This window comes from Rousettus aegyptiacus, unplaced genomic scaffold (assembly GCF_014176215.1).
Source record: "Rousettus aegyptiacus isolate mRouAeg1 unplaced genomic scaffold, mRouAeg1.p scaffold_m13_p_15, whole genome shotgun sequence".
Classification (NCBI taxonomy): Eukaryota; Metazoa; Chordata; class Mammalia; order Chiroptera; family Pteropodidae; genus Rousettus; species Rousettus aegyptiacus.
In genome coordinates, this window is record NW_023416290.1 from 2,722,490 (window position 1) to 2,844,385 (window position 121,896).

General features: G+C 53.5%; 2 protein-coding genes and 1 pseudogene across 4 annotated transcripts; 2 read left to right on the top strand and 1 right to left on the bottom strand.

Annotated features, from left to right (window-relative positions):
- Positions 1-21,189: 21,189 nt before the first annotated feature.
- Positions 21,190-25,104, bottom strand: LOC107514096 (DNA translocase FtsK 1-like). Its single transcript, XM_016151465.2, is given in 3 exon segments — positions 21,190-21,654; positions 24,453-24,639; positions 24,642-25,104. Coding segments are annotated over 3 exon segments (726 nt in total). The 5' UTR covers positions 24,982-25,104; the 3' UTR covers positions 21,190-21,455.
- A 14,705-nt stretch (positions 25,105-39,809) lies between these two features.
- Positions 39,810-118,475, top strand: PAG1 (phosphoprotein membrane anchor with glycosphingolipid microdomains 1). Of its 3 annotated transcripts, none has more exons than XM_036233257.1 (9): positions 39,810-39,961; positions 82,831-82,923; positions 83,754-83,949; positions 99,707-99,906; positions 101,034-101,085; positions 102,842-102,938; positions 104,463-105,055; positions 106,838-106,897; positions 110,257-118,475. In XM_036233257.1, exons 4-9 carry the CDS (start codon positions 99,782-99,784, stop codon positions 110,623-110,625), a joined length of 1,296 nt encoding a protein of 431 aa, XP_036089150.1. In that variant the 5' UTR covers positions 39,810-39,961; positions 82,831-82,923; positions 83,754-83,949; positions 99,707-99,781; the 3' UTR covers positions 110,626-118,475. The 3 variants fall into 3 exon arrangements, with proteins under 3 accessions (XP_036089150.1, XP_036089149.1, XP_016006978.2); XM_036233256.1 differs by lacking the exon at positions 83,754-83,949 and adding an exon at positions 91,892-92,099; XM_016151492.2 differs by lacking the exon at positions 83,754-83,949.
- LOC118612123 lies at positions 84,192-84,310 on the top strand (annotated as a pseudogene).
- Positions 118,476-121,896: the final 3,421 nt, after the last annotated feature.

A 121,896-nucleotide genomic window follows, 5' to 3' on the forward strand; every position in this document is an offset into this window, starting at 1 on the left:
TGTAAGGAGAAGCATTGGAAAGAAAAGGAAGTATCGAATAAGAACGAGGAACAATGTCATTTAAAAAAAGAACAAAATAATTACAGTGAAGCAGAATGCTTTTCTTGTCACGTGGAAAGAAACGTTTAAATGCTTGCCTCAAATTAAGAAACCTGGTGGCTAAAATCAGTACAACATTCTCGAGAGAAAGTTACCACCTCCAAAATGACACTGGCAATTTAGTGTTATTTTACATGCAGATCACGGCGACCTAGAAAAAGAATTCAGGGCTAGGAAGGGAGTTTTTAAAAAGCGATTAATATAAGTCCCCAACTTCATGGATGTGGAAACCGAGGCACAGAGAACTCAAGGGACTTGCTCAAGATCAATCGGTCACGGAACTGTCAAGTGCATCAAGAGCCCCGACTCCAAACTCTTGCCTATTACCCAGTAGACAAGACATACCAAGTGATCCCTTTTGATGGGAGACCACTGTGATTCGACGGCGGCGACTCCTTATTATCGGTAACCATTATCTATTCCCTCCTCACACACTTCCACCGCAAAATAATACAGCCTCACGTAACCAACGACTGGCTTAAGCCTTCTAATAAAATGCTATTTTCATAAAATAACTGCTGTGGAAATGTTGGGATTTGCATCCATATTTTTCCTTTTCTTGAAGTCATAGCTCGTCGGAAACTTTAATTTTCCTGACCAGATAAGGTCCTCTGGTACCTCCACAATATTAGGAACTGGACCGAAGAGAAGTCTTTGATGAAACGCAAGAAAGATGGAGGGAAGTAACCTGGTTACAAGATCAACCTCCGTAAGGTCAGCTGGGTAGCAGAGCAGAGAAGGTGGAGGCCTCGGCTGGGACACAGACGTCCACCGTGATGGAACCCCTCGGGAGGGGCCGCGCGCCCAGGTGCCACAGAGCAGGCAGGAGGGGAGGTCGGCACGAGGCAGGCAGAGTCCCTGCGGGCGGGGCCGAGCGTGGCTGGACGAGCCCTGGTAGGTTATGCCCTTCGGGTGGCGGAGGCGGGTCGGACGCGAGGCCGCCGGTGTTCCCACGTGACACCCATTCCTTGCAATAATCACACCTGCAGGGGGGTCAACTCTAACCCCCATTCCTCTTCTCGCAGAGACCGCCGAGGCCGTGAACACGTTTTCTGCTTTTCGGGGCTGATTCAGGAAGTGAAAGGAGACACGGAAAAGGCAAAACCGGCTTTCGCAGCGGGCCGTCCCTTTCGGAAACGGAGGCTGCTTCCAGGTCCCTGTCATTCTGAGCCGCGAGCATCGCAGCCCCCGGGGACACCAGGAGCCTTAACAAAGGATTTTAACGGCAAATCTCGTGCGAGAAAGAGAACAAGCTTGTTTTAAGTGGGTATTCTTAAAAACTCGGGTATCAGTTTAGCCCCTCTGCTGAACAGACCATTTCCATCAGCAGAAATCAGCCCAACTATGCCAAACCGAGCAAGGGCCGAGGCTGACAAATTTATCTGGCTGTCTTTGTTTTCTGTATGTCTACACTTCCCATTTTCCACACTTCCATTATCGTAACTCTAAAAACACATTAGAATTAATGTCTGATGCGATGTAGCTCGTGACATGGTTATAGAGTCCTCTGGGGACAGAATTAAAGCATCAAGGCTATTTTCTGAGTCTAGGGTGAAAGGTTAATGGATTTACTGAAACACTAAACAAATTCGAAGTGGTACTCCTCGGACAAAGAGATAAGAAAAGCGTCGAATGCTTGTCTGGACGAAGCTTTTCTCATTCCGAAAATATTCCGAACAGCGTCAGAGGAACTGCAGAACACCTACGGAGGCTGAACAGGAAAATAATGATGGGTCCTCTGTTGGTCTCCAGCAGGCTCGTTTCACCTTGTTCCTTGGAAGACGGAGTATTAACAGAAAACGCCCTCCACGTTTAGCAGATGGTCAGGAGCCGCGGCTGCAGGAACTCTGACGTCCTGCCTCCCACGCCAGCGGTAGAGGCGGAATGACGTTCAGAACCTGGGGCCCCAACTGCAGGACTCATTATCGCAGGCCACGCCTTCTCTACAGGAAGAAAAATACGATACTGCAGCAAAGCACATAAACGTTACATTTTTTTCCGGAAAATCTGGGTGCAATTGTAGATGGCGTAGAATGCCGCATTAACGTTTATAGAAATAGCCATCCACTTCCCGACTCCGTAGGAATGCTCGTCCCCGCCTTCGGCTCAGCTTGCCCACACGACGTGCTTTGACCCGTGGGCTGCTGGCAGATACGTCACCAGCAGGTGCCTCTCTCGTGAAAAGAGATTCCATTGCCTATCTGTCTGCCCCCAAATAATGCCGAGTGGAGCCCACCAGAGCCAAGCCTGCAGCTCACGGCAGAGCCGCCCAGCGGGCGAGATCAGCCAATGCCCGCCAACGAGCCCGTGGAAAGGAAGGACGCTGACCTTTCACGGCTGCACGGTGGTGACCGCCCAAACCTGAGCATTACGTGATCCACCGTCCAAGGTCCAAAGGTGGTTGATTTCCTCTCAGTTCTGTTTCCTGGGCCGCTTTTCTGGATTTTAACCTGAGAGCCCTAATTCCCCCAGGCTGAGCCGACTTGCTCCAACTTCCCCCCCCTCCGCACCCCGTTCTCTAATGTCCCCCTGGTTTACTTGGTGTGGTTGTCCTCACTACTGCTCCAATCTCTACAACGAAATTACCACGACCTCCGTGTCCCGCCTTGGGTGGCTTTTTCTTCTCCTGCCCGGGGCAATCCATAGAATCCGCAGGACTATAAATGGGTGTAAGGTATTTATGGATTTGGAGTCTGCGCATCTTCCTCTTCTGCTGTATTTAGAGAAAGACGGTTCTGAAGTCAGGTCAGATTTATCACGGCGAAAACCTTATTTTCCCGTAACGGTCAAAAAGCAACTATTTTTTAAACTGTGCGATCCGAATAGAATCCCGCGTGAATGAAGCTTATGGGACAGCAAAGCCGCTGTGACATTCTGCAAGCCCGACTCGTAGGGATGCATCCACTGACGGAACGAACGTTCACAGGCGCTCCGGACCTCCAGGCCGAAGAGCTCCCCTCCTCGGCACGGCCGACGTTCGGGGGCGGATGCTCCTCCGTTTTGAGGGGCCGCCCTGTGCTGCGTAGGGTAGCTAGCGGCACCCCGACTTCTGCCCACTCGACGCCAACACCACCTCTCCCACAGCTGTGCCAACCAAAAACACCTCCAGACATTCCCAGACACCCCGGGAAAGTCGCTGAGACTTTCGGTAAAAATAACGATCAACTGAAGATCCCTCATTCAGAAACCACACACGTACGGTCCACGAACCTTGCCTTACGACAGAGCCATCTGTTTGCAATCTTCGTTTGGAGGCAGCGTGTCGATATTTCATGCACAGAGTGACATCACAAATATGGTAGAAACTAAACGTTCTTTGAAGGGCCAGCTACCCCAGCAGATGGCGAATGCCTCTGTCTCCAGCAACAGTCCCCAGGCAGAGGCTGCAGAGCCAGGGACGTTTACCTGGAGAGGGCATGGGCCTTCTAATCCCTGCTGCTCACTCCAAGGCTAAGTTTCTATTCTTCTTATTTTTAAGCACTCTAATTTCATTCGATTAATCTTTCAACTTAGCCTTGGAAGTGAGCGCTACAGAGAGGTAATGCCAAACAGTTACCCAATGCTTTATCTCGTCTTAGAGCAGGTTCCCATCATCTCCATTCATCGGGTGGAGAAACTGAGGCCTGGAGAGGTAAAGTAGCTCCTCCAACAAAGAGTCAAAGCAGAGAGGTACGTCTGGGTCCAACCCGACTACACGTTCACCGAAGGGGTAGACTAGAGGGCCGAGTCCTGACACTGTGCCGAGTTTGTAGCCGAATCGTGATATTCGAGCCGCAGGTGCTGCCACAAACAACGACCGCTCCATCCTCCCTGAAGCTGTGTGCACAGTGTGGCCTGCGACAGCGTTCTGCCTGAGATGAAACGCTGGTGAGCAGGGAGAAGAACCGTATCGCCTCGCTGCGAACGACGCCTTGTTCTCCAGTTCTTGAGTCACCGCACTGGCCCGAAACGTAATTAAGTTTTTGCATAAAATAACTCAGCTGCAGGGAAGAATAAAGCCTTATTTTAATGTTTTTATTAAAAAAAAAAAAAAACAACTCACATACTGATCAGTGAAATGGTTTGTGGGTATGTAATTTGTAAAGAGTAAATTTCGAGTCTTGGCTTTCATATCTGTGCCATTCCTCTTCCCACATCCAGAAAGGTTCGCAGAGAAACACAACGGAAAACAGATCAATAACTTTGCTTACAGTATAACTATTTTCCCGATGAAAGTCGGAAAACTAAAACCAAGATGGTTCATTGCTATATATGTACTATTTCAGAGCAAGATGAGGAGACATAATGCTGAAAGCATGCACTAGAATTGCTATTTCTGTATAAAAATAATGAAATGTCAGGATCCAGAGGAATTCCCATAAATCACTATCATTCACTCCTGTTTCTTGGTTTATTAAATGAAACGCACACAGCTATGGATCTGAGACCTTTTCTCCTATTAAACCTACAATCGACTAAATTGACACAGGTCCACACTCTCGTAAAAAAAAAAAAAAAAGTCAACCAATCCAAATGATGTGATTTAGTGTTATCCATTATTTGACCTTTCCGTAGCTCATACTCCTTGTTTATAGTTTCCAGCGTTTGCAGGCTGGCTTGACTCACGATGGTATTCTCCTTATGGCAAACGCGCAAAGCAGGCCAAAGCCCTCGAGGTACTTTATCATATTTAAATCTCGTCATGTTCCGAAGAGATTTGGGACGGCTCACGAAATGACGTGCGGTGATATGACAACGTTTAAGGGGGATTAAAAAGTCAGAGACAGAAGAGCAAGAGGGAAACTTGATAACGTGACTCACATACAAAGGGGAGGTGACGGACCGCTTAGTCCCTATGGTTCGAGATGATCAGCAAAAGAACCAACTGCAGACACACGTGCCCTACTGGTGGCACTTACGTCTCCCCGCTTAGAGCTCACGCTTACTTGTTTCATGTGAAACGGGCCCCGGGGGGCTGCAAAGCATCGGCGGAGCCCCTTGCCCGAGCTGCACGGCAGCGTCACGCAGGTGCGTGTGGCCACACCTGAGCCGACTTCCGCCACCAGACACTTCTGCAGGGGCACTTGGTTTCCCCTCCCCCACCCGTTTGCTTCTTGTGCGCCCTGGGAGCGCGGACCCCTCCCTCCCCCCCGGGGCAGAGGAGATGCTTCGCTTCTCCACGTGGCTCACGACACCAACTCCACTGCCCCGGCCGCTCAGAAAAAGAAAAGAAAAGCTCATCCCCAAAGCGTGCCGTGGGAAGAGCGGTCTTCGGCCCTCTTTGTCGTGCGTGCGTGTGTGTGTGTGTGTGTGTGTTCACGCCCTATTCTAAACCTACTCATTAGAAACCCGCCATTCCAGTCCCAAAGTCTGTCTGTAAATAAAACGAAACACCGATTCACAGGGGGCAACTTCTAACCAGTGTTTCCAAGAGAACAACGCACGTTCTGGTCCCATGAGGGTAAAAGTTATGGTTCCATCATCAGCAACAGCGTTTTCCTGGGGCTTTGCTCTGTGACTGTTCTCAGCACCTCACGCTCAACCATTTAACGCTCACGCTCGAACTCGGAGGGAAAGGGTGCTCCCTCCACACCCCATGGGGGCCATCGCTTCCTCCTTCAGCCCTTCACCGGCAACCACAGAAAGTTCCAGTCTTCCTTACGGGTTTGCCTACAGCACATTCTGATGCTGGGCAGCTGCTTTTCTCAGAAGCCTGCCATGCTCTCCGATTTCATTCTGCGAAATGCCGATGTGGACACCATTAAGTTAATGATAGTTCTTCATGAGACCACAGGTCTACATCATTCTATGAGTTGCCTATTTCAGAATCACTTTTATTACTCACTTAAAACTGATTCCGGGACCTTATTCTAGGCCTCGCGAGGTGGTGTCTGCTGGCAGGGCCCTGGAATCTGCATTTGTAAGCAAACTCCTACACATGGCCTATTTCGAAAATGCCATCTGTGATTTCTCTAAATATTAATATAATTGATTCATTAGTTAATTAATGGAGACCTTGCCTATTTTCCATACTGGAAGAGACTTTTTAAATGATAAGAAGGTAAACAAAATTACAATACAAATTTAAAAATCAAACCAGCTTTGAAGATTACATGCACACTGTTAGGAAGACAAGAAAAACAAGCATTAAGACTCAACAGACGAGCCCGAAAACATCCCTAATCCATCTGCTTTACATTAAATGTCTCGTTAAGGAGGATATTTTGGCTTATGATTACTGACCTTGCGGAGCCCATCGATTATTTCATAATACTGCAGTCCAAGTTACAAGTTCAGAGCATGTATTGATGATGAACTCTAACGGACCAGAAAGAAGAAAAGAATTCATTGTAAAAGACAGGTTATTCTTACTATTTTAGAAATTTTTCCATCAGCTTGATTTTGGGAAGTCGGCAGTTTTACAGAAGAGGCTAAATACTTCTAGAGTCCTGACCAGAAGAGGCGTGTGGTGGGGACCTGCCTCTAAGGTGGCCCCCCCCCCCGCCCCCAGCCTGGTGGTCACACCTTGGCCTCGGCCCCTCGCACACCGAACGGGCTGCCATGTCTGACCAGTCAGAGCCCGCGAAGGTGCTGGGGTGGCACTTCCGAGCCCACGGCCCCCGCGGGACGCAGCCAGCGTTTACTGCCGTCCGGGGACGTTTTGTTACACTGAGTCGGGCGATAAATACGATGTAAATGCAAAACGCCCCGGGACGTTTGCGAGAGGCCGCAGCAGCACGCGGCGCTCTCCGTCCGCGCTGGCTGAGCCCTCCACGTCCACGGCTCGTTTTCACTTCTCCACCTGTTTTTCAGGGACCGCCTTCTCAGGCCCCCTTTGCTCGCTTCGTCCGGACCCCTTCCCCGGTTACTGAATGACGTCCACACTCTTCAGCTGAGATGGGATTTTGCTACCAGCCCAAGATGACCCGCACGGTTCCTCTCCCACACACCTCGCCCGGGCCATCCTCCGCTCACTTAGCGCCCTCCTCAGCCTCTCTGCATCCTCATAATGCCTAAATCTGTGTCAGATGCCGCAACCCAGCTCACGTCTCCCGCTTCTAACAGATTTCCCCTAATCAATCTGCCAGCACACATATTTAAAGGCGGTGTGAACAGAAAGGTAATATTTGTCTGAAATTAAAAGGGAATCGTACTACCTAGAACTATCTCTGAACAATGGTTATACTTGCTACTTGGTACATTCACTTGGCAATAAGTAATACATACTTTTGTCTTTTCCACCAATGAAGAGCTAGCTCGGCAGTAATCAGCCGAAATAGAATGTCATTACTAGAAACCTCGGGACATCCCATAATTCTCTCTGGATTTATGAATGAGAGCTGGCCATTACTAAATGGGTTCTAAGTAAATCACGCCAAGACGATTGGGTCGGAGTAAATCTGTTATAATTTGAAATGGAAAGACAGCGACAGATGTTTGCTTTTCTCGCATTGTGTGATAATGTGATGCTTAATTGATTCAACTATACTTCTCGTATAACATTTTATTAATGAGAAAGAGCTCTGCTCCCTTTCTCTTAAAATTAAAGTAACTTAACATGCTCCTGAAATCTCTTAAATGCTGGCTCCAAGAGCCAAACCCACATCACGGTATTTCTCTAACGGCACCGACCGTAGCCCAAAGAGCACCTCGTAAAGTCATTTATAATTTATCCCACCCCAAAATACTGACAACCATGTCACGGAACTTTTTCACATTTTACGAGTCTCTTCTCCCTTCATGGATTGCTTGCCTCTGGAAGTCAGAAACCGGGTTCAATAATTCATTCAATAAATGTTTACTCCACATGAGTTCATGAATGATTCATCGAAAGACGTGAGGTGAAAATGTATGAAGCGGACAGAGTTCTGAGTCGCAAGCAACAGTAATCAACCCTGACCAGTTTCAGGAAAGAAGGAAAACCATGCATTGAAAAGCTGATGTTTAAAAGTGTTCTTTATATAGTTCTCATGCTCATTCCTAAACATTTCATCTTTCCTGTAGAATAGAGTTTTTCCCCTCCCTTTTATCAAATATATAAAATTGATTTCTGTAGACTGTTTACTCAAAACCCTATTGCGTCATCTTATTTTGGTTGGTCTCTGAATTTTTGTCCTGGAATCTGACCTTTGTCTCTGCTGAATCTTAACTTCAATAAATGTAACGTTTCTTGAAATCAACAGCTGCAGCAATTCTTTGCATTTGGAAAATGATGTTATCCGAAGCCAGATCACACCGTCGTGAAACCAGCATTTCACCCTAGTTTAGGCATTTGAAGTAATGTTATCGTTGCTATTGATTCGTTTGTTCTTCTTCAAAATTAAAGACAATATTTAGCTGCGATTTCTTTTTTTGTTCTCACTAAGTAATCCAAGGATATCCTGGGAGAAGATTTACTATAATTTAGCCCTTTATCAAAAGAGGAAATACTTACGTGACTTTTATTTTTAAAACAGTTTCCGTTATCCTGGGATACGATTCTCCACGCACGCTTCAGGCTCTAGCAAGTGCCTGAGCAGCGGGGGTCAGCAGCATCAGCTTCCGAGTGGGACACAAATATTGGAGAAAAGCTGGGGGGATCGAGCAACTTATCACACATCAGAGCTACGGCAGGTAAGTAAATTGCCTCTAGCACACGTTTGTCAATCGCAACAGTCAGAAACCAAGCAGACAGTAATCCAAGAGGGGCTGGGGCCCGTATCTGACAGAGGACGAAATATTCCACGGCAGAAAGACTAGGCAGAAACGTATATAACTATATGTAACTCATGAACAACAAGAAACAATTCGTCCGGCAGAAACAGAAGGGACCGTCAGTAAAGGAGAAGGGCCATTTCGCAGCTGTCAAAATGATGGCTGAAAATCAGGTAGAAATATTGAAACATATTTACAAAGGGATTCCAAGTGGATAAAATATACGACAGTGACTACCTAGCCAGTATTATTATTTCTAGTAAAACATCGACAACACATGGACGAGTTTGTAGGAGAACATGAAGAAAAAAATTACTAGCGCGTTTGGATTACACTAAGAAAATAAACTTTTCACTTACTCGACGATCTATTTTTTAAGTTAAATTATTAGGACACGAGTTTGGGAGGACGGCCGAAGTGAGGGCTACATCACTAAAGGCAGGTGTTCGCTTCGGTCACGTGCCTCTTGCGGTTTTCATTGATGAGAGCTACTCCCTATTTACCATCTACTGTATGCGAAGTCCTTAGGGCAAAAATCAGCCCTTAACTATGGTTCGTAGCAGATTCGCACGTGTCGATCATTCTCTGCACTCCAGTGAGAAATGGATAAAATGAGAGTGCGTTCTGTATACGGAGAGGGAGAGAAAGAGAGGAAGATAAAGGCATTTATGCCGTTCTCTCTAGGAAGATATGAAAGGAATATGACATGACATCGGCCCTCGCGGCACTGAGATCCCCTCTCGGGGCAAGCTGAAAGAAGAAAACGTTTCGGGAAGGAGTCAGACGTCACGAAGAAATCGTGGAGCGAGAGGGCGGGCAAAGCCGGGCTCAGGGCTGCAAAGGAACGAGAAGGAAGTGAGAAGGTCACCCAGCGATGTGCGACTGGTCCCCCACAGACAGCACAGAGGCCAAGGGGAAGCTCTCGGCGTAATGTGCACCAGGTCATGCCAACCGGGTCCCGTCCGCAGCCACGTGACCTCTGCACAGCCGTCCACGAAAGCGTGGTTCCCCCGCTGGGGATACGTGACTGGATTTGGGAAAAGATAAAGTGGCGGTAGAGTGTAGAGTCCCGATAAAGCGATTTCGAGTAGCTGCCTGCGGAATTCAAAGCGAGGAGGAGGCTGTGATCCACGGGGCACGAACACGGGGACCGTCCTCTCACGGCGACAGGGCGGCTTTCGGCTCTGCCCAACTGGATTTGCGGCATAACGTTGCGGAGTTCCCAGCTCGTGTCCTTTGAAAGCAGAGCCTAAAAGAAGGACTTGGGCACAGACGGTTTACCTGGGAGTCTAAAAGGAAGGGGGTGTGTGTACGTGGAGCACCTGCTGTGCCCGTCGGTCGCCACCGTGGTGGACAGAGACCCAGTCCCTCCGGGGACACACAGAGGAACTGCAGACGATGCCCTTCGAATGGCCCCAGAAGTGCCCTGGCGGAGGGCTGCCCCCAGCTGTCGGGGGGTCTGAAGACGGCTCTGCAGGACGGCACAGCCACGACCTCACGGCAGGGAGCGGTGGCCACCGCAGCCCACTGTCCGCCGTAGCTGCCCTGAGGCCGGGTCGCCCGAGACGCCGTGACATGGGCGTCACCAGCAGCTGCTGCACTGGGCACCTCAGCCGCTGCACCGGTGACGTCCTGGGCCAGACAGTTTCGGTTGTGGGGCCGCCTGTGTATGGCGGGGTGTTCGGCGGCCTTTCTCCACTAGGTGCCCATTGCCGTCTGCCCAGCCACGACGATGAAAAGCTGCCACCGAACACTGCCGAGTGTTCCCAGGGAGGCAGAGCCACTGTGGAACGCTGTGTGAACCTGGGCGAGCGGCTTCGCTCCACACCTTCGAGCCTCCGTGCCTCACCTGTCACAGGAGGACGACGCCCAGGGAGCAACGGGGTCTGGTCGGGGCCCACGAGCAGCGGTCGGTCGGCCGGAGCGGAGTCACAAACATGCAGTAATAATGGCACCGATGTCAAGAATCACGTGGAAAACTTCTGTACCTTCTAGGGCTGTGTCTTCCTGGCTAGAATTCAAGGTTTATTTCCCCTTCTTTGATTCAAACTAATGACGAGAAAGTACTTGTTCCTAATATCTGTTTCGGCACACAGCTCAGAGGCCGCATCTCAACGTGAATGAATCAAAGCGGAAAAAGTCGACATAATCACCTTTGATCTTCTCCCGTTACCAAACACCAATTAATGCTCTTAAGGTAAACATGACAACGTGTCGTTCTGCTGTGGCTAAGTGAACATGGGGTGTGAAGGGAATAAAAGAACTCTACCTACAAAGTGAATGGAAAATTAGAATACTGTATTCAAGAACAATCTTGCAGAGTTCACACTTCAGTGTTCTACAAAATGCAGATTTAAAATGCACAGTTACTAAAACAAATTTTTTGAGAGCGAAATCTCGCTCTCAAAGGCATGAATATTTCAGGTTTATTAGCATATGCTGAATACCGGCATGCAAACAAACATTGAAATGAGTTTAAGGAAATTGGTAATGATTCATTACATAGAGTAATTAGATTTTTGTATGATCAGAGCACATGCATTAGCGGAAGGAATTACGCACCGATACAATGAAAAACCACTCTCAGGGAAAATGCTGTTATTGTACTGAAAAGGACATTTTGCAGGGATCCTTCCTGCACTTCCTTGCACTCAGCGGAGACAGCTGCTGCCATCCGCCAGGGACAGCCCTTGGCAGAGCCCCTTGGCAAACCTCTGCCAAATTCTCATCTGTGGACGTCTTCGCTGGAACTCTCAGAGTTTGCATATCTTTGAGAGGTAGCACATGAATCTCCAGCAAGACTAGTTTATCACTTCCTTAAGGGACTGTAGGACAAAAAAAAGAAAAACAAAAAAACAACAACAACGAAAAACAAACAAACAAAAAAAACCAAGATAAGCCTGAAAAGATTCGTGGCAAATTGCTTTTGTGGCCTCTGCTTCCGTGGGCTTGAACTCTACGGAGGGCGTGAGCTCTCGCCCCCCGTGGGATCGCTGTCGAGTCACGGTGCTGTGTCGTGATGACTTCTTAACGTGTCTCCGCGTGCTGCACGCGCTAATGCCAAGACATCGTCATGTTTGTGCTTTCGGAACCCAGCGCAGAGCGAGCACTCGAGAAATAATGAATGAGCAAATGAGTGAATGAAAATGTCATCCGGTCCAGCACCCCACGACTCGAATACCAGGCTCCCAAACCAGTCGAGAACATAAAATGTCAGTCTAAGTGTGACAGGGGAGTCGAGGCCAGCCCCGCGGACCCCAGCGCCGCTGAACCTGCCTACCACGGGCGCGGTCCGAGGCCCCAGGAAACGAGGTGATCGTGTGTACACAATGCTCAGAGCCATGAGACATGGGCCGGGTCTACACCTCCCAAAAAAGCAGCTGGGCGATCTTCCAGATCCCTGAAACAGAAAAAGACGTCTGCCAGATAACTCAGGAGAAGTGTTGGGGGTTTTTCTGCTTGAATTAATAGTGTAATCGCCTCGGTTCTCATTTCGTGTATTCATATTCAGACGTCGCTGCAGATAAAACAGTTTGAGGCGCAGTCCTGTGGGGATAAAGAGAAGAAGCCCAGATACACAGGGGGAGCCTTCGGCACTGGCTCACCTGTGTCTCAGAGCAGCCTGAACGCACCCAGGCGGTGGTCTTGAAACTACGAAGTGAGACGGGAGCTTCATGAACGATCACAGACGCTTGCCTGAATTTGACAAACAAGACGCTGGCTATTTTTTGCGATGCGAAGCATCTGGTTTTACCTTCATTTATCAATATTCCAAAAGCAAAAACACGTCGATCGACTGTTTCTGATTCGTTTCTGGGGTCCCTGACCGCAAAGAGGCTTTTCTGGAAGAACTCAGTCCGGAAAGCTTTAAAGGAACAGTGGTGAAGATGAAATGGTTTAAACAACTAAGCTCAAAGAAGACTACCGCCCCCCCCCCCAGGAAATGATTTTGCATAATAAAAAAAAATCCAATTAGGGACAGTAGAGGCGCTCAGGGATGTCGTTTCCGCCCGAGATTATGCCAGAGATGGACCGGCCTTCTGGGGCTTGCGTTCCCAGGCTCTGTGATGCATCGTCGAGGATGCCTCAACCCACCGCCATCGCCTGCTCCTGTTTCTAGCCAGCCACACGTCCCCGATCGCGACGGGTCACAGCAGAGTTCCAAAACCTGCCCGAAAAGGCAGCAGCCGCCATATACATTAAGGTGCAACGACCCGTGAGAAAGCCTTGTAAACTGGAGCGCGCCATGCAAATCTGCAGGCACAGAGGCTCATGGGAGTCCTGGCTGGTGGAGGATGAAACCTCATTAAAACCTTTAGCCTGATTTCCTCTGTAATTACGGGCAGCGTATCTATTTTCTGAGAGTGGATATATTTCTTTTCTGAAACCAGATCTCCCCCTCCTGTGAAGGGAGTTCAGGCACGCAGGGAGGTGCATCACCTGTGGAAGGGTCTGAGGCAAAGGAAGATGGGGTCAGTCTCCCTGCGTCAGAATTCACCATGGAAACCACAGAGCAGGAGGAGAAGGAGTGTGAGGAAAACAAGTCAAAGCCAGTGTGGACCCCTGAACACAAGGAGTTAGTCACAGCTGTGGTCCGCCAGCTGACCCGGGACCCCGCTCCGCAGCCTGGACGGAATTTGCAGACCCAGCGGCAGATTTGGGGCAAAAAATACGACGACTGTTATATTAGCTAAATGCCCTGCCAATTAATTTGTTTTCCTGCAATGTAACCGTTTTTCCCCCCAGACCTAAGGGTTTAAAAATGCTTTGTCAAGTTGGTTTACGTTTTAAAATACAACACGTAAATACTCATGCATTTAAAAAGTAGGCTCTGGGAGACGTATAGATGGGTCTGTTGCGAATGGCATTATACACCACATCGTCAAGATATCCTTTTGTATTAAGATTCTTTTTCTCTGTCCAGGAATTTTTTTTTTTTTTTTTTTGCCTTCAAGTTTTATTGCTCTGAGAGAGGAAAAGATGCACTTTCAGATGTCTCACCAGATGAAATAATTTTAATATTAAATTCTTTTTTAAAAAATGCTTTTGGAACTCTGTAATGGTGCCTCTCATCAGTTAAAAAAAGTTTGAGCATGTCCCACTAGATCTGTATGAAAACATGTATAAAAGATGTTATAAAAGACATTTTAATGCAGGCAGCATTTCATCGGGAGAAGAGGTGACCAGTCCCATATCTAGGATGCTTTTTATGGTTACCTACGAAGAGCACGTCCTGCTCAGCCTGCTCAGCCGTCTTTTCTCTCCCATCCCCTGGGGCTTTCCTCACTGCTTCGACTGCCTCTGGAGGCCTGTGTTGCTACCCAGAGCCTCATCTGGGAGATTCTCATACTTTGAAGACATTATGATGCATTTACTGCAATTTTGTCTCAGTAGAGATCAGCTTTTCCCACTAGGCCCCACTCGCATTCAATGTGAATGAAATTTAGCAGGTTAATCTCATTTTCTTGACTGAAACTTTGTAGAACTGAGTATTTTATGAAATGGTCTGTTTTCACACACTTACATCTCTTTATTCGGGAATTCGGGTCACAACGTAGCCCTAGTATCTTGGGGATACCCATTTTCATTCTTCCCAGTTTCACTGTCTTTCAGATTTTTTAAATAAACGAGAAGATCAAAGAACTCACCGTTGTGGTGATGCTGGTGCTACAGCTCCCCAAATATTCTTAAGATGGGAGGATTTAAGGAGGACCAGAATCAAAAACCCGTTATCTTTTTTGCTATTGTCACTGTCATTTAAAATGCTTTAAACCATACTTAATAGAATAAATTCACTCAAAAATGTTTAAGCATGTAGATGTCCTGTTACTATAATAGGAACTAGTATGGGGAAAATTATATTTCAAAATCACACGCACGCGCGCACACACACACACACACGCACACACACGCCGTGACTTCTTTCCAGAGCCTTTGTGCCCACAGTAGGCTGGCCTCCCTCAATGAAGAGTTATCTTAAGTGCAAAGGGCTAGAATAAGACCTTCCGGCCACCCCTGATCTAACCCCAAGCATGGTCCGGCACGTTCTCTATTTCTGTGGTGAAAATTGACGTAACATTTAAAAGACCAAATGAAAGCGACTTACATAACCACGTCGTGCTTACAATGTGATCCGCACTCCTTATTGCTTTCCTTTCCACGGATAACCGAGAGTAGGAGGCCTCTTCTATTTTTAACCACAGTTCTGATTAAGTTTGTTTGGTCCTCTGAGAGCGTGAGCAGCTCATGCTTCCCTTTAAAGTGTCAGTAACAGCTGGATGAGGAGGGGAGCTTCGCTGCTCTTCTCATAACGACAGGAGGAAAATACATTCTATCAAGCGTTCCAAGGCGCCTATTCTTAGGTCTTATTCTAATTTAATACCATGAAAAATTAAGCGTCTCCACTCTTCAGAGAAGTGAAGATTTCAGACGAGGGACTGGAGGAGAGATTTACGTGCCTTTTTACCCATTCGTGCTCTGGGAGTGGTGGCCAGGGCAGGGAGGGCTTGCGGCCTGTGACGATGGCCGGGCGTCTGGCAGTCTGTGATGGGCGGAGGTCTTACCCAACGTCTGCATCGTAGCCGTTTCCCAGGGCACTGGGAAACCACCTCCGCCAGGGTGGGTGGTGGATTTCGCAGGCCTTTCTCTCCAGCCAGTTTCATCATTTTTTACACCAGCTTTGTTCCTGAAACAGCAACTATTTCCCTCCCTGGTCACTAGCCAACGACCTCTGCTGACTTAAGAAACAATCGAGGGTGATCTCTCTCTTCCTCCATTTGCAGCTGCTGCTCGCCCTCCCGTCCCCAGCCCGCCCCCTTTTCGAGGACAACTTGCTTCTGACACCCCGCTGCTGGCGTCCTCAGCCAACTTCAGAAAGCCGCCCGTGACCTAATCCTCTCAGAGCCTACGGCTCAGGCAATATGCTCTCCTTAATTAAACACTGCCAGAGGTGGCCTCGGATGTGACCTTCACCAACCAAGCTCCAAAAACACCCTCGAACACACAGTGGTCACCAGCTGAGCTACCAGGATGACCCGCGGGAGCGTCTTCTCCCTTGGAAAGTCCCTTTAGGGCTTAAGCAGATTTCTCAGCCGTCTGGATTGGCTGAGAAATCTGACGGCTGGGGATCAGAACCCAGAAGGAGGTCTGGGCTGGGAAGGTTTTAGCCACTGACAGCAGCAGGACCCTGAATTCCGGAGTCGGGAAGAGAAAGGTCGTAAAGATGAATCGCTGCTGACCATAAAGTGGGCACTGTTTACTGGCAGCCAGACCCTCGTAAAGCCCTTTCCCTCCTCCCCTCCTCCCCGCCTCCCCTCCTCCCCTCCTCCACGCTCCTGCTCAAGAGCAAAGACATTGGGGGGCAAGAAGGAGCTGGGACTCCCCTGAAAATGTGCCGTAGTCCACGGTCTCGTCTCCAGCTGCCGGCTGCCGGCTTCTGTCACCTTCTACCCAACGCTCCCCTGTTTTTACAGTAAGGCCGAGCGAACCGGAACGTTCTCTGAGGGGCCTTTGCCTGTGTCAGAGGATCTCTGTATTAATAGAAAACTATATCATCTTAAAAACTAAAAAGCAGTAAAATGATCCGGCTTTCTCACACCTCCTCCGGTTGCCTCCCCAGATTTCACCTGATTTTTGCAGTAGTTGCTGTTCACCAAAAACAGGGGAAGATCATTGTCCAGGTTCATGATTCAGAGGGGAAAACATAACCTGCGGCCTGTTTGTAGCTGGAAATTGTCGCCTGGCAGAGGAGGGCCCGGTGCGCCCACGCAGAGGATGGCGGGGCGCCCCAGGGCTGCGCGCGGGCTCACCGTGCGGTCTCCCCTCACTCACGCGGCGGCCCTTAGTTCCGTCAGGGATTTCTGACAGGACCCAAAAGTGTCAGGGCAAAGCGGAGAGCATGGACTCTGGTCCTTTAAGCCTAACACACAGGGCAGCCCACCGATGCCATGAGTTTGGGGGGCGGGGGCGTCTCTCCCCCCCTCCAAGGACTCTGGAGCTTATTTCGGAAATGGGCGACTATTAGCAGCCCATTTCATGCCCTTTTTAAAGCTGTTAAGTTCCTTTTTATTCTAGGAGATCTCCACTAAGATATCTCATTTGTATTCAAAACCAGACCTCAAAAGTTGAGTTACAAACGCTCCAGTTCAGTTCCTACCAGAGCCAAGATGGCTGCTACCTGGAGGTTTCTGCATTTCCCTCTGCCTGGAGCATCAGCCGCCGTGACCGCTCCCTTCCCCCGCCAAGGCCTCTGCTCCAGGCCGGCAGGCCGGCTGCTGCTCACCCAGACTCAGTATCATCCCTCGGAAAGGATTTCCCTGAGCCCCCGGACCCACCGATCCCTCATTATTTTCTATCAGAACACTGTGCATTTTTTTTTCTCTTTTCACATAATGTTATATTCATTTCAGGCGCACGACATAATGATTTGATACATGTGTATACTGTGAAACGATCACCACGGAACGTCTAGTTGACATCTGTCACCACACATCGTTACAAATTTTTGTTAAAAAAGGTACACACTTCCAGTTATAAATTAGTAAGTCCTGGGGATGTAATGTCTACAGCGTGACGACTATAGTTCATAATACAATATTGTATATTTGAAAGTTGCTAAGAGCACAGATCTTAAAAGTTCTCATCACAAGAAGAATAATTGGATTTCTTTTGTGTTTTTGTTTTTCAATTCCATTGTCTATTTTTCTAATCTGGCCCCTCTACTGAACTCTAAATTTCATTAGGGCAGAGACTATAAATATTTTACTTGGTAATGCATGCTTAGGGTATAGCATAATGCCTAGAACTAAAAGAATGGATGGATGGATGGATGGATGGTTTAAGTCGGTCCATATTTGGATTAGGAGGCAAATCTCACTCTCAAATTTATTAATGGCTATGACTCTTTTTAATTTCTAGATAAACTAAGGACAAGTTAAAATTCCACTCTGCCCATGAGGCTTCTCTACACACTCCAGCCACGGTCACCTTTCCCAGACTCATCCATTTAATTCACCAACCAGTGCTACATGTCACGGGAGACAGAAAGATGCCTCCAAAATGGCCCCTGACCTCGGAGTCACACATTCCTGGAGCTCGAATGTAATTCGTACGTGTCAAATGAATGGATGAACGAGCCTCCTCGGAGCTTTGCTGACCTCTCAATTCCTTATTTTTCATGACACGAACACAAACTTCCCGGGAAGGCTCAAGAAAGATCACCTTCCCCGAAGAACGGAGGGGGCCATCTGCTCCCAGTGCAGAACCAATGTAGTCTGGCAGCCAGTCCTACGTCCCATCTGCACGCTGCAAATGCACTGTATTTAAATGAACTTCCTGAAAGCCACACCCTCTTGCGTTTGAATGCAAACATGAGAACGTTTTCTAAGCCCAAGGTAGAGGCTTCTAATTAGCTATCAGACGAAATGACATCCTTCCACGGGTTCAAATCACTGTGTCTCTCTAGTCCCCTTCCTCCCCCGGTTCTGAGCCCCTGGTCTCGGGTGACCGCACTGTATTTGTGTCTCCACTAATTGGAAACCAAGTTTGAAATCGAATCCAGATTTTCCCTCTTGCTTCACCCATTCCATCCAACCCTTAAAAAAGGAAGATTTTTATCTGTGTTTTGCAAGATTCGGTAAGACCAGGCAGCCACAGGGTGGGAGGGGCGCCGAGCCGTGGGTGGCTTTGCCTGCGAGACGCTCCGCCCGCGTCCGCGGGATTTTCCCTGCGTTAGGCGAGCGCGGGCAGAGGTTTGCGCCGCCGACTTCCTGCGCCGTCTCCCAGCTTTCTTCTCCCCAGCGCCATTTTTATCACCCCCAGCTGCAGGCTCCCGCATGGCCCTGCCCAGCTCCCACCCAAAGCCGCATTCCGGGGGCCTTCGTGTGTGGGACCCCCAGATCGGTCCTCCTCGGTGACCCAGGCCTCCAGGGACCAGACTTGAGGAAGCTTCCCAAGGGTCCTCATCTCCCACCACGTTCCGGTGATTGAGTCCCCTTAACACCAATCCACCCGCCGCCGCCTCTGCTGGCCGCCCACGAACCGAGCTGCTGCGTCTCCTCGCCTCGGCCTCCGTCCAGGCCGGCCCCGCCCGGGCCACCTCCTAACGGCTCCCAGCTCACGGCCACAGCCTTGGGCAAGCTGCGCCCTCACCTCGCCCCCTCCCCCCACCTCCCCCCTCCCCCTACCTCTCCCCCTCCCCCCACCTCCCCCTCCCCCCACCTCCGCCCTCCCCCCACTCCGCTACACACGCCCCCGCACGGTCACGCAAACCGCTCTGCAGAGGGACTTTCTGAAACGAAATGGGATCGCATCGCTCCCCGGCCTTGAGTGTTCTGGTGGCTGCCCCGGGAGACCACAGAAAAGCCCCGACTCCCCACCGTGGCTCCGAGGGCCAGGGGCCTCGCCAGCCCCGCCGGTCAGAGCTGGGGCTTGCTCCTCCTGCACGTGCAGGCCCGCGCCCCTGCATCTCCTCGCGCCCCCAGAGCGGCGCGGAAGCCACACCTTTCCTCGCCCCCATGACATGTCCACTGTTGTCGCCTCGTAGCTCTGCGTTTATCTGTCCCCGCGCAGGATGCACACTGCCCGTGGTCAGGCCCCCCGAACCCCACTCGCCCCTGTCTGGGTCCCTAGCGTCGCAGGCGGCAGCCGGCACCCGGGGGCTCCCCTCTCGCTCCCGCGACAGATACTTACACAGCGACCGCTCCACGCCAGCGCCAGCCCCGGGCCTGGGGAGATGGCCGCGAAAGCCACCGGGAAGTCCCTGTCCACGCTCCCTGTGTGACGTGCGGGGTGGGGCTGCGGCGCAGTGTAAAAAAGGGTGTAAATAAACAAGTAAATATGTACAATATCAAGGGATAATAGGTGCTCTGAAAAATAATAAAGCAAGACAGGGGACTAGGAGATGCCAGTGGGGACACCTCTCCCCCCCCCCCAAAAAAAGTGGATTTCTCCTGCCTTTGCTTCTGCAGCACGTTAGATGACACTGTGCTCACTCTCGCCGCAGGATCGTGGATGTTTGTCCACGTGGCTTTCCTCGTGGGAGCTCGCCAGACTCCGAGGCCTGAGCCGGGGACGGTGGGAGACTCGAAATGCACGGAAATTAAGAAGGAGCCGTTCATGCTTCCGCGCTCGTCTCGCCCTCGGGGACGCGCTCCGGGTGGGACGCGCTCCGGGTGGGACGCCCCGGGCGAGCGTCCCGGGAGACCCGGGGAAAGCGCGCGTCACGCCCCCCGCCGACGCAGCCTGCGGGCTCTGCCGTGTCACCGGGAGGGCCGCCGTGCCCGCCGCCCCCGCGGGCCTCGACCGGCCGAAGCCTTCGCCGCCGGCCAGCGCCCGGGTCCTGCGCGCTTGCCTCGCCTGCGCCACACGCGGCCCTGCGCAACGCCGGGCGTGCGCTCGCGTGGGGTCCTTTGGCGCACGGGGAAGTCGCGGAGCAGGACCCGCGTAGTTCGCGCCTCTCACTCGGGCCTTGGCTCCCCCGGCCCTGCGGGGGGCTAAGCCCCGCTGCCCTGCGGAACTCCGCCGACGCGTTCGAGGCCCTTCTCCGCAAAGGCTGCGTCCCGGAGGAGCAAAGCGAACCTCCCTCTCTGCGTTCCTCGCGTGTTCTCATATGAGGAGCAATGAGAGGCCTTGAGCCCCTTTTGTACTTTAAAAGAGCTGGTTCCAGGTTGCAAGTTCGATCTGGCTAAGGAACCTATCAAGAAAAGAGTAAAGTCTGGCCATGGCCATGTGAGGGACACTGAAAGAGAAAGTCGGTGTTTCTCCGAGGACCCGAACGTGGCCAAGCGCACGGGGAGAGCAGACGCTTCGGCGCCAGGCGCAGGCTCAGGCCTCGGGAGCCCCGACGAGGCCCCGGGCTGGTTCCCGCCGCCGGAGCGCGCGCGGCCCTCGCCGCAGGGCGGAGGAGAGGAAGGGGCGCCGGGCCGCAGGGCGGGGGAGAGGAAGGGGCGCCGGGCCGCGGGGCGGGGGAGAGGAAGGGGCGCCGGGCCGCCCGGCGGGCCGGGTCTCGAGGCGCCTGTGGTTTCCTGCCGGGCGTTCCGCTTCCCGCGGGCTCCCGGAGGCCGGGCTGGGCCTCGCGGGCTTCCTGTGCCCTTCTGACCGCAGGTGTGTCACGGCGGAAGGCCAGAGGCAGGCAGGCACTTCTCAGTCAACGCAGTGTGTGGCGTTTGGGGCGCCGGGTGAGGGGACGGCAGACCGCCACCGTTCAGCTCTGGGGTGCGGGTCGTCCCCGCGCCCCTCGGAGCGTCGTCGCCCTGACAGCTGAGGGCGCCGCGCGCCAGAGACGCTTTGCTCTGAGCACCCGTAGAAGCTCTGCCTCTTGCACAAGAGCGGGGGTGGGGGGGGTGGGGTTGGGGGGTTGGGGGGGGTCAGTGCTCGGGCACTGTGAGGACAGCCCTTCCTTACGTCTGGGAGATGTGAGTCGTTCATGCCACCGGCGTGGGCGTCACAGGTGGATCCGATGATCCGCGGGTCGTTCGTTGGATTGCAGACAGGGCCCCCTGGAAAGCTGAGCGCACAAAACGCCCACTGCGGTCAGTCTTGGCCCAGCTGTCGCACACAGTCCTGCTGCGCCACTGGAAAGGAGTTCTTGAGGATGAGCACTGCCGTCGAGAATCTTCCATCGATTTGAAGTTTTGATTATCACAGGTGTTTGGAGAAAAAAAAACAACACTTCTCAGATGTGGTCAGTGATTGCTGCTGTTCTGTAGGCTGCACAGAGGCGCACACACGTAGAATAAACCTGCATCCGAGTGAATTGCAACGTTTTGACAGCGGAACGCCGCCAAAGCTGACGCCCGCATGTCAGGAAGCAAGGGACCACAACAAGCGATGTTCGAGGACAGCAGAGGCGCGGCCTTGCATTGCAACGACTGGACCTGTTGGCTATTAAAAAGGTGTAGCGGTTAATAAAACTGCGTTTGATTAGGTGCAGATTCGGGGGATCATTTCTGATGGATCATGGGCACCGGTTCTCACACGGCCAAGTAGATTTTCAGACTTTGATGTATAATAGTCTCTCTCCAGGCATGTGAATGGCAGCCCCACAGAACTCAAACAGGTCAGCTTGTCAAGGGACTGAGCCCACTTCGATTTTCATCAGGAAAATCCTGGTTTAACAGATGTGCTTTGTGTGTTGCCCCGAAGGACAACAGGTTTAGATTTTTCCGAATCAAAGGAAGACAACATTCCCGAGCTCTGCATTTCTACAGAAGACTCTGTACCCGCAGCCCTCAGCTAAAACACAATGCTCGTAACTCTCAGTCTTGACTTGAGAATAAGACGCCCTTCCCCAAGCCTCAAAGACAGTTAAGCGGCAATCCAAGAGGATGGCAAAGATGTGCGATCTTCGCTATTTAAAAAAGTGAGTGTTTTTATAAGAGGGATAGGCAAAGAATGGGTGGGCGGATTTGAAAGGGGTTGGATCAGATCTGAGCGTGACGTTTTCATCTCTGTTTTCTGACGTTCAAGACACACTTTGAAAAGGAGAGGAACATTTATCCCGACTCTACGAATTAGAAGTCAGATATCTAGATGTGAAAAAGCCTCATCGGAGAGCATAAACGATCGAAGGTTAGAAATAGCACTTTGAAACGTTCTTTTGTTACCATTCGAATGTTCGCATTTGCTTCCACAGCCCCGGATCATAAATGTCTCTGGGACAGCCTACAAAATGACCGAGCACGGTCCCAACGCCCCCTTCCCCCTGCGCCAATCCACACCCAATCCCTACTGCCCATGTTACACGTTAGGCACATGTGAGAACTACATGGAACAGAAAGCAAGGTAGTGATCAAGAGAAAAGATGTATTTACGCTGACATATTTATGTTAAAGTCATTCAGTATGTGAGAAATGTTCGCCACCAATAATAACCCCCAAAATGCAAACGAATGAGATAGAGCCCCACTATCAGAATCACAAAAAATCTATAAATTAGTAACAACTGGTTGTTGCAAAGATGTGAGTAAAGGGGACGTCTTATAATAGTATAAGATCTGGTAAAAATAGAGAATGATGCGGCCTCCTATGGGCAGTATCTATCGTATACACACATGGTGTGTGTAAGTGTGTATACACATAACTACATATAACACTCACACACATGTGATGTACGCATGCATGCATATATATTTCGTAGCACTGTTTTCCTCAGGGGGGGAAAGATGTACAAATATGGAAAGGTATCACTTTCTCAAAGAATTTGCTATAATGTATTTTTAATATAAAAAGTTACAGAACACTATAGGATGATCTACATTAAGAAATGTATATGCTAAACAAACAACTGAATATACATAGAAACTCTACACACTAAAATGTTAACAGCAGGGATGTTAACATCTTAGCTTTAGGGATGATGGTTATCTGAAAGATTACATTGTAGTAGTTTCACATGGTAAAATCGAGGTTAACTTCTCTGTATGTGCTTCCGTGTACCTCTCAAGTTGAATATATCTCACAGACCACATGACGCCTTCGAGAAATGTGTATGCTGTGGGTGTTGGAGCCAGACAGGCACGGTTCGGGTCCTGGCTCTATCACTTGAGCATCTTAGATGTCCTAAATCTTTCTTTGCTCAGCTATGAAATAACGATGAGCCTAGTTCCTATGTCATGAAGTGTAAGGATTAAGATTAATGAGAGAATGCAAGGTCACGCATGAAAATGCCTAGTGTAGGCACCGCTGCCCAGGCGGCTGGAGAGGGGCTGTTGGTCAGTGCTGTTATTACGTTGCACTCAAAATCCAGGTTTGCCTGGCCCGTCGGATACGTTCTGACCCCAGTCCGTTCTTAAACCCGGTGGGATCCTTGTTCTCTGAGAAGTCCGCATTTGCTCCTACATTGCACTGACGTCCCCACGCAAAGAGCTACACTTTCGTCACCTTCTCTCATCACCAAAGGATTGTGTGGGTCTCGATTTTTCTAAATGTATTCAGACAGAGCGCCGCCTCCCCACCCCCACCCACCCTGCGCCGCGAAGGGCTCTGGGGGGTATGACGAGGGGATCGGTAGCTCAGAGTGGGGGTGCCTGGGAGGGCTCCCCCGAGGAGATCATATCTGAGCTGAGACCTGAATGGAGACAAGGAGCCCTCCAGGCACACAGACGGGCCGGTGACTCAGCTCTGAAACTGAGCGCCTCCAGAAGGCGTGGAGGGGTCCAGGCAGGAGCCGACAAGACACGGTTCGTGTTTTCTGAAATCTCTCTCTGGTAGACAAAGGACCGCGAGGATACGGAATTAAAGTGAGAAGGAGCAGTTGGGAGCTGCCATAGGCCCGGGGCACAGGTGAGGTTTAGACGAAGGTTGTGCAACGAAGACAAAGAAAAGTTGACAGGTTTGGGAGATACGCCGCAAGTGAAGCCGTCAGGACTTAGGGGCAAATTAAATGCAAAAGAGAAAAACTCGAATGCACATCCTACCGCCTCATAATTAAACTCTTTAATACGTGTCTGTACATGTGTTCCCAGGTAGATATCATTACTTTGCAGCCAGAAATTAGTTATGTCCTCCTTTTTTGTGTGTGGCTCAACTACAAAAATGAGGATGGCCCTTTGCAAAAAAAAAAAAAAAAAAATGAGCACACAAGGAAAGACTTGGTGACTCGAATCCAGTTCGTGTTTTGACTTCTATCGTGGGGTCCACGGCTGCACATGGAGGAGGCTCCTGCCCTGCCCTGCCCTTTACCTGTCGGCTTCTGTAGGCGCCGTGCTCTGCCGTCCCAGGAAGGGACTCCCTGGTCTCTCCGGACGGCCTGAGGAGGACGCTTCGGAGCGGGAGGAGCCTGCGTGGATGGGAAAGGCGGGTGGCTCTTCGAGAGGCCGAGAAGGGAGGAAGGAGGTGCGGACCGGCGGGGGCGGGACCAGGGGCAGCTGCAGCCGTCCGGCTGGGGCGCGGAGAGCCAGCAGCAGACAGGCTGCGACCCCAGCGCTGAGGCTGCAGAAGCCTCAGCGCGGGTCGGACAGCGTTCGGTGGCCCACGGGAGCCACCGCAGACTTTCAGATGGGGGAGTGGCACAAGCTGGTCCCGAGTACGGACGATGACGCCGCTGGCGTGGTGGCCACGGGGGGCTGTCTTGAGGGCGCGGAGGTGACTGACGGTCTCCAGCAGTCACTCCTCTGGGCTCGCCCCAGTGGTTGGCACCCCAAAGCCACTCACTGTCCCCGACCGGCAGGGAAGCTCGTCCACGGGGAACTCTGTCCTGGCTGTGCGCCATCGGCCTGGGGGAGACTGTCTCAGCCCTGTGCTGCTACCCGAGGCCCTGCCTTCTCCTCCTTCGCAGGGGTCAGGTCCCCAGGGCGCCCGGAACGCCCCGTCTCCTCCCGCCCCCTCCCCCGCATGCCGCACAGACAGTGCCGACCACGACCGCCCGCGGGCGTGCCCTCTGACCCGAGCGGCTCAGGGGTAAGAGCCGCATGAGCTCACACGGGCCGCACCATCGGGGCGGAAGGCGGAAGTGAAAGGGACGACTTTGTGACAGAAAAAGAGCAGGACTCGCTTGACTCCGGCGCCGCCCTGGCAGAGGAGGGGCCGCGCTTATTCGCGGCTCCCAGGTCGCCTGGCCCTCGGCCCTCGGTGCATCGTCCGTCTGCGGCCGGACGCACGGACGCCGGTGTTTGTCACTGCTGAGCCTCCCCTGTGTGCGTTTCTGTCCCCGGAGCCGCGTTCACAGCAATTGAGTGCCGGGCTGATCTAGTGACTCAGGTCAAGTAATCATTGCTGAACGTTGGAAACATATATGCCCTTTTGTTGAAGCTAATAATGAAACGAAATAGCATTTCCCATGATCGAAATATCCCAATTAAAGAACACTGAAGCCATTTGTTCCTATGCCGTGGGCGTAACCCGAAACAGTGTCCGAGGAGAATACAGTTAGACTTGCAATCTTTCTATTAGCATTTTCACGTAAGAAGTCATAGCTTTGGAATAGTGTGTTTAGTTTTTTTAAAAGCAGGAGTTTATTTAAGAAAACAATCCTGTTAATGTTTAACAAGAGAATAGTAATTACGATACATAAAGCCAGCTCGATAATTTCCAAAACTCTCTTTAAGTTTTTAACAGATTACTTTTAATATCTGGCTTGTGTCAGGGTCACAGTGGACTTCCTAGTTTGATTTTCTATGTTCCCGTTTGTTTCTCTGCTGAATATAAAGATATCAGCAATCGCAGTGAAAAAAAAACATGAATTCACAGATAAACGTGCAGTGTTTGGCAGTAATTCTCAGCTACTCCGATTGGATGAGAACAAAGGTTATTTTATATTTAAGAAAAACTATTGTGGAACCACAAAAACTGTGGCACATTTGAGCTGACTAAATAACAACCTAACTAAATACATTTCAAGACCCACAATGGCTCAAGAGTAATTACATATCTGTGTGCAGACAGGGCTTTCTTCTTCAAGTTTAAAAAAGGCTTGTTTGTTTATTCCCCGCGATTCTTCCTAAACCGTGGCGTATAAAGTGGTTCCATAACTTGTTTTCATCTCCACATCCTGTGAAGACCTTTTGTTTATGATATTCCTTTTGAAGCCAGGGAGAGCCTTGCAGATGAAAGAGATAGCACTGTCGCGCTAGAGTAAATAAAGGGAGTTGTCCGTCTGACCAGCAGCTGTCACTCGAAACTAATGCCCCGCTAAGTCCGGAATCTTGGGGCTATGTGGGGAGGAACAGCCACTCCCGGCGACCGCGGAGGGCCGAGCGGCGGGCTGCTCTGGCGAAGGGCGCAGGCCCTGCGAGCTCTGGCCCGCGAGGATGCTCTCACGACCCCCCAGTGCCCAGGCCCCCTCGCCTCGGTCACCAGAGCCTTAGTTTTGTTTGGGGATCAGTTCGCCCATCCCCCAGCAATGGTCGCAGTTAAACCAAGCTAACGATTCCGTTCTGTTCTGCTCGCTTCGGCTTCTCCCCTCGCAAGGAAGAGCTTTCGCTTTCCTGAGACAGGGGACAGATGTACCGATGCCACCCCGTCCTCCCTCGCGGCGACCCGGAAGCAGATGTGAGACCGGAGACCAGGCAGCCACGTGCCACCACGGGCCCCGACACCGTGTAGCCACCGAGCCCAGTCCCTCGGCCGCCTGCGTGGAGACCTCACGTGAGAAAAAGAGGCGTTCCTACCTATTCAAGGCATGGCTACTCCGTGCTTGTCACCGGCAGTAAGACGCATCCCGCAGTGGAGCAGACCGAGGTCGCCTGCCTTCCCAGCCCCGGTTCCTCGCATTACAACATCTGCTGCCCGTCCTGCAAGGCGGACACGAAGACTCTGACCCTGCAGAAGCCTGCTGACCGAAACGACTCGGCTCAAAGGAGGACCTCTCCCCGAGCCGCTCACGTCCCCCCTCCCCCACCCCCACCGGGCCCCTCGCATCCCCCCTCCCCACCCCCACCGGGCCCCTCGCGTCCCCCCAGTCCCGTGACCATCTTTTGGTTCAACACGATCCAGGGAACCTTGGTTTTTCTGATGAAAATAGCCGCCCGAACTGATACATCACTTCGCCGCAAACATACGTTATGTCCAGTGTGATGAATACTTCGCTCGTGATGAACACGTGTGAGATGCTGCACTACACGTCCCAAGCGACACAGACGGACCCTCGGTTGCTAACACACCAATGTGCGTAGGAACTCCACACTTTATAAAATATACTCGTGCGTACGTGATCTCCTCCAATGCCCACGATAACCTTGTCAAGCCCTCGTGTGTTTTCTGTGGCTTTTTTCGATTTGGCACGGATCGAGTCCGAAACTCGCAGCTCAGAGGCTAAGCTAACTCCCACGTCCCCGTTTGAAAACCTTGAAAGTGACATAACTCCACCTCAGGTCTTCCTGCTCCACATCCAGTTTTTGTCAGCGGAGCCGCTCCGGGCAGGAACCCGGCCGTGCCCGTCCCTGCATGCTGCCCTTCTCTCCACGCCCCACCCCTTGGCGCCCAGCCCAGTGCCTCACAGTCGTCTAGGCAACCATCAGCCCCACTCTGCGCAACTTCTATTTATGTCTGCCGCCGCTGGACCGGAAGACGAGAAGATGAAGCGCGGTGGGCGATCAATAACATTTGCCGAAGGGGTCATCTACGCTGCCCTCACATCTCACACCCCTGCAAATAAGCAGTTATTCACGCGTTAAGCCCCTCAGATTTGAGACTATAAATTCCTACATAAGAAGGATTCCATTTATTATTTTGGGGTTAGCTTTGGAGTATGCCTCTTTTTAAACAGTTAACAGCTAGAGGGGAAAGTCTTATAGAATTTCTAAGACAAGTGCTTTTTTTTTTTCCTGTGAATTTACACCATGATGCCGCCAGTAAGCATGGAGCGGGCCTTGCCCACAACGACCAGGTGGTGGGTTAGCACGTCGAGATGAGCTCGGAGATGAGCTTTGCTTCATTGCAGTGGATGATATTCTGCTGGAGGCACTGGAAAATCCAAAAGAGGTGCCGAAGGCAGTTTTAAATAATCGTGTCTGGAATAAGGTCACAGCCTTTCCTTACAATTACTTTTAAAGGCATTATTTCATTTGGATTCCTCTGGTATGTTCTATCTTTAAAAAGACACTTAAGAGTGGAATTAGTAAGTCAAAGGGCACGAACATCTTCTCGATAGGCTTCGTTTTTTCCCTGATTTTTACATTAATGCATGCTTCCGCAGAAAATACAGAAAGTACATAAAAGTGACCAGAGGGAGAGAAATAATTTACTTATAATGATCATAAGTAATGGTATTATATATACTATTTAAATATGTAAATGCATATTGTACGTACTTAAATAATGGCACCTTTATTTTTAGAAAACGTTTCTTCGCTAGCAATCACGAATCTCACTAACCAGCGCGATCGGGGGCTTTCCTTGGCCCCCCAGGAGGGCAGGTCCATATTTGCCGGACTCATTGTCCTTTGGCTCACACCAAACACGGAACGGGGTGCACGGAGAGCTGGAGTCAAACACGCACTTGCTGACCTGAGCCGAGCAGGTGGTGACTGGGGGGGAGGGGGCTTAGTTTGGAGGTGGCGGCAGGAGGTGCAGGGGGGTCGCCGGGGTCAGGGCGTGACCGGCACATCCGCACCCTCGCCGCCTGCACCCAGCTTGGCCACCAGGGTCTTCGAACTCAGACGCCGTCCGCCCCACTCCTCCTCATCCGTGAGTCGGTTAAACGGCGTGTTCTCGTGTTGCCCGGGCACGTCCCGTCTTAACACGCGTTTTATTCCGATCAAGTGCTGACTGCAACGTCGTATAGTAAGTACCTCTAGCAGCACCGTAAATGCATTAAAATTACCCGTTTGCAGCCAGGAGCGTGGTCACCGACATCTCTTTATAGTGCATTTCACACGCTGAGGACGAGATGATAAGCAACTTCTTCCCACTCGTCGACTCTGCTCTCGAGTACTCGAGGTCAGTGTGAGGATTCGTTCTGAGTCCACGGTCGTCCCGAGAAACACATAGCACCGTCGGAGGGGTGATGGGTGCAGGCGATGCCAGCGAATGAGCATAAACCCGTCGGCGAGCAGGCAACGCAGAGGCCCCCGGCGCAGGGCAGCGGCTCCTTCGAAGTCTGAGTTCAAGGGCACTCGACCCACTCCCCCCGCCAAACTGAATTCCAAGTGAACTCAGGCCTAGAGATGTAGACAAGGCCACACTAGGGCACTCGCGGCCTGGAGGGGTGACCTTGGAGAGGGTGACCGGGCACACGCAGGGACTAGCAGGCACCTCAGGAGGCCGGCTCCCTGGCTCTGCTGCAGGGCTGCTGGGCCTGGAGCGCCTCCCCCCTTGGGAGCAGACGCGTCTGTGTAGCCCAGACCGGAGAGGAGCAGAAGAAAGAGGAAGGAAACCTCAGAAATAGGACAGAAGAGCCCCGCATCCCCCCACCACCACCCCAAGAAGCATGCTTTGCTGCTCACTCACACGTTGCTGCCTTTTACAGGGGTTTGGGTTTTGAGATCGCAGGCGACCTATGCATCAGCTGGCGGCCTCCACAAAGGACACACACCCACGCACACACGCACGCACACACACAACCCAACGCCGCCAAAGCCCATGGCGAGGGTGTCTCTGCAGACCGTGAGCTGGAAGAGACCCTCCCTGTAAAGCCGTCACGTTTGGCGCTCGTGGTGCGTTCGGGAATGCGACCTCCGACTTAGTTTGTTCTGAAAACAGAGCACGGAAGTTAATTGAGTCCACGATTCCACGCGCGCTTTTTAAATCGTCACAGGATTGCACGTGCTTCCCGCCGACACCGCTATATCCTCCGCCTCGTAACACATGTATTCAGAGCATTTGCTGAATTCCTTTAATAACACCTGTCGGTACCGGCAATGATCCAACTCTTATGCGGAAAGTATTATCGGGCCCATGTCACGAATGAGAAAATTAAAGCTCAGACAGAGCGTTTGTTCACGGCGATACGCAGAGGGGAAAGGCAAGCGGAATTTGAACCTAGGTCATCCCAAGTCGCAGGCTCTCTCCAACCCGGTTACCTCTACACATGTCTGTCCTGCCGGATCGAAGCCGGTTGTGATCGGAATCGTCACCTTCGTGCATTCAATTTTTTTTTCTGTCCACAGCAAAGAACACAAAATAGGTATTTGAGAAATATGTAAGTTGAGGTAAATAGACTGTCGTGAAATTTTAGATGTGGGGAATGCATAGAAATACCCCGGTGTGAACGCGCCATTTTATAATTCAGGAAACGAAGGCCCAGAGACGCTCTTCAGGTTCACATGGGGAAGAGAGTGTTTGCCGAAAGGAAACAACAGTAACAAAAGGTCGCGTTAATTTACGAGAGGAGCCGCAGAAATCGCGTGCGCGCTGGAGCCACGGGGTCCGGGGTCAAGGCAATCCGCCGCTTACTCGCTGGGTGACCTCGGACAAGTTGCTTGGCCTGCGTGTGCCTCTGTTTCTTCACCTGCAAAATGGGAATGCAGGACCGGCCCCACCCCCACCCCCGTCTTTGTGACCGGTATAGGACTCAGTCACTTGAAAGGTGTGGACATCACCTGACCCAGAGCAAGCGCTGCTGGCTGTTCTGTGAACAGTGTCTGGATTCCAGAGACTGTGCCAAATGTTTGAAAACCATTAGCTTGATTTACCTTCTTGTTAAATATTAACGAAGATAACCTGTTCCTCCATTTCCCAAACAAGGACCCTTGAGACGGAGAGAGAATCCACAACGTGGCTGAGATTCTGGCTGGCAGTGGAGGAATAAAGAGCTTGACCATTGTGCTGGGGCTGGATCTCATTATCGGCTCTGTCTCCTACAAAAAAGGAAGAGTGCTTTGGGGTCCCCGTTGTAGCAGGTACAGACTCTCTGGCCAAGGCCACCTTTGTCTGATCCAGCCCCATCGATTCTCCCATGGCCCCAGGAGGCTGGCCTGCAGCAGACCAGAAAAGTCTAGTTTAGCTCAGACATGCTCTGAAATTCTGAAAGTTTGCAGTTGTTATAACTGGATCTCAAAAGAGAACTGACCTAGCCTCTCCTGGAATTAAATACTGTTGAAACAACCGATATTGGGCCAACTCCCAAGTCTTCTCTTGACAAGTCCAGTCGCCCACATGGCTCCCATTCTAGGGCACACGGGTAGGTACAGAAGCGCGTACAGAACTCACACTCAGCGTCACGAGCACGTCGCTGCTTACCCGGGGGTCTTCGAGAAGGGAATGGTTTTTCTCTTGACTGAAAAATGGCCACTGAAATCAGCTGCTTTGTCTCTGAGAAAGTGTCAGGGGGACTGCCTAGACTTCAGTCCCCAGAAAATAATCATCCGTGTCAGCGTTTGCAGATAAAGCCCCCAGGACAATGCGCTGAGCATCAGCTTATCGACGCAAGTTTCGCTGGGTTTGTTACCTGCTCAGCACTGAGTTAAGCGAACCTAGATGTGTCCTCCCACACGTTTGAGGGGAATTTAAAGGCCTTAATGGACAGGACGGCATGTTGTCAAATAGGACGTCACAGGAACGGCTGTCCCCTAACTCCAGCTGCTGCCGTTTCAGCATCTCTATTCGTAACAAAGTAAAAGTTTGGTGTGTCGGAAAGGCGAGTAATGGCATCTGAAGAGTAACATTACAGCAGATAAAATCAAAAGACTTCTCTCTCTGTTCTCCCATCTGAAACAAAGGTTGACTGGTATCCTCCGTCATTGTCAGAGCCTCCTCTGGCCACAAAGTTACTGTTTCAATTGATTTATAACATGAAGACTCAAGGATTGAGACCAGCTACAGCTGAAGAGGGATAATTACATTTTAAGCTGCTAGGCAAACAATACAATTGCTTTTATACTCTTGAGGTTTCTTTTTTTTCTTTAATGTTTCTTGTTTCAATTTTTATCAATACTTGAGGTCCATTTCCTATCCTTTCTAAGAGTGTATACTTTAAGTTAGAGTCCTAACCTTCCCAATCAGTATAAATGATTGTCTCATGTAATCCGGCGAGAAGCTGTTGGGTTTAACTGCTAGTATGAACATAAGGCTAAACGAACAGTTCTAGGATGAATGACAAGCGTATCACACATCACAGAATGTGATTCTGAGCCTTGATTCCTGCATCGGTATCTGTCATCATCTATATAATGGCTGGAACTGGAAATAGCCAGCAGCTCTTAATACTTAAGCAGGGTGTGATAACTTAAGCAACGGGCATGGAAACCCAAATAAAATGGACTGTTCATTTCAGGGCCGGTCCTGACTTAGTCTGAGATTCTAGCAAAGGTGCTTATCGGTGGCTTAGCTTTTCTCATTTGTGAAATACGGAGAGGAAAAGAAAGAGTATTAAAATAACGTTCGGAGAGACAAGACTTAAGCAGGCATGAGATGCAAGGCGAGTGTTAACATTAACAAGTAAATATTTGTACGTCCACATAGCAACCGTCGAGCAGGTCGTTCACAGTTGGGGTTTTTAAGACAATTCGCTGGGCATTGTTTGAAATCCAGAGATGAAGAACATGCGGTCTTGGCTCCCTGCAGCCCCCGGGCAGCTGGGGAGATGGGCCGCACGCGCTCTCATTCGTCGACTGCTTCACCGACCATCAGTGGACATTGCGGCTTGACCGATACGGATGGAATCGCCTGACGTAATTCTTCTCTTCTTCATCCTGATGTCGTGATGCCCATTCTGCTTGATGTTACTCGACGGTCTAACGGAGACGCCCTAAAAACACGGCGCGGCTCTAAACGAGCTACGCGCTACTGCGTTCTGACGCCCCCTTGTTGACATGGTCCAGATGTCCTGCAATTGATTCCATTCAATCCTGATGCTAACGGCCGTAGTTCGGGTCAGATCCCACAAGTCAAAGGGCAAGGTTCCCAGAGACTGCCCTGGCTGCAGGCACGAGCTGCAGGCGGGGTCCCCAGGCTGCCTGCACGTCTGCCTGACGCGGCTCCAGATTCAGAGGGTCCCACAACCTTCCTTCAGAGTTGGTAATTCGCTAGCATGACGGAGAGGACTCGGCAAAGCTCTCTCCTCGTGTCTACTGCTTTGTTAGAAAGGACACAAACGACCAGCCGGGGGAGGAGGGACAGGGGGCGAGGTCTGGGAAAGGGCCGCGCGCGGGAGCTTCCGACCTGTGCGGTGAAGGCGCGCCACCCTTCCGGGACAGAGACCTACTCAGCAACCAGAAAGCCCCCCGGGCCGCGGCTCGCATAGGCGTGGCCGACTCGACCACTGGCCACATGACCGATCTTAGTCTCCGGCCCCCCCGACTTCCACGGAGGTCAGGCGGCGAGGCTGAGAGCTCCGACTTCTACCCGCAAGGCTGCTTCCTCTCCACACCGCATCAGCGTACACTCACGCACGGGCCAATGGCATTCGTCACAAACATCACGAGACGCTGCTGTCACTCAAGAAGTCCCAAGGGTGTTCGAAGGTCTGCGCCAGAGTCGGGGACAGTTTAGGACCCGTGCCACGTGAACGACATGAGCAGTGGGTGTTTAAGAAGGCCACAGGGGAGACCCCTCCGGGACGGGAGTGAGGACGAGCAGGACCCGCTTCCTGGGCGTGCTGAGGCGCGAATTAGGCCTTGGTGTACAGCTCGTACCAGAAGCACAGAGATAAGAGAGGGGCCCTTGAGTCAAATAAAATAATAAAATAAAATATAAAATAAAATAAAACAAAATAAGATATAAAATAAAACAATAAAATAAAATATAAAATATAAAATAAAATAACTGTGAAACACAGAATTTAGAAAGTACAAAGGGTAATGATGAGTCGATGAAGAACAAACCAATCTGACCGCAGTAGGAGATTCAGGGTGGGCAATGGCAAAAGCTAAAGACAGTCCTCACTCTGTGCAGCTAGGCCTCTTTTAACCAAAAAGTCCAATCATGTGTTTTCAGAAAAAAAATTCTAATTATTAATATGGGCAAAGCAAACTCCTATCAGATTGCCTATAATGAGATTCGCAATGTTATTGTTTAGTGTTTTCTTAAAATATAAAACAAAGCGAAACCCTCTAGAATGGCACTGTAGTTGGTTGGATACTGATCATTCCTTGAATAAGCGATTCGAAAAAAATGTCTCAAAGGATTATAAATAACATCCTAAGTCGCTGTTACGGGCTCTGCAAACTGAAGCAGTGTCCCTTGGGCTCGGCTGTCCCCTTATGTATGTAAACAAAGACGGCCTCTACACTTTGTTTCTTTTCTCGCCAAGAGAAGTTAGGTTCCCACAGCTTCTGAGAGCCGCCCTGCAGGCCCCCGACCGCCACCGCGTGAGTGGAGGGGCTGCGGGTCGCTACCAGCACCGGGCTCTGCCCGCTCTCTTCCAAACAGAGCTTAATTTTCCTTTGACTTTCCAGAAACAGGAAATACCATGTGTCCGTACTCCGGTGGAATCTGGGATTAAATATTTCTAAAACCGACTGCCGTTTTTACAAGACATCTTGGAGCGGCGGGTTGCTTTATGGCCTTCGCCTCTGGGAATTCTCTATAGGAAGTGCTGTGAAATCGCCAAGGCCCCCCCTCTTGCCCCCCACTTTTCCATCAGGAAACGGGACTGTGCTTTTAGTCACCCCCTGAAAAATATATTTGAGACCCCCTGAGGGTCTGGCCACCAGCCGCACCAGTAACAGCTCAAATTCCAGGAGTTTCTGTCGCTCGGAACAGTAGGTCTAAGCGCTGCCAAGAGTCTGGAAACGTTCGCTCTCACCAGGCCTGACTGGTACGGGCCATCGTCCCTCTCAAGAGAGCATTCCTCTCTGCAGGGAGCAGGGAAGGGCTCGGCAGAAACAGAATGCTGGTCGGGCCTGGTTAGTACTTGGATGGGAGACCTCCTGGGAAGACCAGGTGCTGTAGGCGTAAAAAATATACATAAATAAATATAAATTAAAAATAAAAAATAAAGGAACGCGTAAGGCCAGGAGGATGAAGGGGATGCACGTACCCATTCTTCAATCCGTACAGACATTCCTTGAGGAACTAACTCTCCGTTTCCACTGTTGTGAGTACGATCTCTCTTCCCACCATAATTTCTTTCTCCCCGTAGAAAGATCTGGAAGTGTCAAATCCTAAGCCCTTGCCTTTTCCTCTGCAGTACAGTGTAAGGCCAAAGATTAACGTTAACAGGCTTTGCCTTGATCTCCCCCAAGAGCCTTTTCTTCAGGACCCGTTCCCAGAGGGGCTCTGGAGTCATTTTTAAGTCTTCTGTCTGGAAAGGCAAGCTCTCTCTTAAAGACTGCAGGGAACTCTGAGCCCACGACGATCACGGGGGCAGCAGGAGACGTCTGGCCGCAGACCTCCACTCTGGGAGGGAGACAAGAAAAAGCTACACTAACAACTGGCGTTTGTTAGGCACCTACTGTGTGCGTAAAGCTCCTGTCGCCCCCTGGTAGGTGATCGGAGAGGGGGGCCATGCGATCACGGCCGGCAGATGGGCATGCTGGGAGCCGAAGGGGGCGGTGCCGTGTGGGTGCCCCCCCCCCCCCCCCCCCCCCCCCCCCCCCCCCCCCCGCCACCGCACGCGGCTGGGAGGGAGGGGTTGGTCATTCTTAGCGAGTGGAAGTGAATTCACACTCCCGTAGCAGTGTTTAAGCGTTTACCTATTTATAAGGGATTTGTGATCTATTTATTCATCTCTGATCATTCTCTCCTACAGACTGAGTCCCACATGACCCTCCCTCTAAGCACCGGCGAGCACTGAGCCGCAGGGACAGGTCCCACTGCTGTTTCTCTTCGTGGCCCCAGGCCCTCGGCTCTCCCAGCTTCCTCTCAGAGGTTGCTGATACCCGTCCTTCACCAGCCTCTGCTCCTCAGCCAGCAAAGGCCACAGCTAGCCTTCGCCTTTGGTCCCTAAAATCCGTCCTCCCCAGCCCCAGACCCCAGTCTCAACCATTGGGCCGGAATCCTCACCAAGCACCTGCTTCCTTCCAGGCTCAGAGTCACGACAATATTTGCTTATTTGTAGGTTGAAAACACATTTTGGAGCTGGCCTGAAAATCTGGGTCATGTATTATATTGACTGCTCTAAGCTCTAAGCAAATTACTCAGAACAAACAATTTAGACGTGAACATTTGAAATCCAGGCACTTCATGAGTGTCCTGCGTGAAGGCGAGAGGAACTGGGCTTTCTAATCATTTTCAAAAGTTTTCCCAGGGACAAGACAGCATGCTATTCCCCCCACCCCCTTTCCCGTGCCCCCCACATCCTGCCATGGGTCCGGTTATGGTTTCCAGTTAAGTTCCTAGCAGCTGCACGTGCTCAAACAAGGCAAACGTCCTAAGCAACCATGTCCGAAAACCAGGCATGACCTGACCTAATTTTTAAGGCAAGCTTCCCTTTTTCCCTAGTGAAATCTAATGCTACGTTCCCACTTGTCCCAGACTCGCCAGTCGCCTCGGACTATAACTGTGATATGGGCAGAGGGTAAAAGATTTGCACGTCAGAGAATCCCTCTGAGTGAAATGTAATGAACAAATATGGGGAATTCGGGGCCGAAACTTCTGAGCTCAGTGAGAAGCCTGTGATTCTCAGCAGAGAGAGTCTAATAAAAAAAAATCTGTTCTATTTACAGCTTCCGGGATGAGCAGAGAATAGATAGGTTCAATGGACTCGCTAGCGTCTGTACAATGGAAACCCTCACTCAGGTCTTTCAGAGGCATCGAATGAAGAACTCAGCCAAAGAGCTGGTTTTTCTGACCCATGAGGAATACAGACCTCAGAAAAAAAAACAAATGCCTCAGCCATTCTTGCCAGACGATGAGAGCAGCTAAGGAGAAACAAATTCTAACTCGGACGCAGTCAATATTGACACAGTGAATATGAATGCAATATTACACATTTCATGTGCTTAATTCCAACATTTCCTGTGCTTAATTCCAATAACAGTGGCTCAAAATACAATGGCAGTGAGACGTACTAATTAACTTTTTATGTAATTCAACCCTGGATCTCCTAAAATCAATAAGCAAATGGATCCGCATCCAATACAGATAAATTTTTTCATTGGAGTTCCTAACACTTAAGAAAACAGGATGGTTTCTTCTCCTGAAAGTCCTAATGTGACTGTCATACTACCTTTGTTTTTTAAAAAAATATTTTCATATTAAAAACTGAACTAACACAAGTCCATGACCAGCTCCCTCCTCTACAAGGGATTCTCTTTTAGTTAGGCGTTCATTCGTTTGTTTATTTTTATTTCATAATCACACGGAAGAGCAGCTCTAATGTGTGACGTGGGACATCAAGATAAAGGCGGGCGGGACACAGGGGGCAGGAACGTGTCCCCAGGCGGACCTCTTCATTGGGAGCCTGCATCTGTTACCCACACTCTCTCCCCGAACCTTGCCTGGACTGTAGATATGGTCCACAGCGTTTACCACGAGCACAAGACTCGTGCTTGACATTCTGGTTCTGCATCAAGGAGTGACTTTGAAATGCACTTGGTTCCCATTTCCTGATGTCTAATCTTGGTCTGAAAAACAGTCTTCGGTATGTCACGTGGGGAGAGAAGACTGGGGGAGGGGAGTGGAGGCTTGATACTGGGTCCGGCTGGATTTTTGTCTACATCCTTGAGCTTCTTTGGGCCTGGGTCAGATGGAAATGGTGGTCAATCCTGACACCGAAAACCCTGAGCGCTGCCCTCTGAGCCCCTCGGGGAAGCCTGCATCAGGACGGGGGTGCTCTTAGAATGACATCTTGTGTCCGGATTCACGGAGCTGCAGAACCGGGGTGAAGGCACAAAACGCATTTCCTCCCGATAAAAATCGAAGCCTTTTCCCCTCGATATTTAGGCGCAACCTTTCAAGGATGGGAGCGGTAGGCACAGAAACCATTTTCTCTGTGAGATCTCAGCCACTGTCTTCCCTCGTTACAGAAGCCGCATCCGACATCCGGATCTGTGCTCACTTTCGCATGCCACTGTCTGTGCAAGTTAACCGATGTCCAGAGCATCCTTTCTTAATCCGCGAAACGGATGTGTCTTTTTTGTCCAATTTTCAAGACTGCTGCGCGATTTCAGTGAGGTCATGGGCGCGATGTGCCCGACCTTCGTAAGCTCTCGGACACCCGAGTTTCACTCTGTGCTACCAAGAGGAGACCCAGCCTGGTCCCTACATCTCCTCCAAGGAGACTCCTCAGGCCCTGGGTGGAAGCCCGGCTTCGTTTGCCCCCCACACCCCGCCCTCCACAAGGCACTGTGAACGGGCTAACACCCCCACTCCGCCCTCCACTCCGATTGAGCCTTCCTCCCCCGGCAGCTTTAAGCCTCCTTTAATGATATGTGTAAGGAATATATATGTATGTTTAATGTAACTTGGATATTTTCCTATGAAGCAAAGTAATGCAGAAGAGTTGCAGGAGATTTTGACAAGCCAGATAAAGCGCCAGGCCTTGGACTTGGTCAAATGTCCCGTGTTCTAGATCCGGCTCGGAGGTCCTTCCTGGCCAAGTCTATTCCCAGCTCCAGGTGACTGGGCTGATGCCCTGCAGCCTGGTCTTGACGACGCCCACGTCAGACCCCCCTCCATGGGTATTCCAGAGTCTCACCTGTGCCCGGGTCTGAACCGCAGCCCCAGTGGGTGGGGCCTGGGCACCAGCTCTGCATTTCTGAAGAGCCACTAGGGTGATTCTCAGCTCACCCGGCATCCAGGAGCTCTGCTCCAGGCTCTAGAGCACACTTTGCGAGGCAAGGCCTGGGCGGACCGCAGCGCTGGGGTCATCTGAGAGATCGTTAGACATGAGGCTCCGCCCCTACACCCCGACCTGCTGAATCAGAAAGAACCTGCAGGTTCGTCAAAGGCCAGAAGATGCTGTCACGCGTCAAAGGTTCAGCTGCGGGGCTGTTAACCACCTGGGGCACCTTAAGGCTGACACCTGGGCCCCACCTCAGTGTCATGGGGTGCGGCCAGGGCAAAGGGCTCGCACAAGCCTCCCAGGTCATTTTAATGTGCAGCCAAGACAGAGGACCGTTGAGCACTAAAGTCTAGCTAGGCCTTTATGGTCACGCTATCACCTCCATTCACTTGGCTTTGGTGGGCTCGCCCAGGCCCTAAGCACCGCTCAGAGTAAACAGTGGTTTTTAAGGGACAGGGACTCCGGGGACCAACGAGTTCAGCCCCTCAGCCTCGGGCTCACCAAATCGGAGGCGGGAGGCTTCCGGCGCCCGGTGGCGCGCGGGCGGGGCGCGCGGGGCGCGCGGGGCGCCCGGAGCCCCCGCCCCGTTCCCGGATCGCGCCGCCCCGCCGGGTGACGCGCGGCCGCCGCCGGGCCCATGCGCACTGGCGCCCCGCGCCGCCGGCCGCTCCTCCCCGGCGCTGTCACTCTCCGCGGCGCGGCGGCCGGTGCGGACTGCGGCGCCCGCGCGCTCCTCGCCCGCGCGCGACGGGACCGAGCGCGAGCGCGAGCGCCGGCGGCGGCCGTGCGGGCAGCAGCGCGCGGGCCCCTGGGGCCGCCACCCCCGGGCAGCCGCGGGTCCCGCGGCGCGGGGCGCGCGCGCCAGGCGCTCCGAGCGCGCTCTCCGGGGTCCCCGGGGTCCGCGGCGGCGCCGTCCCCGGGCGGCGCGGCCCGGCGCAGCCTCCGCCGCCGTCGCCGCCGCGCGCCCTGGCCGGTGCGCCACCTCGCGCTCGGCCGCGCCGAGGCGGCTGGAGCCGGGCGGCCCCGGGCAGCGCGGGGCCACCGGCTGCGCTCGGCGGAGCGCGCTCCCCGCGAAGGCGCCGTGTCTCCCGCGTCCCGGCGAGTTGACTGCAGTTTCTGAAGTTGGAGGGAGCCCTGCGAAGGGGAGGTGGGTTTTTACCATCTTCACGCGGTGGGGAGCGGGGGGCGGCACCTCTGGTTAGCGGGGCACCAGCCGGGGAGGTCGGGGTGCAGGAGGCGGGCACGGCACGCGGGGCGAGGCTGGCTCCAGCCCCGGGCGAACGCGCCAGGTGGACCTGGCGGGGGGAACGCAGGTGCGCCGAGGGCACGTCGCCCGCGGGGCGCATCCCCGGCTTCTGGGCTCGGGGGGTGCGTCGCGCGGCGGGAGGCGGCAGCGGGTGCGCGCAGGGTCTCCTCAGCTGTCTTCTAAGTCCTCAGGGGTGGGGTGACTCCTGCGACATTCCTGGATGCGACAGATCTTTGTGGCTGGGAGCCGAGCCAGGCCCCCAGGCTCCCGCGCACCCCGCCGGGTTATTCATCCCCCGGGCAGAAGTTGCCCGCGTTTCTGTGATTGGAGCCCAGCCCTGTAGCGTAAATAATAATAATAATAATAATAATAATAATAATAACAACAACAACAACAACAACCGATATGCCATCCCAGCGTTTCGTGCTATAAGGCAAATGGAAGGAGAGCGCCGCCCCGTCTGCGCGACTCCGTGCACCCTAAGAACGCGGGCCGCTCTCAGGGAAATAGGATACAGATTGCACTTGAGTTTCGCCCCGTCCGGCGGCCTGCGCCTCTTACGTAAGCCTCGCGCCCGCCGAGCGGCTCCGTGTGCAGGGCCGGCAGCTGCGGCTCCCCGGCCCGTTTGTCGAAGGTCCCGCCCGAGCAACATTTAATGAAAATGCGGACATGTTAGAGCGGCCTGTAGTCTGAGGCAGAGCGCGCTCCTCGCATCCGAGTGTCTTGTAACGGGGAGCATGCAAGGAAAAACCCAGTGTATTTGTCAAGGCAGCTCCAGGAATTAGACTCATAAATCATGTTTTAAAATAGAGCGCATTGTGCAGAGAGCTCGCAGAAGCTCCCTCTTTGAACACATCCCCTTTGTCTTAGCAAAAGTGGGAATTGTTCATGCCAGACAATTGTTGAGTCTGAAAGTTAAATGTACTGATGGGCTTAATTATCTTAATAAACAAAGAGCATGATTTATAGGTAGCTGTCTGGTCTGCTTTGAAGGACAGAATTTTTTAACCTTTCTTTCTCATTTCCCCCCTAGAGATTCCTTTTAAACAGAGCATTAGATTATCACTGTTGATGGTTAGTATTTGAGTTGATTAAATTTGTAAAAGGAATACGTTGCAATACCACATAGCACTTGGTAACTAAGACAGTGAATGTTAGAAATGGGGAGAATATTCAGATTCTTTGCTACAGAAATCATCAGTTTAACTAAACTGATAACATTAAGACTGCCCGAATGCATTTCTTTCTTTCTTTTTTTTTAAATCTGGACTCGTAATCATTGTTTAACCCAAAACTCAGAGGGTATATTTTAGCGTAAGATTTATTTAGGCAATCTTTAGAGAAAGAAGCACATTTATTTATGGTAGCCCTGTGTATAGAACAAGATGAACTAGTTATGGGCACCTCGTTTAAAAACCTATCATAGTTTTTTTTTTAAGAATTATAAGAAAATATGCAAAATGTCGTTTCCAAAGTTGAGACGTGAGTCCAGTCAACACATGGCCCTTGGTGAGAGCAGCTGGCCATGTTTTAGCGCTAAGAGGTTCCATCCAGGCATCTCAAACAGGTCCCCCCCACTCCCCTAAAGCATGGTCGTTTTGGCATAGGAGGACAGACCTGGGCTGGCTGCCAGGTACCGTCCGAATCTGGGCAGGTCCCCTAAGCTGCGCCTCAGGGTCCCCGCCTGTGAGGCGGGGTGACAGGAGCACCCCGTCATCGGGTCATGCTGAGGGTTAAACGCGTCCTTCGATGCGAGTCTGTGGAACCGGGCCCGGCGCATCATGCCGGGTACGGTGCTCATTGTGAGGGAATGAAATGCGTCTCCGGGCCCCGTGGACAGCAGGGAATGACCACTGACGATGGCCAAGGAAGCAGTTCACACGTCAGATAAGGGAGAGGGTGCACGCATTTATTGAGGTCTCCCAGTGATGCAGACGCCGGCTGGCGTTTGACCCCTGTTCCAGCGACTCCCCGCCAGGGCGGGTGGCTCTGTGTCCACTGTGGAGAGGAGGAAATGGAAGCCCAGAAAGTAGAAATCAGCGTTGGGCTCTTAACCGCGGCGGACTGCTGCGGGCCTGTCCTCGGCCCTGCTGCCTGAGCTCGCCAGCGCGTTCTCCACCTCTTCTCTGTTCATCCTCGTAATTTCCTAATGCAGTAGGCGCATTATCATCCTCGGGTTACAGGTGAGGCCGTTTAAGTCACGCAGGAAAGGGTGCCCAGTGCTCGGCAGCCCTCGCGACCCCGGTCTGTGGGGTGCGGAGCTGGTGTCAGGGACGTCGTGACTGTTGAGTAAGTAGCTCCCCGCCCCGGCGCGGCGTCAGGTGCCCGCAGGTGAAGTGAGTGCTCTCCTGCAGCTCGATGTGAACTCTGTTGCCTTCTACTTCCTTATTCATATATTCAGTGAGTCAAGAAAAAAAAAAAAATCGGCTCGCTGTTAGGGCCCATGTGGGCGGGTGGCACGCCCAGCTGTTTCCTGCCTGCAGACGGGGCTGTGGTCCCCGCAGCCAAAACCACCGCGGCGGCCGGAACCGCGCACGAGCAGCACCCTGCCGGCCCTCGGCCTGGCTGCAGTCGCAGCTGGGGAACGCCCGGGCGCAGCGGGGATTTGTGCCTCGCCTCCGATGGGCGCGCCTCCGGTGGCCCCCGAGCCCGTGCGGTGAGGGGCGGCGCTGTGTGCGAACCCGGTCCACAGCCTGCTGGGTGTCTCGCCTGGCCACCGGAGGCTGGGAATGGCTGAGAGGCCACAGTTTTCCTGGGGCTTCCTCAGGCGATCACGCCGATTGCACAGTGTTCTGGCCCTTGGTAAATATTGACTCTCTTTTCTAGATATTAAAATCTTATTGCTGCATAAGGCACACAGGCAACAGACTGCTCACAGACCGACTTCATATTGAATTAAACCTCTTAGCTAATGCGCCCCACCACAGAAAGGACTTCAAGACAGATGCTCTAAGGTGGCTTTCTTTCTTCTTTTTTTTTTTTTAAATCAAAGCCCTCTGTACAGCGTGATGACTGTAGTTAATACTGTGTTGCATATTTGAAAGTTGCTAAGACAGTAGACCTTGAAAGTTTTCGCCACAAGAAAAAAAAATCCTAACTACATATAGTGATGACTCATTGTGGTGATTATTTCTCAGTATACATAGATATTGATTCATTATGTCGTACACCTGAAATTCATGTAATGGCGTGTGTCAGTTATATCTCAGTTAAAAATAAAATAAAGTGAAACCTCTCTGGGAGCGAGCTCTTAGGAGGCGGCCGCCATGCGCCCGGCGATCAAACGGCACAGACGCCGTGTGCCAGAAAGAGCCCTCGCCACCACGCGGCTTCCACAGCTCTCTGAAATGCTGTCTGCTTCAGGCAAGCCCTCCTTTTCAGAGGACAGATGTTCCCTTTTGCTGAATCGCGACTTAGGTTCCAAATGCTCCTCTGTCCTCTGCTCTGGATTATTCTATAGTAAAATCTTCCCCGATCACTTCTGTGACTTGAGCTTGTCCATAATATACTTTTAACTAATTCTTCAGAGTTTACATACAATTCTGTTTTCGTTCCTGTCTGTGTTGTGTTGTCTATTTATTGGTTTAATCTAAGGCCACTTCCAAATCTTCGAATAACTTTCCCCCGACGCCCAGCTTTCTCTTGCCATCCACATGGGCAAGAAGTGCAAGCCGCTTCTAATATGGGCATGCGTGAATGAGGATGGTTTACTGTCCCCAGTCATCTACTATTTTGAATGACCTCCACTTGGGGATCGAGGCGTCGGGCGCCGATCGTATTTCTAGAGCTCTCGCCTCATACATCTGGGAGCCATGCGTTGGGGGAGTATAAAGGTTCCTGGTTATACAAGCAAGCAGTTCGTATGCAACATGGCAGAGACCATCCCTCAAGGCTGGGACAGTTGCTGAGTTCGAGAGCACGGGGCGGGTGTGGGAGGAAGACAGCTCTGAGCGTGACTTATCTGCCGCGTTGCTGGCCCTTGCTGCGACGCCTCCTGGGTAAGAGTAGGGACGAATCAGTGACCTAGAGGACTCACCACACGCAGGTGGCCATGCGTGGAACTCCAAACCCTGTGTGTTTTAACTCTCCCGGTGACCTTATGTGGTATCACTTTATTATCCTCTTTTGCAGAAGTGGACACTGAGGCCCAGAAAGGCGAGGGCATGTGTCCGAGGTCACCCTAGTGCGTTTCGGAGACGAGGTGCTGCTGAGCTCTCTGATGGGGCGCCTACGGCCTCCAAGTTTGGAGGCTTCACGATGGTTAAACCACGTTGCGTAGGCGCCCTGTGTTATGCTTCTCGAAATAACCCCCGACTGCCCCACACGGTCCCCGCCATGGCGCTGGGTAGGGCCGGAGGGACTGTGGGGAGGTGCGTGCCCGGCCCCTCGCCCGTGGCCCACGGCTGGCATGTCCTCCCCGTGTGTTCGTGAGCTCAGTCCGTGCGACGAGCTCGGACACGAAAACCACACTCGCCGTTGTGACACGGGAAGTGGAAAGCCTCCGAGTGATAACGGGCCGCGCCGGAGAGCACGTCCGCGCTTATCTGCGTTCAGGGGCCGGCGCTTGCGCCATCCGCCGCGAAGAAAATGCAGAAGCCCGAGATTTTCTCAGGCGATTAAAACAACAACAACAAAAAGTTAAAAAAAAGCGTCAGTAAGGGACATGCCGCAGTGGCGTTGTGTGTCATTCACGAGACTAGGGGTTTCTGAGTGGACGAGCACGCACGTCCAACGAGGAAGGTTCCAGCGTGCCATCGCCGAGCAGAAAGACCGCGCCAAGTCCTTCTCCGACTGCCGTCGAAGGCAGGATTTCAAACCGGCTTGCAACGTTTTCAAAGCCCTCGTGCCGAGCTCCGCCTCCTCTGTGTCTGCTTGATTTCACACGGGAGCGACATTCGTTCAGAACGCTCCTCACATCCCTGGGGGTCGAGCTGTCGTTTGGTTGGTACGATCTTCCAGCGTGTCTTGTTGCCTCGCTCACTCCCCGCCTCGGTTTTTTGGGGCTGTGCAGTTTTCAAACTACTGAAGAACTAAAAACTTATCCAAAAGTCGGTTTTCTAAACGTCAACTTTGTTGCAGAGGACAGGGAAATTTGACCTTACCGGGGGCCTTTCCTTAAAAAGTGCACAGCGTTTGAAACCGTATGAACCTTATGGAATAGGCAAGTTTTAGACCAAAAACAGTGATTCTTGAGCAGGTCAGCAGTAGCTTTTCGCAGGACCCGGTGCCTCCGAACCGTGCCGTGCATTGCATTTGCAGGTGATCAGCTTCGATGGATTTTCCCAGAGTAGCGACAGGTCTGGCTCGGTGGCCACTGCTGTCTCCTGTCATTTTAGTCTTTCGGGGACCCCGGGTTCCCTGAGGACGCAGGGGGCCCAGAGAAGGCTCAGGCCCCCCGGTCTCACCGAGTGACTGTCACGGCTGTTGGCGCCGCTTCTGCCGACTCCAACCCTTCACCCTCACCGGCACCCCTGGGAAACTTTACGTTCGAGGGGCTCATGTTATAAGTCAGAGGCAATAAAAGCACACGAGACGACAATGGCTTTTATTTTTTTTTTAAAAAAAGCCAGTCTGTACCTAGCCGCACACAGACGCCGCTCTGCGCTCGGCACTCGAGAATTGCGTCCAGAGCCGCCTTGTTATTTTTGCCCCTGACACCTTCGCGATCACCGCAAACCTCCCGCTCACTCGCCGCTGATGGCCGGCAGCTCGCGGTGCCGGAGGCCGAGTTAGTGGGCGCGCCGGCCGACGCCCCACACGCGGGTTGTTGCATGGCGCCCCCTCCCTGCCCCACACGCCCAGGGGCTGCGGGAGTCTCGGTCTCGGGAGGGGACGATGCTGAGTGGCCGTCGGGACCCGTGCATGAAAGATGCCGGGCCCTGCGGGGCAACTCTCCCTGGGGAAGCGGGGCCGGAGCCGGGTCTGGACCGTGAGCCGAGCGGGCGGCCGCTGGTGACGGGGCCAGGCCAGAGGGGCCGGGTCGAGCAGACGGGGAGCCGCGATGGTGCGGGAGGGGCGGCCGTCGGTCCAGGTGACTGGAGCACGTCGCGGGCATGGCCGAGGTGGCCGTGGAGAGCAGGGGCTGCGGCCACTTCAGGACGGGGCGCAGGGGCCTGTTCGGTTGTTCTTCTAGAAGGATGCCTGGGTGTTCCGTAGGGAATGGATGGGGTCGGGGGTGCGGTGGGGGGGGGGCAGAACAGAGATGCCTGAGAAGGAGCCGCTGCGTCCCAGTGTGGGCTTAGGGTCTGAACTCGGACCGAAAAGAGTGGGCGTAGGAGGAGGGGGGCAGCGGGAGGCAGTGGCTTTCAGGGCGACTCCCGGGGCTTGAGTAACTGGACGGACAGAGGGGCCGTCGGTCATGACAGTGACACAGAGGCCGGCACGTTTGCAGGGCACGGTGAACGCGCTTCTGGGCTCTTGTGCCGCGAGGCACAGGGCCACGCCCAGGCCTCGGGGTTCAGCCGGCACCTGCCAGTGGTTCTGGGACTCGGGGCGGAGGCGGAGCTGGAAATACAGGTTCGCAGTTGGAAGGTGTGGTTCAGATTGTGGTCTGCCCGGGAGGGCGTGTGGAATTAAAAAAACAAAACAAACAGACGGCGCTGAGGCCTGGGTGGCCGGCAGAGGCGGAGGCGGAGGAGACGGCGTGAGAGACGTTTGTGACAAGGCCCCGGACACTCAGTGGGGAAGCCAGAGGCAGAGCGGAGCGAGAGGCTCGACGGGACGGAGCCAGGGGCAGGTCTGACGCTCGCCTGCTTGTCTCCGGCCGGTGACGGCTGCGTCTCATGCGGCTTTCAGTGCCTGCCAGCGAACAGGAAGACCTACCACGTGGAGGGGGGGCGGGCCTGAGGGGGAAGGAGAGAAGTGCGCGGCAAAACCACGAGGAACCCGTGCCCCTGGCTCCCGGAAAGGCCACTTCTCGTCTCCCTTTGCCATTCATTTTCCTCCTCCGTGGACAGCAGGCCACGCGCGCTTGGGAAACCGGGAAGACCCCCTTTCGTGGGCACGAAGCGCTTGGTTCTCCAAAGCAGGCCTGTCTCGTTGTGCCCGTGACTGAGCATGCCCGAAGGGAAAGTGACCAACGGCTCGCTGTCTGACCGTTTGCAGAAACTCAGCTCGCCCCGCGGCCAGAGGGTTCGGACCTTCGAACCGATCCTTTTGCAGGTATAGATGAGCCTTCCGGCTCATTGATTTATTTGGGACAGACCGAGGACAGTTTCCTGTGATTTTCACTCGTCTTATGAAGAGGCCTCGCTGCGTCGTAGGCGAACGGGGGGGTTTGGTGGTGTCGCAGTCGTGACCGCGTCTTTTGGTTCGCAGCGAGCATTTCCGTCCTGGGCCATTCTGGTCTTTCCTTTGGACCCGAAGGCAGAAGGAACCCCCATCGTAGAGATGTCAGAACTGACACACGGGGTTCAGATGGTGCAGCCAGTAAACGACAGATCGCCCAGGACCCACAGCGAGGCGTTCTGATGCCGCATTCTGGGCGCTCACCGTGCCCTCGTGCCGTCTGTGTCTTCGTGGACAGCTACTAAAGAAAGCTTACAGGTGGAACATTTGAGATGATGATGATGATGATGATGATGATGATTATCATCAGCCTGCCCAAAGCACCAGCAGTAGAAACCGTATTGGCTACAGTCTCTATATTTGATGAACCAGGTTATTTATGCAAATGTACGTGATTAAGTCAGACTTTGGGAAAATCGTTGTCGCAAATGAACGTCTTTTTCTTTCATTACCTTGAAACCTTTAAACCTTAAAAGCTCTGAGTCATAAAATAAAAGGATTCACTATATTAAACTGCGAAATTATCATCGTTAAACTTGCTATTTGTACTACAATGGAAGTTTTTATTTGTCGCAATGGCTGTCATGTGTGAGAAGTGTTCTGTGTGTACACATATGTGTCATGTATATGAAATACAAATCAGTCAGGTTAAGTATAAACTATGGTTTTCCTTTTATGACGTCATTCTTGAGTCCTCCAAATACATTAAGTGGCGTGGCTTGCTTTATCTTGCCAAAGCAGCTATCACGTTACCATTTAATGCCAACGAATTAAAGCATTTATCTTTTTCTTAAGCAGTGTAAAATGATGCGGGATAAATCAAAAGGGTTTATTTTAGTGTTACAACTTGTATTCTATAATTGCGATTTTCTTACCGTTGCTACTGGTAAAGCAGATATTAGCTATTCGTATACAGTAGCACTAGAATCATGAAACTTTATGACTGAAAAGTATATGATGATACATTTATTTTAAATGTATCTTTTGTTTATTAGGTTTTGTATTTTATTTATTTCACACACACACAAAAAGACCTATGAGCCTTGCTACGTGGCAGTTTCCAAATGAAATTAGTTTCTAGCAAGTAGCAAAATGCTGGTACCAGCGCTTATCCTCAAATCTCAATTTCTAGCCTCGTGATGCCAATTTTACGTTTTAGCTGGAGCGGGAAAAATTGACTCCAAAAGGGCTTATGCCTTGGTGGCATCCGGTGGGTTGATCTGTTGTTATTAGCACTGATTTTTAAAAATAACCATACGCTTGTACATTTTTTAAAGTTTTCTACGGCCATTAGGCAGCTATCCTAGTTCTAGGAATTCTTATTACACACGGTAGATGATGGTAGCCACAGCCACTGTAGCTGGGAGATCATAATATAGGCATATGAACATTTAAGTAACAATATAAAGCAGTGTGGTATTTTATTACTGCATTTCATATTTATAATACTAATAGGTAAGGAAACTCAAATGAAGTAAAATGAAAATAACTTGGTCATTTCCTGCCTCGTGTGTGCCGATTTTGCCCAAATGCAAATGTGATCATCCAGGGCTCAGAGCTGGTCTTCTGTTGAGGCGAGTTGACCCTACTGTATTTGTTACTCACTACCAAGATGAACAGTTAAGCTGCCTTACCTACCAACCTCTCCTTGAGTGTGTATTTTAATACTATATACTGGGAGTTTTCATTTTCTAGAAAAGAGTAATTAAATCGTCTTTGCCTCTTTTTTCTTCCTACTGAATTTGATTCAGACGTCTTTATGGTATATATACTTGACATGGTGGAACATGCCTAAATTAGTCATCTAATTTGAATACCATAATTATGTGTACAGCGAGGGCCCGATTGACTGGAGGGCTTTGGGATTGTGTATGTTCTTTCTCCGAGTAGATTTACACACCTATTATTTCAGAGTTCTAAGCCTGCTTCTGTCTGCTGAATAGGCACACAGAGGAAAATGTAAATATTTTTACAAACAGCATCTGGAAAGATGTGCTTCCTGTCCACACGTCAGGAAGTGACATGCAGCTGTCTACTGTGGCTTTTTCTTGTAACAGATTAATAAGAAACATAGAAACGGTTGGAAACAAGGAAGGTGTCACTTGTGACGGTGCCCAAGTTGTCGGCGCTGCATTTAGAAGTTTACTCCTTTGTTTTCCTGAATAGAAAATGAAGATGCTTTGGAATGAAGCCTTATGACTCTTGATAAATATTTAAACGTATCGAGATAGTGGGAAGGATATTTTTTTCTTTGCTTTCTTCCGTAATAATTATTCTTTCCAGAATGGACCTCTTGAACTTTGCTCACTGTCACCAAAGTAGAATTGGAATTAAAGATGTGGAGTCTCATTAAAAGCGTGCGACCCGGGTGACGGCTTTTCGGGCTTAGTGCGGAGACATTTGGAACAGGATCGCTAAACGCTGTAGTCGCTAAGAAAAATAAAACACTGGCGTGTTAAACTTATACTTAATTGAATGGTTTCTGCCACCACGGTCCTTAACCTTTCCAGCCGGCTGAGTTATTTGCTAATAGTGGCACGTCTAGAACTGAATTATTATAGATCTTTTCTGTTAATAAATATTCAATAGCGTTTTCAGGATTGTTCTCCTAGATGCGAATCCTGACAAACGGCCCCGTGCCGGCGGCACACACACTTCCTTTATGCTATTCTGCGGCCACAGGCCACCTGGCATTGGGCCCGTCTCGTGTGTGTGTGCGGGGTCCCACATACCCTGACAACTGTCGGCCTCGGGTGAGGACAAGCCTTCTGCATCTCCGTAGTTACAAGGAGAATAAAAACGATTCCCCTCCTTTTCTTCTCCCTGCGACATGCCGCGGCCTGTGGTCAGAGTCGTGGCCGGGCGGCTGCGGGCATCTTCTTTCTCCACGTCCTCGCTAGCTGCAGGCTGTGAGGGCACGAAAGGCCTTGTTGACATGTGGACGCCTCGGTCGGCTCCCGTCTGTCTCACAGCCCGCTCCGAGCGGCCGCTCCCAACCGGGGTCGACTTCGCACCGCCAGGGCCGTTAGGCTGCCTCCAAAGACGGTTTTGGTGGCCGCGCAGCTGAGGAGGGGTACGGCTGGCATCTGGCGGGCGGGTGGACCGTCACGCATTCCGGCATGCTCAGACAGCCTCCGAGGGACGAGTCCGCCCCAAAGGGTCAGCGGTGGCGAGGCTGAGAAGCCCCAACCCCACAGCGAGGGGACGTCTGTCTAACTCGCGTCGGGGTGTTCAGGCAAGTGGAATCGCGACCTGCAGTTCTAGCGAAGTGGGTCACTTCGTTCGGCAGAATCGTTTGTCGCACACCCGCTAGGTCCCCAAAGACCCCGCGAGGACTGCGACATCGTCCCGGTTTCCGGGGTCCCCACCCTCTCTGCCGCTGTTTGGTGCGGTGCATCCTACGATCAGGCCTGCGGGACATGTTAAGATAGAGATAATTTAGATTTCACTCGCTGAACATAGGGGACTATCTGGGGGAAACCGGTCTCTTTCTAGATGTAAAAAGGAGTCATTTGTGGGTGAAATTTCTCATTTTCTCTTAATAATCGTTCATAGGTCTCATTTCTTGGCCCCCACCCCACCCTGTTTCAACTGGTATTAATTAGAGACGTCAGGGAAAAAGAGGCGGTGTTGACATGTAAAGTGTCATTTTAGAAATTTAGGGGATTAGTTTTTTCACCTCTCCATCGAGGTGTAACTTACATGCCATAAAACCTCCTGTGTTAACGTTTATATTGTTCATAGTAGCCGCGGTGCCGCTTTGGGTAAACTTAGTCGTCGGCACTCTGCGACGAAGGAGCCGAGATGTAAAAAGGGAGAAGCCAGCATGTTCGGGGGGCCGTGCAAGGGTCGAATCCAGAGAAGCCACCTGCCGGGGGGTCGCGTTCAGCTCAGCGATCCCTTCGGCAAACACGGGGGCCAAATGTGTTTCCGAATCCGGCTTCCGAAAAGAAGAGCAGCGTGTTCACTGCTCGTCAGGCGCCGTCCCGTGGGGTCCAGGGAACCCCGTGCTTTCCGTAGCACGAGGGCCGAACAGTCACGCACCTTTCGTTGGACAGAAAAAGACCAAATAACCTCGCGTCAGTTCAAGTCAGTTTTCGGGGCAAACTCATCCGCTAGCGAAGTCACGAAGGAAACTCCGTTTCGGAACGGTGGGGACAGGTTTGCGAGCCTGTCCCGCCATGTCCCGGGGTGTCTCATGTCACATGGTGGCTCTGTCCCTTGCCGGCTCCCGCCAGTCCATCTCTGCCACATACGCACTTCAGACGGCCGAGCTGTGGCCACACTCGTCCCTCACACCTTCCCATCAGACCTGACGGAGCGCCGAGGCGTTGCCTCAGACTTGGCCGCGGGGCGCACACCCACCTTCCCCGCCGCCGCCGCCGCCCCCCGCAGCCCCTCGTTCTGCCCGCCGCCCCAGCGCGGCAGAGCTGAGCCCTCCCGTCTTCCTTCTGCAGCTGCGCGCCTGCCGGGCGTCTTCCTGAGCGTGCGGACTTTTCTGGTTACCACGTTTCCTGTTGTCAAAGAGCCGAAAGCCCGCGGGCACCCCACCCTCTGCCACCACTGCGCTTTCGTCCTCACCAAAAAGGCCCCCCCCCACCCCCGTCCGCCCTCGGCGTCGGCTCGTGAATGCGTTTCCGTAAGCGGCACACATACCCGCCCCGCTGGTGTGACGCCTTCTCCCCTCGGGCTCTGTTCCCAGCATCGATCCCGGGCGGCCTCGTGCCCCCAGGGGGCCAGACGCCGTCGGGTGGAGCCTGCACCTGCCTCGTGCGCCGGACGCCAGGGCCCAGCCGTCCCACTAAGTCCTCGCCGGGCCCCGTGAGAGAAGTGTGTCTGGCCTAGCCCCGAGGCGAGGACACAGGCCCGGCGTGACGGGGCGTGGGGCACGCGGTCCTGGCGAGGCATCTGCCCACGCGGAGATAGGCGGGTGGCCCCGCAGAGCGCAGAAAGCCTTCGCGGCTTCACGGGGCTCACGAATGAACCCGATCCTTCCCTCGAATCCGAGACGCAAAACATCCCATCTCGGGGTAGAACCGGAAACGTGTGCTTTTGCTAGCCTTTCTTTTCTGAAAGAAAAGTTTAATTTTGTTCCTTAAAGGTGGAGTTTAGGTCCTAGGAAGGAAACGTATATTGCAAAGGGGAGATTTGATATTTACGGGTCTTTCCGAGTAGACGCCCCGCCGTTACGGCTCGCAGAAAATGGTGATGCTTCCCGTGGCCGTGAGTCATTTGTTTCTTAAGCGCCTCTCGAACCGCGAGTCGTGAGGATGGCTGAGGAGGAGGCGGGGTTTGCGAGTGAACAGCTCCCTGGTGGCTGGAAATCTCGCTTACCTCCGGCTCGGGAACACGTTTGCTTAAATCGGTCGCCAGCCTGCCCCCCGCTGAAGGGGTCGGGGAGCTGCCAGCCCCGTCCTGAGGCTGCTGGGGCGTCCGGTGTCTTCGCCTGGGAGCCTCGACGCTGTGGTGGGCTTCGGGTGGGCCCTGTCTCCGGGGAGCCCCCCGTGTCCGTCGCGAGGGGGTCCGCACTGCAGACCGGTGGCCCTGACGCCGAGCCTGGCTTCCCCACAGCTCCGGGCGCAGGGAGGCTGTGGCCCCCGCGCCGCCAGGCTGAGCGCCCCCGAGGCCTCCCTCCCTGGCGCACGGTGGCCATCCTCTCATGCCCCTTCAGGTGCCACCCCTCTGCGCACGTGTGTCCCTGGGGCTCTCCGTGCGTCCTAAGCGCCTTACAGAAGGACCCTGCCACTTCGGCTCCTCCCGGACGACCTCATGTTCCCTTAATCACCTCCTTAAAGGCTCTGTCTCCAAGTACGGTCTCTTTTGGAAGTCCTGGGGTTAGGGCTTCGGTGTATGACTTTTGGGGAAACACAATGTAGCTTATAACACGTGACTCTGTAGGGAATATGTAGAGAGGAAAAGCATCAAAAAAGAGCAAGAAAAGGTTCTCGGGGAGCAGGGACCCGCTGTCCCGCACTCCCGAGCCTCTGTCGGCCCCCTGCGCTGCAGGGCAGACCCCCAGGATACAGCCAGCACCCACACAGGACTGCAGTCAGGAGCCGCCCGTCTCAGGCGTGAGCCCAGCCAGGCGGGGTGCGGGGGCTGTGTCTCCTGTCCTGGGAAGCCTGGCCGTTGCGGGGCGCAGAGTTGGCAGGGGACAGGCAGGCCGTTTGGTTTCCATACTACACCACGACTGTCAGGGAGCGAGCGTCTGGTGATCACGGCACACCGGATGGACACCCCTTCCCGGGGTGTTCGTCAGCAGCCGTCGGCTTCCATCGCCCCGGTCGGGGCTGGCTGTCCGCAGGCGCGAAGTTCTGGGTGCAGGTTTTCCCAGGGGACGTTGTGTTGCTTGGTGGTGGTGGTCAGTTTCATTTCCCTCATGAATGGTGCAAGGAGGGCTCAGGGCCCCCTCTGGGGGCACAGAGCATGCAAGGCAAAGGCATCGCATTGTGAAAGCAAAGTGCCCCCCCCACCTGTGTCTGAATTTGTATGTAAGCGAAAGAGGAACTTCAGCAACAGTCTTGAGAGGAAAAGAAAACTGAAGCTGTAGCTGTAGTTTAAAGAAGGGCGCGCTCGCCTCGCCGAGCGGGGAGGGCCTGGGCTTTGCAGCTGCAGAGAAGCGTTTACTGCTGGGTTTGTAGCTGGCGAAGCCTGGGAACACAGACCACACGGCCTAGAACAGCACCGTGTGTTACAAAGTAACAGTAACACACTGTGTGTTGTGTGTAGCCCCTGCGTTCTAGACTTTGTGACCACCCTCAGGCCTTTCGACAATTAAGTGTGTTAGGCTGCCTCCCCCAGTGCTAGTTGCCTCCCTGATTCCCAGCTCACCCGCTGAAATAGGACAAAATAGAGAAGTAACAAAAATCCTAATTAATGATTACGGAATGTTTATTTGAGTGCCAGGAGCTATATTCCTTTGGAGGGAAATGGACTTTGGGGGATTAAAGACCATACAAGTAACATTGATACCTAGTTGCAATTCTGATGAGCTACTGTAACAACGCACGTTTCCCTTATATTGCTACATTTACTCCCCCTAAACTTATAAATCACTCAGCCCGCCTGATCCTTTTTGGAAGGAGTTGATATGTAACTAATACATGAGCAAAGAAGCACACCCTCATATATATGCATACGTTTTTCCTTCTTCTCTATCAGCAAAAACAAAAACTACTCGTGTAGGCCTGGACTACTTTAATACAATCCTTCCCGAAGATAGGGAAATGAACTAGACGACTTTTTACAACACTCTCAGCTCTAAATTCTGATTTAGAATATCTTATAGTTATCAAATAAGGCAAAATCCTGTTATTAAATAGCTCATATAAATCAGCCAGATTAAATACATATATATTATTAAATTACATATGTATTATTAAATATATTATTAAAACATACTTAATATGCATTATTAAATACATATATATAATTAAAATTGAATATTAAAAAAAACCATAAAACGCAGAAGCATAGTTGACCAAAATGCCTGCTGTAGTTCTAAACCTTCAAAGCCTTCAAATGTTGACCGTGTGCTCACATTTACCTGGCTGTGCTGACAATTCAGTTTTGTGCACGAAAGACTTGGGGGGGGGGTGCTTTTGCCACTCCCCGGACCCGGACGCATGTCTCAAGTACTTTGCACATGAAGGGAAAAGTAAATCTCGACGCCATCCTCCGCATTTCTGCCCGTCGACAAACGCTCTTGTGCGGGAATGGGTAGGGTCACGTTCTATCTGTTTCCGGAGCAGGTTTCACGGTGGCCAGCAGCCTGGTTTGGACTCGCACACCGAGTGCAGAAAGGACTCTTGTTTTTCGAGGAATGGACTCGATCGCGGAACACAATGCGCCTTTTCACGGTTTTAACGCTTTTGTGAGCTGACGGTTTGGGCCGCTTGTCACTTCGCTGCTGGTTTTCTTTCTAGGACGCTGTCTGCCGGGTTGGCTGTGAGTCAAGCTGGCTGGTGAAGCTTCATTTTGCTAAATCTGCAGAATGTCTCGTTAATCCTCCTTTCACGTTTCACGGAGTCCTGCAGCATGCAGCCCCCCTCCTTCTGAGGAGGAGGAGGAGGAGGAGGAGGAGGAGGAGGAGGAGGAGGAGGAGGAGGAGGAGGAAAGGCTGTGTGAAGCAGGGATGGGTGGATCAGAGTCCGCTCTGAAGAATCGCCATGTGCTTCTAATCGGCAAATACAGAGTATAGAATCCTGATTTCCCCAGAACAATTTCATGTAAATGCCTGACCATTTTAACTCAGAGCTACTCTTTCTTAGATTATTTTAAAGCTCTAGACTAATTTGCATACTTCTTGCTACTTACTGTATCTTATTTGATTCTGACCGTTTCTAAACTAAATTTCTTATGAAGATTAATATTTCCCATCGAACCAAAATAAAAAAAAAATTCTGTTGAAAACAGACTTCACATCAATGAATTATAGCTATGCTTTTGCCACTCTGCCTATTTCATCTAAAATTAAGAGTTAATTAAAGGAAAATAGATGTAATATTAAGACCTCATCTTCTCTTTGATCATGGCTGCCGCCTCTTAACATGTGTCTAGTTTCCTTAAACCCTATAAAGGGGTCATTTGGAAGGAAAGCTTTCAGGTAATATAAATATAGTCATACATGAGACCTGTGAAGCTACTTCTTACAGGCAGCCTAGGAAAAATGCCTTCAAATAATTATTGAACTAAGAAAAAAAACCCAAAACCTCCCTGTTCTAGATAATCTATGGCAAAATGTCATCCACATGGGGGAAAAAAGTCCCTTTTATTTTCTCAAATTATCTTGAAATAAAAAATTAAAATCATTCGAATATTTTTTTAGAACGTTTGAAACATATTCCTTATAATATTCTTAACGCCTCTACTCTGTGTCAACTGTGAATTTAGTCCCTGTGTCTCTGTGGGTCAAGGCGCGGGCCTCGGGGAGTCGAGCGCGCCCCCTAGGCCACAGAGCAGGGCATCTGGGATTGCAACGCTGCCCAGGGTCCATCCCGGCAGAGCCGCGAGCCCAGTGACCCTCGGACCCCACCCGCGAGCCCACTCTGTTTGGCCCACGTAGCGCTGAGTGGTGGAATATCTTCTTAAAATTCCTCTCAGTGGCGTGCGTTTAAATGTTGTGAGCTGGCATGTAAGAATCGAGGTTTCTGGCTTCTCGGAGGAAATGAGAGCAGAAAACCTGCCCCCGCTGGGTTTCCAGTCCCACGTGGCCCCGGAGGAGGGGCACGCGGGTGCTTGGCACCCGCCGCTGCGGCGGTGATGTGTTCGCCACGGTCCTCGCCACGCCCAGGTCATGTGGCCGGCCATCAGCTGCCTTCTTATCATTGCGAGGCCCTGTGGCTTTTCCTAGAGTTGAGGAAAGTCATATTTTTTACCCACTTCTCTGCCAAATCGCAGACTTCTGAGAAGGCTTTGCTTCCTCGGGCTCACTTCCCTCCGCTGTGGTACCTGCCTGGCCACTGTCCGCAGTGGCTCTGGCCCTTCCTGGGACCGTGACAGCTGCCACCTCTGCTGGGACCGCGCCCTCCACCCCTTCCTCATCCACCCAATGGGACTCGCGCGTCAAAGTTTGCGCGGCCTTTCTGCTTGCTTCGTTAAAAAAAAACAAAACCTCTTTTTTGCACACGAGCCACATTTTTTTTCCCTCATAGCTTTAATGTTCTTCTTAGCAGCTCGTCTAGTTTTATCTTCCCCGATTCCAAGCTGCTTAAAGTCCTATTTCTGAAAACCTCCGCGGTGAGAGAATTTGCAGTTGCCAGACCCGAGACGCCCGTGGCACTGGGGAGCCGAGACCCGCCAAGGAAGGCTGTTCGCGGAGTGGAATCAGCACACGTGACGTGGACCGCGTCTCCTCCAGCGTCCTCCTCCGTGTCACCGGTGAGGACTGTGCTGTCACCTTCCCTGTGGCTTTACCCTCTCTTGCTAAAGACTCTGGTGGCTCCAGCCGGCTTGTAAATTGCCCCGGTTTCATGGGGCCCCGTGTGCCGGGGAAGAGGCAGTGCTTCCTCTGCGTCTGGTTTTTTAAGCCCTCGAGGTGTTCTCAGTTTTACGGCTCCGCATGCGTCTCCCGATTCTCGGGTGCTCAGCCTGAAAGAGTGGACCTCGTGGGAAAGGGGAGTAGAAGAATCCCGCGGAAGGGGCATTCTCCGCGAGGAAAGCATCCCCCGGCTGTCGCGCGACGACGGGCTTTGTAGTACGCAGCACGTTTGCCTTGCCCAGTAGGCAGTCAGTGAACCGATTGTGTCCGGGATTGAACTTCTAAGTGATTCGATATTGTCTGAAGATCATGGTATCGCAAACTGTGTTGTAATCAGAAGCTTGTTGGGGTTTTTTTGTTTGTTTGTTTGTTTTTTCCTGATCAAGGAGCTGGCAGGAGGCCCCCTGTTTGCACGACCGTGTGAGGACCGAGGGGTGACTGACTCTCCCACGAAGGAGACGACCTTTCAGGCTGAGCGCGTGGCTCGTGCTGACAGAGGACGACGGGGCGGGCATGGAAGGCTGCTCGGGCCCCCTGCAGACGCCCCCGCCCGCCTCGCCGCTCGCCTGTGTTGCTCTCCTTTGATGGGAAGGTCTGAGGAGCCTGAGGGGGGGCGGCTTTTCTCCAGCCCAGCGGGGAGGTCAGTGACCTCGGCTTATACTGCTCTGGGAGAAAGCAACGGAGAAGTGAGCCAAGGCAAGTGGAACAGCGCGAAGGCCGGGGGGCTGAGCGCCCGCACTCGGGAGGCTGAGTGCCCGTGCTCGGGGGGCTGAGTGCCCGTGCTCGGGGGGCTGAGCGCCCGTGCTCCGGGGGGCTGAGTGCCCGTGCTCGGGGGGCTGAGTGCCCGTGCTCGGGGGGCTGAGTGCCCGTGCTCGGGGGGCCGAGCGCCCGCGCTCCGGGGGGCTGAGAGCTCGTGCTCAGGGGGCTGAGTGCCCGCGCTCCGGGGGGCTGAGTGCTCGTGCTCTGGCCGGGCCGCTTGTCGTCATGTCTGCCCCCCTGTCCCTCCCAGCCGTGACCCCGAACCGGCCGCCGGCTTCTGATACTGCCGTTTCCTCTCAGGGCCGTGGGGCGTCGGCTGCATTTCCCTCCCAGGGCGGTTGGCGAGCGTCCGCGGTCGCGGGCGGGCAGGCCCATGTGGCCAGGCGTGAGCGCACCCGCACCCTGCGGCCGGCGCGTCCTTTCGGAAACAGCTGCAGCTCCGCGCTGGACATCTCCCCCTTCTTTGTCAATTGCTCTCTTTATTCTCGACCTGCAAGGTCATCTGAAACAGCCTGTCCTGTAGCATCACGTGTCAGGGGCCTAAGGAGCAACTCGGATAAAATGAGGGAGGAGGAGGGAGGGCCGGCGAGGCCACACGTGTCCTCGGGACCCTCCCCACGTGGCCACGTCCTCAGCTGAGTCTTCAGAGGACCCGCTTCTGACCCAAGATGCTTTTCATCTAAAATGCTCCATCTTAGGTGTTTTGCCTTTGCACTACAGCCAGATACCTGCTCATTTCCGAAATACGTCCGTTTGCGACTTATAAAGCGTTAGGATCTTTGGCCTTGTTAGAAAAGGCCGTCGTTCTTATCCGTGCTGCTTCCGAAGAGCTAGAGGGGAAAACCTTTCCTATTACAGGAAAATGGGTCGGCCTCGATTCTTTTTTAGGTATTTGCTTTTTTAAGTCTCTTTAGAAATAGATTTAAATACTTTTGCAGTTGGTTTTAGTGAACAGATTAAAGGTTGAAGCCACTTTATCTCACTTAAGACACCAGCACGAGGAATTATGTGCCGCTGAGACATCCGAACTCAGAAGCTCTGGCCTTGAGAGAAGTAAAGTTGGAGATGCTCTCAGCATTTTCATTCTGAGCATCGAGAGGCTTGCCGAGCGCTTGTCACAGCCACCCCATGGGGAAAAGCGGACTCGGGTCCAGGGGTTTTCGTCGACCCGGCTCCGTCTGCGTGGGCGCGGTCCGCGTGGGCCAGGTGGCAGTGGGCACCGCGGGGCCCCCGCCGGGGCGGCCCCTCCCGCCCCTGGCCTGGCTCCTTCGAGCGGAGTCGGGGCTGGAAAAGGAGCCAAGTGCACCTGTCGTCAAGGACGAGCTTGGGACGAGGAGGGAGCTGGGAGTGATGGAGGCTCAGACGTCCGAGGGGGCGGGGAGGGCGGCAGGGCGGGCGCTGGCCGCCTCTCCGGGGTCCTCTCCTCTTCCTGCAGCCCCGCCAGCCTCCTTTCTGAAGCGGGGGCCGCGGACAGCGGATCAGGACGTCGTGAGGCGCACAGATGGGGGCGCCTCTCCCTCCCACCCTTGCCTCGTCTCCTCCTCGCTGCGACTGGCCTTGTCGCCCAGGCCCGACTTCCCCCCGGGCTCGCAGAGCAGAAGCTGGAGAGGGGAGGCCCAGAACTGGAAGAAAATGAAGCAACTGTTTTTCTTCACCTTTTCTGGCCTCCGTTACCACTGACTCCATTTCTTTCTAGGTCGTGTGGGGCTGGGAGTCCCAATGAGGAAGCCGTGCAAATACCTGTCCTTTTTGCCGTCCGCCCTTCGCCCCCCGCCCCCCAGAGGGACCAGTGCACACACACGCTTTCGGTCCCCGCTGAGAAGGGTGCGCGTGTGTGCGTGTGTGCATGCGTGTGTGTGTACATGCACGTGTGTGCGTGTGGATGGTGGTAATTAAGGCTGAATGTGCACTGTGAGCCACGGGAAGCCTTCAGGTGCTGGGGAGGAAGGTCAGGTGGTCAACACACATGATTCTGCAGCTGCAGATTCTGCCTGACCAGGTGGGAAAGGCCGCAGAAGCCTTCAGAAAGGAATTCTACCTGGGCGGGCGGGAAGGGGAGTGGAGCCGGTCTCGGCCCAGGTAACGGCTTGTCAGCATCGTTTCGAGCAAGAGTCAGGAGCTCGGGCGGGCAGGCGGGCGGCAGAGTGACCCCACGTCAGCAAAGTGAGCCAGAGGGTCCGGAGCCCTCCGGGGGGCCAGGACTCCGTGGAGAGGGGACTCCGGGAATGGCGGTGGTGGCGGGGCCACCACGGCAGCGGGCTTGGACGGCAGCAGGGCGGGGCGAGGACCGTGGCTCACGGAGCCCACGGCTTGGCCGGCAGTTAAATGGTTCCGTGCGACTTTTGGAGAATTGGGAGTGAGTGCGGCACCGATGATGTTCACATCCCGCTGGCCACTCTCTAGGCCTCGTCCTCGGCCCTCCGGGCGCCGCCCTAACCCGACCCCGAAGACACAGGGAGGGGCCCCCGGGAGCTGGCGCCGCCTGGGACGCGCGGTCCCTGCTGCCTTCCCCTTGTGCTTCTCACGTTCATCTCTTCTGGACTTCTCCGGGGTACTTTGTACCCCGAATGACAGGCTGATGTCCCCTTCCATGGGACGGTGCCTCGAGAGAGCGGGGGGTGCTTCCGAAGCCGCCTGTGCCCTCCGGCTCCGACGCGGTGGCCTCTCCGGGCTCGGTTAGACGCCGTGCCCCCAGCAGAGGCCACTCTTTGTCGCCCGCTAGTCTTACTGTTTTTGCTTTAAGCAGAATTTTCACGTTCTTGCAAACCTTTACTCCAAACGTTGAATTATTGGCTTAATTAATCTTTTTGTGTGCTTAAAACATACTTTCTTTACCAGAGTGCTTTTTAAAACAAATAGCCAACATAGTCCCTTCTGATTTCTCAATATGCAGAACAGAAACTTAAACCGTTGCGGCAAAATATACAGCCAAGCTTTTCGTACCTGGAGAAATGAATATCTTTTCAGAAAAGTCACCGTATGTGGGAAGGGCGCCACTGGGCATTCGAACATGACTCAGAACAGACAGGTGTCTGCCCTACACAGAGCTGATGGAAAACGTGAGTCGTGCGGCAGCGATGGAATTTGAATATTATCAGATATTCATTACTAACCATTTTTGGGGCTGCTATCTAAGGGGAAACCCGTGATAAAATTCCCCGACTTTGCGAGTCGAGGCGCCCAGCCCGCTAGAGGGGGTCTGCAGCACGGCCGGACAGGGAAACCCGTATAAAAGACGCAGGGACGAGCCAAGTGTGTCAGCAGCGACTCACGGACGTTTCCAGCACTTTCGCCTCGTGTCGGTTTTCCGCTTCCTCGTGGCGTGCGCGGCCTTCCGGGTCTGAGCCTGAGCCACCCGGACGTCCGACGAAGTAGGGGTTCGGGGGGGAGGGTGACGGGCAGGGGTCCGCCCCACGCAGAACCCGCGGCGTGCGCGGCGCGCGGCCCTCCGCCGAGAAGCGTGGTGCACGGCCCACACCCCGCACGCGTGAGCCTCAGTTTCCCCATCTGCGAACCAGCAGCCCGTAGTCCAGATGCCAGGGACTTCCCGTGGGATGAGGGCGCGCGGGGCGTGGAGCAGATGGTGGCGCCCAGAGCTGGCCCTCTTGGTGGCCACGGTAACGCCGCTGCAGGTCACAGCATCCAGCGTCACCGGGGCCTTAGCAGAGGAGAGCGAGAGCGTCTCGGTTCGTTGTTTTCAAGTTACTTCACGCGCGGGTTTGCGTGGGAGTTCGTGTCTGGGTTAACGGAAATGTCATGCTCCGTTTGTTCGGAATAAAGCTGTAGCCGAAGCAAAAGCCGCGTCGATGAGGCTCGCGCTCATCTTTCATTCTGTGACGTCGTTTACAGCTGTTGTTTTCCTTGTTCTATAAAATTAACCATCAAGAGGCAAGTCCGTCTGCGCCTGTTAAAGACGCAAAACCCCGAGCGGTGCCCCCGGCGGGAAGCTGAGCTTTCGAACAGCCGCGTGCGTCCCCGTTGGTGCCCGGGGCACCGCTGTGTGGCCTCGCGGGTGGCACGCGGCACTCGGCGTCGGGGCCCCGGGGCCTCGGTCCCAGCAAGCGGGAGGCGCCTTCTGCCTGCAGACAGGGAGGGGCGTGGGTGGGGCGCGCGGCCCGTGGCAAGGGGCATCCGCGGCTGCGTCGTGCGGCTGCGAGGCGGGACCAGGCAGGTGCGAGGCCGCCGGCCGGAAACCAAGGGGCCAGGAGGAGCCGTTTCACGTGGATAGGGGAGGCAGAGGCCCGGGAAGGCCCTAGCCCCGCACACCTCCTCGGTGGCACCTTTTTTAAGGCGCCTGCAGCTTCGGGTCAAGTGCACACGAAGTTGAGCCAACTTGGCCCAAGCGTGAGCCATTTCTTCCTCACGTCCACCGTGTGCGTGACTCACCTGCTAAGGTGCACGTTGCGCTTCGGCAGGTCCTAGTGTGAGGCAGGGCGACTGACCCCACAGGGGCTGAGACCACCGCGGGCCCCGGCATGGGGCCTGGCTCACCCTCCTCCCCCACCGGCGCCCTCAGCCGCCGGTCCCCACCCCGATGGCCGCCTTCCTCGTCACGTGACAGTTGGGAGGTCAGCTTATGCTCGATGAGTCGTCATTCGTGTTAGAACAGCGATTCTCAACCGGGGAGTGACCTCACGCTCCAGGGGACGTTTGTCAAGGTCTGGAGACGTTGTTGGTTGTCACGGCCGGGGCCCGAGGGAGTGCCAGCCCCTCAACAGAAAGGATCACCCCGCCCCAGAGGACGGCGCTGTCCACTTTGCACTGGAACGTGAGATTTATGTCAAGGAAGGTGAGAAGGACGAGACGGGCCGAGGCCCCGGGTGGGGACAACGCGGCGGCCCCTCCACCAGCCGCCGGGACCGGCTTCCCCTTGAGGAGATGGCGCTTTCTACGCCGGTCGCTAGGCCGACAAGCCGTGCGGCTGAGGCGTGGGCGCGCCGCGGCGATGAGCCGGATGCGGCCGGCGGGCCCAGGGGCGAGCCGCTGCGACCGCGGGGGTGGCCGCCTCGTCCCTGGGCCTGCGGGGGCCGCGCGTGCGAAGCCCTCTGCCCCTTTGCGCGCCGAGGTCCTCGTCAGCTCCGGTCTCGTGCCGTCGCAGGGTCACCGCACGCCGAGCGGCACCTGCGGCAGCCCTTCCTCGACTTGGACCGGGTCACACCTGTTTCTGGTGACCTTGGTGTCTTCCTGGTTTTACACACGGCGGGTTTGCAGGCCAGACGCCGCCTTCCAGGCCCACCAGCGATGCTGAGCCGTTCCGAGTGGCCTTTCCCGGCCAAAGGGAAGAGGACAGACTTTCTGTTGCCTCTCTTCGCTGAAAGCAGACTCTTGGCAAATTCGACCATCCCCCTCCCCTCCCCTGACGCGGGACCCCGCCTCACCCACCGTGCTTCTCGCTCTTGGGGCTCACAGCCAGGAGGCTCTGGCCAGGAGGCCCGGAGGCTGGGGGGCAGGGAGCTCTTGTCTTGCCGGCCACAGGAGTCTGACATGGCAGGTCACGGACGGACCACACCTCGCTCGCGGGCAAGTTTGCTGTTTCCCTTCCATCCTGGCATTGCTTTGCTTTCCATTTCTTTGTAAGAAATGGGTCTTTCTTTCCCCTTTTAAACTTTGCCAAAAGAAAGAAAGAGAGAGAGAGAGGGAGGGAGGGAGAGAGAGAGAGAGAAAAGAGAAGAAAGAAAAGAAAAGAAAAGAAAGGAAAAGAAAAGAAAAGAAAAGAAAAGAAAAGAAAAGAAAAAAGAAAAAAGAGAAGGCAGGCATCGCGTCCCCCGGTGGATCTCCTCTGGGAACGCTCGGTCTGGCCGCGGGCCCTTCTTTCGCTCCCGACGCCTTTAATTTCCACGCGGCATACCCCGAGATGCCGTCTCAGGTCCGCGGTCTACAGGAAGAGAAGTTTAGATCTGAGGTTATGTTGCTCAAGCCTGACTCGCGCACCCTCTTGCGGGCGGCGATGCTTCCAAGCGATACGGTTTTCCCCCAGACCGTGGGAAGCCGGGCTAAGGAAACGCAGCGCGCGGACGGGGAAGGCGTGGGGGGACCCGGCCGCGTCTGCGCATCTGCGGCAGCACCGGGCACACCGCCCTCCGCGCCTCGGCCGCGGTCGCCTCTGTTCTGGTCTGTCCTGCGAGGCCGGCTGTCATCTCCTCGGGCGACCCAGGGGGCCGTGTTCGCGGCGTGTGAACCCGTGGCCGCCGTCAGAGCGGCCGCTGTGCCGGCTCGCGGTTTCCGCCGGCCAGGTCTGGGGCAGCGGCGGCGCTGGACGGCCCTCGCGGGCGGGACGGCGATCCGCTGGGCGTGCCCGCGATTCGTGCCGCCGCGCCGGGCGGGCACGCCGGTCGGTCTGCGAATATATTAAGAGCAGGTTTCAACTGTTGTTTTTCAGCATTGTTTTTTTTGACAGGATCGAAGCACTTAACAGTTAATTACACAATCTCTTGCCAGTCGCTTTCCTTATCACTCAGACCTTTAATAAGTGAACGAAGAGACATTCATTGCGCCCGTGGTTCGTGCAGGTTTAATCCAGTGCAGCGTTGACATTGCTTCCTGTTATTATGCTTCCTTTCCAGAAAGCACGGGGCCTTCCTCGTATTTCAACAGCCGAGCACGCTTCGGCGCTGGGGAAGAGCCATCTCAAGGCATTCACGTTTCTGGTTTAGTCTGTAGTCTCACTTACGAAAGCTGGCTGTTAGCTTCGGCTTGCGGGTCGTTTATTCGGGGACTCTGAGCCCCGTGTTGTAATGCCGGCCCTCTCGCAACCTCTCTCCGCGTCTTCGAGATGAAGATCATCATTAGATAGCTGTCCCCTGCTTCCCGGCTCCCGGGAGGGCTCGCCTCGCCACCACCACCGCCAGAAACACGCGAGACTGTTTCGCTGTCGTCGTCAGCAGCGCTGTTTGTGACCTCACGGGGTGCTGGTAATAAAATTGCATCCGAATTTCTCGATGGCCGTGGGTCACCTTTGAACAGAACCAAATCCAGAAAAAAAAATCATCCGACCCAAAGGAACAGCAAGTTAACACAAAGACATTCTGCATTTGCTTTTAGCATTTAGTTTACTGCCTGGTTATCAACCTTTATAATGAATCCCAGACTTTGAAGGGCTGTGTCTGTCCATTTAAAGGACTTGCAAGCCTCGAGCGCCGTGTCCTGACTGACCCCTACCCATTACAGTGACTGACCCCTACCCATTAAATGTCATCCAGCTCCCCTCCGGCTGGGCGGGGAGGGGTAGGTCCGGCCTGAACAGCCCCCACCTTCTTACAGAAGGAAACTCGGGAAGTGGGCCACTGTCTCGTACTTAAATCCCGCCTTCGACTTGAGATGTCACTTCTCTCGTCAACGTCACGCTCTTCCTCTCAGGACGGCAGGAAGCCATCGCGGGGCCCCCCTAAGGTCTCTCTAAATAGAACCGCAGACCCTAGAAAACAGCCCGCCTTCGTTAGCCGACTTAGCGCGGATAATCGGTGCGTTGCGAGCTTTGGCGCCCGCACTCCAGAAACCTTCCCCTTCGCCCAGGGCTGGACGGTCAGCGTCAAGCGCGGTTGTTTCCAGGGCTCGTCCGACCCAATCTGCCTCTCGCCTGCCACGTTTCCCTGTGGGCCTGGAAGGGGGAGCCCTTTGCAGCGAGGGGGGATTGCGTTTTAACTCAAGAATCGGCGTCCTTTAGGAGAGGGAGGGGTCAAAGATTAACGCCGCCCCTTGCGTCGCGAGCATCCCCCGCTGGCCCCGCCCTCTGCCCCCCACGGTCCCGCCTGGGCCCTGGCCTTCGCCCGCGGCCTGTTGCTGGAGTGAACTCACGCAGCGCTTTGCCAGCAGAGGGTCCCCTGCTCCCCACTGACTGCGAGATTGATTTCCCGCTCAGTGACTCATGTGGGAGCCGGTCCCCTTGGGGACAGACCCCCACGTCCCGGAGTGGACGTCCACGCCGGCTGTCCGGCACCCGCCCGCTGTCCGTCCCGGTGTGGACGTCCACGCCGGCCGTCCGGCACCCGCCCGCCATCTGCCCCAGCGTGGACGTCCACACCGGACGTCCGGCCCGCCGCCCGCCGTCTGACCCTCCGTCGCGGTCCGTGCTCCGTCAGCACGGACGTCACGGGCCTCCCAGCACATCGCGTCCTTGCCTGCACGTGGGCCCTCGCACGTGCCGGCCTCACCTCCGAGATGGCCTTGCCCCTTTTGCCCTGACAGGTTCCAGCGTGTCCTCCAGGACCCGCCCGTTTCCGTCCGCTCGGAGGAGCCCTCCCTGGTCCCCGCCTGCGCGCTGGGCTCCCACGCCGCCTCGGTCGTGTGTCCGATCCCACTGTCTTTAGTTCTCCACCCACGTGTCGGCTCCTCCTACAGACCCCAAGCTGGAGGGTGAGGTTCACATCTGACCATGTTCCCATCCGCAACAGCTAGTAAACGCCTCACGCATAGCAACGCACAGTGGATGCCTTAACTCCTTAAAACGAGTGGGTCTCTGAAACCGATAAAGGATAAGATAGTGTTTGTGGAAAGGGATCCCAAGCCGTGCCTCTCCCGGACTCCAGGCCTCCCTCTCAGCAATCGTGTTTTGCTTTGTTGTGTTGTTGGTAACCAGGGTGTGGCCCCTTTGGGCGCTGGCATTAGCCCTCACACGCGCTGGGAGCTCGCGGTTGTGGGTCGTGTCCACCGTGGAAGCAGATCCGGCCAGCGCCCTCCCCGGCTTCAGTGGTGATGACAGTCGTGACCTTTACGATGCTTTAATTTGGGATCCTGGGCTTCGTTGTCCCCGCCCATTTTCAGGCTCCTAGTGTGCCTGTGTCTTGGGAGCATGTTTCAGATTTCCAGGGCTGTTTCCTCACGCTTCTCAGAAAAACGAGCCGCGAGCGGGGGACAGACAGCCTAAGGAGCTCTCTGGAGCGACGTGAGCCCTCCCGCAACTCGGCACACGAGTGTGTTTCTTGAGAGGCTGCCGTGGACACAGTTAGCAGCGAACCACGTCTCTGAGCCAGAGAAAAATGGCAGGATGCGTCTTTAGATCCAAGGAGCGAAGGCCTTGGCCTGTGGGGTGGCACCGTCGTCAGGAGTCACCCCAAGCCTGTCAGAACTCCTGACAGCCGTCCGTCCGCACCGTGCACCTAGGCCGGGGTGGGCAGGTGAGGGCGGAGCTGAGGACGTGATGTCAGCCAGGTCTCTGCGTTTCGGCACAAGCGTTATTTTCTAGATCAGTCCATTTCAACAGCAACCCGCGTGCGCCGGGAAAAATGCCCCAGAGATGGTAAGAAAGAATTGAATGTAAGTACGTGTGAGTGATGTAAATCTTAGCATTTCCAGGCCAGGAGCCAACAAAATAAACACATCGCAGTCGGTCTAAGTACTTTTATTTATTTATTTACCTATCTATCTATCTATCTATCTATTTATTTATTTATTTTATTTTTTATTTATGTATTGCTATCTTCTCATTTATTTTATGTGCTTTATGAATTATAAAAGCAATATTCAGGAAGTTAAAAATATATTCCCTACAGAAAGTTAAAAAACCCAGACCTTCCACGCAAGAAAAATGCACGTCAATGAGGCTGTCACCCGAAGTGAGCCATCGTCAACATCCTGATATTCGCGTTAGAGGGTTTTCCACAAACACGTCGTTTTAAAACTCTTGTTATGAAAATTTTGTCACGCACGAGAGTTCTCAGATGCTCACAATCTGTATTCGCAGATCGTCCAGGATTTGCCACCATGGGACCCTCCCTCCCATTTTTTTCTTGCCCTTTTTTGAAGTATCTACTACTTTGAAGAAGGGGAACCCCGATATTCTGAGGGACGAGCATTTGCCTGCCGAGTCCACGTCCGCTCACCTCCCTTTTATTCAGGAGCAGAAAGCGCAGGTTTACACTCAGTATTACATCGTACTTTGGGGATAAATAGCCTTAAAGCTCAAGTCTATCACAGGCTAGATGGGTATTGATTTTTCCTCTTAAATCAATGTTTCCCAAGAGCAGAGTTTTATTTATTCATAAAGCCGGAATGATGTCTGACAGGAGTCACAGGCATAAGCGCCGTGGGTCGGAGCTTCTGTGAGACGCAGGGCTCTGAGGCCAGAGGGGAGGGGACCCCGTACACCCGAGGACGCGCGTCTGCTGTGCTGGCTTCCGAGAGGAGCGGGCCGAGTCCGCAGAGGGGCGCCTCCCAGCCCCCCGTTTGCGCGCCGCTCTTCACGCGGACCCGTGAACGCGCGTCGGGACCCCGCGGCTTTGCCTCGTAATGCAGGGCGTGCGGAACGCGGGCTTTGCTACCCGAGGGGCGTGTTCGCTTGGGGGTGCCTCTGTCACTTTGGGGTACGTTGTGGTGTATTAAAATATATATAACAGCCCTCCGGGCAGCTACGCTGTGTAAATCTAAGACCGCGCGTTTTTTGCTGATGTGTCTGTATGTGTTTTCTATTTTATGTTTAAACAAGTTACTTTTTCAATTAAGAGATGAAGTAAATTTATATTAACATAAACTGCTACTAGTTATGAGACTAAATCACTTCCCCCCAGTCTGCCGTCCGTCACCCTTTTCCCATCGGAGCTCGTTTTCATAAGTCGAAAGGACACGGGGTGGTGGTCCCGTTCTGTCGTTCAGATCTCGGCTTCGCTGGCGCCCCTCGGACGGGCGACCCCCCAGCCATGGCTGAGGAATCCCTCCCGCCTCGTTCTCTTCGCCTTTCGGATTCGCTCGCTCGCTTTATTTATTTATTTGTTTGTTTGTTTGTTTGTTTATTTATTTGGCACGGACGCGATCGTGTTTATGTTCCTGGCCTCTGCCGTTAGACTGGGTGAAGGCAGAGACACACCTGCTCCTTGCACCGCTGAATTCCCAGGTGGGCACACGGCGGTCGGTACCAACGGCGAGTGGCCACCTTTTGGAAGGTTTTTTTTTTTTTTAACTAAATGTATTGGGGCCGACGGCGGTTAGTAAGACTACGTAGGTCGTAGGCGTACAGTTCTACAACACGGCGTCTGGAGGGCACATCGTGTGTTCTCCACCCGAAGCCACATCTCCTTCCGTCAGGACGCAGCTGACCCCTTTGCCCTTCTTACCTCTCCCCTTCCCCTGGCCCTCTGGGGACCTCCAGGCCGGTGCCTGTACCCAGGAGGTTTTCTCTGTCTTGTTCATTTATTGCTTTTAGTTTTATAGCCCACACGTGAGGGAGATCACATGGTTCGCAACCTTGACCGCCTGAACTGTTTTGCTTAGCATGAGAATCTCAAGACCCATCCACGTTGTCGCAAATGTCAGGACTTCGTCCCTCCTTACGGCCGCGTGATATTCCATCGCACAGACGAACCGCAGCATCTCGTCCAGTCGTCCGTGAGGGGCGGGCGCTTCAGTCCTTTCCGGGTCTCGGCCACCGGCCGCCGCGAACGATCTGCTTCTGGTCGGTCGCCGCCCGCGGGCGGGGAGCCGAGAGCTCCCTGCTTGTTCCCCTGCATCCCCGGTGCCCGGAGCGGCCCTGGCGTCTAGTGAGGCTCAAACGCCCCTTTGCTCCCTTCTTGTCCCTGTGGAGGCCGTTTCGGCGTCACTCATACACAACGGACGTGAACCGGAAGGGGAGTGGGCGTGGCCCTCGTGGTCGCTCGGGTCTGGGCAACACCAGGGGTGGACGCCGCCGGGGAAACAGAAAACGGCCTTTGGATCTCGGGGCTCCCGCTGCTTCCTCCCCGAGTCAGGGGGGCCAGCTCGTTCTTGGCCGTCTTTTGTTGTGCGCTTTGGGGTAGCAACCTCTCGTACACTCGTGGCTGGAAAGCAGGAATGACCTCCTCCTGCCCACTGATCCGCAGTCATGGGGGACGCGTATTCTAAAGTGGTCACGGCTCCTCGCAGAGAAAAGGAAGACAATTAAATGAGCGGGGGGACATATCAAAAGCTTTTCGTAAGTGCCGCAAAATCTAATCCTTCGGAGAAATGTATTTTGTTCTGGAAACAATAGGTGTCCCTCCCGAGAGATGCTAAAGCACCTCCGATTTATGAGACGATCACAGCCTGTGAATGGAATTGCGGGAATTCTCAACTCTTTGAGTTTGCCATCAACTTTCTGTGATTTACTTAAAAAAAAAAAAAAAAAAACTGTTCTCATACTGCTGTGTTCTTTGACCTATTAAATACAGTTAATGCTGCACATAATTTAAGGATAAGGTATACTAATTAATAGTCAAACTGAGTTCTCAGATCCCTGAAAACGATGACCTGTTTAAAAAGTTTAAGTTAAGGACAGATCTTCCTGAGCAAATAGTGACAAAGGGACGTGGCTTCTTACTAACGGACAAAAGTTCGAGTTGGGATCTAATGCCGGCGGTCAGCAAACACAATGATTTACTCGCTTAATTTGGACTAATGAACTAGTCCTTTATTCTTTTGAAAAGTAGATGGTTAGAAAAAATGCTTAGGCTTTTTAAGGAAGATAAATGTGCTTTAGAGATACCCAAGGCCTGTGTGCAGACCTGATAGTTTGGGGATTCGTGTCGCATCCGACACATATTTGAATTTTTTGCTCAGTCTGGGGACGTTTTTAGTGCCGGGGTTAGAAATCCAGGGAAGGTAAGTGCCTTGGAGGAGACTGACTTCATCCACACATGGGCCCTGGAGCGATGGGTCCCTTTCTTGGGTTTAGGTAACTTAGGGAATCAGCACATTGTAACATCTGTACTTCAATTATCTGAATACTCTGCAGAGAGAATGACAATTTGAGTTACTGGGTTGCCACTTCACAACTGTTTATTACCGATGTTTTGAAATTAAATATCCATTCTTTATGCGGGGCCTAATTGGCTGGGAGAAGGAGAGTTAAAACTCTCACATGAGATTACCATTTTTTTCTGATTTACCCAAAGAACATTTTCAGATAGCAAATGCATTTCCATCCTCATCGGTATTACTTGAATATTATTTTAAAGCTCACGATATTATTAGCTCTGAATTCTCTCTTATGAATTTAAAATTATGCGGTAATAACTGATGGGGACCATAGAGGAGCCTAGTAAAGATAAATAAACTTTGAAATACAAAAGGATTAGTGGGGATAATAAGATACTCAGTGTCTTGGAGCATTTTCAATCTTGGCATTTATCTTATCCAGTAAATATTTTCATAGTGCTTTAATTTCATTTTTGTCCATCTGAAAAGTTATGCAGGAGCAGCTTTTGTTTTCAAGAACGACAGAGATGTTTATAGTATTTAAGTCAAAAACAGAGGTCATAAATTAATGCTAATCCTCTGAGCAAACATTAGCCTTTGCGTACTATAAGGATTTGAGCTTGTTCACACACAGTAATCCTGAGAATAACAGTTCCCCATGCTCAACAGTGATCTTAAAGATTAATATTTTTCCTTGGTTAATGATTGTGTAATACGTTAATAAGCTTCTCTGAATACTTCCTGAGATTCTAATTATCTGCAGACTTTCAAAGCTATATTTTGATCAGACATGTAAAGAAGCAATGTAGATCAATTACTGTCAAATTAAGGATGATTTTACTCTGTGAGTTAGAGAAAAATACCACCCACCATCAGACTTCAGAATAGCTGAAATATTTAGAGGGAGATAAAAAGTAAGCGGTTAAGGATGTGAAGCTAAAAAAAATCGCGTTGTCTCGGTGTCCCGTTGGTTGGCTAGCCTCTCGCGGTGGAGACGGCGCGGCTCCGAGTGAGTCGCTGCTCCGCGGCCGGCGGTGGGGTACCCCGGCAGACGCTGCCCACCCACGCCGGAGGGCGGCGTGGGAAGTCTCGCTGCAGGGGCTCACATGAAAATTGCTTTCAAGTCTCCAGTGAATAGATTTCTGCGGGTCGGCAGTCCCAGCCAGTGATCTTTTTCTGAGAACTCGGCAGTTTGGGGGCAGAACAGAGAGAGAGAGCGACTTCTGTTAGAAGTGAGTATCTGATGAGTGCCCAAGCCCTCTGCATGTTTAAACGGGAACAGTCACCCCTCCTTTATCAAAGGCATAAGGGGTAGGGTCACATATTTGCAAAGAGCCAGGCAAGTGATAGAGGCTTGTGAAATTGTGGCAGACGTGGTTATGGACGAGTGATAGTAATAATAATAATCGCCACCATCTTCGAAACACTAATTATGCACCTCTCTGTTAGGTTTTCTGAGGTCGTCCTGGTCACTCACGGGTGCTGCCGTTAGCCACGTGCAGGAAGAATGATCTCAATCTCGATAAATAGATGGCTCTTCTCCAGAATGCCATATTTTCTGTCATATGAGATCATGACTGCTGTCACTATGGCAATAGTCATCGTGCAAATATTCTTACACGTTTTGTAAAAAATGAAAATTTGAAAACAACTTGCCTCGATGATAAAGGCGTGACTAAGTATACAAAGGTACATAATATTTCATCATTTTTGAAATGACATACACAGTCTGTTTTGAAACAAAGAAATGTATATTTGACATAACAACTGAAGATGGTACGTAAACAGTGTTTCTTCACTGATGGCAACTTTGTAAATATTTCTATAAAGTTAAAAATCAGAGGAAACTTCAGGCTATAATCAATAGGGCTTTTTGTGTTCATTGGTTTCTCTGTTTTCCAGAGTTTTTTTATAAGAATCGTAATGACCTATTTGTCTTAAAAATGTAGTTACCTTCCTTTTCTCATTGTAACAAGAGCGTGTATTGAGTGATCGCGATGACAGGCTTGAAGATAAGCTTTCGGGATGAAATTCTTTTTTTTTAATTTGGCCTCATCTGTCGTTCATTTGTTTGTTTGTTGCCGAGTTGCCAAAATCTCGTGTAGCACGGTAAACTGAGGAAGGAAGGTAGAGGGTCGAACAGAGATTTAGACTTTTAATTAATCCACAAATTGAGGCCTGCATAAATACATATATCATTCCATTTCTGTGGCACTTTGGGGCCTGATGGGTTTAAAAAGCTTAAGTGGGTTTTAAAGGGCTGTGATCTGTGTAAGTGCGGGTTCCTCTGTGTGCTCCTCTTCCTGTCTCCCGTGACCCCATCTGCCAGGGGCTCTGCCCGGTGGTGCTCGCTTTGCGTAGGGGAGCGCTGCCCTCGGGCTTGCGGAGGACCCCGCGTCGGTGACGGGGCTGGTGTCCCTCTCCCCACGACCGCGTCCAGAACTGAGGACGCGGCTTGCGGGTCGGCCCAGCTCTGCTCTGCAGCAGGAACGGCACCGCGTTTGTGGCGAGGCTCATACCTGCGCGTCTGGGCTTCGTCCCAAGGAAAGTGGGTGCGGGACGTACCGAGTCGCCGTGTCGCAAAGACAGCGCAGCTCAAGGAGACGGCATGGGACATGCTGGTCCCGTCGCGGTCCGCTCCCGGGGGTGGCCGCCCAGAGGCCGAGATGCGCACGGCTCCCCGCGGGGGCGCGCACCTGCTCTGCTCCCTCCCTGCCTCGCGGCGTGTCCCCGCATCACTTTTGCTGAGCCCTCGGTCTCTGCCCGCCTGAGAGGAGGCCCCGGCGTATGGACCGCTCAGGACCGGCTCGGGGGCAGAGCCAGACGACAGGCCGTGTGCCGCCCTCCTCTCTCTCCGTGTGACACTTCATGACACCTGCACTTAGGACAGGGAAACCGCAGGTTAAGGCCGTGGCTCGGGAACCACAGGATGGTGCCGGGACCCCAGGTCGCTGTGGTTGCAGATGCATGAAACCCAGCACGGGGCTGCCAGGCGGGGCTTCCCCGGCAACGTTCTCGGCACTGTCCCATGACATCTAACCCTCAGCCGCTTCCTCAGATAAATCCTGACGTTGGGGCGTATCGCTAAGTGATGGGGTTAGAGTCTCCCTTATCTGATGGAAGATTAAAGGCTTTGTTGAAAAATGCCAAAGGACATTTTCTAATTTGGAGTCTCAATTTTAATTGAGCATTGAAGAGTAACAGCGAAACGTGTTTTAATGTCTCAAGTAAATGGTAAAGCTGTATTAATTTTAAGGCACTTTTGCTTTTGCAGAAAAAAAATAATTGCAAACTTATTTTTTTTTCTCATATAAAATAAAAATGGTACATTGAACAAGCCACATGTAAGGTGATGGTCAGTTCTATGTCAAATAGGACAACCAGAGGGAAAGACCAGGAGATGAGGGACCGTCTCTGTCCCCAGCCCAAACACACTGTGTAGTAGGTGCTCAATAACTATTCATCGGATCTCCAAATGAGTGATCAACTCCCAGGAGTCAGCAGTCTGGACCGGGGGACCAGCCCCGCCGGTGCCCAGGAAAATCACCGCCCGTCTCTGAGCCTCGGGCTCCCCGCTTACACAGTGGGGGTGATGACGTTTGCTCTGCCATTCTGGTGGAGGACCGTGAGAGTCACAGGGAAACCGTGGGGCGCGTCCTTGGGAACTGGACGGGGCTCTACACAGGCAGTGACTAGCCGGCTGCCTGTTTGCGCCCCACGTTTCTTACAGCGCCGTCCAACAAATGCATATTTAAGTGACAGGAGATCGTCGTGTGCTGGAAATGACATTGAAGAAAACTGAGTAGTTTACCACATTACCTCTGAAGTGTTTGGAAACACTGTGTTTATTTTGGCAGTATCATAACCTTTTCTGTGTTTAATTTACTTTGTTTCTTTTCCCCATGGGTAGACACCCGAAAGCATACACTTACACAATGTAATCATTATTTTTCAACATTTCGCGTTAGTAGCTTTTCATGCATATGCGAAGCTCTTTAGGTAAGCATGAGCCAAGGATAATATGGCATAGTGAAGGTTTAAGATATCACAAGTAAAAGCCGATGACGGATTGTCACCACCGCTTTTGAAATCGGATACGGATACATATCACATGGAATTCGCTCTTAGATACGCCGTGAGTGTAGCTAGCGACAGGGTTTGGTCGAAATGAGATCTTGTGGGGTTTGACGAAGAAAATCAACCAGCATGTGCCTTATCTTTTATCCCTTCTTCTTGAGTAATATGCAATTAAATTACCTCTGCGGGATCGCAGTGTGCAGCATATATTAATTTTATGCTCACGCCGCCTATTCTAACCGCGTGCCAACGCTGCCGACGGGTCGCACCGCCACTGCCCTGGCGGGGTGAGCACCGGTAGCTGGTCTCACAGTGCGGAAGCCCTGGATTCGGTTTCGGTTTCAATCTTCTCTCTCTCTCCTTGATTAGATGGTGTATTCACCACCAAACCTGCCGAGTCCGCTTTTGCTGTACGTTGAGCATTGCGGCAAAGCGCTGGATGGCAAAAACTTACCAGACATGATCCAAAATTACGCCCAGGCAAAGGAGGCGAGACAGTGTCCCACGTCACCTCCAAAGGTCACCTGATCAACGTACGGGTACTTACATACGTGAACGACGCTGGCGTCTGATGAAAACCATAATAACGAGACCCCTCCGGCCTTTCCAAGTTCTGAAAAAAAAATTAAGGGAGAGGACAAAGGAGTTGGCAAGTGAGGCTCCCATAGCACCTTTGTTACTAGTAAGGGCGGGTCGGCCTTCGGGCCTTACTCGTTCTTCCGATTCGGAACCCCGGGGTTAAGCACAGCCCGCGCTGGCTGGGACGGACCCGGCTGTGGGCCCAAAGGATCTGAGGGTCAGAGCAAACATCCCGCCCCCAAGGGGAGAAGCGGGGAGCTGAGCCCAGGAAGCCAGGCCACGCACCCTCACGTCACCCCGCCTGCCCTCAAATGGAGTAGACGAGGAGGTGGGAGAAGCCAGAAGTCACCGGCCTGGTCTGTGTAGGGAAAAAGGGGTCCGGCCCAGCGTAAGCAACCCTAGATGTCACGTGAACGGAGCAGAACCTAAGGACAGAAGGCAGAGCCGGCCTCACAGGGAAGGGCCCTGAGGACTCGGGGGGGAGGCGGCGGGCCGCGTGTGTGCGGCAAGGGCTGGCGGACCAGGTCGCGGGGGGCTGGCGAGCGCCCGCCGAGCTCCGTGCTTGCCCGGGGCGCTCAGAGGTGGCGTCCCCAGCATCTCTCTGCGACTGCGTGCGAGCCGGTTCCGTCCTGACTGCATCCTCACACGTCGACCTCTGAGAGCGTTTCTCTGTGTGTTCACATGGTTCTCTCTGTAATCGATCCTGGCGAACTGCATTTCGTTGTAGGCTTTCCAGCCACACACTGAACTCGGTGACGAATCATCAGGTTTCAACAGCCAAGAGTCTGTCATTTTTGGAGCGTGTGAGCGGTGTAAGGATATGTTGCAGAAATTATTTCTCCCTTTTCATAATGCAAATCTGGTTTGTGGCTACTTTAAAGGCTACCTCTAAAAAAGATTCCGTTCCGAGATTGTCTTCAGGGCTGGTGTTTGTAGCTTGTGTCATGTGGGTGGACCCGATGGTCACTGCTCACTCAGTTATGCTCAGATACAGTCAACAACCACCAGCCCATTGATTTCGAAGGCTTCCTCTGTTGTTTAAGTGAGCATAGTATATACAGTCCTCCAATACAAGGTCCTTAGAAACAGGGCTTCAGAGAACAGTGACCATCAATTACGGAATGGTTTACTACACGGATTTTGTTATTCCATGCATGAAATCATGTTGCTCCAAAACAATGTTACTGTTACTAAAAAGGAAAAAAAAAAATCTCTTCCGTACAATGGGGCTCGTAGTTGGGTGTATCCTGTGCCCCATAAAGCAGATGTCGACTCTTTGCTGAGTGTTTCGGGTGTGACGTGGGGAGCCACCCCTCCCCCGTCGCCCAGGAGTTTGAAGTCGTTCACCGACATACCTTCACTTTCTAGAAGTTTCCAGACATAGCACTGCACAGCATCAACCCTCCCCCACAGAGTCATCTACGAGCTAAAACGTGCATGTGGGAGCAGGGTGATAAATTAGCACCGGGGTCCCCGGCGCCTCCAGGGTAGTTGCCATGGCAACACCTGTTGCCGGCAGACAGAAAATGCAGTTCCGTCTCAAGGAAGCGGCTCCGAGTTTCCTGCGCCCGCTCTCGCCCAAGAAGTGGGGCGATTTTGCTTCTGCTCTGCGGGCTTTCGGGGGGTCGCCAGTTCCCACCGTGTGGGCAGGTCCCGCGGATGCGGCCCTCGGCTGTTCCCGTTGGGTCCGCGAAGATGCCCCCACGGCCTTCCCCAGGGCACTCGTCCTCTGATGAATTTTGCCAGCTGTAGTAGAAGCAGCGCCTTTGTTGGGAGAGTCCCGAGCCTCTAAAGCCTGGTTTTTCTTTTTCCTTTTCTCTCTCAATTCCTCCCCACGTCCCCTCCCCTCCTTAGTCAGTTAGGTGGCCGACGTTGCAGCCAAGATTCTCCTAATAATGGGGAACCTGCCAGGACAATACCCAGGGCCTGAATGTGTGTCCTCCGCCCACCCCACGGGCACACGGCAGCCCCTGCAGGGAGGGCCCCTCCGCTCCCCGAGCTCCTGTGTGGCTGGGGAAGGAAGTAGGTTTCTCCACGTTTTTGGATCTCACAGGCGTATGTGGGCAGCCTGCAAGCTCGCGTCACACCCCATGCCAGCCTCAGCGTCCTGGGCAAGGGGGAGACTTCTTGCCGACCCTCGCTGCCCCACGCTGCCCCACACGGGCACACCGTGGACGCAGCTTCTGGAAAGGCGCGGTGATGACCGGCCCTCCAGCTCCACTGCCCCTCGGGTGATCCCGGGACTGCTTAAAACAAGTTGTTCCTCTTCAGGAAATGTCCGAAGGCCAGTCTGAGGCTCTGTGATAGAAAAGGCAGGCAGCTATAAATGGCGTTTAAGTGGCCATCCAAAGGACAGCTTACCAGGCGCGCAGAGTGCTATTTCTCTTTTTAGCAAGGAAATGACATTGAAAGGTGAATGAGGAAATGAACGAACGAATGAATGAATGAATGACCTCTTCGGTTCCCTTGGTTATTATCCCATCTTTATTTCCATTGCCTAAAAGAGGATGTTTTAGAATATTTCTCTTACTACCAGTGCATCAACTAGTAATTAGAGGAGTTAATCTATATATTTTTCTGTTCGCGAAAGCAACGTTTTCGTTCCGAGGCTAGTCTTTGTAATGTGTTTATGCTTCCTCGCTTTTTGTCCGGATGTGTGAGACGCTTGCAACTTTCTTAAAATACATTAAATTTGCATGCTGTAAACTGTTCTTTTCCAATACAAAAGGTTTTTTCCCTGTCGAGGGCTTCAGTCATTTTGATTCTTTCTTTGTTAATATTGAAACTGGAAAGAATTCAAGTGCAAATGTCGCCTGGGAGGTGGGCTCACAGGAGAGGCTTCCCGGAACTAGCGTCCACTTAAGCCCCTTTCCAGGTAACAGACTTACAGAAAGAAGGTTTTTACTAACCAACGTCATTTGTTACAACTCAGCAGATGTATTATAACCGCATCCGTCCTTACCTGGGTTCTGCGGAGCATAGATAGTATCAGCATGCACGATTAAGGGTTTGTATCATCACTTCCCAAGAATTTGAGAAAAAAAAAACATGTTCTTTTTGGAAAGGGGACTTTTTTCTTTCAACTGCATCCTTCTGAGGATTTTCAGAAGGAATTATAGTCCTGGTGCCATCATCTTCTGGATGCTTAAAATTTTTTGATTTTTTAAAAATTAATTTATTACTTTATATATTTTTTTGGCTTTCATTTTATCTTCATGGGCGCCTCTCCTTGGCACCTCTGGGAACTATTCTCTCTAACCTCTTCCATTTTCCCATTCTCAATAAGGAAAATAAAACCCCAGAAAACATTCCTTTCCTAATGGGCTGTTGCTCTGCGCACGGCAGGGCCCTGCAGCTGTCGGAGTGTGTGACCATGACGGGGAGGCCGCGGATGGCACGGAGAAGGGAGCCGTGAACCCGGTGGGTCCCGGGAAGGCTGGGGGCGTGAGCGACAGCCGCTGGGGGGTGGGGGCGCTGACAGGCGCGGCCGGGAGAGCCAGCGAGAGCGGAGAACACGCTGCCTGGAAGTGTGGGCCGCGGGTCAGGGAGAGCCGCGCCACCGGGGCCGCGGGACTCCAGGAGGGGCACGTGTCCTCGGTGACGATTTCATGTCGCCCGGCACGGCGTAGCCCGTACACCTCGTCTTGGCCAACCCTGTCGTCGCGGTCGGTACCAGTGGGCAAGTTCAGTATCATTTTCTTGCATGAAATTTTAATGGAAGGAAATGTCCGTGCTTCGAGGTGGATCTGCCATAGTCACAGTTTATTAAACCCATCAGAATTCAGATGGATCAATAAGAAATCACATGCTTTCGTTTATAGGCCTGACTTTTTTTTTTTTTTTTAACCTTATGGTTATCACAGTGCTGACAATTATCATTTGGACAAATAGTAGTGTGTATAACGAACTGGGTTAGTGATTGGTTTGGTGAGCATTTTCCAGAAGGAACTGATTGGTGACATAGTCCTCTCTTCCCGGAGGGAGGTTCCTGGCGTGTGAAGCTAACCGTGCCCTCGTCGGCATTAGGACTCGCTGGGGTAAGAGACTGTAAACGCATGAGCCAGCCCTGGGGGAGGTCGCCGCGACCCGGAGGGCCACAGAGTTCAGGAACATCTTGACGTTTAATGCAGTCCTCACGAACACTGTCACCGGGCGAAGTGGGCATGACAGAAACAGTGCCGAGCTCGGCACTGCCCCCGCTCAGTCTGTGCCCTCGGCGCTGGGGTCAGATTCGGGTAGATACCTGGCTTCGAAGTCCTAAAATCCCACTCAGCGGAAAAAGAGATCGACGTGGAAAGCTCAGGGTTCCCATTCGATGGGCTCAGTAATCATTCGCAGTGATTCACTGCTGTCCGCACTTAAAGACAGGCAGTCACGCGAGTGAAAGCCGACCCGAAGGAGCGTTGTGGTCAGGTGGCCTCCGTCAGGCCCCTGTGTGACGGTGTGCAGTGGAGCCGGGTGACGCCGGCTAAAATCACACCTGGGGTTGCCGTCTTTGTCTAAGACTGACCTGGGCAATGACTGACATTAAAATGTCCACATGCCGTGGAATATTTTTTTGGTAACAGCTTCATTGAGACATAATTCGCATGCCGTACAATTTGCCCATTTAAAGCGCACGATTTAACGTTTTTAGTACATTCGCGGAGTCGCACGACCATCACCGCGATCTATTTCAAAACGTGGTCATTACCTCGGAAAGAACCCCCACGGCCCTCGGCTGTCCCTGTCGCGCCCCCCGGCTCCGAGCCACCTCCGGTCTTTCTGCCTCTCCACGTTTTCCCGTTTGGGACGTCTCGTGTAAATGTAATCATGTGCCAGCTTCTTTAATCGGCACGTTTTCAAGGCTCGTCCAGGTTACAACGTGTATCGGTGCTTCATTCCATGATATGGCCAAACGATGTCCTTTTACATGGTCACACCGCATTTTGTCCATCCATTCACCAGTGGGTGGGCATTTGCATTTTCCCACTTCGGGCTGTTACGAATGATACTGCTACGAGATCCGAGTACACGTGTGTGCGTGCACGCGCTGCCGTTTCTGAGTGTGCACGGAGGGGCGGAGCTGCTGGGTCAGCAGGTAGCTCTTACGGGGAACTGTCTGGGGACACCCGGCCTGTTTTCAGGGAGGCCATGTCGCTTCCCATGTCCATCTGTGGGCGCGAGGGTTCCGGCTTCTCGGCGTCCTCACTGACCGTAGACTTTCTGACGACAGCCATCCTTGTGGGTGTGACGTGGCACCCAGATTCGATTTGCATTTCCTTGACGACTGATAGCACTGAGCATTTTTTCGTGTGCCTATGGGCCATCGTGTACTTGGAGAAATGTCTATTTAGATCCTTTGCCTATTGTTGGTTAGGTTGTCTTATTACTGTGTTATAAGAGTTATTTTTATATCATAGATAAAAGCCCTTTATCTATACGATTTACTCATTTTTTGTCCTTTAGGTTGTCTTTTCACTTTCTTAATAGTGTTCTTTAAAGAAAAATCTTTATTATTTTGATGAAGTCCAATTCGTCTGTTTTTTCTTGTGCTGCTCAGGCGCTTGGTGCCAGGTCTGGAACTCCAGACCTGAGCATATGCTTTACCCCTCTATCTTTTTTCTAAGAGTTCTGTAGTTGTAGCTCTTAAATTTATCCGATCCATTTTGAGTTAATTTTTTATATGGTCTGAGTTAAGGATCCAACTTTATTCTTTCGCATGGTCCCACAGCCTTTTGCTGAAAAGACTGTTCTTTTCCCCATTGAACAGTCTTGGCACCTTTGTCAAAAGTCGGTTGGCCATAGACATGGGTTTATTTCTAGATACTAAATTCTATTCCATTGACCTAAATATCTCTCTTATTTACGCCAGTACCACATCATCTTCATTACCTTGCTCTTTTCTAATATTTTTAATTCGCGAAATGCATATTTCGAAAATGCAAAATTACATACTAGTTTTTATTATTAAATTATCAAGTCATATGTTTAATTTTCAAATCAGACTCTTTATTCACATCTAGTGACAGAGAAAGCGTATGCAGACATTATTTCTAATACATATTAATAAGATTTGACATTTTAAGAAAACCGTTTATTCATTTTATTTTTCTACTGCAGCAATTCACGTTAGGTAATCACATCTTGCTCCTATTTCTAATAAATCCAGGAGAGTTCTCTGGGATGACCCATGACAACATGGGGAGGTAGAGAGGTCTGCAGTCTAAACATATCTGTATGGCAGAGGTTAAGGAGAGGGTTCGATTTGAAATCTAGGGAAGGAGCAAAAGGCGGCTTGGTAGAGGCTCATGTCTGTCCAGCTCTTCGCCATCGAAGACCTTGCCTCTGAGCTTGCGTGACTCGTGGTGGAAGGACCCGGTGTTGTGTTGGAGGACAACAGCCCAGAACTGTGTGATCTTTTTAGACCTATTTAAAAAGAGACAGGAAGCGATAACGTAGCTGATTGCAAACAAAAGGCAGCCAGCTGTCTGTCTCTTGGTTAGCGTCTGGGGGACAGTAGATGTACCTCCAGGTGACAAGAATGAGCTGCGGACTCGGCTGCGCGGCTCACGTGTGGCCCCACAGGAAACCTCGCCGGATGCAGGTCCTGGAGGCTCGTGTTCTGCTCAGTTTCCCGTCTGGCGGATCAGGGATTGTGCCTCAGTCTGTTCAAATAGTGGAGGAGTTCCGAATCTCAGTCAACAGCCAGGACGTTCTCCCCAGGGCATCAGCACGTTCATTCATTTATTCATTCATTCATTCGTTCCGTCCCTCTCCCCTCCTCCCTCTCACACGGCGCCTCTCACGCTGACCTACGGAAAACGAGGTTTAACGCAGAGGTGTTGACGAGCTCGTGGGACGGGAACTGGAGAGGACGGGGGTGGGGGGACAGGCGGGCGCCGGAATCGGAGCAGGGCCACCGGGGGTGGGAGGGGACCGGGCGGCCCCACGGGCCGAGGGACAGCGAGGGGGCCGCCCGGTCCCCTCCCCCGTTTCTCGCGGCTTCCCGGTGTCCTCGGCGGAGTGGACGAGGATCCCCCCGGGACCAGGACGTGTGCATGTCATCGGGGCCACGGCCTTCGTGCCTCACGCACCCTTTCGGCGAGACACTCCCGCAGCCCGGCCGCGGCAGCTGGTCTCACGGCACACTCCGATGACCGTTACCGGAATTCTCACGTGACTCCCGCGGCACCGAGGCGTGCTAGTCGTAAAACTGGGACCATGCGTGGGGAGCTGGCGATGGGCGTGCGTTTGATCAGACGTTGGCCTGGCCGCGACTTTGGAGAAATGTTTCGATTTACTCATCCCTCTTAGCAGCTTTTTCTCTGCTTTGTCCAGGGAGGAACGTAGAGCTCGGCGTTTGGCATAAATGTGCTCACATCTTCGCCGTGAACTGGACAAGCAGCTTTCAGTCTTTATCCATCCGCCTTTTTTTTCCACCCCTAACTTTCTTTCTCTTCGCTTACAGGCCGGGAAGGACGGGCGACCTCTCAGCACAGCCTTGCAGAGGGACGACTCTGCCAGAGTTTGGAACACTCACTTGGACGAACGTTTCTCCAAGGTAAACATGGGCACCGCGGCTGTAAGGCGCAGGGCGTCAGGACGGGCAGCTCGCGGGGGCCGCACAAAGGCTCCTTGTTTAGTCTGCTGCAAACCCGGAGTGGTGCGGAGAGACGCAGGGGGGAGGAGAAGGGAGCGTGGGCCCCCTGCGGCCTCTGCCGCATGTGGGAGGCGCCGGCAGCCTCGGCCACTCCTGGGGCCCTGCCGACCTCCGGTGGGACCCGGCAGGAAAGGGGAAGCTGCCCTTTTTTGCTCCTCCCGTTAATCTCGCTCTCAGATATTTGCAAAAACAAAAGCCAGTGTGGCTTTTATGAGGCAAGAGTCGGGCAATCCCCCTTAAAGGTTAGAATAAAATATATGCTACGGACATGTCACAAGCGGGAAAACCCTGAACCGTGGTGTCTTCCAGCAACTCAGAGTTACAGATTTGGAAGATTTGGAAGAAATCCACGTTCTTCTTTTATGAAAATGCTCGGTGAGCCTTGCCTTGTTGGGCGGCACATGCTTCATGAAGTTCTTTCGAAGATGATATTTTCCGTGCCTCTTCTGTGAGGAGGGGGGCGGGGCGTGCACACGTGTGTGCGTGTGTGTGTGTGTGTGCAGGCGTGTGTGTGGGGGGGGGAGGAGAGACAGGCAGAGAGACCCGGGAGGAGCCGCGAGCATCGAGCATCGCACTGTGGTCCCGGAGGAGTCCCCCCGCCCCCCCGGGGGCTCTCTTTATGAGTCACGAGCCTTGCAAGAGCAGAGCCTCGGCACTCAGCGCCGGCTCCAGCAGTCACGAGGTCCCCGCCGGCACGTTGACGCAAATCGCTGTGTCATTTCTGTCCTCAGTCTGTCGCTCAAGGCCACTTGTGCCGAGCCCTGCATTATATCTGAGAAACGCCGCCTTCCTCGTGGGTAGAGAGATCCGCGAACACACGGAGAGGGAGATGCGAACACGCTCTCCAGTGTGAAAGAGAAAAAGCCCGCTCTGCCCGGCAGTCAGCACCCAGTCGCCGTGACCTGGCCGCTCGCCCGCTCGCAGGAGGTAGTGGCTTCAGAGGGACCAAGGCCGGGCCGTGTTTTCCTCCTGGGTCCTCGGCCCCGCGGCTCTTTCCCCGGGGCGGAGGCCGTGCACTTCAGGGGGGACTCGTGTGCCGTGGTTCGCTGTCTGTCCTCACAGAGCAGACGCTGTTTGCCGACTGTGACAGGCTTGGCATGCAGAGCGGGGCACAGCAGGCAGCCGGGGGCTCAAGACGCTCGGCTGAGAGGGTTTTAAACACATATTTTGTCCACGGCCACACCACCCTGAACACGCCCGGTCCCGGCTGACCTCGGAAGCTCAGCAGGGCCGGGCCTGGTTAGTGCTTGGATGGGAGACCACCTAGGAAGCCCAGGTGCTGTAGGCATAAAAAATAAAAAATAAAGGATTGTAAGTGGACAAGGTCCTCGCAATCTGTGAGGTCGACCAAGAGTCGCCTCACATAGAAAAATAAAAATAAAAAAAACATTTTAATGGTGTCTCGGGACGGGGGGGGGGCGAGTCGCGACGGGGGGCCATCGCGCCCCTGCCGGTGGGCATGTCCTCATCTGCACGTGCAGCCTGGAAAGGACGCGGTGACCGGGACTCGATCGCGAGAGTCGAGGGACACCCAGAAACCCACAGAGCGGCTTTGGCATTCCTGTGCCAGCATGCGTGAGCGGAAACCAACCCGGCACCTCCTCTGGCGACGCTCGGAGGTGGGCGGGGGCCCCGAGGTGAGCGGCCTGCTGCCGGGGACGGGGTCCGTGCCCCGGGGGTTCGCGCTGAGAGGCGCCAGCCGTGGAAGCGAAGGTTCGGAGCAGCCGGTGCCTGGAGCAGGTGGCCGCGGCCAAGTTCACGCCCCGTCCTCGCGCCGGGACAAGCGTCACACTGCCATCGTGGCTCGTGCCGCAGGAGTTCGCTGCGCCGTTTCGCAGGATCGTCATCGTACACATGGTGACGTTTCCGAAACGCAGTCGTGGCGAAGCTGGCGCGTGGCGAGCCCGGTCACTGCCGACCCCTCTCGGCTGGAGCGCCGGCCAGCCCCGCGGGGCAGGCTTGTCGCGCCGGCTCCGTGACAGTCACGGGCAGGGTCTGCATCATCGTTTTTAAACGCCTCATCCTTTGCAATGTGTTCGGCAACCTCTTCAAAGAAGTGTTTGAGGAACCTTCTAAGAATAGATAAAATATATTTATATGATGATATTTTCAAGGAAAGACCAAAGAAACCAAGAAAAATTACCCGAGGTGTCCCCAAGCTTTCCCTGGGTCGCTTCAGTCTGTTTGGCACATTTGTGTGGTCTGCTCTTAGAGCAGTTTTTATCTGACGGTTTTTCACCACCGAGTCGCGGGTCTCGGGGGCCAAGGCGGGTGGGCTCCTCGGAGCCACTGCTGCGGCCGCAGGACTGGCAGCCCTGGGGGCCGTTTGCAGTGGCCCGGCCGTCGGTGGCTCCGGAGCCTCCCACCCTGCCCCCCGGTCCCCCTTCTGCCGGCACCTACAGCAACCCGTGTCCCCGGGGCCTAGACGTCAGCAGACGCCAGCGGTGGTGACCTGGCTGTCCATGCACATGGCCGCAGCCCTCCAGGGAGCGAGGGCTCACAGGCAGCCACATGGGCACGTGCACCCCAGTGGCCAGGTCGGGGCGTCTGCGCCCCAGAACCAGGCAGGCCTGGCCTACCTGGCATCCCGTGGGCGGTGCTGGCTGAAGAAGAAGCACGACGAGAGAACCTGGCGTCCTAGCAGGCAACCGGGCGTCGAGGAGCCCTCGGTGGGCCACGTTTGGGATCCCCGGTCCCGCCCACCTGTAGCAAAACTTCAGTGGCAGTCTACGGACGCATCTCAGTGATCCGAGGACAAAGTCGTGCACACGAAGGAAACGTCTCTCCCTTTGTTTACGCGGGGTACGCTGCAGCGTTTCTGTGGGAGGCTGGAAGCTAGCTCTCGTTTTCGGCTTTGGGAGACTGACTGACTCATTGGTAGTAGGAAGTAGATGCGAATGAACTATGTTTGGGAACTTGGAGAACATTTTTAGCATTCGGATTCCCCTATTTATAGTACAACCTCAGGCGCAGGAAAACGTTTGGCATTTCTATGAGAAATGCAAACTCTTTAACATGCTCTCTTGTGATCTAACAATTCACTTCAGAATAAGACGAATCAGTCTTATTTCGAAAATGTTTTATACAAATATTGGCAAGGAAATTCTAACTGCATTGCTATCGATTTTTTAAAAGGCCACCGCCCCTCATGTAATTGATGACAAATGACACAGTGTTCCCTCTTCCTGTAGCCCTGTGTGAGCTGCCTGTGAGTACCCTAAATTCACACCCCGCCTGGCCCCACTCTTTGATTTTTTAGGCTTTGTTAATCCATGTTGAAATTAGAGACCGTGTTTCTAGGTGCCTCCAAATGTCAAAAAATTTTTTTAACCTAAACGTCCTCTTATTCACAATACTTTCCTCATGACTAAAACTCCAGACTAATATATTTACATACACCTTTTCTATTTTACATTAGAGAATATGAGAGTCGTAATTTATAGGATTTCACCCTTAATTGGCCAAATAGAAGAAGAGAAATAGTCATATTCTCTCTCTCTCTCTCTCTCTGTTGAACTAATAAAAAATAAAGCAAACTATGTATAACGTGGTTTCCTGGATGGGATCCTGAAATTAAAAACAAAAAAACTAGGCAAAAATTATGGAAATCTGAATTAGTTATAGACTTTAGTTAATAATAATAATAACAGTAATAATAATAATAGTGTACCAATGTTGGTTCACTGATTGTAACAAATGTACCATGTTCATGTAGAAAGTTAATAACAGACTAGAAATATCACAGCGACTGTATTCGTAACTAAGTGTGGACAGGGCTAGAGCTGCTCCCAGTCTGTTTCGTGACAGGCCCTGGAGTGGGAGGTGGTACCTGTCTCCCCGCTGCCTCCCGGAGCACATCCATCTGCAGTGGCACCTGGCAGGACCAGCCGCATAACCCCCTGCCCCCACCATCCGCTCGTGTGGGGCTGGAGCGCGCTTCACCCCCCTCTCCCCGAGCATCCCGGGGAGACGAGCATGCGGGTTCAGACCCCCCAGGCTCACGATGCTGGGGGCCTCGGCTGAGCTTGTGACGTCATTTTCCATTTCTGTGAAGCCAGGGAGTCAAACCACATTTTTCTCTCGGGGAATCTGTGGCTTAGAAAATTCCGACTCTCCGAATGTCTATTTGTGATCGCAGCCGTGGGAGTCCTTGAGGATGAAACGTTGGCACGGAGGCAATTTGCATACATTATGTAGTTCATAGCGTGAGGGTATTCATCATTTTTCAGCACTTTTGAACTCTGCCGAAGACGAAACAGCCCCTGGAAATAATATTGTTGCCATGTGAGAGTCGCTTATGCATTAAGACCGCAGGTTTTCGAAATACCACAATGAATCCGAACTCAAAATCGTATTAAAATGTTAAATTATGATTTGTGATAAAGTGTTATTGTTCCTATAAGGTGCATTTTCGAACAATGATTTTAGGTTAAGGTGCTTTTAGATCATACGCTGAACTGTATTTCATATTTCACATAATTTATAGTCTCATGTGGTATTTCAATTTCAGACAATAAAACCTTGAATATCTCATTATGCTGAAGGCCTTTCAAGACGCATAAGACCCTACTACGCATTCCCATTACGCTTGCCGAGTCAATCAGGAGGTTGCTCACCTGACGATTATTCCTTAAGTCCTTTGGAGCAAGTCATTGTCCACTGTAAGCAATCATTTTCTAGGTTGTGTTTATATGTTACGTGTTTTCTAGGTAGCCTATCTCAGTGCTGTGTTTTGATTAGAGACTCATAAGAAAGAAACTCGACTCGGGTCCGCCTGGTAGCTAATTCCCTAGTAACCACTTTGGCTGCAGAAACACTGGGGAGGATCCAAGAGTGCTTCTCCAGCTTGACTATTCAATTAAGTCCCTCTGGGGGCTTTTAAAAGTCCCCGCATGCAGGTTGCACCCCCAAACTAATTAAGCTCATCCCTGGAGGCGTTTTTTAAAAACTCTCCGGGTGCTTCTAAGATGCAGGCCAAGTTGAGGAAGGCCAGCCGTGGGCAGGAGTGAAGGACACTTGGTGAAGGTCTTCCCGCAGTGAGCCGCAGCGGGTCGCGTAGAGAGGGCGTGCTTTCCGAGAGAGGCCTGCCGGTCTCCCCCTAAGACTCCCAGGAGAGTTTCTTGAGTCTGAAAGGATTTAGGGAAAAGCGCCTGTGTGCCTGGCGCTGCGGCATTTGCTTTGACTCTTGTGTGTGTGTGTGTGTGTGTGTGTGCGCGCGCGAGCGCGTGTGTGTGTGTGTTTCTGGTGTTTTCACGCGCATTGGGGATCGAGAGCTAACGCATCACGAGCAAGCCCTGCGCTCAACATCACTCTGTCTCGCAGCCGGGAGAGGTAGAAGTTAATTCTCTTCAAAACGAAAAGTCAGAGTTCCGTTTCATTACAGGACTCTTCTCTCTCTGTCATCGAATGTTTAATCATTCATGCATTCAATAAACATTTCTCAAGTATGCACTAGTCCAAAAAAATGAGTTTTAAAATGCCAGAAGAATACAAAGGATCCTGTATCCATTACCTTTTGCTTCATAACAAGCTCAGTGCCCTGATGTGACCATTTATTTAGCTCTTGATTCTGCACTTGGCGGTTGAGGCTGACTGAGCTGGGCATATCCTCTGGTCTCAGCTCAGCATCCACGCGCAGCAAGCTTGGCTGTGGTTTGGCTCTGCCGACCTGGGGCAGGCTCTCACACGTGTGGGGCTTCGGCTGGGACACCTTGGCTGGGGCCTCAGGTGTGTGTGGGTTCTCGTCCTCCAGCAGGGCCAGCCCAGACTGGTTCTGTGACGGAGTCAGGTCACCCAGAGAATGAACGGAAGTACGCAGGCACCTCAGGCCTCACTCAGACCTGGCATACTGTAGCTCCTGCCACACTGTTTGGCCAGAGCACGTCGCAGTCCAGCCTTGATTCAAGGGCTGGGGAGACAGGCTTCCGCTCTCGATGCATGGGGGCACAGGAGAGCCATATCACAGAGAGCGAGCGCAAAGGAAGGAGTGAGAAGTGTGGTTATTTTTGCCGTCGGCCACAGGTGGGAAACTCCAGTTCTGTCTTGGGATGATCAAGGAGGTTTTGAAGGTGAAAAATAAGTTTTAAAAAAATGCACATTTTACATTTTTAGGTGAAATCAGTAGCATAAGCGAAATGATCAAATTGTATGTAATTTCCTTCGTGAAAAAGAAAACGGAGGTTGTAAGTTTCCTGCGTGTAGGAAACGTGTCATCGAGCCCCACGCAGAGCCCGGGGAAGGCAAATGGCGTGCACTTCTTTGTTTGCATCAAGAAAAGCCGGCGCAGTGCATCGAGCAAGGGTGCGAGCCCACGGGCAGCCGTGATAACCGCGCGCCTCGTTGACCTTGGACAAGTTACGGCCCAACGATGCCTTCTGTGTCAGTTGGTTCTTGCTGCAGAACAAGCCACCCCACCTTGTAACATCCTAGAACATCAGCCCTTTGCTCGGCTCCCGGCGCCGTGGGCCCGCAGATGGGCTGGCCCGGCTGGCCCTGGCCGGCTCTGGTTTCGTTTGGGCTCATGGACGTGTCTGCGGCCAGCTTGCACTCAGCGAGAGGTCTCTGCTTCTGCCAGTGGGCTGACTGTCGGGGGACAGCGAGGACCCCTGGGCCACGTCCCTGCCATCTCGCGGGCTAGTCTGGGTTTAGTCACGTAGAGCAGGGGTCCCCAGCCCTGGGTCTGCGGGCTGGTACCAGTCTGTGGCCTGTTAGGAACCGGGCTGCCCAGCGGGGGAGCAGCAGGCCAGCGAGCGAAGCTGCTCCCAGCGCCAGCATCACCGCCTCAGCTCCGCCTCGGATCATCAGGCCGGAAAGGTCGGGGACCGCGGACCCAGAAGGTCGGCAGGGGTCCAAGAGCCAGAGCGGCAGCATGCAAAGCTTGTGGCCACGGTTCAGAAGTGACGCTCTGTGGCTTCCACTGCAGTCCGGTGAAAAGTGAGTCACGAGGCCAGCCGAGACGTAAGGGTAGAGAACTAGACATTTCTTGCTGGGAGGACCCGTGAAGTCACATTGCAGAGAGTGAGAACACAGGGAAGGGAAGAATCGTGACCATTTCACACTCTTTACACCTACCCGTAGCGCACAACGATACTACGAGGAGTAAATTCAGTGTAACTTGACGCTTCCGGGTGAGATTCCAAGTTTAAAAGTACCTGGCAAATAAGTGGGCCTTCGATAAGTGGAAGCTAAATTCTTACACGTGCAAGAAGTCAGATTTTCAGCCAGATCTTTAATTGCCTGGTTGCGAAGGGCATGGGATGAGCCTGCGGGCGCCGGCCACGAAGGTCAAAGGCTACACACTCTTTCTCAGCTGCAGAAAGATCATGCACGTCGAGAAAAGTGCCTTCCCTGTGAGTGATGCGGGCTCCGGCACAGAAGTCAGGCGGCGTCACCGGCACAGAAGTCAGGCGGCGTCACCGGAGGAGGCTGACGAGTGACAGCGGCCAGGAGGCGTGTACACGGCCGTCCAGGAGAAAGACCCGCTTGAGCAGCAGAGACGGTGATGTGCAGTCCTGCAACCCCAGAAATGTCAAAGGGCTTTCGAGTGGGTCAAAATCCGTTTTTAAACCTGTGCAAAGAAGAAACCCCTTAATAAGTCTTTATTGATTTCTCTCACTAAGTATTTTCACCAAGGACAGCTGCGCCCCATAGGGTTCTAGACTGATCCGTAAATGGCTCTCGGAGCCCATAAATGGATTCAAGGGAGACTTGTTTGCCTGGCAGCTGGAATATCTCCAATCGGTGACGTGAACCAGGTCAGAAAAAATCTGTCATCTTTGAAATAAATAAAACATCGAAGGTGCTGCAAGAACGTGTAGAAACGTGGCAAGCGTTCATTGAGGCTGGCGTCTGCGTTCTGCGACTGGGGGACTATTAAGGTCCTCGAGGGGTCTCAGACGGTCGCTGGGCCGTGTCCCGACGGTACCCGAACCCTCACTTCCGGAAGCCCCGACGCCCCCAGAAGGCCGCGCGTGCCTCACGCTTAGCTGTCGAGCACTGCTCCCCCCTCGTCCTGCAGTCGCCTTTACGATTCCGGAAAGTCCTCGTGGTGGCGTGGCTCGGCGCGGCGGCTCCCGTCCTCAGCTCTGTGACTGTACCCCGCTCTGAGTGATGGGAGTGGGGTGGGCGGGTAGCTACCGGAACGCCGCCGGCCTTGGTTCCGTATTTGGTCAGCGATGGCACAGAGGCACTTGTGTTTTCGTGGCAGTTAGTTACATTGCACTTATGGTCACCACGTCACTAACGAGCCCGTGTATGTCGAATCCCGGAAATCCAGGTTATCAGAAGGAAAAAGGGGCTGTAGGTTAAAAGGTTCGGGACAGCCCAGCACACGCCGGTGTCGTGCCGATGATGCGTTTAAAGCCCGCCGGTCACACCTGCGATCGCCACCCTCCGTCGCGCTAAAACGCACGACTGCCGGCCCCTGTTTCCATGAAGACTTCGGTGCCCTCCCCGTGAAGAGGAAACGGCGCATCCCGAGCACCCCGCGTGGGTTTGCGCAGTCGTGTTCCCGGGGCCGTGTGAGAACGCTCCTCACCTGGCGCCGAGCAGGTGGCCGTAAGCGTCTGCAGACGCGACGTGTCTGTCCTGCGTGCCCGGGAGTGATGTGCGCCTCACGAGGCTCGTTGGCGAGGAGCGTGGTTTCTGTTGATGCTCACGGGCCATCTGGGGCTCGCTATTCTAAACGGGATGACTCTATTTATACCGCTGTCTTTAGGGGGATTCCATATTTTTTGACATTGGTTTGCCAAACTAGAAGTTGTGAACAGATTTCTGGACCCAGGATAAAAGGATTTTGCCCTTGCAGATCCCACAGATATCTTAAGTCACTCCAATTCTTCTTCTGCTTTTTTTTTTTCCCAATAAATAGAAATTAAATGCAAGTATGTTGAAGCAGATCTCAAAGACCTCTGGACATTCTAAGGTTTTTAATATCGTCTCTGTAAAGAATGTACAACGTAGCAGACACTTTCTATTAAGCACGTGTCTTGAGCGCTGTTGGGAACCCTGTTCACATGCAAGCCGTCCACAGAGTTCGTGAGCAGGGTCTGTTTCATCCTCCGGATTTCAGACGATTGGTAAGTCCTCGTTCTCGCACACGTCCGTGGTGTCTGATGCAAAACAGGAGCCGGGCCTGAGCTGAACCTCAGGGGACAGCACTTCGCGGCCAGGGAGAGGCGGGCGCTCTGGGCGCACCTGCTCCGCCGCGGGGCCGCCGCTGCGGTCTGCCCTTTCCGCTCCCCGACCCGCGGTGCGGTGACATTGTGATGGGCATGTGGACGGATGGTTATACCGGCTGCACACAGAAAGTGGGTCCTGCTCTTTCTCTCTTTACACAATAATCACAATAATCCCAACGTTATCAATACCACAGGACAATAGATACGGGCAGCAAGGTGTGCACGAACCTCGGAGCCTTGCAGGTGTGAGTTAACTGAGGCGGGCAGACAGAAGCCTGGATTGTTATTGGATCGTTTACGTGATAGAAGTAAAAACAGATAAATGAAGGCCTGTCGGTCACGGCGAGAGGCCTGATCAGTTCACGTTTACGTCCTGGGCGAGAAGGCTTCTCAGTTAGTGCGTCGCCCGACCCCGTGTGCCCTCTTTTCGTGACGCCGAGACCCCTCGGTGGGTTCAGGTGGCCTCACCCTGAGTCACGGGTCGCCTTCGGTCTCCGCCCTGCAGCGGGAACAGCCTCGGCCGGGCACCGCTGGGAAATACTTGTTGGTTCTGACTTGGCTTTGTGACCGTTGATGGCCTACTATGCGCGGGACACAGATGTGGGTCCCCGTAAATCTCTGTAAAAGTCTATTCGAAATCGAAGTATATTTTAAAGACATTTGAATCGATCATCTTTGAACATACCACTTCATCATTCCAGTCTTCCGTGAGTGCATGCTTACATACCGGACTTTGCTAAAACGGGGCCCACCGTCGTTTAGAACTTCATACCGTCATCATTGGAAGCAGGTAGTTCTGATACGGGTAACGAGTACAGTGTATCATCTGAATCTGGCGTAGCTCTAGCTAAGAGAAATAATCAGATATCAGCTGTACGTTCGAATACTTTATAGACATTGAGTTTTTAAACGATGCGGATTCTTCTTTAAGTGTATTTTGGAATAAAGTAAGTTTCTTTGACGTAGGGATGAGGCCAGAGACGGAATGAATGCTTGTCGGGTGCGTTTTCTGGGCAGGGACACCGAGCGGCTTGCATTTTGCAAGGCGCAGATGTGGCTGACTTTGATAGTGGTATCGAACGTGCTGTTCCGTGCCGAGTGGGCTGACAGCCACCGCGGGCATTCGGGAGCCTGGCAGAGCATGGCGTCGAGACGGCTCGAAGTGCTGGTCCGGACCATCCGGAACCACCGCAAAATAGTCGTGTCCAGCTGTTGGCTCCGTGTGTCGGTGGGAAGTGCCCTGGAGACGTGGCGGCTGCCTTGGGGCCATGCCTGTCGGCACCACGTGGCGATCGTGGAAGGGCAGGACGACCAGCGAGGGACGCTCCGCAGCCGTCGGAAGTGCATCGGCGAGAAGCGGCCACTTTTCGCATCAGAGCTCCCGTCCCAAGCCCGATGTGCGTGGGAATGGGCCACAGAAGGGACCCCAAAACCTTCCCGTGGCAGGCTGAGGGCCCTGCGCCAAATAAACCCAGTGTTCGCCCTCTGCCCCGATAACCCCGGCGGGAGCTGACTGTGCAGGTTCAGACCTCCAGGTCACGCTGCTTTCCACCGAGGAATTGAAAGCAACAGCCAGGGTTGCAGGATCCGCAAATGGAGAAGCGTTCTAGGCAGAAACCGAGAGCCAGCCAGGGGTCAGTGTGGTACGGGGCGCATCGCTTCCTCTGCAGAGCGGCTAGCCCTGAGGGTCGAATCACAGTCCCAGCATGCGCATGTCGCGTGGGGCACTGCAGGTTAAAACTGCGCCCGCGCGCACTCAGCCGTGACCTGCCGCCGTCAGTCGTTTCGACCTTAACGAATACGAGACGGTCTTCACAACTCGCCGAGGCTAAAAACAGATGCGTTCGCTCACTCCATCCCTGTAGACCGAGCGCCTGCTGCTGTCGTGGGAGTTGGGGTTACAGCTGCAGAGACAAGCCTGCCCGTGCCCCCCGAGCTTCTGTTCCAGAGGGCACCACCCGCCAGGGGCACAAAGGCCAGTAAATAAGATACTCGCAGATAGGGGTAACAGGGGAGGAAGAGGGGGTGCGGGGTCGAGGCCGAGCTGGAGAGGACGGGAGGGCCTCAGAGTGGTCCGTGGAAGCGTCTCTGAGGACGTGATGCTCGAACGGGTCAGGAAAAGTGGGAAGGGCTGGCTGCCTGAGGACCCGAAGGGGCACAGCCAGCATAAGGGTCGTGAGGACGAACTCAGCACGCTCGAGAGCCCGTGGCTTCGGAGGACCATGGCCAGGGAGGCCGGAGAAGCAGCTGGGGCCGGGGGCCGGGGCAGCTGGCCGGCCCGTGGGGTCCCTCAGCAAGTGTTCATCCAGCTGAGCGGAACAAAGTGTCCTGTGTCCATCTAAGCAATGCAGATCAGGCGAGATGCTTAAGTATAAGCGTTTTTATGCCTAAAGCATAAAAAAAAAAGTGTGGTCGTAATAGCGTATCGATTACCGGAGCTCCCCTTCCCTGAAAAACTGTGGATCGTGGATCATTTTGCAAGTCGGGGGACAGTGAATGTATGTCGGATCGGCTTTCACATCGACCCAAACACAGCGCTGCGTGAAAGCAGGTAACGGGCCGGGAAATTCTTTTTTGTATTCCCTGTTGAAATTTTTGTATTTGAAAATACTTTAAAATAACACCATTTTATTTAATCAATCATGTTTAGCCCTACAACTTTTAGGTTAGTATTTCAAGGGACGCAGAAGTCCGTGGACATAGTACGGCAGGCAATCGGAGAACATGGCCGAATATTCTGAGACTGAGCCTTTCTGTGGCGAGCTCAAACGCCGCCTTCTGCAACGGGCTCTGCGCGGGCTCCGTGCGGGCCCGGCTTCCGGGGCCTGGTTTCTGGGGCTCCCGCAGTGGACTCGCGTGGGAAGGAGAGCTGCGAACCCTGTCTGTCTCGTGCCGACCGTGCCGCCACGGCCCAGTCCTGGGAGAGCGGAAAAAAGTAGACCTTGCCAGTTGCGAGTTTAGAAATACGAGTGAGTCAGTCGTCCAGCCGAGTGAGTCTCAGCCTTAGCTGTTCGAGCTCTGGGGACAGATTTGCAAATCTCAAAGTCCAGACCCCATCCTGGCCCAATTAAGTCAATTTCCGAGGTTAAGCCTGGACATCGGCGTATCGTAAAAAGTTCCCCAAGCAGTTCTAATGTACAGCCAGGGTTGAAAACCCTGAGTTCAGTAATTCTCTATGAACTTTGGGTAAAGGTGGTCTGGTTTTTATCAGCTCGGTGCTTGGTTCTCATCTCATACCACCCGGATTCTTCCTCCATTATTTCCTTGGAGATCAGAACTCACGCTCCCAACGAGTAAATCAGCGGGAACGTCTTTTTTTCTCTTCCTTCCTTCATTTTTATTTCTTTCGCCCTTTGCATTTAAAAAAAAAAAATGTATCTTCCCCTAAAGTCTAATCTGAACATTAATAACTTTTAAAATCTATAAAGGAATAATCCATGGTAATTAAATGGAAAACTTCACGTATGTCATTTGAGCTTGCCTCAGAAATTAGAAATTAAGATCTGCTTCTAAGAAATATTGAGGTTGTTATAAAGACACTTATCTGAGACTGTTCAGACGTATGAAATCAAAAACTTGTAATTGGGGTTGGTGTAGAGAAAAGAAAGAAAGATCCAGACTACGGTAATTGCTATGATTTACAATAATTACAGCTTTGAGCTTCCAGCCCACCAAATGAGTAGGAAAGAGAAAAGGAAATATGATTTTTGTACGTACAGTTTAGTTGTTTTAAAAAAAAAAAAAAGACAGCAAACTAATTTAGCAGGATAATAAACCTCCTTCCAGGCAGTAAACTCTCTGAGTTTATCTCTCAGACACACGAAGCTTTTTATCCTGTACTAGACAAGGTCACGAATGGTTTTACCAAAAACTGCAGATAAACAGATCACGACGGTTTCTCGTATTAATGGTTCATGAAAGCCACCTTTCGCGACAGTCGTCAGTGGGTTCGGCTGCTTCCTAACATAGGCCCTGGCTCGTGGCGGTGTCAGCCACAATCCGGAGGGAATTGGGGGACACGCTGCAGCCTCCTGACAGCCACGCCCAGGAGTAAATTAGGGGAGAAGGGGTCAGGTCACAGCTCCAGTTAGAAAATACCGGAAGACTGGAATGCGCTGTCGGCCACGGGGGCTGAGCGGGGGGGGCTCGTGCACATGGGCCGCGTCCCCCGGAGCCCTCTGGAGTCCCCCAGGTTTCCAGGACCAAGAATCCGGGCGCTGTGTTCGTCCCAGACCTCAGACTCCGCCTCCAGACGGACTTGGCCTGTTCCTGAGTGGTTTGCTCATCTCCTGAATTCTCCCTCTCTCCCTTACCTTATAAGTTATTCACTAAACTTGTATTTTGAGAGGCGGCGTGGGAATCCACACGTTCTTCCCACAGAAGTATTCAGTAAACATATCTTGACTTGCAGCTCGTGTAGATGCTGAGACTGGGGTGGGAGGTGAGGCGGGTGCTCCCTGCCCCCAAGGACCTTTGCAGTGAGGTGGTGAGCAGAGCTGTAGGGCAGGAAGCCCACACACTGTTGGAAACACCCCGTTAAGACGCACCTCGGCAAAATGAAGCCTTTGCCTGCATTCCAACCCCTAGGAATCAATCACATCTCCCTCTCTAACCCTCACCCCCAGATTTACTGTCAAGAATGAACGACGAGACTCGAGAGTTGGTGTGCGGGTCAGACTCTGGGCCCGAGGCACTTGGCGGTCATTCCTCGCCGTCGGAGTCTCGACCCCCTGCCTTTCCCGAGGCAAACGCATAGCGGCAGTGTGGTGTGGCAAGCAGTAAGCCGCGCGGCCTCGGCGGCCTGGGGTCCGCGTGTTTTCGAGGACAAACGGCAGCCACACAGACCCCTTGCTCTCAGAAGGGCTGCCAGCCCCCTCTGGCTTCGGCAGCCGGCCTCGGTGACAGGCAGGTCAGCCCTGCGACGTCGGGCTCTCCGGGGTCCTTCCTCGCATGCTGCTCCAGGAAGAAGCGTCGAGACTCCGCTCCCCAGCGATGGCAGAGGAGGTGGATCTGCAGCGACCTGACAGGGCGGAGGCCGCCGGGCCTTCGGGGCGGACTGTCAACACGCGCTCCGTGGGCCCTGGTCACCTGAGTGCTGCGTAGCAGGCTCGCCTTTAACCCGGAGAGAAAGCTGCCTGCGTTTAAATACTTCAGCTTAGAATCCCGCTGGAGGCCGGAGGATTCTGCCGGCAGGTTCCTTCAGCCTCGGCCCGGGCCCCTGCCGACGAGGCCCGCCGGATGCGCGGGCGCCTCGCGGTACTGAGCTTGGCGGCTCTGTGGCTCAGCGTCCTTCTCCCACGAGGCCCCCACGCCTGGCGATGACCAGGAGGGAGGAACACCATGGGGCTGGGTCCTGGCCACTGGGTTTCGCCATCGGCGAGGTCACAGGGGAGATGCTTCCCATCGTGCTCGTTATGGGTCGGCTCTGGAGCTCGTCTTGCCGGCCACCCCAAATTGTCATTACCAAATTATCACTTAGGGAATTCCCCACGATCGGAGCCTCGCTGCGAACCAGCATTTGTTTGGCCAGTAGAACAAATCGCTGCCATTTGGGCTGCGCCTTTCATTAATTTCACCCAGTTTCTGTTTTCTTTCCTGTTGGAAGTGACTCGGGAGGCTGAGGGTCTGGGCGGATGAAGACAAAGTGCCAAGCACCCAGCACAAACCGCAATGAGCCCGGCGTTCGGGGCGAGAACAGCCCTGCACTGCCACCTGGTGGTGAAAAGTGCACCTGCCTTTAACGTAAAAGGCCGCGGGGTTTCCTGCCGATGGCTCCTGTCATCGATGGAAATCAGGAAACGAATGGACATGAAAGGAGGAGAGAGGTGACGGAGCAAAATAACGTCATCCAAAGCATTGTCCGAAATACTCATTCGGACGAGGTAGTGTAAGGGTCGCCAACGGAAGTCCTATAACCCGGAGCACTGACCTCTCTCGGGGCCCAAGGGCGACTTCCCACCTGTCGCCTGAAATTATGTAGCATCAGGGTCGGGGGCGTGCCCTGCTCCTCCTCCCCACGCGGGTCTGATCTCTGATCGGCCGCCCCCTGCGGACGGGGCGGGTGTGGGGGGGACGTGTACGGAGCGCCGGGGTGCAGAGCGGCCGGGGTGCGGAGCGCCGGGGTGCCACACCCCAGCCCCGCCGGCGCGTGCGTCTCCGGCTCTCGGCCGCTGGCGCTGCGAGCCGACGTCTCAGGCCCTGGCGCCTGGTTCGTTGACCTTGTCGTGTGTACAAACGAGGGGGCGACGGACAAACAAGTGTCGGCGCGACGGAGGTCGTCGGTTCGCGCCCCTAAAACGCATTATGCTTTGGACCCAGACGCGGACCTTTGCCCTAGGTCGCCGTGACCCGGGCCTGCTCGAACGCACTTCGGTAACTTGCGGGGTGCCGGTGTGCGGTCCGAAGTTCGAAGCGCCCTGTGCGTCGTGGCAGCGACCCCTGAGAGAGCGCGGGGACTCTGGGGGGGGTCGCAGCGGTCGGGGGGCTGTAATTCCCGCCCGTCCCTGTGCGCTCACGTTTGTCCCCCAGCCGAGCGCTGGCTCGACGGCGACACCCAGTGGTGGTGGCGGGTGCTACAGCTCTCCCCGCGGAACCGGGAAGATGGAAGAAGCATCCGCGGTCTTTTCCAAGGAAAAGGTGTTTCCAGTTGCGATTCGTTAGCACGAGACAAAAATGTTTAGCCGCGCACCTGATTTGTGAAACTCGAGATTCACTTAAAGGCTGTTCTTTGTAAGGTAGAATGTCCTAGAACCGAGCGAAGCAAATGTCCTTTAAACAAGGCCCCTTTGATGGCAGACAGTCGTTCACTTCATATGCTACTCTAGTTTTCAAAATCCATAACTTAAAATAGTCGGAAAAACCCGTCCGAGCGCGCGCATTTAGCAGCAGTGTGGCCGGAGGGGGAGGAGGGTCCCCGGGGGTGGACGCCACGGAGGCCCGACGCAGACTGTCACCCTGCCCCTCAGCACCTGTGACGCCGTGGGGACTTCCTCGGGGTCTCGCCGCCCACGTCCCTGTGGTCACGGGGCGCGCTTGCCGCCGTCGGTGGGTCTGAGACGCGCCTGCCCAGGGCTCGCACACGTGCAGTGGGAGCCGGACCCGCAGGTGGACAGCCTCGTCCCTGGGACAGACCCCTGTCTGCGAGGCGGATCCAAGGGCCTGCGAGTCCCTGGCTCGCGCCCCCCTCAAACCCTGAGGCTCAGCAGGTTCGGGGAGCTAGGGAGGCCCGTGGGGAGATGCCGACTGCACTCTGTGGAAGCCCCAATAAACGTCCACACTGCTCTGGGGCGGGGGGAAGAATCCACGTGAGCATTTGTTTATTTATTTGCCAGGGAGTGCCTGGAGTCTTAGTTTATTTAAAATTATCAAGAATCTATCCCGTGAAGGGTCAGAGGTCCGGTGGAGCCCGGAGCATGCCTGCCCGACCGCAAAGCCTGCCCCCCGACAGGATACCTGGGCACGCTGGCACAGGCCGCGGCGTCTCAGGCAGGTTGGTCTCTCCGCAGGAGGACGCGGCCCCGGCCCCCATGCCACCAGCTCTGCAGGACTGACGCCCGGCGGTGCCACCGCCTGCTCCCGCCATGGGCCCCTCGGGGAGCGCGCTGGCCGGCGGACATGCGCAGATCGTCCTGTGGGGGAGTCTGGCGGCCGTGGCCACTTGCTTGCTCGTCGCCTTCCTCATCTTTCTGTGCTCCGGCTGTGACAGGTGAGAGCCAGCCCCCTGCGGGCCCTCCAGGCACTCCCGTCCCACGCGGGACACCCCCCTCCCACGCAGGACCCCCCCCCCCACACACACACACACACAGCCATCCTCAGACACCTGCGGGCCGGGTCAGCCAGCTTCTCTGGGCCAGGGGTCCTAGGTCTGTTCTCGTCGCTGAGCGAAACCCATACTTCCTTCTGCTGGGGTGCCACACCCCAAACTCTTCCCAGTAACCTCAGAAGAGAACAAGTGTCATTTAAGGCCCTGGATCAGGCCAACAGAATACATTAGATCAAAGACTACTTTTCTTAAAGAAAAAGTCTGGATATGCATCCTACCCTAAAGTCTCTGCCCAGAGGGGGAAAGCCAGACTCCCCGAACGCAGGCACCGCCTACTTCTGCGCAAGTGGACCCGGGCCTGGCCGGAAGGTGCAGCTGAGGCCAGCAGAGGCCAGCGGAGGCTCTGCCCCGGGCTGGGCGCGCCCGCCGCTGCAGTTTCTGATGCCCCCACGAGGTGGCGCTGTTGCCCCACAGTCCGCGGGAGACGCGCTCCCTACTGGAGGCTTTCTTTAGAGCCTACTGAATAAAAATAAATTCTATTTTTACTCCGCGGACTTTTCCATAGACTGGAAGTACATATGACTCATCCCGAGAGCATGCACCCTTCCCGACGTGCCAACATTTGTGTTTTGTTTCATTAATTTCTCAGTCCCATTGCAGCGTGTGACTGCAAAAACTCCAAATTAAGCAAAGTGTTGTCTGGATTTTCTTTAAAAAAAAAAATAATAAATAATAATAATAATAATAATAATAATAAAAGGCACCATTCCTCCCAATATTCTAGATATGACTCTTCTCTACACAGGTTCCTGCCTCAGTCTTGTTGAGAACCTGTAATTACTACTCCTGATGGAACGGGAAAGCTAGCCACCGGCCCCCCCACCCCCCCCACCACCACCCCAGCCCCTGGGACCAGTAACTAACTGTCCAGCGTTTGCTTCCGTGGCACAACGAACCTGGTTCTTAAGAGAGGTGTCAATCCTGGCAAACATGAGCTCAGGAGAGGGGAGTGCGTGTTTGGTGTCCCACGGCTCATCTGACCTCACGTGACGTTTTATTGTCCGTTTCAGAGAGAAGAAGCCAAGACAGCACAGCGGGGACCACGAGAACCTGATGAACGTGGTGAGTGTGTGTGTGTGTGCGCGCGCGTGCACGTGTGTGTGCACGTGTGCGTGTGTGTGCACGTGTCCGTATCTCTGTGTGTGCACGTGTGTGCATGTGCCCGTGTGTCCGTATCTGTGTGTGTGCGCGCGTGCACGTGTGTGTGCGTGTGTGTACGCGTGTGTGTGCCCGTGGCCGTGTGTCTGTGTGCACGTGCACGTGTGTCCATATCTGTGTGTCATGTATGTGTGCATGTGCACGTGTGTCTACACGCCTGTGCACACGTCCATGCGTGTGCACGTGCAAACACTGGGCCGTGATCCAAGCGAGTTCCTACAAGCTTGCGACTTCCTTCAGGAAAGGGTCAGCCACAGGCCCCTGGCTGCTGGGCCGGGTCCTTCCTGGGGGCGGAACGGCTGAGGCTGGAGGGCGGCGCCATGGGCAGGGCTCGCAGGAGCCCGGGCCTGCAGCAGGCTGTGTCTTCCGACCCTGTGCAGCTCCTGCTGGGCGTGTCCGGGTGCGTGGGTTTGTCCGCGAGGCCTGAGGACCGCCCGCGGGCGGCTGGCGCCAGCGCTGTCGGGCAGCTCTGCGGGTGGCGAGTCCGAGACCCGGAGCCGGCGCGGCTGCACCGGAGCCTCGGCGGCCGCTGTGCCCGGCCGCTCCCCGGCGCCTGGGGTTTTGCCGGCCACCTGTGCGCTCCCGGGTCCCTCCTGGGACACGGTCTGTCTGTCCAGGCTTCCCTTCTTGTAAGGACTGTAGAATGACCTCATCTAGCTGCGTTCATCTGCAATGACCCTGTTATAAAGTCACACCCTATGGTGTCGGGGACTCGGCCTTTGACGTAGGACTTCGGGGACCCGTAACCGCTGGCCGTCGGGCTCATGGCAGCCTGGGATGCCCAGCTCACTGCCAGTGCCCGGCCTCGCTGCGTTTTCCTCGGTCCTCAGTGTCTTCCAGCCGCTGACGGGCCCGAGGGTGTCTCCCGCCCACCCCGACTCTGAGGAGCAGCCTGATCCCACCCTGGCGTCCTGGCCCCCCTCGTTCTCTCCGCTCAGGTTCACGCCCTTGGCTGCCCTTGACCGGCTTCACCATCCAGCCTGAGCCCCCTGCGGGGCCCAAACCAGGATGCTCCGGCCCCTGGCAGGTCCCGTTACCGGTGGCTCAGGCCACCTCACCGGACTAGTTGGCTATTTCACGGAATGCGCGAACTTCCGACTTGCCGACCACACATAGCGACGGCTCAGCCGCCCACGTTAGTCCACGTGACTCCTACAGGCCCACTCGCTGCCCGGAAGAAACGCCCCCAAGTGCCCCGAATTCGTGAGCAGAGGAGAGGTTTGCGCCTGCTTTCCCGCACCGGGCCGCTCTGTGCGCCCTGACGCAGGGACTCGCCGGTCATGAAACGGTCCCCGAGATCAGTCACGTGACCTGCCGTGGCCGGAACGGAGTCTCCGCCCTGCAGCGGACAAGGGCGACGCCCTCCCGTGTGTGTCACGGCGTAGCGCACGTGGGGCCCAGGGACGAGGCTGCCGCTCACGGGGCCGGCTCAGACCCCCCCCCAGGGCGGCCGGCGCGACACAGCGCCCACGAGCCCCCCGTGGCAGCCCAGCACCTGGCATGCGCCCGGGCCCACTCGCAGCCCCGTTCGGTTTCGTTTCGCCTGAGTCCGGGCCGTGTGGCGGGCGGGGCCCTGTCGCCGCCGCCTCGGTGTTCGGGGCGGGGTGCGGGCGCTCCCCGCGCCAGCCGCGCGGCTCACCGCGGTGCCCTTGCCTTGCAGCCTTCGGACAAGGAGGTGTTCAGCCGATCGGTCACAAGCCTGGCCACAGACGCCCCTGCCAGCAGCGAGCAGAACGGGCTGCTCACCAACGGCGACAGTAAGTCCCTCGGACCCGCGAGCATCCCACGCGGGCCTCCCACGCCGGCCTCCGTGCCCCGGAGAGGGTCTGCTGGCCACCGCCTAGCGTAAGACCGAGCGCGGGGCCCTTGCTCCCTCTGCCCCTGCGGTGGGCGGGCCGCGCCTGCCACACTCAGCCGGACACGTGCCGAGCCCGCGTGGCCCGCGCGGGTCTGCGTTTGCACTGCGTCCACGCAGCAGACGCACCCCGCGGCGCAAACCGCACCTCCCAGGGCGCAGAGCGCGGTCCCCTAAGGCCCGCGGCTGTCCCCTCGCCCCACTAACCGATCAGGAGCCCGTGGGGCACCCGGTATTGACCCCGAGCCTCCGGCCCCGGGGCCTGTGCGCTGCCTGCCGGGCACGCGCGTCTAGAGCCGGAGGGCAGTTAGTACTCGGAACACCAGGGAGTGTGGAGTCAAAGCGTGGGGTCCACCGTCACTTCCCGGGGTCACCCCTTAGGGTCACTGTGTGTAACCCCCAGAGAGAGACAGTCCTTTATCCCGACGGGAGGGGAGCGGTGCACGCACTCGTTCGATTTTTCAGGCGTGAACGCACAGTGATGCCCGCCGTGTGCCAGACACCGCTGGGCCCCAGGGGTCCCGCCGAGTCCAGCCTAGTCAGGAAAAAAAAAAGTGAGCTGAAAAATTATAACTTAGAAACACATATGTGTAGACTCCTTAGGACGTGAGCAGCACAGCACATAAGCACACGCGGTGTGAGCGTGTGCGCGCGTGTGCTGCTGCGAACCCGCACCCACGCGCGCATTCGCGCCGAGATGTCCGTCCACGCACACGCCTGTGGGTGAGGGGCGCGCCCTGCGTGCTCTGCGGGTGTCGGGCTCCTGGCCCGGCCGCCCAGCGCGCAGGGGCCTCGCAGGGCGCCACTCGCACGGACCCTTCACGGCACTCGAAGGACGTCCCTTTGGGGTTTTCTAATTTGAGGTACGGATGGGGGGTGGGGAGGGCCAGGCGTGCAGGACCCCGGTTTCGGGCACGTTGTTGCCCCCTCATTTCGTCTGTCACACAAAAGGGACCCTTGCAAGGGGATGGCCACCGACCAGTCCCTCCCAAGAGGAGGCGGCCCCGCGCCACGCCCCCTTGCCGTGCCCGGCCCCCCACGGTCGTCCCCTGCAGAGTCCTGTCACGGGTGACAAGGAGTGAAAGGGACCGCAAACGAACCTGTGGCCGGGACAACGTGGCGTCGCCCTGCAGAGGGGTGTCCGGCGGCTTTAGTCCCGGCCACGATCGCAGCGTCCATGGCGTGCAGCCCAGAGCAGGGGCGCGGCCGGCCCGGCCCGTGCCGCCGCCCCCGCCCGCCCCCCGCCCCCCACCCCCCGCCCCCCGCGACGCCGGCTCCCCACTTGCACCTTCTGCCGCCCCCCGCCCCCCGCCCCCCGCGACGCCAGCTCCCCACTTCCACCCTCTGCCGCCCGCCCCCCACCCCCCGCCCCCCGTGACCGCCGTCCCCGGAGCCGGCTCCCCACTTCCATCCTCTGCCGCCGCAGTTCTCTCGGAGGACAGCGCCACGACCTGCGCGCAGCACTACGAGGAGGTGCAGACGTCGGCGGCGGACCTGCTGGACGCGCAGGAGGGCGCGGGGAGGCCCCGGTGCCCCCAGAGCCGGGAGCTGCCCCGGATCCCCGCGGACAGCGGGCCCGGCGCGGCCGCGGAGCGGGGCGCGGCGGGGCTGGAGGGGCCCTACGAGGTGCTGAAGGACAGCGCGTCGCAGGAGACCGTGGTGGACGACTGCCTGTACGAGACGGTCAAGGAGGTCAAGGAGGTCAAGGAGGCGCCCGCGCCCCTCGGCGGCGGCCCCGCCGGCCGGCCGAAGCCCGCGCCCGCCGGGAGGGCGCCCCCCGCGCCCCGGGCCCCGGACGCAGCCGACGTCGCCGAGTACGCCTCCGTGGACAGGAACAAGAAGTGCCGGCAGAGCGCCGACGCGGAGAGCGTCCCCCGAAACCCAGGGGACCCCGAAGAGGAGGCTCCGCCCCCCATCCCTGTTAAACTTCTGGACGAGAACGAGAACCTTCAGGACGAGGAGGAGAGAAAGGCTGGGGAGGGCTGCGCCCCCGGCGGGCCCGCCCCCGACGCCAGCAAGGTGGGCGCGCGGCGTGGGTGGGCACGCGGCGTGGGTGGGCGCGCGGCGTGGCGTGTGGCGGTGGCTACATAGCGCTCGCTCATCCCGGGGCTCTGCAGGCACTGGCTCGGGGACACACACACGGCCTGGTCCGGTGCGGGTGGACACCGGGTCAGGGCGGGCTGTCCGACCTCCCTGCTCCGAGCACAAACGACCGGAAGCTCGTGCGCATAGACACGTCTCTCTGGGGCCCTGCCGGGATGACTCGGGGTCTACACCACGTCAGACCCGGCGGAGGGTCGTCTTCTGCCTTCGGAAGACTGGGAATTACAGAGAGAGGGGAGTCTGGCCCACTCATTTTAGCCTCTTCCGCTTACTGCGGGGAGGTGCTTACCTTCCCGGGGTCACAGAGGTCAAAGCCTAGGACCACACACGGGGGACCCACCGACCCCCAGGTGCCACTGTGTCTGATCACGTTATACTTTTATCTAAATCAAGTAAGAGGTTTGAGTCGGCGACAATATCTGGACAAAAACCTGCCCCACTTAGGTTTAGGTCCCTGAACCTCTCGGGGCGTCCGGTGACTCGATCCCGAGCCCGGCGAGCCAGACGCCCACGGCTGCAGTTGTCCCCGGTCCCTCGGGCCTTCGCCAGGCTCAGGCTGCTTTAGGCCGTGGGCTTCTAATTTCCGTCCTCTGCACAGAGGAAAGCGAGGTTCTCTTCTCAGGCTGTGGTAGGAAGGCCAAGTAGTAGGGGTTAGTCAGCCTTGAAAACACGTCTGGAGTTCATGGTCAAAAGGTGAGCCCAACTGATCCTTTAGGCTACAGCAAGTAAGTGGTTCTTTGCAGAGCTCTCTGGGGCATTTCGGCTTCTTGTATTATCCACGAGATCAGCTGTCGAAAGCCCCCGAGAAAGCGTTGATGAACGCGGCGGTCAGACGCAGAAACGCAGCCTAAGTTTTGGCCCTGCGTGTAACCAAAGAGAGTAAACCGCGCGTGAAGTTTATGCTGCCCGAAGCGGTTCGGGCATCTTCACGTGAGGGCTGGGCTGAGCCGACTCCGGAGTTTAAGCTCGACGGAGCAGAACGGAAAGACGCCGAGGAGAAGCGGGCGTTGGAACGGGTGGTCAGATGGCCGGAGGGCCGTGGGCCTCGGGCTCCCGCAGGCCTGAGCTTGCGGGATGCGAGACTCGGGTGGTTTAGACGCGAGAAAGACCGGGACGAGTCGTGAGGCCGGGCGGGGGCCCGGGCACTGCGGGAGGTCACGGACCTGAAGGGCCAGGGGTGAAAGCTGCACGTTTGCTGAAATCGGGAAGGATTTAATCTAGACGGGAGAGAGCGAGTGAACCGGGAGCCCGAATCGAGAGATGAGGCAGGGAGCAGGCCGCCAGCGTGAGCCGATGCCTCCGTTAGTGCGCGACATAGACTCTCTATGGATTTGCACGCGCTGTACACATACAAATCCAGGCATTCGATAAAGGAACGTGATTTCCTTTTTAGTACCGATCCTTCACTGGTGATCGATCTATCCGTGACAATTAGGAAGTCTCATAATGTTGGCATATTTGTACCTAAAGATTCGAATACCAAAATGGAAGACATTTCTCTACTGGGTATCCAAAAATACCACATAATAGGGTTTTTGTTTCTTCGTTCCCTCCTCCGGTTCTTTGCATCTTTGTAGAAAATAATTTGTTTCCCTAAAATTCATTTGAAAACATTTTCATAAATGCGTCAGAACATACACAAGAAAGAGGTCGGGTTTTGACGGCACGCCACCCTGTCTCCATGTGTCTTTCTCACAGAGATTGAGCTCGCTGTCCTACAAGCCCCGGCACGAAGACCCGACTCTCACAGAAGAGGAGGTGAGTCTTGTCCCCGTAGATAACCACAGAGCTCCTGGAATAAACGCACTGTCAGGTGACCTTTCGCCCGAAAAGGCTCAAGCGCCCTGTGAAACTCGTGTCCGGAGCTCGGGGTCTGGGGATGTTGGCTTCGTGACAGGCTCAGAGAGAGTGGACAGGTCAGCTAAGCAAAGGAAACCGAGCAGGACAGAAGGATCGGACAAAAGTGAAAGTCAGGAGCCGGGTCCCTTCCACTCGGTCTCTGCCATTGCCCCGTCCCCCTCCGCACGGTGGGGACCGGCAGCACCCCCCTGCCAGGCCCGGGCAGCTGCTCTACGTTCCCCCCGCGTTTCCACGCGGTGCAGGGCCGACCCCCGCTGGGGCTGAGGAAATAGGGCCTGCGAGAGATCTGGAGAGTAATCCTATTTAAGATAAATCCAGACCATGTAAAATTTTAAATTACTTTTCTTCTGATCTTACATTTGTTTGTGGCTTTCGAAAATAGGACCTAGTTATGCTGATGAATTTTCAGCATAGAATAAAGAATGGCGATTCACAGATATTCATTTTAGGAAAAAGATTTATGTTTCTACATTTATTTTTCCAGTCACATAATATGTTGGGTGATCCAGCCTGAAACAGAGACCCGAGTTTTAAGTACTATTAACTCAGTTTAACAGAATCACGAGGAAAGGGGAGATTCTCAAAAGAAGAGCAAGGGGCGGGAAAAAAGATGAATTTATGAGAACATAACACAATTCACAGACTGAGTGATAAAGATGAAAGATTTTAAAGAGAAAAATTGCAAAGCTCAATAGCGGGGGGGCTTGGAGAGAAACCTGTACACAAAAGAGAAACTGTGGTCATAAGAGACGAATATTCCAAAGAAATATTAGAGGACTTCAGAAACTTTTCTGACCATTAAAATTTACAGTGACATCCTCTGTAAGTTAGGTTTATGCCTAGAGATAATATTAAGCTGCAAATTAATGAAAGAGCTTGTTATTTAAAAAAAAAAAGAAAAGGCTGGGAAGACCAGAGCCCCACTTACGACCAGTGGGGGGTAACGTCCGGGGTCGGGGCGAGGACGTCGGAGGGAACCAGGCGTAGCCGTGGGCAGCCAGCTCTCGCCCGTGAGGTCCCGGCGAAGGGGTGCTCGCCCTCCAGACGATACCCCGAAGGCGAGGCTGGAAATCGGTTCCCACCACGGTCCTCCGTGACCCGCCGCTCCACGTTTGAGGCTTGGATAAAATTTTATGGCTAAAAAGTTCCATGCGCACCTCACTGCGAGATGCAGAGGGTTATTTTTATTCTTCCTAGATTCACAGAAATGATCATTCTTCGTTCTGAGAATCATTTTCCCATTAAAACCTCTCTAGTGAGAATGTTAGTTTAATATTCGGCAGAACGGTCATGTGGCCAGAGCTTCCCACACTAGACCTTCGGATTGTCACTGGCCACAGGGAGCCACCACCAGCCTGCAGTGACCCGTCCCCATGCAGGCGACTGGCCAGCATGAGGCAGGCTGGTCCTAAGCCCGTGAGGCTGGCTGGGACTCCCCGCATAGCGTGCGGGATGTGGGGGAGCAGGAGAGCCTTCCTCCGCCCCCCACCAGGCGTCTGCAGGGCGGCGTGTTCACGTATCTCCTGGGTATTGGGGAAAATCAGTCACTATGGCAAAGAAAAGTGTAGGTAAGGAAGGATATTTTTAGTTTTTTCCAGCCACAGTTTTAACCATAAATGACATGCCCAAGTAATCCGTCAATCAGTGTGGCCTCCCTGCCGTGACAGATGGGACTTTAACCGCTCTCGCTGTTGGGGGTGGTTGGGACGGACGGACCGGGAGACAGAGGGGTGTGCTCGGAGCATCACCTGCTCTCCCCGTAAGAGACTGTCCCCATCCGTGGTCATCTCCAATTTCATTTTTGAGTCGGCTGGCCACAAAGAAGGATGACTTTACCCACTGAAGAAAACTTAGCCCTGTCTCCAGATGTTTATCTCACCAACGGTACATGATGAAATTTAAAAAAAAAAAAAAAAAAGCCATAACAGGAAACGACACTCTTGCAGATGTGTGTGCACTGTTGGGGGGGGGGTCCAGGAACCCCACTTCTGACAACCCCAATGCAAGAAGAGCGGATCGAACCGTCTTAAGTCAGTGGTTTGCGCACGGTAGTGGGCTTCGGCATCCGGGTACCGCCCCCAGAGCTTCTGACTCGGCGGTTCTGAGGTCAGGCCTGAGAATTTGCCTTTGCGGTAAATTGCCAGCCCCTACGGCGGCTGGTTCGAAGGCCACATTTTGAGAGTCACTTGTCTGATGCATGTTTTCTGCCTCTTCTTGTAAAGTGGTAGAGCCCTTTTCCAGGTGAGACATCCTTCTGATGTGGAAACCAAATAAAACGCTGTGGTCAGGTCCCAGGGGCCTCTTGGGGGCCGCCCGTCTGCCCTGCTCACGCCCTCAGCGGAGCCGAGGGAACGGGGCTGTCATGGAATTATGCTGGTGTGGCTGGCCCACTCACCAAGGCGAAGATGATATACAAATAATTGTTCTCTAGTGACGTACTCCAGCATTAGTGCAGGTAATAAAGAACCAAATTCTGAGTCTATAGCCAAAAGAAAGGAAATCGCTGTCTCGAAGAGACAGCTGCACCCCCGTTCACTGCAACGCCGTTTACGATAGTCAAGACGAGCAACCGCCTAAAACATCCACCAACGGATGGATGGATGAAGGAGATGTGATTTTAGATACATATATATATATATAGTTCACTTATCATATCCTGTGTAATATATAAGCACAGACACACATACACACTCAGTAGACTATTATGCGGCCATGAAGAAGGAGACCCCGCCACCCGTGACGCGGGTGCATCTGGTGGGCATCGCACTGAGCGAGACGAGCCGGACGGAAAACGACACACTGTGTGCTCTCACGTCTGTGCGGGGCCTGAACACGCCACACTGAGGGAAGCCAAGCAGAGAGGCGGTACCAGGGGTGGCGAGGCGTAGGTCACGGGCACAAACTTGCGGGTCTACGGTGAGCCGGGTGTGGGCGTCTGATGGACAGCAGGGTGGCTGGAGTCAACGGCACCGCGTTACAGCCTCGGGAGTCGTTCAGAGAATAGAGCTTCAATGTCCCCAACCCCCCCCTCCCCCAAAAAAAGCTGGTCGTTATGGTGATGGAGGTGTCCTTAACCGTCTCGCGGGAACCGTCTCACCACGTGGCCGTGCACCGAGCCGTCCCGGCTCGCTTAAACTTGCACACATCGCATGTCAGTGGGAGCTGGGGCGGGGGGTCCGAAAACGATCTTAAATAAGCGAGGGCGGGGGCCAGGGTCGAGCGCGAAGAGTTTGATCCCCTCGCCCTCTCTTTTCTAGATCTCGGCCATGTACTCCTCTGTAAATAAACCCGGGCAGTCCGGGAACAAGTCGGGACAGTCGCTGAAAGCCCCGGAGTCCAGCCACACATGCGGCCCGGGAGCTGCTCAGAGGTCCCCGTCTTCCTGCAGCGACCTCTATGCGACCGTCAAGGACTTCGAGAAGACGGCCCACTGCGCCAGCCTGCTCCCCGCGGCAGGGAGGCCCCGGGAGGACTCGGAGCCCGACTACGAGGCGATACAGGCTGTGGACCGCGAGGAGGAAAAGGCCGCGCTGGAGGCGAGCGGCCACCACGGCCCCTGCCCGCGGGAGAATGACTACGAGAGCATCGGGGACTTGCAGCAGGGCCGGGACGTCACGAGGCTCTAGCGGCCCCGAGGACAGCCCAGAGCCCTGGCCCAGCCGTCGGGGACGTGTCTCCTGCGCACGGGAAGTGGCAACGTCACGGTCGCCGCCCACGCGGCTTGACTGAGCCGCCGCTGGCGCAGAGCCGGACGGTCGCTCGGTGTCAGGGACAGCGAGGTGCGCGCCTGCTGCCCGAGCACATGGGCCCGTGTCCCCACGCCCTGGGGACCGGGCCCCGCGTCAGCGGAAGAGCTGCCCCCGCCAGGACGCAGCCCCCTGCCTAACACTGCCATTCGGGTAACCCGGGTTCCCGTCCCTCCTCCCCTGGTGGCCGTCCGCTCTCTTCCCCTTGGACTCTCCTGATGTCTGCCGACCCATCCCGCGGACGTCCTCCGCAGGCCTGGACCTGGCCTCCACCGTGAGAAGCCCTGTCGCAGGTGCCGTCAGCTCGCCGTCATCTTCTGGGGCGCCCCCGGAGTGCCGAGGCCGTCACCCCTGCCGGCTCGCACACTCTACGCCAGCAGCGTCCCCTGGGGCACTTGAAGCCGTTTTAAGATTCTTTATTTTATTTTTGCCATCGAAACGTTTTCCTTTTTCCCCGAGCGTTTGAAACTCTTCAGAACTCTCGCGGTGTTTCCCACAAACGTCGTGATACTCCTCTGCTTGTCTCGGCCCCGATCCCTCTAGCCCGGAACTGGGAGCCTCAGCCCCCACGTCGGGACAGGGACCGCACGTCGGGACAGGGACCACACGTCGGGACGGCGGCCACGGCGGCCGTCTGTGCTGGCTCACCAGCAGCGTGGCCTTTGCGAGTTAACCGCCGCCCTAAGGCACTCTATCTGAGGTTAAAATGTAAACACTTATTTTTCTTGTATAAATTTATAAGATGTTTTATGTTTAATGCCTGATTTCTAGAAGGTGCCGAAAAGAAAATGTATATTAACTATTTTGATTTTATGTACAATGATTTATACTCTCCTTTTGAAAAGTTGCCCTGAAGCACATAAGCTAGGTAGTTAGTTGTAAGTCGTTGTTATCATTTTTTTTCCACCCAGTGTTTAAAAACTCAACTTTTCAAACGGTACTCGGAGCTCTTGGTCCAAATCGTCTGGCTCACTGGAAAAATAAGGGGAATAATCATCAATGATCCTTTTCAGTGGTTTGTGGTGGGCAAGACTGAAAAATTTGAAATGGTAAAAATGTGCAGAACAAACTGCGATGAGGGTGACTGAATCATGAGCCTCGCGCAGGTGTAACTCCCAAGGCTTGATCACGTCTCTAAGCAAGCAGCGAGGTCTCCTGCAGTCCAGTGCTGGCAAATGCAAATCGTCTACTGGGATTTTTTATTTTTTTTTTCTCCTTCATTTTACAAAAATCAGTATCTGAAATAACTCAGATTGAGAGATCAGCCTGGTGTGTATTTTAGTCATCACTTCAGAATTTGATGAGGCCCACTTTGGGAAACTTGGTGACTTTTCATTTCAAAAGAAACCCTGTTGAAATGCTGTATGCAGTGTGGGTGACGGAGAATGGAACTTTCCTCCCGCGTTAGAGAGAGAGAGGCAGTTATGCTAACCGTGGTGACACCTGTGACCTTTCGGCTCGGACCCTCTCGCCGTTCTCACGCGCCGTGACCAGGAACGCATTCAGGGGGACCGAGCGCCTTGCGAACCGAGAGGACCAGCTCCCCGGCGTGGGTCCGCCGTGCCCCGCACTCGTGGCTGGATGTGGTGACCGCTCTGTGATATGTCTCTGGAACCGTGACTCTGCGTCGGGTGAACTCGTTGGCTGCCATTCCCATTCGGTCAGCCGTGTCTCTTGTGAAGACGTCACGTGCGTCGGCACGGTCCTCAGTGATGGTGGCAGAATACCCTGGGGGCTTTGCCTGGTGATGGTCACTGCTCAATGTGAATGAGTTTGGCTCGACCGCCTGTCCCTCCCGGGGTCCCTTTCGGGCGCGGCGGTAGCGCTCTCACATGCACACCCGGCACTGTGCACGCCGCAGCAAGGCCCTCGCGAGCCCCTGGCCACCGGAAGTCGACCGGATTTCACGGGGTGCTCCTTATCGCCAGGGCATCGTCCCTGAGGTGCAAAGCCATCTGCAGAGGCGGGAGCTCTTTACCAATAGTTACATCCTCTAGAATTTCAGGACCGGGGTTTCCCCGGGACGCTTTGAAATAAAGGCTAGGCAGAGCGGCCATAAAGTGTACACTGAATTCCCCCCCTTGATCTGAGAACTGGGGCTAAGATTGAGCCGTGAGATAAAGTATCGTAAGTGTCCCTTAGAAGGAACCGTGAGGCCCTCCAATACAGAGCCTGGAAGAGTAAGGGAGGGCACAGCCCAGGAGGGCCAGGGACGGACAGCCAACTTCAGCAGGTGGCTCTGTGCATTGGACCGCGGGTACCACAGTGAAGTCTGTGTGCTGAGGCATCATCACTGTGTGTGACCTGATGCTAACAGTAGTTCACGGAGGTCATCGCTTTTACTTTATTTGTTGAAAATCTGTGCTACAGTCTTCGAATTGGACAAAAGCCTATGGCTTCTTTAGAAAAAAAAAGGTTTCATCTTGAGCTAGGTACTTCAGAGTTTAAACGTATGAAAGGTAATTATCAAAAAAAAAAAGAATTTACTGTATCTTTAGAATTCAGCTTTGACGGCCGTATTATGCATTCAGTGATGATAACCTAGGTTATGTGAAATTATACGAAAAGATACAGCAAGTTTTAGGAAGTTTTTTTGTCTTGTTAATCAGAATTATAAATGTCTCTTGCCCAAAAGTAGAATCTTTTTTTTTATTTAGAAATTTGGAAAGTTTAGAAGAATATTTTCTGCTGAGTTTACTATTTCTCAAATACAGTCAGCAGGAAAGTGTAACCTGTTTTATGTGAAATGTTTAAGGAATTTTTAAATTTTAGAAGAAAGTAATTTCTGCAAATTTGTTTTCCACAAATATTTTTTCCTGCCCTGTACTAAATTATATTATTAGTTCGAGTAAAGCTTTTGAAGGTACTTCTCCGCTTCGTGGGAAGAGGCTAATTAATTAATTACTGACTTATCTGACCTCAAAATCCAAGAGTTAATTCTGATCGAGTGCTGATTAACAACAAGTAGTCAACACGAAGGACTAAAATTTAACCTCGGCATGTCCCCATATCTATTTCTCACATTTGATTTTCATTTTTCTACTTGGGGCATTTCCTTACTTTAGCCAGTAGCAAGCTATATACACACACACACACTTATATATATTTACACACACACATATACATACATATGCACGTATGCTTAATTATTTGGGATACATGCTATTATGCATTGTGAATGTTTGTCCATCCTGTTATGTATTTTGAGTGACGACCATTGTCAGAAAAACAGAACGGAGCAGCAGTTTTCATTGGGTCCTTACAGGAAAACCTTCTTCAGTTGCCCTCATTTAATTTTCCTAATGAATAAGTTCAAATTTGAAACTGTGTCCCTCCTTCTCGGCTGAAAGGCAGTGGGACCTTAGATCGTTTCGTTGCACGTGTGACGCACTGTACATCCAGCCCAGCGGGAGGGAGCGTCAACAGGTCTCAGGTGGTGCAGGAGGTCTGGCCACGAGAGCTGGTGGCCGGGGCGGGGCCACAGCAAGGTGACCCCGCTCCAGGCAGCGGAAGCAGACAGAGGCTGCCGTTGTCACGCGGGGCCGTTTTATTTCACCCTCTCTAGAAACCACGGAGTCCACGGGCAGAGGTGTCGTCCGATGTGAGATGTCACTGCTCCGAGGTGATGGCCGTGATCGCGGAGCTTCGGCTCAGGACCGAGTCAGGATTCTGTAAATGAGTCAATGACATTTTTCCAGGGTTCCCCGGAAGAGTTAATGTGACTCCGTGTGACCTCGTGATGCCGGCGATGTGGGTCCCCGGCCAGCCCCGCCCTGGCTGCCGGGAGCATGGCGGGGCCCGGTGGTCACTTCCTGGCCACCTTGACAGGAAATTACCGTGTAGTTGGGAGACGTTAAAGTGTAGTGTTTGGAGTTAATAAGTGACTGATGTGAAAATAGGAACAGTGTCTATAATATCAAATGTGGCTTTCTTTGCAGTGGAGTCTAAATTCCTTGTCCTGTGGTAGTATTTCCTTACTCCGTGACATGCCTTTTCTTCAATACGTCATTTTCGACAGTGGCATTAGACAAGTTATACACACTTAGAAGATGCTTGACTTAAACAGATCGGTTCAGAAACCAGGATAAATTAGAGTTTTCATCTGGAACTGCCAAAGTAAATTGAACAAAATCATGGTCCAGAAGAGAACAAACATTCATAAATGCTTTTTCCCCCTACCGCTCATTTTAAGCCTTTGCTTACATCCAGCCTCTAATGTACAGAAAGTATTTCATTGTGTCTCCAGGTTCTTCTTTTATTTAACTAAGAAATAGTAGCTCAGATTCCTCGTCATGCCAGATGGAATGAGAAACGCGATTTTTGTTAAAAGGTCAATTTTTCTACAGCATTTATTTCGGTAATCATTTATCTTAATGCAGCTAGATGACATTTTTCTCTGCTCACCCATTATAGGTCGTGGCCATTTTTTTTTAAATGTACTGTGTTCTGGTGTCTCAGAGCACCTCGTGTGATGGATTATAAAGGCTGGTAATTGTCACTCCTCGGAGTTCTGTATGTTGGCAAGAGTAAATGTTTTAATGTGTCACCTCTTAAAGGTATTAACGTGCGTTCTGGGGAAGTTTCAAACTGAGCAAAGGGAATAGGAATTCACATTTCATTGTCCAGGCATTTTTTTTTTCCCCTCATAAAAACAGTTTCCCAGAAAGTGACTTATTATGTGTTAGGTCCTGATTGGTTTCAAAGTATGCCTCTTACTCCAAAATATTCAAAAATAATTCATGCCTCTGAGTGGCACTTAGACTCATTGTCTCAAAAGGCCTTTTAATGGTCAAATTGTCCAATTCACAAAAGAGTGGGAAAGTTGTTTTCAATATCAGGAATTTTAAACGTGAGTTTTAGTCCAAAAAAAACACCTCTTATTGGCTTTGACCGCTTCTAATTTTCCCCTTCCTGACTCTAGGCCCTTCAAAGAGTAAGTCTCAAGAATGGGGGCAGGAAGGCCCTGTTTATTCCGGCCTCCCTCTGGGTCTTCCTGCACAGGTGACCGCTGTCACTTTGCACAGCGCCACCCCGGACCCCCCCACCCCCGAGTCTGCGGTGCACAGGGCGGGCTGTCACTGGCTACCAGGGTGAAGCCTCAGACCGCCCAGGAAAGCAGATGCTGGGTTTGTGTGTCGTGAGCGCTGCTAAGCCAGGTACAGCCTTGCCCACACCTTTCACGTGAATGGTTGGCACTGAGGGACAGTGGGACAGAACAGAATTTTAAAACTTCTCCCAAATGCAGAAAAACTCCCACCATTCTCTGCCGGGGCAAGCCCGCAACAGCGGCCCCATGTCTCCTGAAGTTCCAGCGAAGACCAGTCTTTATAACAGCCAACCGAGAGTTACCCATAAAGTTGGAGGACACCGATTATTTTGAGGGGGAAATGAAACCCTTTCTTGTAAAAATTAATCATTTCAAAAGTAAACTGAGTGTAACATTTTTTTTTTAGCCAGGTCACTATGCACTGCCTCCCTCCTGGGAAATAGTCCATGTGAATCACGCCCGTTGTGAGGAGCTTGATCTCCTCTCCCAGGGCTCAAGGAAGCGAGACCGTCTGAGCTACTAACTGGGTTTTGCAGATCCTGAGAACGGCCTGGCCATTTCTGGGCAAGCTGTCTGATGCCCAGGCGGAGAATGCCAGCGCCTTGGCGTGCCAGCCCAGGCGCCGGGTGACACGGTGCCTGACGGTCTCCTTTTCCACACACCGGAGGCTCCACCACCTTCTCATGGTTTCGTTGAGTTTTGACTTGTTTTAACTTCAGTCTAAGTCACCATAGCTAATGATCCGAATGGATATTCCAGAGTCTAATTTTCTTCTAAATTAACAGAACAGATTCTCTTTATACATTTATTGTTTAAAAGTCCACCCAGTGTACCAGCTTATTGGGGCAATTAGGGCTAAAAGAGGGACCAGGCTTGCCCCTCCCGCCGGAGTCTGCAGTTCAGAACTGTCTTGCCATTATGTCTGGTTGTGTTATGTTGGTTTGTTAACTCAGAGAGTTGCAAATCATGAGATCGAACCAAACTTTCCTTTTCCTTTCTTAAGCCTAAAGAGCATGTTTTTTTTTTTTTTAACTCAAGCTCCACATTGAAGTAGTGGGGATCCCTGACCTGACCCCAGAGGCCCGAGTCTGTCTGGGAAGGACTTTGAACAGCCCTTCGACAAGTTTTTACGTATTTTTAATGTAGAACCCAACATGGCCTTTGTGATCCATCCCCGAAGCTCACTTAGGTGTTTAAAGTTTATTTTTTGCACATAGCCTTCTCCTGTATTTCCTGGAGGCATGCTAGAATCGTAATCTCTGTGGGCTACTCCATCGCTGCCCGCTGGCCCCAAACGTGGCAGCTGCTTAGCAGTGCTCGTCACTTAGGGAGAAGCCCGTGGACCATGTCAGGAAAGCTGAACTCACATTCAAGTCAACAAGCATTTGAGAGTCCTGTGCGCCTCAGATTTTGACACTTGTTTTTAGATTTCTTTTCTTTCTTTCTTTCTTTTTTTTTCCCCCGAGTGCCAGCTACAGACTTGGTTCTGGGTGGTGGGCAGGGCAGGGGTCAGAAGTAAAATTTGAACTAAGGGACATGGGCAAGACTTCCTGCCTCTGTGTGTGTCCGTTTGTGTGTCTCTGGAAAGTGTGTTGGCCCAACTCCCTGTCCACCCCTCTGAGTCTCCGAGGGAACAAACTGTAACTGTGTGTAAATGAGAGAATCTCAAAGATTGAAATTATTAGTTAGGTACTTCCTTCTTTGTAAACTCAGGAATAAGCCCGGTTTGCGGACAGCATAATATGGCTACTAAGCTGTAATTTCTAGGTCACCAGGCACTTCCTTTCAGCTACGTTTCATTTCGAGACTCCCGACTTAGTTTTAACTGGGAAAAGAAACTCCTCATAATGGAAAGAAACAAAACCAACAAAAGACTTCCATAAACTCTGCAAAAGTATAGCATCAGCCTGACGTCCAGGCTGGAGCTTATGTTTCTTGCCTGCAGTATTTCAACAATTTTTATGGGAGAGAAAAAAAATTGCACGTTTTATTTCTTGGAAAAGTGAATGGAGGTGTTGAGTTAAATTCTCAGAGGGGACAATTGAGTTTGAAGAGAAGTACTGGCTTTGGAGACGAGCTCACGGCTCTGCGGCTCCTGTCCCAGCATGGATTTGACTGTGCGACCTTGAACAAATGGTTTCAACTTCTCTGTGCCTCAACTCCTCCGCATACGCAATGGAGATGATGATACCAACCACTGCCTACCTCATAGGGTTAGTATGGGGAACAAGTGAGATAATTTAGATAAATACCAACGCTTCGAACTGTGGACGGAAGGTGCTATATAAATTGGAGTTGTATTGTTTTTAATGACCCGATTATGATGTTTAGGGTTTAAACAACAGCAATACTGTTAGTCGTGTTAAGGATAAGTTTCGATTTCATACACATTTACAGCTGTCCTCTGTGGCCAGACCTTGACCCTTCGCCCAGCAATGGTACCTAAGGAACTGAAATGGTCCTTTGTCTTCTGTGTTTCTGCCCGGAGTATTTCTACTCTGAATGTTCCCAAAAGGCTGGAGTTTAACTTCTTAATATCTTAGAGTTTACATGTAATGAACGTTATTCAAGCTCTGTGTAAAAGTATGATTACATGTGACTAGCCGGTACACTGTAATTAAAGGTACTTACCAGATTGTCTTCGTTCTTTTTTTAATTGCAATAAAGGTCAGTTTTATCAAAAGCGTGTTAAAATTTATTTGCTGTTCGGGAAGGTCGAGAATGGCTCATGTTTATGCCCTCGGAGCATCACCAGGGGTTGGGGATTTTAGCCATCCACGCGGCACTGTGCCGGGAAGGGCAGGCCCGATGGCCAGGCGCGAGGGCGTGGTGGCCGCAGCCCCAAACGCTGCAGACGAGGAGCTGAGCCTGAGCCCCAGCTCCACGAGGACACTGGCGAAGCTACGACTTGTCCGCGCCCGGTTCCCCGCGCGAAGTGGGGCTTAACCGTCCAGAGCCCACTGACCAGGTTGCCTCGGGGATTAAATGAGATATTGAGCTTGGCCCCCCTCCCCCCGTCCCCCCCCCCGCCCCGGCCAGTGCTGGGATGGGCGGACCTTTAACCAGTGCTCCTTAGGGCGGCGGCCCCCAACCTTTTCGGCCCCAGGGACCGGCGCTCCCGCGAGAATCGAATGGCTGGTGATCTGAGGTGGTGACGCTAGTGCTGGGAGCCGCCGCAGACACAGGCGGCCTGGCCCGCCGCTCGCCTCCTGCTGTGCGGCCCGTTTATTTTTCCTAACAGGCCCAGGGGTCGGAGGCCCCTGCCCTAGGGCACTGGAGGGTTCCGAGACCCTAATCAAGGTGACCCAGGTGACCCCTCGTGCGTCTGTTAGCGAAGATACACCGATCCCCCTTCCTCCCTCTGCAAATACAATCTGCCCTGTGACTGACTCTTCGTTTTTTTAACGGTTCGAGCTCTCACTGCCCTTTCGAGGCCACCGTGCCGAATACTGGCTGTGCCCCAGATGGTCCCTAAACTCTCGAGGCTGCACTGCGGGTGCTCCGAAGCCCACCATGCAGCAGGCTTCAGCTTCCACGGCTCCTCCGTCCGTGAGCATCCGGAGGCGCAGGCGTCTTGCCCAGCCGCGCCCCCAGGGGCATGTTTTAGCTTTGAGGGGTCCCCCATGGGATACACCAGTTTCCTACACGCAGGAAGCACTGAGGAGATGTCTACCTCGAATCCTCCCGCCTGTCCACCGTCCGCAGGCCGGCGAGCCTGCCTTGGACCAGTGTCGATAAACCCACAGGAGTTTATGCTTGAGCCCTTCCTCCCCTACGCAGTGCCTCTCGGTGACCGTGACCTTCTGAACTGATGGCAGTGTAGCCAGGCAGGGATGTCCTCAAGTTAAACCAGCCCCGCACGTGGCGGCAGCGGGAGGGAGGAGTCATCCGAATGCAGACAAACGGCGTCGCCGCGTGGCGGGCCTGCCTTCCAGAACAGACAGGTCACTCAAAACAAGCGGCTTTAAATGCTCACGGCCACACGACAAGAACTCTAGAGCTGCCCCGTCAAAGCAGAAAGACAAGGTAACAGGGAAGCAAAAGGAACCACGGGAAAACGACTTCCCGATTCATTCGATAAACGCTTACTGAGCACTTACTGTGGGCCGGGTGCTAAGAGCAGCAATCGGAGACAGACCCCGGCCTCGCCGAAACTCTCCCACCAGCCTCGGCCCCGCGGCTGCGTGTGACGGGGCTCTGGTAGGTACGGGGGCCCGAGGGGCCTCTGCAGACAGGGCACAGTTAAGGCGAGACCCAAAGGGGCAGCTGGAGAACGAGCACCCGGCGTGGGACACCGAGGCTGCGGGTGGGGTGGGGGGGAAGCCTCGCGGTGCACCCACGGCCAGACGCCACTCCACGGGGCCGCCCGCCAGGCCGCCCGGCTTCTCGTCTCCCTCGTGTTTGCCCTTGTCCCCCCCCCCCCTCACCCCCGACCTACGTGTCTCCGTGGTACGTTCTATACCGTCACCAGATGCATCCTTCTGATAGGGCAAGCCCGGCTGGGTCAGGAGCAGACAACGAAGGCGAGGCCAGCACGGTGTCTACGGCCCACCCTGGTGTCAAAGACCAGAAACCAAACCCCGGGAATGCCGCTTACCCACCGTCGACCTGCGCCCGGTCGAGAGTCCCTCCGCCTGCTCAGTCCGCTCCCCTGTGAGACGGGACCAAGGGTCACGAGGAGCAGCACACCAAAGGGCCTGGCCGCCGGTCCTCCGCGCACGCTGTCTTTTCCGTGCCTTTACTCAGAGGCGCTGTCTCTGGTCACTGGCAAAAGGAAAGATGTCCCTTCCTCACCGTCGTGACTCTTCTGACGTCTGTCCCCGCTTCTCCCTGCCCGGGGCCTACGCAGGCACACGCACACTCCTAGACACACACACACGCACACGCACACTCCTGGACACACACACACACACGGCATGGACCCCACCCCCCGAGTGTGGCCCCCCGGCCTGCTCACCAACACTGACAGCGGCGGCCACCGCGGATCCCAAGAGGGGGTCCCCGTTCACACGGAGGTCCAGGTCAGGTTCCCAGCGACCACCGGCCATACTGCCCCTCCGCAGACCCCAGGGACGGGACCGTGCAGACAGCACTCCAGAGACACTTCCTGTCTGGCTTTAATTAATTTCTTTGTCTCACTTGGAAAGACATCTTTGCTTGTCTAATCCACCCTGTGCTTTGGCTGCAATACAAGGCTCTAAATTCAGCTGTAGAAAGTGGCAAACCTCTAATTTCGTGACAGAGGGGGAGACGCGAGTCCCCCGAGTGCCCGGGGATTGAGGCGCTCGGGGGACTGTCCATGCCATGGAGTGTCATTCGCCTTTCAAAGGGAAGGAAATTCTGACACGGGGCACAGCGTGGATGAACCTTGAAAACATGATGCCAAGAAAAACAAGGCGGACACAGAAGGACAGTGTGTGTGTGAGTCCACTTAGAGGAGGGGCCCAGAGCAGCAGACGCACAGCGGCTGGGGATGAGGAGGAAGGAGACGAGCTTTCTGTCTGGGGAGATGAGAAAGTCCTGCGCGTGGATGGGGGGGTCGGTGGCATGAGCAACGGCGAACCGTGCACGTAAAATGGTCAAATGGTCCGTTTCACGTTCTGTGCGTTTTACCGCCATGAAAACAATCTCAACAGAAAGTCCTGATGCACAGCTCCAGCCTCTGCGGGTGTGGGTTGAACTGGCTTGGGGCGTGGTTTGGACACTGAGGTTTTTTTCTAGCTCCCCAGGGGACCCGTCGTGCAGCCAGGGGTCACGCTGTGAGAACTTCGGAGACCAGCAGGGACCTGCTTTGGCCAGCCGGACCCCCCCTCTCCCCGCAGAAGCGCAGTCAGAACGGCGGGCGGTTCTGTGCTGTTTTTGATCTCTCTCGCCCCATCTCCGCTCCAGCCCGATGCGATCAGCACCAAGCCACCCGATTCCCAGCTCCTCTCGCAGAACGAGGAGAAAGCGAGACCGTCGGAGCCCCCCGTCCCCGCTGAGGTGGGGTGGGGGGACGTGGGGGCCGGCGGCTGCCTTGCCTGGCTCAGAGGCCGGTGCCCAGGCACATCAGGTTGGAGGCGGTGATGTGTGCCGGTCACGCTATTTTTAAAAAGCAAGATTTT

Coding starts and splice junctions, on each gene's coding strand:
- PAG1 (XM_036233257.1), top strand. CDS start 99,782: ATGGGCCCCTCGGGGAGCGCGCTGGCCGGCGGACATGCGCAGATCGTC. Junction 101,086..102,841: donor ACGAGAACCTGATGAACGTG/GTGAGTGTGTGT, acceptor CTTGCCTTGCAG/CCTTCGGACAAGGAGGTGTT. Junction 102,939..104,462: donor GCTGCTCACCAACGGCGACA/GTAAGTCCCTCG, acceptor CTGCCGCCGCAG/TTCTCTCGGAGGACAGCGCC.